Source organism: Sitophilus oryzae, unplaced genomic scaffold (genome assembly GCF_002938485.1).
Source record: "Sitophilus oryzae breed Bouriz unplaced genomic scaffold, Soryzae_2.0 scaffold_1181_pilon_pilon, whole genome shotgun sequence".
NCBI lineage: Eukaryota > Metazoa > Arthropoda > Insecta > Coleoptera > Curculionidae > Sitophilus > Sitophilus oryzae.
The window spans coordinates 762,855-893,169 of record NW_022145817.1 but is presented as its reverse complement, the minus strand read 5'-3'; the positions used below and the strand labels follow the sequence as shown (position 1 = coordinate 893,169).

The window sequence follows — 130,315 nt, the reverse complement described above, 5'->3', positions numbered from 1 at the left end:
GTCCAAAATCTGGCGGTGGTGGGCCTCCATGATGTGGCGGATACATTCCTCTTGTTACGTTAAAAATTAGTAAGTACACCTTCACACAATACCAAAAATTCACGTATAGAAGTGATAAAATTCTGGTTAATTGTAGGAATGCTTTTTAATCTTATCTAAATCTGTCGGTTTAGTACAGTAAATGCAATCGATAAACGTAATAATTTTAGAAATATGATTTTTCAAAGAAATTGTGTTAAAAATGGATGACAGTCGATATTCAGACATATTTCAAGGCATAAAGATTGAAAGATTTTAAAATTTAATTTTTAATAAGTATTTTCCAGAATTTGTCTTAGTCAAGGTTTTATTTTATCTCTTAAATATATCATACTTCAGATACATTCATACTTCACTGTACTTATTTATAGTCTAGGAGGCAGTAAAGATTTTCGGTACTTATTTTTCTAGTCACACTGGAAACACTAATTATTCGGTATGTTATTAATCGATTCTACAAAGCAAATATAAATTGGGAATAATTATTCTCCCAAAATTTTGTACTTTTTGAACGGAAATTTTAATAGATATTCCTGGTATATACTTGGAAATGGTTATACCTGGTATATACTTGCTTTGTAGAACCGGCTCTAAGCAAATTTTACGTACCGCCGGGTGCGTCTCAAAAGTGGCTCACTCCTATAAGTTTTTTATATTATATAACATATAATACGTTAAATTTCAAGCATCGAAAAATACTAACGGTTACGGATTTCAAAAATCAGTCAAATTTTGCATCCGCAAATATTCAGCCAGACTGACTTTCCTCCACTTGAGATGTACAAAACTGTTTTTTCCATTAATAAAATTATGTACTTTCATAAAAAAGATAAATACATGTTTATGACTAGAAAAATAAGTGAACTTTTTTAGTTTTTTATCTGGCAAACCTATCCGAAAATTTTAGCCAGATCCACAAATTGTCATTTTTAATGTCGTCATCCGAACATACTTTTATACAGAAAAGTCCACAGACTTCGAGACATAGGACAATCAAGTCCATTTAGCGTGTGTCCAAATTTTGACAAATTTTCAAAAATGACAGTTTTGTTTAGACTGACGTTTAATCTCTCGGTGAATGATTTCTTTTTATGGGGGTACATAAAATCTAAAATTTACGGCCATGAAGAAATTCAAAACTTGGAGTAGTTAAGGCAGAAAATATTTAATGCCTTGACACTGTCACCCCTGATATGTTATCCAATGTGAGGAGAGAGGGAATTTTATGATCGTTTGGGTTATTGTTTAATGCAAGAGGGAGGCATTTTTGAACAATTTTTGTATTTTTTTAAATTTCATTATACTGTTTTTTTTACCGTTTACCCATTACCTACCTTGACGAACATGGGTCCTTTTCATACAAAGGTCCTTTTCAGGACCACAAATATTTTGATTGAGAAATTTGTTACTTATATTTTTTTGGATTAAAAAAACAAAAGCTGTTAATATAATAACAATTTAAAAGTGTTTTAGTAGTTTTAATACCACTCTATGATATAACATTTATTATTATTATAATGTACATTATTAATACCGTATGATCGAAAAAAAAACGGCGTCCAGTTGGATTGGAAATGACGATCGATGACATTTCCCATATAATTTTACATATAAAATGACAGCGATCTTCATTTCATAGCCATCGCTGACGCCGTTTTTATTCGATCATACGGTACTATTATTCATTCGAAATTGCATTAAGGCCCAATTGCACCAATGATTTCAATTTTTCTTAAAGATAAGTAGAGCTTAGAATGAGCCGTATTAATATTTACTTTAATATTCACCTTAAATGAAGGAATATGACTGATACATTTTTTGGATTTGAATTGTTTTTAATGACACTAACAATTTTAGTTCAATTTTTAATAAAATTTATTTAATATTAATAGAAATCCAAGAGATTTGAAACCTCTTTTAGCAATTTATAACAATCTCAAATGAATTACAGGTGCCCTTATTTTCTATGAAAACCACACAGCTTTTTTCATAGTCGCTGCAGTTGCTATAGCTATAAAAAAACTAATTTTTTAAGGTGTGAAAATTGCGATACACGCTAAATGGACTTGATTTTTCCTATGTCTCGAAGTCTGTGGACCTTTCTGTATATTATATATATTATATATATGGGAAAATAAGTACAAAATTATTATTTTTTCTATCTTTGTTTACACAACGTTTCGGTCAGTTAATACTAGAAAAATCGAAACCACTTTTATTTTATTATGTTGATATGTATGTAATATTAGTGCTACTGAAAAAAAAAAACTAAGACCTCATTTAGTTTGTGCTAAGACTAATATATAAAGAAAATATTTCTGTGACGCGACTAGAGCCAAAGATAGGCTTTAAATTTGGCCATCAAATCATCAATGTAAAGCTACCAATTAAAGCATCTTATTTTATTAAAAAAAATCTACTAAATTTTAATAACTTATTTTAATACCTCCTGTCAATTTTAAAATACCCGTAATAGAAGTAACATATTTTTAGTCTTCTAAAATCCATAATATATATGCCCGTAAATTGTTTTATAAAATCTTGTTCAAAAATTGAACCATACTGACCTTGCTCTGACCATTTCCGTACAAGGCTGATCCTCATTCTACTGACAAAAATATGTATGTGAACTTAATGTTGTCAAAATCAGAATAAATAGAGCAAAAATAGAAAACAAACATATAGTCAATATATTAAAAAATATGAAAGAAGGATGAAATTATTGGGCAACCTACAGTAAGATCAGCCATGAAACATGGCTAAAATACGCACGGTCTTTTGTTTATTAAAAGATATGTTTATAATTTACATAAATTATTACCTACATTCTATTACATTTTAACACAATATAATATATACATTTATTTAACATGCTCTGTATACGTAATTTACTATTAATAGGGATGTTTGATAAAAATGAATTAAATGCATTATTGGTACATTATTTTCTGTGCGATATTCAATGGAGGTGGTTTTTTCACAGGTTGAAAAACTGAATACCTTTCAAATGGCTTATTTCTTCTATATAATGGTGCAAGTACAACACGATCCACTTGGGGGTGGTGGTGGTGGTGGTGGACCTCCATGGGGTGGTGGTGGACCTTCATGATGTGGTGGTGGAGGCATTTCTTACTTTTATATTAAAAATCAATGAGCACACCTTAATACAATACCAATAATTTAACGTATAGCAATGATAAAATTTAAGTTTGACTTAAAATATCTATGGTCTTATGAACAGTTGGTTTATAGGAATGGCATTTTATCTTATCTAAATCTTTCAGTTTAGTAGATTCGCTGAAAGCCAAAAACGTAACTAATGGTTACATCCATGACTAATTTTTTATGAATAAAAATTTACGACAAAGGCAGGCTTTATTTTGAGCCCGTAATAATTTAATATTAGATATTTTATAGTTAGGTATAAGTATCGGCCATATTCAATAGTGTGTGGCCGACCTCATACTTTTGAAGTACCTATGTAACTTAAAAATTATAATGTTATCTAATAAATATATCATATATAAATGCAAAAACTAAAGTAATGTACAACGAACTAGTAGACAGAAAAGACGTGCTAATAAATAATTTCTTCCTCTTCTTTTTCTTCTTCCTCAGCCCCTATTCATCCACTCCTGGACAGAGGTCTCTCCTATCCTTTTCCATGTATCCCTGCTTTGTGCTGTATTTAACCAACGCACCGTTTACCTGCCGCTTCCCTAATGTCGTCCACCCAACGTTTCTGTGGACGTCCCACACTTCTTTTAGTTTGTCTAGGCCTCCACACTGTTATTCTATGCCCCCATCTGTCTTTATACAGTCTAGCAATATGGCCATTTCATTTTAGCCACTTCCTGAATTATATCGGTAACTCTTGTTTGCCTCCTGATCATTACGAATTTTGTCTCGCAGACATCGTTCCATAGTTCTTTGAGTTGTTAAGAGTTTATTTGCAAATGCTTTTGTTAGACTGGTCGTTTCCAGTCCATATGCAAAATACAGGCGTTACATACTTTTCGCTTCAGATTGATAGGGATCGTACTGTTTTTCAGAATATGTCCCAGTTTACCAAAGGCTATCCATGCTAATCGTATACGCCTTGTAATTTCTGCGTGTTGGTTTTCTTTTCCAAGTCTAATATTGTGGCCTAAATAGATATATTCTCTTACACATTCGATCTTATTATTTTGTATATTAATTATGCTTAAATCAACATTCGTAACCCTGCCAAAGAAACTCAATGCCTCACAATGTGATGACTATCGGATGATAAGCCTTATGTCCCATGTCCCATGTCCTCAAAACCTTTCTTAGTTAGAATCATCCACACGCGAATCTACAAGAAGTGCGAAAATCAGACAACACCCAGTGATGAATGACACAGAGGTGTAGAGACATGAATGGGAATGTATTTGCAATTTGCATGTTTCATAGACTATCGTAAGGCGTTCGACTGTGTTAATCATCAGAAAATGATTGAAATTCTAAGAACAACCGGAGTTGACGAACAAGACCTATGACGTTTCATCTCAGAATTTTATTAGCATCAAACGGCGGTAGTTGAGATGGAGCAGCCAACATCCGAAGATATACAAATTAGACGGGGTGTTCGGCAGGGTTGCGTCTTGCCTCCGCTCCTGTTTAACCTGTACTCGGAGACTATATTTAGAGAAGCACTGGATCGAATCCAGGGCGAAATCAAGTTCAATGGGATCCCAATAAACAATATGAGATATGCCGATGATACGGTTATAATAGCCAACGATATACAAGAACTGCAAAGCATTATAGATTCCGTAGTCCACTATAGTGAGATGTTTGGACTGCATCTCAATATCTCCAAGACCAAACTATTGGTATTTTCTAAGAGTCTAATAAATGCACACCTGCGTGTCAAGGGACAAACAATCGAACAAGTGACCTCAATAAAGTATTTAGGAGCTAACATCAATAGTAAGTGCGACCCGAAAAGATAAATATTTTCAAGAATTGAGCAAGCGAGAAAAATCTTCGTGAGAATGAAATCATTTTTTACACGACGAGACCTCAGTGCGGAACTCAGAACTGGAATGGCCAGATGCTACGTCTTCTCTGCGTTACTCTATGGATGTGAGAGCTGGACACTGGATTCACAGACCGAAAAGAGAATAGATGTCTTCGAAATGTATGTATAAACGGATGCTGCGAATCTCATGGGTACAAAGGATCACCAACGATAAAGTACTCCAGCGCATGCAGAAACAAAAGGAGATACTGAACACCATCAAGGAAAGAAAAATGCAATACCTGGGTCATGTGATGAGAGGTGGTAGATACGAAATACTGCGCCTCAAATGGAGGGCAAAGTGCAAGGGAAAAGATCAGTAGGAAGATGCCAGAATTCATGGCTAAAAGATTTGAGGAGAAGGTTTATTCAGTCCGCTCGTCTGCAGAAATCTTCCGGGCTGCAGTTTCCAGAGCCACAATTGCCATTTGGATCGCCAACCTTTGGCAGGAGAGGGCGTGATAAGAAGAAGATATATATGTTGGCTAGGTTAATAAATAACACAACGCTGGATATAGTAGAAGAATATATTTAGGACAACTAATACACAGCTCGAGATCTCTACTCTCTACTACCAGAAATCAACAGAAGAATTAAGTTAGCATGGAGTACTTATGGAAGAAATTCAATCATATTCAAATCTAAAATGTCACTTTACTAAAGAAGAAAACATTCGACTAAAGTGTACTAACAGTCCTGAACTACGCATAACCTATAGTATACATTACGTCTGCTGGATCTGTGTCTAATATATTTTATACGTCGACTTGACGAGTACGTCACCGCAAATCGCTCCGCCCACTCATTTTATTGGCTGCTTGCAAATTTGTCGAATTTTTATTGATGGGACGCGTCGATGTTTTCGTAAAAAATTACGAAAACATCGAGAGAATATCGTTTCCCCCCTCTCACGTAGCTACAGAACGGACAGATGTACTGTACAGTTTTCCATCACCAGTAAAAGAGCATACATCATGTAACCTTTCTTTCTTTCTAGCATATAAATTTTACAATATAAAAGGTCCCCACGATCACAGTTTCCACGATGCTCGAGTAAATTTCCATTTAGCATCTTCAGCTCCCGTACTAGAATTCTGTACATCCAATAATATCTAAGAAAACTGATTTTAAAAGTATTGTCTGAAGATATTGAAAGTAAATAGTAGATATAAAATATAAGATAAATTACATCTCAATTTAATTTTTATAGTTTTATACAACTTCAAATAATTCAGCATATAATTTATTTAATATTAAAATGGAGATTAAAATATTAAAAAAAGTACACTATTATAAAAAGATAATTACAGCCAGAACTATACCATTTCATAAAAAGAAAGTAATATGTCATTCTATAATATAATATACAGCGTTGTTCACCACATACGACACGGAGTATTGTAGCTAAACGATTAGATTTTTACAAATTGTAAGTTTTGTGTTCGTTAAAGGGCTATTAGAGCTACAATTTAAAAATATTTCTACAAGATACAGAGTGTCCCAAATAAGTAAAAAATATAATAGTTGTATTTTTTTTAAATGGAACACCCTGTATATTATTCTATTTTTGGATTCTACGATTGAAATAAAGGTAAATTTGATTAAGGTTTATCACACTTAAACCTTACCGTTTTTGAAATATTTTCAATTTTGTGAAATTGCAGTAAAAATTTTAAGGCTTCATTTCTCCAAGGGTATCAAAGTTTTTAATACTAAATATTTACTGAAGATTATTTATTGATCACATATTGTGCTGCAATAATAAAAATTTTACTACCTTATACAGAGTGTCCAAAAATTTATATTAAATAATTACTAGCTTTAAACGGCAATAACTTGTTTAATTTAAATGGAACACACTATATATTTTACATGAATCAGATGCACAATGTAATTGTCTATCAAACTGTATTATACCATTTTTTACCCATCTCTTCAAGTTTTCGTAGAAAATGCATTTTCTCATAATTTAGACCTCATTTATCACTATACCCATGAAATATTGAATATTTCAGACTTTTTATAGCACCATATATGTATAAAATATACAGGTGGTAAATATTACAAGCCCATTGGTATACAAAAAAGAACAATTTAAATCTTTGTAAAAGAGTATACTAATTATACCACCATTATTTCTGACCAAAAACCCCAAAAATTAGTTAATTACATACTTTTAAATTGTTTTAATTGATAAAGTATTCTAAATAAATGTGGATTTGGCTCAGAAATCAATATAATAGTAAGTTATGAAAATGAAGGTCTCTCATTTTATAAATAAAGCATTCGTCAAAAAATTAAATAAAATTTAGAAGGTTACTTTTTACCACACCGTCTAATACACACACAAAATTCAATTTTTTAGTATTTGGAGCAATTGTTATTAATCAACGTAACCAGTCAATTAATGTAGTTTAAATACTGGGATCATATTAATTGGTCCTCTAACAAAAAATAATTAAACAGTTTATTTTTTATTTTTTAATTAAATAAGCAAACTATACAATCGACAATATTAGTATCTGTACCCTTTGAAAATTTGTTACACCTTTAAAAATAAGCTAAAATATCAATATTCCATGGGTATAGTGATAAATGAGGTCTAAATTATAAAAAAATGCATTTTCTATGAAAACTTGAAGAGATGGGTAAAAAATGGTATAATACAATTTGATAGACAATTACATTGTGCATCTGACTCACGTAAAATATATAGGGTGTTCTATTTAAATTAAACAAGTTATTGCCGTTTAAAACTAGTAATTATTTAATATAAATTTTTGGACACTCTGTATAAGGTAGTAAAATTTTTATTATTGCAGCACAATATCTGATAATAAATAATCTTCAGTAAATATTTAGTATCAAAAACTTTGATACCCTTAGAGAAATGGAGCCTTAAAATTTTTACTGCAATTTCACAAAATTGAAAATACTCGTATAAAATAAATTGTAAATAAAAATAAATACTAAAATATTTTGATTAAAAGAAAATATGTAAAATTGGGCAACTCTGTGCCGGTCAAGCTTAATCACGGGACTAAAAGTTTATTTGATATGAACTCTAAAACATTTTTGGATTTGGGTAAGTTTGGCTAAAGTCAATTTTTTGTATATTTTATACAATTCTAATAGCAATTTATAAAACAACAATAAACATAAACTTAAGTAGGTTTTAAATAATAGTGAAATTAATTTAAAAAAACATACTTTATTATTATCAAAAAATACATCACTTAAATGCCTTACATCTAAAAATTTATGCTAACAGTCTCTTTAATACTAGATAATATAATGACACCAGAAAGTGTTTCAGTAAAATATCTACCAAAGGTTAGGTTAGGAACACTGGATAAAATATTAGACACATTCAGAAAAAATACTCACTTCGAGTTTATACACATAGAAGCTAATAAAAAATATTACTTTACCAAAACATACACGTTTCTAGCACTTTATAACCTCATAAAAACAAAACAAAAAATAATGTCTTATCACAAAATAGTGCAAATACAACAGACTGGCTCAGATCTTCTCCTGTGAGGATACATTGGTGGTGGAGGAGGTACGAATATTCCAGGTCCATGATGATGCCGATGATGAGGAGGTCCAAAACCCGGTCCATGATGCGGTGGTCCAAACCCAGGCCCGTGGTGCGGTGGTCCAAAATGATGTCCACCTCCCGGAGGTCCAAAATGGTGGCCACCTGGTGGACCAAATCCGCCTCCATGATGATGATGAGACATTTCGACTACATTGCTACTTTTTTCGAAACTATGTAATTATTCAAATATACTTGATGGGGAGATGTATGAATACTGTTTTGAGGAGGTTTTGTTTATATAAATATTAATAACGTTTTATCTCAGAGTGATAGAAGCGAAAACAAAAGATAAGATAATGTAACTTGTTATTGTGAATCGAAACTTAGTCATCGTAATATTAGGCCTGATTCAGAAGCTTCCTGTAATTTAGTCGAGTGTTCCAGTTAATGCTCTACTAATTCATACATAATTACGCATTTGAATGGAGCAAACTGGAAGAAACAAGTAAAAAGGCGAATCAAATCAATAGAATCCAACCCTGATTCTTGGTTGTAAGTAGTAAAATAAGGCGTACCCAGCACCCCTATTCGCTCACTGGTCCCGTAAGTTTGTTTGGTTGAAAAAATACTTAAAGAAATACAATTTCTCTTCATCAATCCTCACAAGCTGCCTTCTGTTGCCAAGATATGACTTAAGCCATTCGAGCGGCACTCCTCTGAATCCATAGTATTGCAATTTGTTAATTAAGATATTATGATTGACACAGTCGAAAGCCTTAGAGGAATCACAGAAAATTGTAGCTGTAGAGTTAAATGCAATTTCATTTTTTTTTCAAAAATATGCAAATTGCAAAATTTTTCTTATCTCGCCCAGTCGACAAATTATATCAAGATTTGGGTCTTTTCTGTCCTTATTTACTAGACTAATATCTAAGAAGCTATAAAAAACACACACAAGTTGTTACTTAGTGTGTTTGATTGAGTTTATAAATTGTTACTTAGTGATCTAAGTAACAATTTTTGAAAATCCATTTTCTAAGGAGTAAATATACATACATGTAAAATATGTCCTAAGCTTATGAAATCTTGCACAAAGGTACCTTAAGTTGACGTAATATGACTATTAATATTGATCATAAAATTATTTGGTTAAAAATGATCAAAATGGATAATCTAATTTAGTGCAACTAATGTAATAACAAAATGTCAAACTAAGATAAAAAGAAACGAGTGTTTTATAGTTCAAAATATATATATTTTCTGAGTTCAACAAAACACAAAATAGTTCATTAATATTTCGGTTTGCTGAATAATAAAATCTATTAGGTACAACATATTTGGTATTAAAGTAAAAAATGCTATCCGAAAATTTTCTTACACTAAGGTATCTAACAATTCTTTGGTATGGTAAAAACTATTATGGGCGATTTTCTGCCTGGCTCCTTGTTGCATGTTACTATAAAGTAAAGCTTGCAACATCTCGTATTCGTAATCTTCATTTGACAGCTCGCGGTGAAGCGTTTCTAAATGCCTCCTGCTTTTTTCGATCACTTCAAGCGTTTCTTCCAGCACAACTTCGTTGTGTTGCATTTCGCATGCGCTCTTCGCCATGTCTGTTCGAAGTTTCGATAATTCCTTGGACACTTCTTCGTTACCTTTAGCTTTTTGAAGTTCTTTCAATTTATTTCTGTCGTACTTCTTTAAATTACTGTCTAACTTGGTAAGTTGTTCCTCTTCTTTAAGTATGTGCTTATTTAGTTTTATTATTTTGTCTAATAAATCTAATTGTTCCTTGACAGCTGATTCGCTTACGGTTGAACTGGTATCGTCGTCTTTTATATTTGAGTTAAATTCTTCTGAGGACGGTGAAAATCGTTCACTGGTCGTCTGAAATAAAGCATTTAAATATAAAACTCAAAAAAAATGTGAGTGCACTATGTTCGCATATTTGAAGTGAAACTTCTTACTAACAGCTATTATTAAATGTTATTTTCAATTTATTTCTGTAATCTGTACAGGGTGGGTCAAATTGGATGCTTTTAAAGGGAAACACCCTTTTCTATAGGAGATAGACGAAAACTAAAGCCGTGTCTGGAGCTCAATTTTTATCAAAAACATGGTGGTGAAAACCGCACAGCGATATCTATTACCGTTTCGAAGTTAAGGGGTGTTTTTCAAAAATGTGCATTTTTATAAAATAGGTATAACATTTTTGCTATGGAATTTTTTTTTGTGAAAACATTTCTAAAGCACCTTTTTACGTAGAATTTAATGGTTTATGTATATTTTTTTTTGAATTAATAATTTAATAATTATCAACAGAAAATTTGATTTTTTATATGAGATACCCTGTATATTTTTAATTAATTGAAAATGAATTAAAATTACCTTTCCAAAAATATAGCATACTTAATATGTTGCTCGATTCCTCTTCGAGATATAGAGTTTTTAAAAATTCGCCCACTTGAATAAGTAGGCTTTGAACGATGCCGACTGTAATGCAAAAAAATTCTAGCTTTAAACAGCAATTAAAACGAAAATTATATTGTCAGTGAGAGATGCAGAATTGTATAACAATTTAAACAATATTTAGCGACATTAACACATTCAAATTATATCTAATAACAATAAAAATGAATAGCAAACCAAGACATGAGATTTTGCTACAGAGGTGTGATTCGCATGTCGACCGTCTTCTGTTATGGACAGACGGGACCGTTTTTGAACATTTCTGGCGAAATTCATTAACTCAGTAGGGTGAAAGATACCCTCGCATAACCGCTAAGTTCTTCTAATTCTTGTCTAGATTATACGGGGCAATTTTAAAACAAAAACCTTTATTCTTTCGCAAAAATAAAAATTCACTCAGGATAACAGGCAATAAGTCCGGCGGCCTCAACGGCCAACGGCTGGGATCTTGGTTAGCTAGCGAATTATTATTCTCGAAGTTGGCTGCAGAAACTTGCTGGTAACTTCAGCGTTCTGAGGTGGTGCCTCGTTTTGCTGAAAAAATATGTTTTCGAGTTCCATTAGAGACAGATCATCAATAAGGGGTCCAAAGCCTACTAGTTAAAAGTGGCGAACTTATAATAATTCTGTATTTCGCAGGGGACTGTAACAAAATATTAAGTGGTGCTATATTTTTGGAAAGATAATTTTAAGTTTTTTTCTGACTAGCAAATGAGCTAAATGCACATAACATAACTGAATAATGTAGCTTCTTACATTATTCAGAAGCTACCAACCTATAGATGCAAATATGAAAATTTACTTCGTAGCACACAACCAGAGGATCTTGGTACTCGGGTGCAGTATCAAGTTTATTAAAATGCTTTTCTTAGCTTTTTTTTGCGCAATCCTCATCACTTTTTTCTCGCTAGCTCGTGCCTCAAGGTATCACTGTTCGGTTTTTATATGATTCAAAATTAAAAATATATAAATGGTAAAATTACTATTTTTTTAATGATCACAATGAGTCCAAAACTATTGAACAACTAAATCATTTCCATAGGTTCAGTGACGTATACCGTGGTTTTAAATTTTGAGACCAAAAATTGACAATAATTTGCCAAAAAAGTTATATTACAGCTATAGTTTCATCATTGCGCTTCATATTATCATCTCGTCGAGATAATTCCACTATCTATCATGGTTGGCCGCAAAATTTAATATTGTGCACACGAGTTTTATCAGTTTGACAAGTGTCAATGATATACTTAATTAGAGTATTTTACTTTTGTTGGTAGCATTATTTAGTAGTTTCTTTAGTGTTTTCTTCGGTTTAAATTCTACGCAAAATAATGCCGACTTATAAAAAAAATCACGAACAAGCCCGCGCAACAGTGTGTTATACATGTTTTAATAAGACCGTGAAAAGCGTCAAAATAGTTGGTAAGGTATATTCTTCTATTCTGAAAATATTTCCGGACTACAGCGTTCATGATACTAGTGTACAAAAGGTCTTGTGTAGGACATGTTACATTAAACTAAGTAATAAAAAATTACATGAGATAGTAGACTACAGCAAGTTCCATTCGAGGCAGAAACAAGGTGAAGAATGTAACTGTTATATTTGTATAGTGGCCCGTTTTCGAAGTGTTCCGAAAGCCATACCCAACTTTCCTCATTGTCCTATAATTAAGAAAAAACCTGTTGGCGGACCTTTGCTTGGAAATACTCAACATGGACGTAAACCAAATGTTGCTAAATTGTGCAGTTTTTGTCAGACATCCATTCAAAAGGGTATAAATCATCGTTGTACCTTAAGCACGAAAATAAAAAAATCATTACTTTTGGCGGATGGTTGCAAGGAACAATTAGCAAGCAATATATTGAGTGAACAAGAAAACCTACAAGGAGACTCTTCTATTTCTTTAAACAAAGGAAGAGGCGCGTACATGAACGTTGAAATTAAACGTAAATCTGATGATCCCGACAGAAAAAAAGTTTTAATTGCAGACACTTTATGTAAAATTCAGCAGGATTGCAATTTGTCATTTAATAATCTAGAAAAAATTCGTCAGCATATTAGAACCATAGACAAAACTTTCACTGAATCCAGAGCTATACCAAAATTAAAGGAGAAAAGCCACATGCTAGATAATTTTTTCTCTTGTTCTGATTTTCCAATCAAATTTTCAGAAAATATTAATTTTGCCACCACCATTGTATACTGCTCAGATTTATCTGGTCTTCTATCATATATTTTGGAAATTAGAGAATTATCTGAAGATTTTCATGTAAAAATTGGCATTAATAGTGGTGGTGGATCACTTAAAGTTTGTCTGAATGTGCTCCCTGAAAATGATCCCGAATATTTCAAGAAATATAAAAGTGGTGGAATTAATAAACTATTCATAATTGGCTTAGGACCAAAGTTGTCTGAATCTTATGCTAACATTAAAAGCCTCTTTGAGACGTTAGATCTGCAGTCCATATGTGGAATTTGTTCCTATACTTTTGCCGCTGACTTTAAGCTTATTATGATTCTCCTTGGTCTTCAGTCAAATTCATCCACTCACACTTGCCCATGGTGTGATGTAAATGTAAAGGAAATGAAACTTAAAGGATCATTCAGAACTATAAAAAGTATTGCAGAAAATACAAATTTATGGCAACAATCTGGAGGAAATATAACAAATTACAAAGAAGCGTTTTCGTTTGAAATATTTCTTTGCTTTTTTTTTAAACTGTTGTTCAATGAACCATATAAGAAAAGGGAAATTATTTTTTAGAAAACTGTATAAACATACATTTAATCATTGGCGACGCAGAAACACCTGTCTTAAACTATATTCCACCTCCTGAGCTTCACCTTTTGTTAGGTGTGGTTCAAAACCTATTTGATTGTCTTGAATTGGAGAATACCAATGTTGCAACAGAATCGATAAAAAAAGCGGGATTGAAACTAGATCATTATGGAAAATTTAACGGAAATAACGCCAGAAAACTTTTAAAGAAAGTGAATATTTTGAAGACGATATCGCCCGGTAAAGAATCCTATTCAAAGTTTTGACAAGCAAAGACCTAAACATTTTTTTAGGAAATAAATATATTGCAGTGTTTTCTGCATTCAATCAAGTAGTTTCGAGTTGTTTTGGTCAAGCACTAAACAAACTTTTTTGAACGTGACATCGAACAATTTAGATTGGAAATACTCAACTTAGGTATTAAGATAACTCCAAAGATTCATGCAATTCTGCATCATGTGCCAGGGTTTATAAAAGAAAATCATAGAGCTCTAGGATTTTACTCGGAACAAGCATCTGAGCAGGTTCATTTTTCCTTTAAATTATTTTCTAAAAAGTTTAACTTGAATCCTCGTTCAGAATGCTACCAAAATAGTCTTTTACGATGTATTTGTTGTTATAATAGCCAACGTATTTAAGATTTGTGTTGTACTTAGCTTTAGTTAAATTTAGCGATAAAACCACTTAGTTTGAGAAGAAATATAATTATTCTAACTTATTAGTTAACATTTTTATGCAAAATAAAACATATAGCTGTAATATGATTTTTTTGACAAACTATTGTGTCAGTTTTTGGTCTCAAAATTCAAACTCACGGTACGTCACTGGATCTATGGAAATGATTTAGTTGTTCGATGATTTTGAAAGAACGCATTATGGCCATTAAAAAATTACTAATTTTACAATTTATATACTTTTTATTTTGAATCATATAATAACCGAACAGTGGCATGGTGAAGATCATGCCGTGACACACCACGGCCTTGAATCTTTACTCCTTTCTCGCGTCGAGAAGTTTCACTTCAATAATAAATAAATAATTTTTACCTCTATGTTTCTGCATTCCTTAGGATTAGTGTTATGTGACTGTTCACTATCTCCTTCGGTCATTACACCACTATCACTGTTTTTGTCTACGCCAATATGGTCTGTTTCAGGATCTACGGCTTCAGCAAGACCCTTCAGGTAGGTTTCCAATAGATAATTACTTCCATGTTTCCTGACTCTTGCTCTATGGGCCTTATCTTCCAAGTAACCTATCTGATGTTCGCTGTGCCTGTAAAATAACACATTCTCAATAACATAACAAATTTAGTTAGAAATATTCCGATTCTGGTCTTGTATGGTTTTTATTAATTTTTGTAGAGACTATGTCCCTATAACTAGTGTATTTTTAATAGCTATCAATCTATAACAGTCTGGAGGAACTCAACAATGAAATAGTAAGTACTCCGACTTAACGGATACTCAAACGATTTGATTAAAAAGAATATATCTAAGTGGTGATGAGTTAAACCAAGACCAAAATCTTAATGTTCTAGGTCTTGCAGCCTAAAAGTAGTCTTTGTCTTGGATATGCTGCAAGATTCTTATCTTGCACCATCTTGATACATTTTTATCAGCAATTTCTACAAAGAAAATGTTAAAAATAGTTCTCAAAGTAATTTAAATCAAATGGAATTGTGAAGAAAGAAACAATACTTGTCTGATGAAAATTTTTCATTTTCAAAAATTACCCTTTTCAAAATGTTTTTATAACATTTAATAAAGATATTGGAAGTCTAAAATCAGATTCTGACTCAAGATTATAGTGTGTCTTAAGATTTAAAATATAAACGTGCCTTAATTTTTTTAGTTGCCGTCGTATGACTTCGCCCTGGGCCAAAACTAATTTTAATAGTTCTTCCGTACTGGATGGTTCTTTGTCATGCATCGATTGGAATCTTTTAGGATGTATCGTCCTCCAGGCACTTCTATCTGAGTGAATGCTGGCATCTGATCGGCATTTTGTTCTTCTATTTGAAGATCGGTCTGATCTGAGCCTTCGTAAAGAAATTTTGACCTAAAAGAAAATTATTCTTTATAAAACAAGTAGAATACTCTCTAGCTATTTCATAGAAATATGGCCAAAATTTGAAATTCTCCTTCGGTCTCCAAAGATATTCACAAAAAATTAATAAACAACAGAATACACACGCTAGACGCTGCACAACCACGAGAAGCCGATTGATCACACAACGGCTTCAGCACGATTGATCACATACATACACTAAGAGAAACAAAGTAATGCGAACTTCCACTAGCTATAGCCTCATATGTACTTTAAGAAGTTATATACTTTAGAAGAATTTATATACTTTAGAAGGATTTCGCCTCGATAAAGGCAATAATAAAAGCCCTAGCGAAACAAAGTATTTACAGGCTTCATATAGCGCCACTCTCGCCAATATATAGAAGCCAAGAAGAAGCTAAAGCAAGAGTAATGATATAAAACAACCCCAGAGATCCCATGCAACTTGCAAAGGTGTACAACAGGAAGACGCGATATCCCCAAGCAACACTAGAAGAAATTTTCCGTCAACTACACTGGACCAACAAAGGATTAAAAATAGATGGAGAATATCTTAGCCATCTTAGATTCGCTGATACGTAGTCCTAATTGCCAATAGTTCTGAAGAACTATAAATACAAATTAACGAACTAAATACAGCCAGCAATAAAGTAGGTCTCAAACTAAATTCAGCAAAAACTAAAGTAATGTACAACGAACTAGTAGACAGAAAATTTATTCTAATAAATTACACAAAACTGACAACAGTAGAATAATACATATATTTGGGACAACTAATACACAGCTCGGGATATCTACTACCAGAAATCAACCACCTAATTAAAATAGCATGGAGTACTTATGGAAGAAACTCCAATTCAAATCTAGAAAGCCACTTTATCTAAAGAAGAAAACATTCGACCAATGTGTACTACTACTGCAACCAATGCATGCGAAAGCTGGACACTTAAAACAAGCATTATAGGGAAACTGCAAGTCGCACAACGCTCCATGGAACAAAATAGGCTGTGAATAATCAAGAAAGACGGTAAAAGAATAGAGTGGATAGGACAAAAGACTATAGAGATAGATGTCATCCACAGACTAAAACCCTCAAGTGGTAATTGGCGGGACACCTGACGAGAAGGACGGACGACAGATGGACTACAAAAATTACAGCATGGCATGCACGAGGAATTATGAGGCCTAGAAGAAGACCTAACTTGAGATGGGACCATGATATTAGGAAATTAGCAGGGATAACTTGGGTCCGCATAGCCAAAAATAGACAACAATGGGCTCAACTACAAAGAGAGTATCTAAATATGTGAGGGAGGCTACACCATAATTGGAAATGCTTGAATAAGCTGAGAATGATGATAATGATAGCCAAAATCATGGTAAATTCATTAGAGGCTATTATTGATTTTTTTTTTCTATAATGAATTTGGAATATATTTTAATCAATTCTATTTTAATCAGAAGCATCAAATAAATTCTAAAAAAGTTAATCAAATTGTCACGAGGTATTTTATATAAAGAACTCTATCTGGAAAACAGGTTAGTATTAGGCTGGATTACTTACTTCAGTTTGTGCTGATCCCCATGTGTTCCATATATCCAATATTTTCGAATATGGTTCTAAAGATTGCTCTACTCCTCTCCATCTTTCAGTTATTTGGTAATGATCTGGTGAACCCATATGTCTCCCCTACAGAACAAAACACATATCATTATATTAACTCAACGAAATGTGATCATATTTTAGGTAATTCAAAAAGATATTATTATACTATAGGGTAATACTTGAAATTCTAGGTTGAAATCATATTACCACAAAATATGCCTCCCAAGAAATATAATCCTCCTAAATAATTCTCTACTCCTTACTAGTTGTAAAATTAAACATCAATAAGTAACGTATTTGACAAATTGATTAAATTATTTTTTATTTAAATTTTGCATCCAAATATCCTAATATTTCTTAAATGCAGTAGCAACTCCAATAGTAATTATTAGTATAGTGCGTCAATATGACAGGAAGGCAGGACTTTTTTAACTTACTCTTTTTTCTTCGTCCTTTAACAGGACTTGTATAACGTCGTAACAAGTAGTTTCATCGGTGATACCAGATACCCATCTTTGTTCTCCTCTGATCCATACCGGTATCTCTTCACCACTGCTGCCACTGCTTTCAAGATCAGAGTCGTCCCTTAATCGTGATGACCGACTAGTGTCATTTAACCACATTGTTGTAAATTTCTGAAACAATGAAAAAAGAAATTATGTAAAGATATGTAGAATAATTGAAGTTTCTTAAAATGGAAAACAAATCAATATTAGGCATTTTTATTTCTGTAATAATTATAATGACTTGACAATTGCACTATATGATATTCTACTAGTAAAAAACTTTATTTCTGATTATATTTACTTAGTAATCCAAATGGTAGATTATTCTTTTATAAATAGGGCGCCGTGCAATTGCCAAGATGATGAGATTTCATCTTTTTGTAGGTTATCCTTCTATTTTTTCTCGGGTAATAAATCTTTCAAAATAATATTAAAGAAATTTTACTACAAATAATTCATAAACTTTCAATTAATATTGTTACATTGATATGCAAATGAAATCAGACAATTTCAAATCTACTAATTCTATTTTTCTAACATTCTGTAGACCGGAGAGTCAGTTACAGGTAGCAGCTAGACTCCTAGCTTTAAATCCATAAGGATATTTGTAACCCTGTATATTTTCTCAAAAATATAGAGGGTTGTTCACCACATACGACACGGAGTATTGTAGCTAAACGATTAGATTTTTACAAATTGTAAGTTTTGGGTTCATTGAAGGACTATTAGAGCTACAATTTAAAAATAATTTTACAAGTTACAGAGTGTCTCAAATAAGTAAAAAATATTATAGTTGTATTTTTTTAAATGGAACACCCTGTATATTATTTTATTTTTAGATTCTACGGCGAAATAAAGATAAATTTGATTAAGATTTATCGCCCTCGAACCTTACCGTTTTTGAAAGATTTTCAATTTTGTGAAATTGCAGTAAAAAATTTAAGGCTTTATTTCTCCAAGGGTATTAAAGGTTTTAATACTAAATATTTACTGAAGATTATTTATTGATCAAATATTGTGTTACCATAATAAAAATTATACTACCTTATACAGAGTGTTCAAAAAATTATATTAAATAATTACTAGCCTTCAACGGTAATAACTTGTTTAATTTAAACGGAACACCCTGTATATTCTACGTGAATCAGATGCACAATTTAATTGTCTATCAAATTGTATTATACCATTTTTTATCTATTTCTTCAAGTTTTCGTAGAAAATGCATTTTATATAATGTGTTACTTGTTACCACACTGTTTAATATACTGTTGCGGACCCGTGTGGACTCGACCTAACGTAACAATACATACAAAATTAATTTTTTTAGTATTTGGAGGAATTATTATTAATCAACGTAAACAGTCAATTAATGTAGTTTAAATACTGAGATCATATTAATTGGTGCTATTTAACAAATGTTTAAACATTTTTTCTTACTTTTTAATGAAATAAGCGAATTATATCGACAATATTAGTATCTGGTACTCTTTGAAAATTTGTTACATTTTTGAAAATAATCTAAAATGTCAATATTCCATAGGTATAGTGATAAATGAAGTCAAAATTATAAGAAAATGCTACTTCTAAGAAAACTTGAAGAGATAGGCAAAAAATGGTATAAGACAATTTGATAGACAATTAAATTGTGCATCTGATTCTCGTAAAATATACAGGGTGTTCCATTCAAATTAAACAAGTTATTGCCGTTTAAAGCTAGTAATTATTTAATATAAAATTTTAGACACCCTCTATAAGGTAGTATTTTGTTTATTATTGCAATAATAAAATTATTGCAAATTATTGCAGTAATTATTTAGTATTAAAAACTTCGATACCCTTGGAGAATGTAGCCTTAAAATTTTTACTGCAATTTCATAAAATTGAAAATATTTCAAAAACGGTAAGGTTTAAGTAGTGTAATAAACCTTAATCAAATTTACCTTTATTTTAATCGTAGAATCTAAAAATGTCATAATATACAGGATGTTCCATTTAAAAAAATACAACTATAATATTTTTTACTTATTTGGAACACTCTGTATCTTGTAAAAATATTTTCAAATTGTAGCTCTAATAGTCCTTCAACGAACCCAAAACTTGCAATTTGTAAAAATCTAATCGTTTAGCTACAATACTCCTTGTCGTATGTTGTGAACAATCCTGTATAAATAAAATCAGACAATATCGTATTGATTAATTCTAGTAGTCTAACTTTTTGTTACCAGTTACCTGTACCATCTAGACATCTGACTTTTAATCCATATAAGAATATTTCGAGATTTTTAATTTTTTTCCTTTCGTTATATAAACTAAAATCTAAACAAAATTCAAAATTTGAAGTCTGTGGAAATTCTAGAAGAACCTTAGAATTTTGATGATCTGTCAGTGAGTCAATATCGAAATTAAAGAAATTTGACAAGCGATAATTCATAAACTATCGCATAAAATTAGATAAAATTACTAGACTGGTAACATAGCCATATAGTATGTCCTCTTGATTAGTAAAAATGTATATTTTTGCTTTATCCATGCACAACGAAGTCACACCGGGGTTGACCCCCCCCAAAAATAAGTGCTGTACCTCCAGATAAAGACAATAGAAATCCCCGAAATTCTTTTAGTTTCAATACTGAATTATTGCCTACCATACTGAAAGAAACGTATAAAATGCTTAAATTATTAACATTGCTTGACCATAAAATTATATAATCAATGCACAAATGTGTGAGACTGTAATTCAGAAACGATCTTAAACCATATATTATCTTAACTAAATTCAAACAATAAAACGAACAAAATAGTGGAAATTTTTGTCGAGACCTCGCGAGAGTTAAACCAAGAACGCGCATTTCTAATAGACCCGATTCGAGATTTTTACCATATAAACGCCAATAATAATTAGAGATGAACTGGTACTGATTAGTTAAAAAGCTGCAAGTCGTCCTTGCATGACATTTTTTACACGAGCTCGCCGGTACCGAGTCGTACGTCGTGTTTTTTCGCCTTACGCGCGCGATTCAAGGAATGGAGCCGCTTTTATGGAACAAGGAAACTGTGCGAAGGCATGATTCTATGAGCATTTTTTAATTGCCGTTTTTGTCCCGCATCGAGATTAGAAATTGTTCTTTGTCAAGCTGTTTATTTTCTTGGACCGCACAAGTGTATTCGTAATCACAGGCATGAAGGGGTGGACAGGGTCAATAGTTAATAATAAAATGGGATAATCAAAGATATTCAACAATAAATTCCCTTACTAAAATTATTCATAATTTAAAACTGTTAACAGCCGCCACAGACGGTCAGTGGTTTTAGCCTGATTTGTGCAGACATATCGACACGTGTGTGGAAACTTCCTGCCGACTGTGCAGGACTGCAGGATGTCGAAAAGTTGTATAGTTCACGAACTAGTTCAACAGATTGAATCTTGTATGCGAAATAAACTATAAATAAGACTGAAAATGAGAACGAGAACAAAATAGGTGGGAAATGGTTGAACTGCAAAACTATACTATATAGTTCTGCTTTCAGTCGACAGTGGTTGTCGGATAAAACTAAAATCATGTGCACTCCCCCGGAAGACCACAACAATGCTATAAAAATCGGAGAAGAACTATTAGAATATGTAGCGGAATTCAATTACCTCGGCAGTTTGATTTCGGAAAAGGCCAATATCGACTCTGAAATTCAGCACAGGATTAGCAGCGCCTCAAGAGCATTCCGGAAATTAAAAGACAGGGTTTTCTGTTTCATCAATCATGATTTGAACACAAAAACGAAACTTGCAGTGTACCGAGCAATAATAATTCCCACCATATTATACGGAAGCGAAACCTGGGTGCCGTACCGCCGACGCATGAACGCATTAAGCAAGTTGCAACAGAGACATCTTAAACAAATCTTAAGAATCAAATGATTCCATCATGTCTCATGAGAGTATTGAAGTCATGATTACAAAATCCCACTTAAGATGGGCTGGTCACGTATGCAGAATGCTCGGCAGAATGCAAGAAAACCGCATATCAAAATCTCTGCTTTACAGTGAGCTTGTAGACAGTAAGAGGAGGCCGGGTGGACAACTCAAAAGGTACAAGGATATTTTCCACGAAAACGTAAAGGGGATTAACAAGCAGAATGATAGGAAGAAGCAGCTCACAATAGAACGGAATGGAGAAGAATTGTAAACTCAGTTAACAGCGAAAACCAAAAAGTAAAGAGGCAACAAAACAATGAGATTTTTGAATGTACGGAGTGCGGTAGACAGAAAAGCTCATGAAAGAAAACGCCTTACGTGACCATCTTCTGATGCGTGTCAAATACTCGTCAGCCAGGTAAGGTAGTATGTATGTATGTATGGTTGTCGAAGGCAGTGGTGCCAGCACTACTGATTAATCCGTAAATTTATGGATTTTGGGTACAGTACGTTAATAATAGGGATTTTCTATCATTAAACAATTTAATAAAATACTATACGATTAAATAAAAAACGGCGTCAGATTTGGCTTGGAAATGAAGATCGCTGTTATTTAATATGTCAAATATTACGATAAATGTCAATAATCGTCATTTCCAAGACAACTAAACGATTATTTCGATCATTCGACATATTCAGTATCTATAAAAGAATTAATATTTTTGTTGTTTTACACCAATAAATTTTTATTACACAAACACGGATTTTTCATACAAAGATGTTTTGGTCAAACGTATTACAGATATTACACATTTTAATATGACAACACGGTCGCTTTCAGATCCACACCGTCTTCGATATGCCTTCGCTGGCCGAATTAGAGAAAACGAGTATTTTATGCGTTGACCGCTGAACGATTGGTGTCTCCACCGTACAGCACTTGAGAACTAAGGGGAAATCAAATCAAACTTGTCACGAATTCACCCATTAGGTTATAGTACGAGAGCTAGCAACGTCAAGAAAACAAGTATTTTAGGAAAGCTGGCTCTTTAATATATCGTTTACTATGCTCTCTGGAACAGCATGCGGCCCGTCCGGCTGCCGGTAAACGTTGCGTTCCCTACTGCGCATTGAAAGAAGATCTATTTTTTTATTAGTACTTTAAATTCTAGTCTTGAAATATAAACCGAGCGAGTCTCCATAGCGCAGCGCGTAGAGGTTCCGACTACGAACCGAGGATTCAGAGTTCGAGACCGGGTCAGGGTAAAAACTTTTTTATTTTATTTTTGTTTATATTCTGATAGTAAAGTATTATTTTTTTTTTGAATCACCAGAATTATTTAATACTTTACTATCAGAATATAAACGAAAATAAAATAAAAAAGTTTTTACCCCGTCTCGAACTCTGAATCCTTGGTTCGTAGTCGGAAACTCTACACGCTTCGCTATGGAGACTTATTCGATTTATATTCAATACTAGAATTTAAAGGACTATATAAAAAAAGATATGATTTTCATCCGATGCGCAGTAGTGAACGCAACGGGTATCGGCAGCCAGATGGGCCGCATGCTTTTCCAGAGAGCTTAGTAAAAGATATATCAAAGAGCCAGGCGTCTTAAAATACTTTCTCGAAAACGTTGCTAGCTTATAGACTATTACGTATCTTCTGAATTCTTTCAAAAATCAACGAAACTACGAAAAAACATTGCGATACAGGTCCGAAGGCACATTTTGGTCGCCGAAGGTCGTTTTGGTATCTGCAAGCCGTTGACTCTTTCAACAAAATATGAAATGAGCGAACCCAAGAAGCATTTTTTGTTTTATAAGTGTGTTAGGAAACTTCCCAACACACCATATTATACAACCTAAACGCATCTAGAATGGTTGTCGTGAGTTATTGGTAACCATTATATAACACTTATATGCCCTAAACGGTCCATTTTATAACTGTTCCTATGGTAACCCTTAACACTCAAGGTGTGCAACCAAAGTCCTGAAAACTTTCTCAACACTTTTATATATCCTATCGAGTTACCGCTATAAAACTGAAAAAGGGTATATAATAGTTACATAGTGGTGTTGAGAAGGTTCCCAGAGACTACCTCCATAGAAATATCGCACATGCGCGTTTTTTGAAAATATACTTGTTTCTTTCTGACTAACTACTTTAATATTTGCCTCTTTTTTAACATAAAAAGCAGATATGATCTTATTGCTCCAAATTGTCCTACGCAGATAATCCAGACCAGAAACAAAAGAGACAAAATGACGCCATCCCTGTCATAGCCTACAAATGCGTTTGCGTTATGCAAATGGCTTTATAGAAATTACTGGCTTAATAACATCTATTGTGCCTATCCAGAGTACTAAACACATTTGCGATATTAAATTTACTGTGCGAAAATCAATTTTACCTCCAAAAAACACATGCGCCCCCAAAAGCAGAATTATTTAATAGATTTTTTTATAAACAAAAAAAAATGGTAAATTTTTTTAGAAATAACTGGCAACTGGCCAAAATATAGTTTTGTACCAGTTTTCAACGTTATCTTAGAAATACTCATTGTAGCCAAAAATGAAGACATCAATAATAATGGCGTCCATTATATTTAAAGTGCTATATATTATTTTAGGGTCTAAAACATACTCATCAACCATTATATAAATTTGTTTACTTAAGGTTGCGTAAATGAGTTTGGGTTATTTAAAACACCAATTTTAGTGTTTTATACAACTAAAGGTGATACAAATCACCATTATAAAAGCCGGGGTGTTTATGGCTACTTTTAGTCACCCAGAAAACATTTATGCAACCCGAGGTGTCGACTGTAGCGACTCCCTGCGAACGAAGTTTGACATTACAGCAATTTGACAGAAAATGTGCAGAAAACAAAACATAACCTCATAAAATTGAAATAATACTGTTTTGGTACAATTTGATCTATATTTAAAGTGGTAGGAGTTTTCAAAAGAGTTCTAGGGTCCTTTGGTAGAACAGTTTTGAATGAATTGACTATAGAAAAAAGCTCTTTAAGTGCAGAATGTGTAATGTTAAAGCGCAAAGCTCATTCTTTTATGTTATGCATTCTTTAATGCCTTAACCAGGCATCTTCCTGTTCCTGATCGTTTTGGCAACTTTCTGTTGGAAATATCTCAGGTTGATCCTGATCTCTGCATGTGGATGGTAAATTTGCATGTTGGCTTTCAATATTGGTAGATGTAGTTTGAATGAGGTTTGGATTATTCCTATTCTTTTTAAACTCTGAAGAATCTTTCTTTTGAACGTAGATGTATTTTTGTGTTTTGTCCAGTTTATTTTTTTATTATTCATTATAGTACCGAATTGCTTTGCTTGCTAATATATTATTTGTTTAGATTATATTAAAAATTTGAGGTTATGTCATTAGGTTTGATATTCGGCAACTACAGGTTATATAAAGCATGCAACCATTTGAAAGGTGCAAAAAAACGATTTGAGGGAACAATTATATAACTTGTAGTGTTATTGGTTACATAATGGTTCTTAATAACACCTTTAATTATATAGTGTATATGTTGCGTACCTTTATAACACCTAATACCAGAAGTTATATAAAATAGATGTGAACACCTTTATAAAACCTTACTATGAAACCTTTAGTAACAAGAACCTCTAGTTTTATAAGGAAAGTGATAAACAACATTTTAAGGTTACTATTAGTGATAAGTAACCAACGCTACACTTATATAAATCAAAACACTGTAAGATACCAATGAGACATTTATTAAACCTTTATATAACTAACCTTGAGAATATATAACCTAAAGGAACTTAAAATGTTACTTGGGAAATCAGAATCGGCTTTGAATTTAACCTGCGCAAACTTCGAAGTCAAAAGGTGCGTGTGCCTGTTCAGTTCTTTTGTGTTCAGCTGTTCAGTCCATAGTCCATAGACCATTGAAACCGTGGTTGAAACAAAATATTGGACTTATATAAACAGTGTTTATCTCAGTTTATCGAGCTGTGTTTAAAAAGGCTTGACATGTTTATGAAAAATATAAAGTTAAAGAGTTAAAGAGAACTATATATTGAGAAGCCATTTTCACTGTAGAAACTGTGCTGAAATGTGACAAATGTTCAAAGTTGAACATTTATCTGCAAGTCATTACAATATTATTATCAAGAAATATTATATCAATATTTTTTGTGTTATCAATACAATAGATATTTGAGTGTTTTATTCATAAGAATTGTTTATTTGTCATTCTACGAAGTCTGCTGCACGCACTCTGTCTCAAGATCTGTCAAGTGTTTTTGTCAAGATTTCTCAAGTGTTTTTTATTTTTGTTATCAATCTGCGTGTGTGTAAGACAGACAGCAGAACAGGTTAAACTGCGCAAACTGGCCTGCACAGTCTGTACCAAAAAACTGAGCATCTGAGGAGGCCCTTATAAAACATGTGCTTTCGCATTTTAAAGTTGTTACACTTGACAAATCTTGAGACAGCGTCAAAAAATTACTCATTGCACTCAATAAGAGATAAATAAAAATAAATAATATTAATTATAAGTAATTCAATTTGCCAAACGTAAGAAAATGCAGAACCAGAAAGAAAATATCTACATTAACATAATTTATGTATTAAAGACACACACATCTGATTCCACGATGTAGATCTGGAAAGATAATTCAACAGACAAGTTGACTTATATGTAGATGTGTAACGTGTAACTGTTTCGACAAGAATTAAACAAATTATTATGTTTCCAACACCTTACTGTAGTGTCATGTTTATTCAGATAAAGACTAATTACTTTACACCGCGTTTGTTCTATATTTTCAGGTTTTTCATCAATAACTGTAGCTTTAACTTGTTTAGGAAACAACTAGTCTCACAGTAAGTCAGGTAATTTACATTAAATACAGGTTAAATGGTTAAATGAATAGATTTTTTTCTCAAAATATATAAAATTTAATGAAGCATGTATTATGAAAGACAAATTATGTTTACAATAAACATTATTATATCACCATCTTCATTTGCAGTTTTATTCTACAGTTAAATACCCTTGATTTGTGTGCGTTTGTTTCGTTGTTATGCTTGTTTTTAATGCCTCTTTTTATGCCTATTAGGCACCACTGTGTTCATTTTAGTACATACATACATACAGTTGTATTTTGTAAATTTATTTTTAATGTTCTTATTACCAGTCAGAATATCAAATATGAACAGCCTAAAGTAGCCGACAGAAATGAGTTTTTAATTAAATATTATTAAAACTTCAGTGTTAATGCTTGTTTTATTATCTTAAAATCATTATTCGCCATATTTCTTAGGCCGTTCTATTGGAAACTCTATTATAATTATTATATTATTATAGTACATCAAAATAAAACACTGATTGGCCACACATTACACCAAAACACAAAAAAATGTGAGTGGATCGGGATGATTTTTTTTAAATGGAACACCCTGTATATTATTACATTTTTTGGGTTCCTTTCAGATCACTTTACATAATCCTAAGATATTATTAAATATGTTTCGATAGTTTCAAAAATATTAATAAATATATAAAAAAAGAAGTGTTTTCACCCTGTTTTAAAAGAATTATTAAAAATACAAAAATTTTCTGAAATCACAACTATACTAAATATTTATTATTGTTGGTCTGGTACTTGCTTTGCTATAAATTCGAAATTTTAAACCATACAGGGTGTTCAAAATTCTATGCCAAACTTTCTAAAATATAATATCATTATTCTTCGTTTTTTGAGTCACCCTGTAGAAGAAAGATATTTTCTTGAAATACATGCTAATATATACTGTAGGATGGCACTTATACAAAATTTTAAAAAGTTTTTTATTATAGGAGCTACAGATGCCCGACGTACTATTGTTGTCGGGCCCGTAGGAAGAACTTGGCAACCCTTATTTGCAGCAAATGTGTGATAGACACCCTTATAAAATCATGGATAGAATAACAATAGCTTTAATTTGACATAATGACGTCTCCAAAAAAATATCAGTTATTATTATTATTAATTAAACATAGTTTTGTGTGGCAACTTTTTGATTGGCACTCTGTCAAAAGTTTAATCTCCTATTCATAAATATCCCTAAAAATTAGGTTTTGATTAAAAATACGATGAGCGCAATAATCCTGCATCCGGATCTTAGACTATTATCATTATAAGTAAATAGCCTTAAAATATGTTTTTTAACTATTTCACATAAATTATATATAATAGCTCTAAAAGCCTAATGGCTTGATTGGTTATCTTTCTCCATTTGTTTCTGTCTTTCGCCTTTCTTCTCCACCCGCATCCACTCTTATCCTTCTCAAGTCCTCTTCAACATCCTTTTTATCTTGTTCTCGGTCTACCCCTCCTTCTCTTTCCACCTATGTCACGTTTCATTATTACTAGGAACTCTTACTTCAGACATTCTTTCAAATGTGTCCCAGCCATCTCAGTCTTTGTGCTCTTGTACCCGATATAGTTGTTTTAATTCTTTATTTATTCTTCTGCTTCATATGTGGTCTATCTTCTTTCTTCCAAAAATCCTCCTCAGTATTTTTCTTTCCCAAATATCTAGCCTTGAACTTTCCGTTGTATTGAACGTCCACGTTTTACACGTGTCACTATTCGTATGTCACTATGTTTATATCACGTGTGTCACTATATCGTATTATTGTTTGGTAGATTCCGATTTTTAAACTTCTAGAGATGTCCTTACTCTAAATAATTTTCTGTAGGCCGCTAACACATCTATTTCCATTATTTTTGCCACAATTTTCTGACTTTCATAAGGTTTCTTTAGAAATACGGTTCCTAGATATGTGAATGTATCTACTTCCTCAAACTTGTATCGTTTCCCTCTCTCAGAATCTGTTTGTAGACATCTTTCCTTCTCAAAATCCCTATTTGACCACTCCATAAACTTAGTTTTCCTCTCATTAAACACTAAGCCTACTTTTTGCGCTTGATCTTCTGGTCGCTTGATCTTTTGGTCACCGATATCAGCTCTTTCCGATCTCTTGTTAAGATAACTAAATCATCTGCAAAGGCTAAGCATTGGTACCTTTTTGTATACACAAGGCCCTCTCTGTTGATTCCCGCACCTTTTAAAAGGTTTTCTAATACTACACTAAACAGTACTGGAGATAGTGTACCCCCTGTCTTAATCCGGTCCCTGATTATATTTTTTTTCGATGTTTTCTTGTTTTGACTTTATTTACTTTAATTTCATTTACTGTCTCTTGAAGTGTCAATTTTATCATCTTGGTCAATTTCTTGCTAACCCCTAATTCTGTTAATGCTCTAAACACCTCAGTCCTTTTAATTTTGTTTCACATAAATTACGATTTCAAATTCTTTGTTGTAGTAACAGATTTATATCTGTTCATCTTTTCTTACGCTATATAGCTTTGTTTTGAAACGATTTTTATTCTCGTTGTCCACCACATCTTTTATTTACTGTACGCTATGACAAAGCTCGTAATGTAGGTCGCCAAAAATGGTCAGAGTATTACTCACTCCGCATTAAAAAATCAACTTTATCGGTCTCCCACGCTTGAGAGACTTCTGTGTAACGTCAAAGAAATATTTTCAGCAAGTCGCACTCAATACTTCCTGTTGCAGCGAAAACTAAATTAACTGAAAATGAGTGACGCGATCGATAATCGCTATAGCTCGTTAGAATACAGAGTAACTAATAAATAAAGGGACACAAGCCGTTTTTATGCTATAATTACTTATAGTAAGCTCTAGTTACGTAATTAACACCTTTATAGGATATTACAAATTATGTGAACCAAAATTATTCAGTTAAATTCATGAAGGTTTCAACGTTTATTCGTGAAGACAATTCATCTTTCAATTATGTTTCAATATTATTGTTTCTCTTACAGTTAATTCACAGTAATGGAAATACTGAAGGGGACTACACCAAAAGAACTATATTAGGTTGGAAAGACTGGAAAATGGAATACAGATGACTCTAAAAAGCTAAAGAGGGTAGAAGCAGGGTTGTAGGGCTGGAAATTGGAAAATAGTAATCATATCCAAGAATGTCACAATTTTCTGGAAATACAATCCATTATTTTGTTAAAGTGATAATAAGGAGCAAGAGAACACTCCGTTCTGTTACCTTTTTTATAGGGTGGGATTATGTGTGTGCTCTATAAATATGTTGGGTGAACGTAGCAATGATGTATTGGCCTGGGTACCAGGGCACGAGGGTTACAAGAGTAAAAAAAAGGCAGATGAAATGGCCAATGCCATTCATAGATCCAGAACTCTTGTGCGGCGTTGCAAAAGCAATCACGAGAATGGACACAGAACGATGGGTGGCCAACAGATCCCTAGGATGGTGGAGAGAATTCATTAGAGCCGAGACAGGCGTAAAAGTTCATAGTACAACCAAAATTCAGGCAAACCTGATAAGCAAAGATAGTCAGAGCTCTAGTAGATCTACTAATATGGCTGAATATGCAATAAATGCTTACGGAATTGTCAGACAAAGCCGTGTGCAGGTTCTGTCAATCTTAAGAAGAAAAGACAGAATACATTTTATGTGGGTGCAACAGCCTGGAAAATGTGCGATTTTCTGTAATAAGTCCATATAGCTCTAGAGGTTGAATCTCCAAGTTGGTAGAATTTTGAAACAGGATAAGGTAAACTGGAAACTGAAAAGGGCTGGACTGGATAATGTAAACTAATGATCAGGACAGGACTAAAATAGATCTGAAAATGTCGCCGTGGATCAGGCCGATAGCCACCTCGAAGATCTACCTTTTCAACAGATTGGTAAGCATCAACGCTAAAGGCATTCTACCTTAGATGTCAATTCTATACTAGTATAAGATAAAATACATGCTCTAAATACACTGGGAAAGAAACAAAGCATTGTTGCGTTACCGATATCCGTCTAAATAAGACTCACCAATGCTTATTCATAGGTCCAGAATGCTTTTGAGGTGTTACAAAATTAATTACAACAATAGCAATGGGCTCAAAATACTGGGGTAATAAGTATTTATACCGGTGGACAAAATTACCATGATAGAGACGGGCAGATTGTAGAATACTTTCTTTGAGTTATAGCTCTTACTGACTTTCTTGAGTTATAGCTCATCATACAATCTCAGGGCTTTGGCAAAATCTGAAAGGGTTTTACAGAGGTTAGTTTTCAATTCCGGATATCAGTCGTACCGAAGTTTATGTCACGAATGGTTGTCGTCTCGGCGCTCATTGATGAAGTGTTCTGGTGTTTCCCCATTTTCCCAACAGACTGTCCATTTCGTTGTTTCTTAGCTTCAATATACTGAGTTGTTCATTGAGGAGACATTGTGTCCTGAAACACCCTGTGACAACCCAAAGATTGTTCATACTTAAATCAAACTTTGTGGTATACTTTCCACTTGGGAGATAGACAGGTAAAAGAGTTCCTAGTAGAACACTAATAGACAGAGTAGTGTCTGAATTAACAAGACATTGCAAGCTTAATAAGAATTCAAAGTTGATATAATTGGCAGACTCAGCCTCCATGATAAGATTGTATCAATTAGAAGAAGAAACGGTAAACATATTTTACGTCAATACGACAGTCTGTTAAATGTTTCTTTATAAAGGTAAATAACTCTAGTCCGTAGTAGAATAGATTCCCCGACGCCTAGTTCCTGGACACGTATAACTGGTAGGAAAAACTTTGAACCATGGCAACCTGTTAAAAGTATATTCCCCTATTCATAAATAGACGTAAAAATTAGCTTTTCATTAAAAATATGAGCGTATTAATCCTGCAGCCAGATCTTGTACTAGTGCGTACAATTAGGTGCCAACGTCTCCTTTAATTTTATTTTTAATCAATTTTATTTAATCTAAAGTCTAAAGCAGTTTTGTTGTTCAAACTTCTCTAAACAAAAATGAACATGTACGCCACTGTTCTAAAGCAAAGTTAAACACGAAATAATGACGTATCCTAATGATGTACGTGTATTATACAAGTTTTCATAGAGTAAATTAAGTGTTTTATTCGCTGTATCCGAACTGCACCATTATAGCGTTTCTTGATTTCTTGGCATTATTCGTCGAAAAAAACTGGTAAGATTTGATACCAGCAATTAGAGCAATCAAATAGTAATTTGCCACATGTACGATTGCAATATGCAACAAAGTTATTAATGCGTTGAGGGGAAAAACTAAACTTAAATTGTTGTAGAATGTAATAAATAAATTGGTAAGTGCTAACAGACACTCAAATTAAAACAATCACACATAATTAGGTATATAACACGTGTGTATGATTTATTTTAAATTCAAAATTCTGTAAAGACTTTTAAATAAAAAAAAGAACAAGTGCGAATCGGTACATACAGACTTTGTAGGTACATATTATAAATAGTTGTGCCAATGAAGTCCTTTTATTAGATACCCCACCATGATACGTTTAAAGCTTGATTTTCATGCATCCGTTGTCCGACGATACGTTGATACGATATTAATTTTATTGGTTGAATTTAAAGACTTTGATTGGTTAGAAACGGTTAACAAATCGAAGCCTTTAAATAAAACCAATGAAATTATATCGTATCAACGTATCGTCGAACAACGGATGCATGAAAATCAAGCTTAACTCAATTATACAGCTGTCAAATTTTTCTCTTCTGTACAAATTAGTAAAAGTTTATAAAATATACAAGAGGATTTGGTTAGTTGATTAACATCGATGATTGATTATGTACTTTAAATAAAGACAATCTAGGAACTAGTGGGGTTGCAGTCGGAAGGGTTTGAAATAGAATTAATACACTTTGTTCATTGCCAAGCTTTCGGAATTTATTCATTCCTTTCTCAGGACATCAACGTGGTACAAGAGACCTTCATAAAAAACTACATTAACAAAAAATTGGCTTGTGGGATGCATTGAAAACTCCACCGTGAAGCATCGCTGACCAGTCAACCACAAAAAAGAGGGCTCTCTTGGGGCGGTTAAGCCGCCTGAGAGACGCAATTGAATTTTTAATCGAACATCTCTCAATTGTTCCAATGTTTTAAATAAAAATCGCCCCAAGAGAGCTCTCTTTTTTGTGGTTGACTGGTCAGCGATGCTTCACGGTGGAGTTTTCAATGCATCCCACAAGCCAATTTTTTGTTAATGCAGTTTTTTATGAAGGTCTCTTTTACCACGTTGATGTACTGAGGAAGGAATGAATAAATTCCGAAAGCTTGTCAATTAACAAAGTGTATTTATTCTATTTCAAACCCTTCCGACTGCAACCCCACTAGTTCCTAAATTTTCTTTCTAACTAGTCAGTGGATACTACTATCTGCTTAAATAAAGATTATATTTTTTTTATTTAGTTATAAAGAGGAGTTTTAAGATTTTTCCCTATACTTTGGTAAAAATTTGGCAAGTAGTACACGTCTTATACTGCATGTCAAATTTCAACGGAATAATAAACCTTAATTCTCTTGAGCTTGAGAATGTCGAAATATACAACTTAACAAGTATAGCCAGAGACGTGAGAAATGCTATGAATGCTATGAATGAAATGCGACCGGTGTTATCTCCAAGTCTCTTCCTATATTTGTACTTCCTATACTGTACTGTTAATGATAGAAATTGTGAAAAATAATTTTAAGGGCAAATCGGCTAAGGGATATGGATGTAAATCATTTTGAATTTCTAAGGTTGGCCGTTAGGAGGCGTAATAGTAATTTTAAATTGAAAATAACGCTTTTCTTTTAAATTTTCCGATATGAAATCCCGATATGAAAAAAAGAGTCCATTTCACTACTTCGAAAAAGTAGCAAAATAAGCGTTCGGCATTTAACGTTTTATGTAAAACTGGCTAGGTATTTTTACACAAATGAAGAAGGAAATTAAAGATAAAGGATCATACTATATCCGTATTGTAGAACAATTTTAAACAACTTCATTATTTTTAAGATTTTGATGGTCAAACATCAACAAAATATTCCATATGTTTGGACTAAATTTTCTCGAAAATGAAGACATAATTTAAATTTCCGCTACAATAGGGAAATAGATTGAAGTTTTGTGATTACAGTCATATATAATTTATATGGTTTTGTAACAAATTGCTCTCTATTTTATGGCAAATGCTGAAGCTCTGCAAACCTTAATCAAGCCTTAATCAAAGCACGTGTGTTTGGAATTTTGGATGTGGCTTAACACGACAGGATCGGGCTAAGGCTGAAAGGCAGATTTCTGAAATATAATATATATGTGGGCCACACCCCCACTTTATCCGACCCCTGAAAGCGACCGAAAGTACAGCGTAATAGACTCTTAAGGTATCAGAGCTGAACAGATCTATCAGATCAGGCAAAACTAGGATAAAATAACATATTATATTCTGCCACGGGTGGAAGTTTCAAAAAGATAAAGAAACAATATAATTATATATAGGTATTATAACATTCTATAATAAAATTTAAACTAAATTGACAAGAAAATTATGAAACGACAAATAATTTAAAAATTCATACGTCTTTATAGCGGTTGTATTATAATTTGCGTGTGCGAAGAGCAAAAGATAAACAAATAATACGCACACTTTCCGTTATAGTAACTTGTTTAAATTGCCAAGCCGGTTGGCAGTAGGCAGGCACTTACCAACCAAATTACGAAACCCGTATTTTCTACGCCTTCTCCAGCTTCTTTCGCTTAATTTAATAGATTATTATCGTCTTTAATTAATTATATTACATATTTTTCGACGTTTTCTATTAGCCACCGCCATTAATATGTAAAATTACGGCAAGTAATTATGACAAAGTAGACTTTGTTCATTAAGTGTAACACCGTTTTTGCCGTAAATGGTTTTGTTAGCTTATTATTGTTGGCTGCAAGTATATCAGGGTTTTTTGCAATATTCGAGGATGGTAATTATTATTTTTTGTGACAGACTGATGATCTATTGATTGATACGGTTGATGTTTAAATTATTCGTTGTCTTTCTTCAGACATGATTTTATAGCATCATTGGTCCTTTCAAAAGAATGTGTTAAGCCATGCATCAGGTCATTACTACAGTGTATTTAGAAACGAAACGGCAGATAAAGAGGCAAAGAAAGGTTCACCAATACCAATCATATATTCAGAACCCTACTGAAGAGTTGCAAAAGTAGTTACAAGAATGGTCATTAAACATGGTCAGCAAATCTCTAAAATGGTGGAAAAATTAAACAGGGTAGACGGGCGAAAAACGCCAAAATTGACCTGATAAGCAAAAATAGGAAAACTGTCGAAATTGTGGTGGGTCTACTGACAAGACATTGCAAGCTCAATAGATATCAATAGTAGAATGTAGGATGTTTAGGAGGGGAGTTAATCATATAGATTATATATATAGATCTATTGTGTGTTCCCCTTTCTTGAGTTATAACGAGTTATAACTCATCATACAGTCTCAGGACTTAAACAAAAGCCAGTATCTGAGACGGCTCCACAGAGGCCAGCTCTCCATCCTCGACATCAGCCGCACCAAAGTTCATGGCACGAATGGTCGTCGTCTCGGCGCACTCAGTGATAAGATGTTCTGGTGTTTCCCCATTTTCCCCACAGAATCTGCATTCGCCGTTATTTCTCAGCTTCAGTCTACTGAGGTGTTCGTTGAGGAGACAGTGTCCTGTTAGAAACCCCGTGACAATCCGAAGATTGTTTTTACTTAAATCAAGAAAAACCTTTGATTTTTCTCGGTCGTAAGTTCTGAGGAACTTTTTCGAGTGTCTTAGACCGTTGGAGGATACCCATTCCAAGTTACGGATGGAGTCTTCCAGATTCTTCAGTTCCGCTTTCAGTTGGTTCCCGTTTGTAAAACAGAACGGTTCTGGTCCAGTTAGTGGGGAGTGTTTGCTCCTTTTCTAGCTAGATCATTTGCTTTTTCATTGCCTTTTATCCCTTGGTGAGCAGGCACCCAGAGTAGGAGGACTTTATTTTCTTTGCCTAATTTGTTAAGCTTCTCTAGGCATTGACCAACTTCGCAAAAGTAGTTACAAGAATGGTCATTAAACATGGTCAGTAAATCTCTAAAATGGTGTAAAAATTAAGCAGGGTAGACGGGCGAAAAACGCCAAAATTGACCTGATAAGCAAAAATAGGAAAACTGTCGAAATTGTGGTGGGTCTACTAACAAGACATTGAAAGCTCAGTAGGTATCTACAGCTCAATAGGTATCAATAGTAACTACAGCTCAAAACTATTTGTTTAACCATCCTGCAGAACTGTAGAAAGGCACTGATGTTTTTATTGTATTGTCTTCATGTTTGTCATTGGCTAGGTTCAATGAAATGCCTCTATAATTGGCTTCGTGTGACTATGTGTGTGACTATTTAGAACATATAGATTATTTATATTTTCATTATATTTAGAACACAACTCATACATGAAAATCTTTAATTTTTCATTGAATTTGCTTAATAGAATGTCTTTAAAATTGACTAGTTCTAATTACACTGGTCAATTTTGTAAACATGACATTCTATGAAGCCATTTCAACTTTGATATCATGTGTGAGTTGTGAGGGGCCTGAAAATAGAAATTGTTCTAAATAGTAAATTGTTATGACAATAATTAAAGACATTCTATTCTTCTGGATTGTCACTATTCATATTACATAAATCTTCCTCTGGGAGATGCGAGACCTTGCCATTGGTGGGGAAGCTCCTGGTCAGGTGTTAGGGGAAATCCCCTCTTGAACTTTGTCCATGGTCCCCCCTTGGCTAGCATAACCGCCTGGACCAAGAGGAGATCACCAAAAATCTAAATCCTATGATGGCCAGACCAGGCCAAAGGGATGCGTCGCTCGATAGAAGACTAGTCTTTACTGGTATTCAACCTTGGGTTATAAGGGGACAATCCACTGTAATCTCGTCTCCCTTACATCTGGGGCTCTGTAGAGGCGAACCGACAAACCCTTGCGGTGTAATTGATCTCAAACCCAAGAAGGCGATCTTTGTATTCCTTGTTGTATTAGGATATGTCCTCTATTATAGATTCGGGTAACAACACCGGTATCAGGTTTCAGGAGAGACCAAATTAAAAATCGTAACAGTCAAATTTCCTCGCTACGACCTCTTTGTGCTAGCTCATAAATTATCGCAAATAACTATTATTTTAGTATCATGTTTACTATAATTTTATTGTTAAATATTATTTTATTTAAATTTTACGATTATGCAACCCGATATACACCGCGATTATACAGCCACAGAACATTGTCACTGGATGCCGCCCAGCATTAGAATTTTTGTCGACCTCTCTTTATCTTTGATATCACCTGTCCGTCACTTGTCACTCTCAGATCAAATTAGATGTTTTTGGATTTATTTATCCTTTGTTTTGGTATTGAAATTTTATAATTATCAGATAAAATTTCGTAGTTAAATTGTTTATTTTTGATGTGGATCGCAGTGTGCAATTTGTTCATTTAATTGTGGGAAATTGTGAGTTAAGTTCGTTCATTGACTGGATATGGAATATGGCTGTGGAAAATATTCTAGAACATCTTTTTTATTTATGCCTTTTTGTGAGTTGGACTCTATCTATATCCTGGAGGGAGATTTCCGGTTGAAATCTGATTTTGTGAAAGAAATCGAATCCTTGCATCACTTCTTGTGTATCCACCGACCGGGTATCGTCGTGAAGAACTGGCTGCCGTTTCGTGAAGCATTCCCTGTTGGTAGTTAACAGGTCTTCCTAGAGAAGGATCAAGGCTTCCGAAGCAGATTTGGTCAGAGACGTGGTTGGATTTTGTTGATTTATATGGACCACCGACCAATTTCCGTAATGGGATTAAAATAGCCTTTTTCCGACCGATATTCCGATTCCACGTGCCCAAGAAGTTCCCGAGAGTTCCAAGGTATGCTATAATTCTACTGCCTATTCTAAGTCAATGCTCAACTGATTTTTGTTCGTATTGTTGACTGGTTTACGACTTTTCCACGCCCCCGTGGTGTAGAAAAATTAGTTGAGTGTTATCTTTCTTAAGTCTTATTTGGTTGTTCGTAATGGTAGAGCAATAAGACCGTTCCAGAACGTACAGCACAGAACAGTCCAGAATTCCATCCGTTCCTGTTGTCCGTGTAGAGGTACATGTTGGACATCATAAACCCTCGTTAAATTAAAGTTCAGATTTAATTAGTCCTTCTTTATTACCTTTATTAACTCCTACACGTTGTGCTAGTCCTTGTTCTATAATTGAGGCTCTTTTCTAAGACAACCAATATTATTTAGGGTTTTTTATGTCACCTTTTGAAGTCCTACACCTGCCTGGTATTTGTACATTTAATGACGGGCTCCAGTGACAGTACACCGAGCTGCTGTACCCTGCTATAGCCATCCCATAGCTATACGCCGGAGGAACTTCCGAATAGTTTTAAGTTTCAAGACATTAGAGTATGGCTGTTTAGATAAGGTTAGATTTAATTTGATATTTGTAATCTACCCAGGATATTGTACTGAGTTTAAGTAAGGGGGATTATGACGTCATAGTTTTAGTTAGTTTTTCTTATTGATTTAAATTTTGATATAATTTACATTTTTGATCATTTACATTTCATTCATTTCTTTTCTTTATATATTAACTTTTTCATAATTTAATATATTGCTTAAATATTTTTAGTAGTATTATTTGCAGACTAGTCTCATAGTTAAGTTAGAGTCACTTAAGTTCAAATAATTATAGTAAAATTTGTTCATGGTAGTTGCACTCGACAGTTCGAGGTTAGTGTTGAAGTCTACTTAATAGTAACATCTTTTATGCCGAGTTCATAGAGTATCATCTCGTGGCGCCCTTTTATTAAGATCTGTGAACCCCGACCACCCGGCTGTCAAAATTAAAAAGCTAGTGGCCTCTATGCAACTCATCTCAATTAAGTAAACTTGTGTTTTAGTGAACTTCAAATTAGAAAAGGACGCGGCAAAATGTGGAGAAAATAAAGACAGATTCTCCAGCCTCCACCTCACGGGTATCTTAGCCGGAGACAAGCTCTTTGACTGTGGAGGGCGCGGAGGGGTAAACCCCAACGGTAGGATGGTGTAAAGTCTCGTAGGAGGTACATGCCCACTCCTCGGGGGTTGAATATCTGTCAGAGGAGGATGGGAAGTACCCTGTCCGCCTACAACAGGAAGATATCCATGTATGATGATATGGGCAAAGTTAAAGGGGGATACAATAGATCTTTAAGATCGCGGTGATTAAGCACCCCTCTTATTCATTCTACATTCTACATTCTACAAATCTACGATGTCAATATTGGATTGTCTTAAAGTGATGTATTCACAAACGACCTTGTTTATTCGGTATTAATGCCGAATCTGCCATTCCCAGAGATCCAACTTGCCAAACAGAACATTGCCTGCTTTTTTCTGAAAGAGTTAATTCAATAAATTACAGAGCGTTTACGAAAACACAACCACTGTTATTAAAAGTTGTGAAAATATTAATTAATTCATAATTGAACAAGTTAAAAAAGATAGCTATGTCGATTTAAATTAATAAACGAATACAAACATATTTGCAGAGACACGTAATAGCTAATAAATAAAATGTTAATTGGGTATTAAATAGTTTCAATTAAGAGATAACTATCAATAAAGTTAATTAATAAAGTATGTCGTTACATGAACACCAATTCGGTTCAATTCTTGATTTGATTATTACCTCGACTTAGCTGTCTAAATATTTGTTTAAAGCCATAATGTAAGTCAATTAGTATTTTAATTCTGTATACTGGCTGACATTAAAGAAAGTAAAAGTAAAAATCTAATTTAAAATAAGTTAAGAGTTTAATTATAAAATTGAATGGAATTTTTAAATAATAGCAGGTGCCCTAAAAAACAGATACTAATGAAATTAAATTCTAAACCAAATGGACTGGTAATTATATCAAAAGCTTTTATTATTATGTTCGACAGTATATACTTGAAAAATTTCGTTATGTTGTAATGCATTTTTAAACTGTGATTGGCCTAGTATTTGATATGCACGCGTATGGAGCGTATCGGGGAAAATTTTTCAGCAATAATGGCTAATATATCGCGTATAAGTTATCAATAAACATATTAATCATCGCCTGTTAATTGCAATTGACAATTATTGGCCAATGTAAACAATTTATCACCTATTTTATTAACTCTGAAAATCCATTTACAAGTATTTAATTAAGACAACATGGAATTTTTGTTCCGCTGTCTAGATTTGCACTAAATCTGTATTAGGCATTTAGCACGCTTGATTTATAATAGACGGTAGATATCGACTGGTAATAGTGATAATTTATAGAAAACAGGAAGCAATATTCGTATATTTTAAATATAACAAAATTAGATATCCGAACTTTAAAACACCCTGTTCAATAATTTCGTCTGTATATTTTCCTAAAATATAATTTTACGATCATAACCATGACTCCTGGCCAATTTGATTTTTGATTCACGTCAATGCGTGCTTTGGTTAATTTTTAAGAGCGAAATGAACTGAGAACGATCAATTTGAATTTTTTTAATTATCATTTACTTTTTGATGTAATTTTTTAATATGACGAAATGATTTTGGTGACTATTGTCGTAGTCATATTACACTGTATTGGATACTCTATATTAAATTTAAAAAAAACGTATAAAACTAACGGTATTAAAGAAAACATCTGTAATACTCAAGTATACAAACAGAAAAAAAAATTGTAAAAAATACCCTAATACTTTGTATTTCCATCCTTGGCTGTTTTAACTGCCCGTATACGTCCGTTCATACTTACGTTATTGAGGCTGCATTATATCATATTGCGTTAAGTTCATTAAATGAAGCTGGTATTGCTTCGCGACCTCTAACTCTCCTGCCAAGCATTTTCCAAACGTCCAACATGATGAGCAGTTCATAGTATGAATACAGTGATAGTTCACAATAATCACCTAAATGATAATTGAAAAAATTGTAAATTGTTGGTGGCAAGTTCATTTCGCTCTTAAAAATTAATCAAGGCATGTATTGACATGATCAAAAAAAATGCGCAGGAGACATGGTTCTGACCGCAAAATTATATTTTAGGAAAATTTACACACGAAATTATTGCACAGGGCGTTTTAAAGTTAGGGTAAACGAACAACTTCTCGATTTACCCTCTATAATATACCAAATACTTGTTTATAAAAAACTGAGTTTACGAATAAAAGTTGATACAATTATATACAGCTTGGTAAAAAATTCATGAAAATAGTGCTAAAAATAACAAAAATATAACACTTTAAATTTGATCAAAAATTTCTCTGTTGTTTTTGTATGCATCTGAGAGTAGTTTAGTGGTATATGCTGAAAATGCATAAATCGTCAGCATCGAGAATGCATATTTGCAGCGCATCAAATGTTCAAATTTTCCGTAATACACAACTAATTTTATTTGTTCAAAAAAAATTGATGTGTATTATTAGTGAACTGGTATTTTCTTTTGCCTTATTTTCTTTTAATCTTAAAAAATATGTCGGATTATTATGAATCTCTAAAAATTGTGTGGTTAACCTTTTAATTAATACCATTACTTGAACGCAATACCTTCTTCGAACAATAAAGCTTATGAATAAAATTACGGTACTTTGTCCGGATATACATTTAACAAGTAAGAGAAGAAGAGGAAATAAGTAGGAAAGAGATATAATTAAAAAGAAATACATAACTAAATATCATTTATTTCAATAAACTATACCGGGTGCGTCTCAAAACTGGTTCACCCCTATAACTTTTTTTTAAATGACATAAACTAGCACCAATTTTTAATCAAAAAGCCTTGGAAAAATAGATTTAATCGTCTAACGTTTTTCGTGTCCTGTCCTGGCCGCTGTCCTGGTTATATGTTCAAAACGTATTTTTAATGATATATCAATTTTTTCAAGTGGGACGAAAGTGGCTCATTTTACGAATAATTTGGTACCACACACTTGGTACTTCGAGTCAAATTGTTGTTATGAATCGCATGTTGCAATTTCAAATAAGCCATATTCGAAAAAATGCCAAAAATTTACATATGATATGTCATTATATTGTCAAGGATGGAATTATTCGATATATCTTCTTCTTACAGTGCCATACTCTATATAGAGCGTCGGCTACCTCTCGCATGTACTTGTGATGTGTGTCATCAGTGTTTCACAACTACACGGGACCTACAGTTTATTGCCGAATCCGAACGGCATATTTGAGAGGCTGTACAAGGCAAATATACTCAAGGTGGTTTGCCATTGCCTTCCTTGAGGTGGCGGCTCGTTGGTCGCTCAATTTATTTTATATTTCCTTTCAATGGAATTATTAATTTACGAAATATATTAATATTAAATATGTTATTTTATATATCGAATAATTCCATCCTTGACAATATTCAGAGTGTCATTTTCTATCGAATAAACTAACAAAATACCGAGGGTGTCATTTAAAAATCAACATGAATAGTCATTTCCGGTGAAACAGGAAGTGACCGAAAACAATTAAAAATGTAAATGAATCCTAAAAAAATTTAAGATTCTTTTTCACCGCTTTTCAAATAATGTTCTTGTCTTGTTATCTTTCTAGATAGGTTTGTAAATATATTTGTGATGTTCCAAAGCAAAAAACTTCAAAAATAAGTGAGAATTTTAGACATTGAAGTTTGCCCACATTCTTAGAACACATGACAACAAATGAAGACTTGAAGTAAATGATGTGCTGAGTGCCAAAATCATTATTTCGACATAAACATTTTTTGTTATATGCTTAACAAGTGTATAAGAACGGGCGGTTTATCTGTTGAGATTTTTTTTCAATACAATTTAATAGCCGTGGCATTTAGCGCTATGGGAACTTAAGACATTTTACAAATAAAACACAACAAAACATGAACACTTAAGCTGGGTTGTCACTGCGCGAAACTGTTTCGCGAGAAATGTTTCGCGCGTGTGTTTCGGTCAACGAAAATACGTTTCGTGCTCCAAGCGGAAACAAGTGGTGAGCCGCCAGTTTGCGCGAGACAATGATTCTTGGTCCATTTCTGGCGCGAAACACACGATGCACGTTCACACTCTGAGCAACACGGAAGACGAAGCTCTTTTGATGCGCGAACGAAAACCGACTGACGCTGGCTCACTTCGAAACATATTCGCGAAACGAGTTTCGGGGTGAGTACGAAGTATACACGAAGCGAGGCTAGTTTCGCGCAGTCACAACCCGGCTTTAGAACATTACTTACTTCAAGTCTTCAAATTATTTTATTGATTGATTTTTTTTTAATTTACATCTGCTTTTATGACATACATATTTCAGAAGCAGAGAAATCAAGATAAACCAAATAATACCACCTCTCAATGTTTTTTTTCCTGTCAAAGCATACTATTTAATTTTTTTAACATAAAAGATCGAAAGTCTTAATCTTATTTTCTGCAAAATATATAAACAAACGCACATTACGATCTTAAAAAAAAACAAACAAAAGCTTTGGCAAACCAATGGTAAGAGAAGATAAATTACTCAGGATAATAGAAAACAGCTTTAAAGATTTAGAAAAACACATTCTCAACATAAATTACTACTACTGGCACCAACTTCCACTTCCTTTTATCTCGCGTTCTAACAATATAGAATGTGGCCATATTCAAGCTCTATTTATTTTCACAATACTTATAGTAGCTGCTTCACTCCTGCAGGAAACGCATCCGTAATGATCCGGCGACCACCTAGATACATAATAACGAATGATCCTTGTCTGCAACACTTTCGTTATCTATTCCATCTAAGCGAATAGTAGGTACTTAGATCCATTCATTTCCTGAGAATCCGGTAAGAAACACGAGCTTCTACACAATAAAACGTTTCACCAAGCAGTAGCGGTTCTTCAGTATATTAGCCAAGTGTTATTAAGAAAAGTTTTACTTTTTCATTTATTTTTTTTTAATTTGATAGTTTAAGAATGACTACTCATAATGGTACTCTATACTTTTCTAAGTGATAATGGATTCTTTCATCTGCAACTATACTTACGTGTAGTTATATTTACACATAATTTAAAAATATAAATTTATTTTATTTACAACCACATCTGTAATACTGACATTACTGACTTTTAAAAAAATTGAAAGTGTCAAATTATCTACATTTCTCCCCTCTTCAATTTCCCTCACTCGGTTTTTCTTATTACTTGCCTCTTTGAATTAAGCAAAATATTCTTGTAATATCTTTATTAAATACTTATCTAACATCAAGAAAAATAAACAAGAAGATTAACAATAATAATTGAAGATTTTAATTTGTTGAAATTAATGGTTAAATTTGACTTATTGTACGCGTTAATCGGTATTGTTATAAGGGCCCTGATGATGTGTTTCACTCATTGAGGTTTCACTGCTACAAAAACTTAACTCCTTCTTTGGCTTAAAACCTACATTCTGGCGCTTTAAAGCGACGAGTTTGCGATATTTTGATATGTCAGTCTTTTCCCTTAATTCTAGCATTGTCCGTATCATGCTGTACGTAGCCCAAAGAGTAGATGGCTTTTTCTGCCTTGCCATGTCGCTAAGATATGCTATCAAGACTGTCTCCGAAGCAATATTCTTAGCATTTCTTTCGGCATACCATTTTTCGTATACTCTCAATGCTATTTCATATCGCCCCCTACTTTTCTCTGGAATTAAACTGGCTTCTGCTCTTTTTGTGGCTTGTGTAAGTTCTGGTGGAGTACCAATATTAAAAGAGTCTTCATTATCAGAACTTTCCGAGAACATTCTGGCTTTCTATGTTATATAAAATAGAAAAAGCGAACGAGAAATTCAAAACTGTCACTTAGTTGTTTGTTTTGCTGTTGAAGGTTTGCGCCCCATAACAACCACTGGTACCGGTAACTATGGATATGGAAATGCCAAAACAGAAAACGACAAATTTTCGTATATTTATTTTTATTTTCAAAATAAAATACTGTCTCTATTTTTTAATTAATGATGTGGTTGTAAATAAAATAGTATACAAACCTCGGAGGAAAGTTTTCATTATTGTCTCGAGATTTAGTTAATCTCTCGACAGTAATGAAACACTTCCCTCCTCGGTATGTAATATACTATTTTTATTATCAGTGGTGGTATACTTATTGTAATCATTGTCTATATGACATTTAACATATAACTAAAAAACACAAGCTAGACTTTAATAATAAATTAAGAATTTTTGAATAAAAAATACTATAATATTTGCGGAGACAACCAAAAACGCTAATTTTCAATTGGCTGTTGAACCCGAAGGATGGCTCAGGTAGGTACCCATTGATTCGGATTATTTAGTTTTCGGCCCAAATATTCATATCCCTGTCCCTGCTTTGGTTTTGGAAGTATCAGCATAGTACTTGGTTTTGGAACCATACGAAGCAGTATACCACATTATGGTATGGTCTTTTACATGCTGAGCAAGCGCTTCTCCCTTCCAATCCTTTTTAATACTCAATACTACAGTGAGGTGTTTTTCAAACTTGTAGATTCTTGGTATGTCATCCACTGGGAGTTGGAGAAGTGTAATTTTCTTTTTGAGGGTGTTCCAAGCCCCTGACCTGAAAATTCTCCCAGTACTGTTTCCGTTAATGACCATTCCAATCATTGGCAACTACCGACGACAATGTGCAGTGGTGTTAGGTCTAGGATGATCTCCATTGCTGCTGTTGGGCATGTTCTCATAGCACCTGTGATGCAGATGCATACTCATCTCTGTACTTTGCATAGTTTCTGCCTTGTATGTTGCTCTAGTTTTGTGTACCAAGCAATTGCTCCATAGGTAATTATGGGTCTTACTATCATAGTATACATCCATTAAGGTCTATATGTAACTTTATGGCGGTTTCTTTTGCCTGGGTATTTAATCTAATCAACATGTACTCAAAAATGCCTTTTGGAGGAAACGCTATCGAAAGATGCGTACAATTTATCTTAGATAGGAACTATCGAAAATAGGAAATAGCCATTTTATCCGATAGTCAATCAGTACTAAACGCGATCAAATCAGTAACCATCAATTCAAATTAAGTTAAGTTGGTTAAAGAATGCATAGAAAAGCTTAACAAATTAGGCAAAGAAAATAAACACTATAAAATAGAAGAAAATAAACACTATAGATAGAAGGCAGTGAAACAGCAAATGATCTAGCTAGAAAAGGAGGGAACACTCGACTAACTGGACCAGAACCGTTCGGTTTTCCAAGCGGAAACCAACTAAAGGCGGAACTAAGGAACCTGGAAGACCCCATCCGTAACCTGGAATGGAAGTCCTCCAACGGTCTAAGACACTCGATAAAGTTCCTTAGAACTTGCGACCGAGAAAAATCAAAGATTTTTCTTGATTTAAGTAAAAACAATCTTCGGATTGTCACGGGGTTTCTAACAGGACACTCTCTCCTCAACGAACATCTCAATAGACTGAGGAACAACGGCGAATGCAGATTCTGTAGAAAAATGGGGAAACACCAGAACACCTTATCACGAATGCGTCGAGATGACAACCGTTCGTGCCATGAACTTTGGTACGGCTGATGTCGAGGATGGAGAGCTGGCCTCTATGGAGTTGTCTTAGATACTGGCTTTTGTTAAAGCCCTAGAACTGTGTGATGAGTTATAACTCGTTATAACTCAAGAAAGGGGAACACACAATAGATCTGTAAGGTCGCGGTGATTAACTCCCCTACTAAACGTTCTACATATAGACCTTTGTTTAATATAAATTTCATGTTTCGCAAATTAATATAAATATTGCAGTTTCATATTTTTAACACCTTTTTTCAATAGTTATGATGAACTGTGCTATTATCGCTGGTTGTTATACAGAGTTACTTATTATAACTTGAAGATATTTAAATCCAGCTATTAGCATAACACCGTTGAAATATTACAGTTATTACATCCTTCCTTTCACTATTACTTCACAAAAAAACGAAAGTGCTCTGCAAAGGAATCTATTATGAGCTCTTTAAATTTCAAGGATATGAACATTAATATACAATCAGATAAAATAAATACAGATAAGGTCAAGAACAAATATCTAAAACTTAGTAATAATAAAATAATTTTATATTAAAAACTAAAAAACGGTAATTAGTAATATTCTCGTGATGGCAGTAAAAAAGTATAAATAAGTAATAAATGAAGAAATTGAAGTATCTACCAAAGAACAGAATTTTATAATTTCGAATCAAATGACTTATAGGCTTGGTGCATTCTCCGCCGGTGCTGCCATCATCAGAGAATATCGTAAACAATAAACAACTAGTACATACATATACACGGGTTTAAATAGCGAGTATACAAAAAATGTATTATTTAATTATTCTAAAAGTGTTAGAAAGTATAATTTGTGAAAATTCTTTTTTAATCACCGGTTTTGCTAGTGGTGTCATAATTGGGGCTATTTCGGCTATAACGCGTTTTTTTTTTAAATGTACATAATTATAATTTTAGAAGATGCTCATAAAACATTTAACCATTAGTTCATAAAAAAGGTGATTAATTAATATTATTGCAAATTATATTTTATCCTCTAATTTCATTATGTACCGAGCACTTTGTTTACTCACTTGTTTCGTCGAACTGCTTGAATCCATTTTTGCTTTTGATCAAATCGGTGTGAGAAACTATAAACCTATAAAATGTTTGTTTTGGGAGAGTTGAATATCCGGGAAAGTTGAGTTATTGAAAGTTATTGCACCCAATAACGCCTTAATTATGCTCTCCTTTAAGCGTTAACATTTTTTCGGCAATTTTATTAACATTTGAAATTTTCACAACACGACGCCTAGCGAATTCCTTTTCACTTATTTTTTACTACCCGAAATAGCGTTACATCATAAAAACCTCGTACCTGAGTGTTTTGTAGTCTCAACAACTGCACTAGCAAAACTAAAATACGTAAATACCTATTATGACAAAGCCACGATTTCAATACTATTTTAGTGCGATCAACATGAACTGTAACTGGGACGGCGTAAAATACATAACGAAAATTTCTGATTTCTGCCGTATACAGCGCCGCGGTCGGAATTTTTTGAAATCAACTTAAATGCCCCAAGCATATAGTACTTTAACTACAATGAACACTTTGATTCAAGGGTGTACGGATAGAACAGAAGATAGAAGATACCTAGAGTATGAAATATCACAGATGATATTCGTATAAAATATGTAGTGAACAGAGACGTAACTTTTTTTTCAAGCTTTATTTTGCATGTTGTGTTCGTAAGTTAGGATTGCCAACTTACAAAATTAAAAATAGAGGATTCGAGTGTAAAAAATACAAGACAGGCGAAAAATGCCTCAAATTTTTCATTCACCTCTCCATATCCCAATCTAAGATATGAATTTACTTTCTGTTTAGTGCCTCCGTCAGATTGATGCCGTCAAGTTGGCCGTCTAAAATTCACATGTATCTAGCCTTAAATTCCTTTTAAATAACCTGAAGGTATATGAAGAATAATGATTCAGCTGATGTTTATTTCATTGTTTGAACTGATTCTTTGTCGGAGCTGCAACAAAGCGATGTAAAATCGCATTTTTAAATTTCAAATAAGTTGCCGCGCTGCTGATATATTCAGCGAAGCCGTAAGATAAATTGCTCACTACCTTAAATTAACTTAATTTGCCAATTTTTACGAAAACTGCTTTAGCGGAAAGCCGAAGCTCCCGTTTTATTTTTATTTCTGCATTTAAATTATCCGGTTACTCTGTTTATTTTAGCATTTGCGGTAAATTTATTTCATGGTGACGTAAATAATAACTATAAAATGTACTTTTAGAACTACAGGTGATATGATTCTCTCAATAGCCATCTTGGATTCTCTATTTTTCCTTAAGTTAAAAAAAAAAAAATTATGTGAAAGTTATTGATGACAGCACACAGAGCTAGAAAAGAAGAAAAGTCTTAAATTTTTTAAAAGATTTAAGACATTTTAGAAAAGATTCAAGTGTTTTTAGAAAAAACTAAATCAGAGTTCATGAGTTTCCATATATTTTTATTATAAATTTTTAACTGCGGCATTTTCTTTTGAACTGTCAAGCGGCAGTCGGACAGCAAATCAAAAACAACAAAACTCGCTTCAGTCATAGTAAAATGTCATGTCTAGTTTAAATGCATTTTTTTACTTTGTTTATGAATATAAGTATGGATCATAATTAAAAAAATAACAGCCTTCTAGTTACGCCACTGAATCCTACCTGGAAAACTCTATGGAACTCGGTTTTCATATATTTTCCATAAGTTATAAGGTATCCGAGATACCAAGGGAGTCAAGAAATGCAACAATTTCAAATTCGCCCAGTATTTCGGGAACTAAGAGGGCTAAGACAAATCTGTATGTTCCAGCTATAGTTTCATAAAAAAAATAGCACAGTAATCTGGAAACCGCATATTTTTAAACCTACTCATAAAAGAAAGTAAAAAGTAAAGATTTCAGTTAACGTCTCCTTTTTGCTGCCAGGGCTAATCTGGACGGGGTCTACTTTGTTTACGCGGAATCCGAACCGCGGTCCTCGGCCATATCATGGTCAATGGCCTACCGACTTGGCAAGTGTCTCGTCTAAATCTTACTCACGAGATATCCGATATCTCATCGGGCCGCGAAAAGGCGTGAATGAGCAGTGTGTGCCAATAGATTTTGCATTTTTGCCTTTTTTTTTGGACAACAGCACGATACAGAGTTTCGAACCGGTCACCCGTCCATCCACTAGTATCGCCTTACGTCGCTTAACTTCGGTGTTCTAATGGGAACCGGTGTTTCGACGTAGCTGCTACTCATAAAAGTGAAATCTTGTAAAATACACAAAAATGGGACACCCTGTACAAAGTATTACAAAATTTAATTTTACATAAATGATGTTTTTATGTTCTTGATGCGTTATTTTTTATTGTTTATAGTTATTCTGAAAATAAATCGTTTTATTTTAAGTGGTTTTATTCTTATACAGGGTGAGTCTTAAAAAAGTGCAAATATTTTTAGGCTAGTATATTTCGACCCCAGAAACACGATTATGAGTTTTTTTTCGCAATTTTTTTTTTAAATTTGGAATTTTTTGAAAATCTTTTTGGAATTTTTTAGTTATAAACCATAATTTCTTGATAATATGGTAACATAGGTAGTCAATTAAATTTATGAGAAAGAAACCCCAGAAAAGGTCCAGTGGTTCTCAAAATTTAAGCTTAAATTCATTTTTTTTAGAAATTTTTAAAGTAAAATGTTATTTTTTTTAAAGTAAAAATTATTTTAAAAGTAAAGTCGGTTATTTTGGACTTATTTGAAAAACGGTAAAGAGGAAATATGTTTCTTTTATCGAGATCTTCCAGCCCTGAAAATATTTGCACTTATTAAAGACCCTGTATAATTAATAAAAAATCGGTATTACAATAAAATAATTAATAAAATGAATATTAAAACTTAAAAAAATTGATACTTAAATTGAATTCTGGTTATCTTGACAAGGGGAGTAATTACATTGATTTAAGTCATTTTACTGACTTAACTTGCAGATAATCATGATTTAAGTCAAAAATATAGACTTAACTTATAAAAACAACATAAATAACGCTAAATTGATTTAAGTCTTTACAAAAATGACTTGACTTCATATAAAATGATAATATAAAGTCAAAGACATAAGACTTAAATCATTTCAACTTTATGTCGAAATTGACTTAAGATTTACATCATTTTGATTTTAGAAATGACTTCAGATTTGAGTCTTTTTAAAACTGACTTGCTGCAGCTCTGGCAGTCTTATGGCTTTCGTCTGAAATGTCGGTTTCAAAATCTGATAATAGCATCTTGTAGAACAAAAAAAGCAACAATGACAATGTAAAATTTATTTTGCTGTCTATTTAAATGGAGCCCGAAAAAAATAAAAATAAAATCATGACTATTCCTTTTTTTTTCAAAAATCTTGGGAAATATTGGGAATTTTTACATTTTATGGTGGCATTTTGATAAGCACGAAACTTTGAGACTGAACCTAACCATCCACTTAACTAAGTGACTAGGCTCGAATTTGGGACACCCGGTACACATACAGTTCTTGTATTAAACCATAATTAAAATTTGCCCATGATTTGCATAATCTCTGCATCTCCTTGACTTGATTTCAATGAGGTACCAGCAGCAAAATGTTTGCACGCCATCGTAATTTGCCGCAACATATGTCGGTAAAAACCGCTGAAAATTAGCCGGTAATGAACAATATCCGTTTCGTTTTTATGTTCTCTCGTTCGATTGTCGATGGGAATGCGAAGTAGACGGTCTACGCCGGAAACACGTACTCTTTCGAGAACTACGTCCAGTCCAGGCGTGAAAGATGCATCAAATGCTCGCACGTCCGTCATCAATATTGGTATTAAATAAACATTAGTTGTAATATATAAAAAAAAGTTAAATGTCTAATGCTACGTAAATTTAAATGTTTATATGCCAGATTTATATATTTATGTTATGTTTTATGTTTTATATATACCTTGCAATTTGCAGACGACCAGGCCATAATTGCAAACGACAAAGATGACATGGAATATATGGTGCGGAAAATAATTGAACAATATGCTAAATGGGGTCTCACAGTAAATACAGAAAAAACAAAATACCTTCCAATTGGAGCTAATACAGAAAATCTCATTTTAGACAATAATATGGAAATTAGGGCATGTGAAGATTACAGGTACCTGGGATCGATATTTATAGGAGATGGAACGGACGATAGAGAAATAAACAACAGAGTAATACAGGCACGAAGAGTTATCAGATGCATAAATGGCATTCTATGGAGCACTGAAATTACAAAAAACAAGAAATATAATATATACGAGACACTAGTTAAAAGCATATTACTCTATTGATGTGAAACATGGCGACTCACTGAAAGGAATAAAAGAAAAATTAGAGACAACAGAAATGGACGCGATTAGAAGAGCAATGAGAATTTCACGGAGGGATAAGATCAGAAATGAAGACATTAGACAACAGATGGGAATAGAGGGAACAATAGTAAATGATATAGAATAAAAACAATTAATATGGTACGGCCACGTTCAGAGAATGCACAATGAAAGCATTCCAAAACAAGTCATTCATTGGATACCACCTGGTAAACGAAAGAGAGGACGTCCCAAGAAAACATGGATGGAAGGAATAAGAAGGTCGATGAGCGACAAAAATCTGACCGAAGATCGATGGGAAAATCGCACAGGGTGGAAGTTAGGCATCGGACAAGGTCGTAGGACGTTCTGACCCGAATTTATATATATATATTATATATTTATGAAGTTTTAGTTGTTATGAAGTTTAGTTAAGAGAGTCCCAAGACAAGAAATATGGAACACGTTAAAGAAACGAAATAATGGCGACAAAATGATTAATGTTATAAAATTTTTATATGGCGAAACCAAATCAAACCTAACCTAACCTAACAATTACGTAATAAAAAATAATATGAAATCTGTAATCTTTAAGACAAAAGAAGGAGTACGCTAGGGAGGAAGTCTGAGTTCACTGTTTATGGACGAAATTATTCGTGAAACCAGCAAGAGAATAAGACCAATGTACATGGTGTCCCATTTTGATTGAAATCATACGGTATCTCCGTTATTAGTGAAGATAGAAGGATGCGGTTTGCACAAACCTGTCCCACTTTTTTGTCAAACGAAAGATGCTCTAAACAAAATTTTCATAATCGTCTTTGTTTCAGAGCTACAGGGTCTTTTTGAAAATTTTGCAATTTGGGACACCCCCGTATCTCTGTTATTGTGAAAGGTAGCGAGAAGGTGAAAACTGTTTATTGTAGAACTTTTTACGGAGAATACAGTGGCGTATTCTGTTAATCTATTAAAATAATATTTTCGAAGATATGAACTAAAGTTATGTTTTTTTAAATGGAACACCCTGTATATTTATAAATTATATGATTTGGCTGGCCATAAGATTCTCAAAATATATATCACTCTATATTTGTTTTCACTATTTACTTCAATATTTAAAAGTTTTAATTAAAAGATCATATTGAATAAAAGAAAATAAAGAATTATTAAAAGTATACTGCTATCTGTCTCTTGTTTTATTAAAGGAGCCACTAATATTTTTTTATATATTAGGAAAACTTAACTCTGTACTACTATTTGTAAATCTTCTTGGAAGTTATCTTACCGGAACTTCTAAATATTCCTTTAGCTATTTTACGTGAAATATACCTTCAGCAAGATGGGGCTTTCCCTTACAACTTGAAAAATATTAGAATTTTGTTAAATTATTATTTCTCAAATCAATGAACTGGAACCAATGGACCTATTTGATGGTCTCCCTGATTCCCGGATTTGTCCGTTCTCGATTTATGATTTTGGGGATTTTTAAAATATGAAATATATCGTGGCAACTACATTAGTGTCGAGCACCTGGTAAATGCTTTAATAATGCAAGCTTTTAGATATTTGTTAATCCATCCCGTTATAGTAAATTCCGTTATAAAGAAAGTAAAATATATTCAGAGATTCAGTGGTAACAGTTCAAAAGTAAAATATATCAATCCCAAATAAAATTTTAATGTGTGTATGACTATTTTAGTAAATACCATTTTGATTTTTTTGTTATTTATCACGGCCTACTAATAAAAAAATTATATATTTTAAATATTGAAGTAAATAGTAAAAATAAAAATTAAAAATTTTGTTTTCGCCTTCTCGATATCATCCATTATAACGGAGATACGGGGGCTGTTCCAAATTGCAAAATTTTCGAAAAGACCCTGTAGCTCAGAAACGAAGAGGGCTATGAAAATTTTGTTTACAGCATCTTCCGTTTGACAAAAATGTGGGACAGGTTTATGCAAACCGCATCCTCCTATACTACTACTAATAACCGAGATACCGTATGATTTCAACTAAAATGGGACACCCTGTACATAGGATATAGAGACTTGCAACCAATCGAAGTAACAGCTTGTGCTTTCGCGGACGATGTAGTATTAGTCGCGGATACCGTAAAAAACCTACAAGAGAATATCAACATATGGAATAATGTCCTGATTAAAAAGAGTATGAAACTCAATAAATCCAAAACCAAAATAATGCAGGTAGCGAAAAAACAAAGAAAATACATATACACCTCGATTGTACAGAGTTAGAACAGATGGAGACATATCAATATCTGAAGACAACTATGTGGAAATAAATAACAGAATACAAAAAGCTAATAATCTATACTATGCAATGAATAAGGGATTTCCAAACGTTTTCCATTAGAAACGATTTCCATTAGAAACGTTTTCAAAAACGAAATATGGAGTAAAACCAAGTTGACTGTTTGTAAAAGAGTTTGATGAGTTGCTTTTAAAACAATAAATAGGCCAATACTGACTTATGGATGCGAATCTTGGGTACTAAATCAGCGTCAAAAAAGCAAAATACAAGCAATTGAAATGAAATACCTTAGAAGGGTAAGAGGTGTGACACAAAAAGACAGAATAAGGAACAAAATCCTATAAAAATACAAATCCTATCAATGCAAGACTTTAGAGAACGACATTTGAGTTGGTGGGAACTTTTACAAAGGATGAATAACGAAATTCCAGTGAAGAAAATATGAGAAGCAAAGACTCAAGGCAAAAGAAATAGAGGCAGGGCAAAAGAAACGTGGAATAAAATAGTTGAACATATTTTACAAAGAAAGGGAAGTACGTAAGCAATAGCAAAACAATTGGCACAAGATAGGAATAAATGGTCTGCATTTGTGTATGACAATAAACCACGAATATGCAAAAAAAACTATGCTATTAATAAATCAAACGAGAAGTGACACTGTTTTTAAAGGATTGCAAAACTTTGCTCTAAGAATTTTCAATAAATTGCCAGAACATTGGACATAAAAACACTCAGAAAATAATTAAAATATTATCTTGTGAATAGGTACGATTATTCTGTCGATAATTTATTTCTTTAAGGTGTATTATTTATTTATTAGTTATTTAATGTCTATTTTTGGGTAATTATTTAGTATAATAATTGTTATAGGTATATGTTTTTAAATCACCATTTAATTATTTAATCCTCAATTTATAAAAATATCATTTTAATAAATATTGCCTCATATTTTTTAATAACTATTTTTTCACATCATATAGAAAATGAAACAAAACGGTACAGTTAGTTATCTGTCAAAATAGTAATAAAAAGGCACTAACTCTGTTACACACTCGTTATTATTTAAAGGTAAGGTACAGTACTAGAAGAAATGTCACGCTATTAAAACAACATTATTACTCAAAAAAAGTTATGTATAACTATGTCATTCATTCGAGTTGTTAGACATTAAACGAGTTTTTAAAAAATGGTTCTCACACTATTCCGTTCTTGTTCGTTTTTGTATTGTTAATGATTGCGTTGACTCATTGTAATAAAAAGATCGTTAAAAAGGTCACATTAATTCAACATTTTGTTTAATATGCGCTCCAAATTATTAACAATAATAATAAATCTTCCTTAACAACCAATACTATAATATAATTGAGAATTTTAATCAATAATTTAAAGATTAAAAGAGCCAAATCTGAAACTACGTGATAATTATACATTCTAAAACTGATAAATTATTAAAATCATCTTCTTTGGACCAGTTACAATCTGATGAAATATTCCGTATAGTTGTTATTGATTCAAAACCACTCCTATCAAAAACAATCTTAACTATGCAGTTGAAAATTAGTAATGTTTGGCTACAGTAAAATATATTTTTAGATATTTTTCTTTAACTTTAGATCTTTCCCAATCTCTAATAGTTCACCAGATTTCCTCAAAAATCTGGTGAACTCTTAGCCTTGTTTAAACTTTTAAGATGATGAAAAATGTATAGATCTCTATGGCAGAATCATCTAGTCAAAATAGATCTATGTATAGATTTAGGAAGAACAGAGATATAGAGAGATAGAGAAGGCGACATTGCCACATATCAAATTTGCGCCTTTCTACTTAGTTTGATTTGCAGAAAAGGTGACTTTAAAACCTTCACCGGATATCAATAAATCTCAATTTCTTAATTAAATTAATAGTTTATTTTTAAAGAAGCATGCGTAATAATATGTTATTAACCAGAGGATATATGCGTTACTATTAAAAAGGACATGTTTACTGTTTAATGTGCTGAAACGTCTAGAACTATTGGCAACGTCGCTGCTAGTCTTCCAGAATGAAATGAGCCTCCGTCCCACCACCCCTCGCGACGGCCATTGGTCCGTTATAGCGTACTACGTTTAGCTTACGGTTGTTAACTTCTTATGTTTGAAGTCGGAATCAAGTCCGAAGTGAACCTTTCAGTGTTTTTCAGTAGTTTTTGTTTTTGTTTAATGTACTTTTGAATCTGCGAATTTTCAATATGGTACAACAGTGTCAAATGTGTGGACAAATAAGCTCAAATTACCCGAATTTGTCTTTTCACAGGTAGGTATTGTTTCCGCCGCGCACAAGGGAGCCTCTCACAATTAAAATAATTTCTAATTATATTTGTTGAATTTTGATCTATTAAAACAAGAACGTAGTAGCCAGTATTTGAATTATAATTCGTCTCAATTACTACCTAATTGTTGTAGATCATAACAAATTTGAATATAAACGTTACATTTGAAACTTTATTATAAGCCAGAAAGTGACATTTTTTTCTTAAAATTGCGTCCTATTTTGGTCATTATATACGATATTCTAAAGGAATTTTGCTCAACAAATAAACAAAGGTGTTTACCCGACCTTTTTTATTTTATTGCTTTATTATATCTGCCCCTTCGGCCTTGTTTAGACAATTTTCTACCACCGTACAAATACATCTTCCTAGAGTTATTTGTACGTGTGTGTTCTTTTTAGAATGTGACGAACTGTAAATAATTCTTAGGCTACTAGTTTTATACATACCTATATAGAGAGTGACCCAGGTCTCCAAAAAACTTTTTACCTATTACGTTTTTGGTTTGTGATTTTTATTTCAATTTTTTACATAAGATGGGGGCCATTGTAACGCACATTTTCAAAATATTTTGTCAACATACAGGGTGATTCAAACCGCAATACATATGCTTAATACAGTTCATGAAGATTAGGACATTTAACTAAAATTTGATTATCTGATGAAGCTACCTTTAAAAGTAATGGATTTGTAAATAAACGTAATAGGTATTCATTATTATGCGACAGAAATCCCATACTGTAGCACACAGATTTTATACTTTTAATGATAAATGCCTTCTATTGCGAGACTAAAAGGCAATTGCCTCGTATCAGAACCATCATAATACAAGAAGAAGACCGAAAGAGTCAAATCTTGTCTTATATTTTCAAAAACACACAATTTTCTCATTAAATATTGATTTTAGGTATAGGAAGTTTGGTTTGGTTAATAATACAATATTAAACAATTATTACACAGTACTTCACAGGAAGCTATCGATTGCGAACTAATTAAATCGTTACTAATTAGGTACTAATTTTGAAAAGTTCTTTTTAAGATAAAAATAGGTAAAACTAAAACCTAAACTATCATTTGAGATTAAACGGGAAGTTCTAAACAATGTTGCCTATTTTAAACAAGACAAATTTATTTATAAGTTTTATAACATTCCTAATTAAATTTGGGCGAAGAGAATATTTCTGTTTGCTGTAGGTAATTTTCTCAGGGAAAATACGTAAATAAAAATGACTTTTAAGTAAGTCAAAAAAGTCAAAAGGACAAGTTATTCTAAAAAGGACTGTCCTTATCAAAAAGGACAAGTGGCAACCCTAGGTATTTCTGGAATGGAAATTTAATGGCAAATCTACAACTTTGGTTTGAAAATATGTTCCGGCCACCTATGTTTACAAAAATGTCTAAAATGTGCCTAAATGAATCCATATTCTGAAAAAAAAATTGAAAGAAAAGTCACCAACCACAAACCTAATATAGAACTTTTTTGGAAGCCTGAGTCACCCTGTAAATATTCAAAAGTAACTGAAAGTTTATATAGAAGTAACTGAAAGTTTAAATTGAAAATCGACGTTGGAGTGATTTTCGAAAACTACTAACGTTTCAACATAAGTATATGTGGGATATTAATTGTATTATTATATCAGACCTTATAACAAAACTCATCTGACGAAAAAGTGCTAATGTAGTATATTAATATGGAGTAAAAATTTTACTAATTACTTTACCTTTACTTTACTAATTAAATTCGTTCCAAAAAACGATACGCCACTGGCCATTAGAACAATCCAAATGCGCCTAGTTGCCGGGGTCGAAAATTTTAGACTTCTCTGTCTCTTCTGTCCTTGTTTGACACATTGGAATGTTTGATACACTACCAACGAGTATTTATAAATGAGATGTTCGGTCTATCTTTATAATGTCTTTGGATCTATGGGTATTTCGCCACTTGTACTGCAATGTATTTGTACCATATGAATGTGATAAGTGATAAATTTTATATTGGGGAAACATCTAGATTCTTAAATGTTCGAATTAAAGAATATAAAGATTATTTCAGAAAGGGCGATTTTCACAAATCTAAGATTTGCCAGCATTCGTGGGCCACAGAGCACAGAGTAGATTGAAAATAATAAATAAATAAACAACGCTTTATTGTACAAAAAGCCAAAATAGCTTCATCGACAAAGCATTTACACAACAAACAAAAGCACTAAAAAAATATACAAATAATAAAAAATATCAAACAATCTGTGATACAATACAAATCAATTCAAAAAAATTTACGAATAAAACATACATGTACATTGCAGAACACAGGCGTATCAATAAAATTTTACAAAAGGACAATTGTAAATGGATACAATCATGTAAGAGTTGTAAAATATTAAATACCAGACCTTTAACCAGTGTGTGAGATGATTAAAATTTAAAATTCAAAAATTGTTCATGATTAAACATCAACAAAAAAGTCGTTTACCGCATATAGGGCTCTCTCCAGTAAGTGTGATTTCAGAGCTTTGCGAATTGCGGGAAAGAATGAAAGTGACTTGATATTCAAAGGCAGATGATTGTACATTTTTTTGGCATTGTACAGTATTGAACCTTTAACTAGTTCTGAGCTCGGGGTTGGCAGATAAAGATCGTGCTCAGCATTCCTAAGCGGATAGTTGTGAGATGCCCTTTTCGGAATAGCAGATATGTGCTTGCGGATTAAGCAAACGGATTCAAAAATGAATAAGGAAGGAAGAGTCAGTATTTTGAAATTTTTAAAGAAATTCTGGCAGTGAGCTCTACTGTTGAGTCCCAATAAATATCGGACTGCTCTCTTTTGAAGTTTGAAAATACGATCAAATTTTGTCGCGCAGCAAGTACCCCAGAATGGAAGGGTATAACGAAGATGCGGCTCAAAAAGGGCATAATAGACCATTCTAGAGGTTGATAAGTTAAGTTCCTTAAAAACTGATCTTAGCGCAAAACAGGCAGCGCTTAGTTTCTTTGATAAAGCTTCGATGTGCAAGTCCCATTTTAACGAGTTCTCTACAACAAGTCCTAAGAATTTCACAGAGTTCACGATGTCAATAGTGGTGTTATTAAGTACAAAAGGTTGCATGTGAGTAACAACGCAAAAAGGAAGAAATCACTGCTGACAAATTGGTCTCCGTAGGATTAACTCAGCAGTGTTTACAAAAAAATGCCTATATGTACTTTCCGAGATTATTTTGGGACACTCTGTACAGGACGAGAATATATTTACATCAATTATTTGTTTGCAGATAATCAAACTCAAAATACAAGTACCTATATGGTAAAACAGAAATTATCAAATTTTGAATTATATCCATCAAAACAGACGCTCGACATTCAAGTCATTTGAATCTATAATATCTACAAAAGTCGTATAAATAAAAAGTTCAGTGAACTGAATTTCAAGAAAATGTTTTCTATTGTACATGTGTCCAGCGTGCAAATTAATGTTTGGTTTGGTTCTGACTCGCATTCTAACAAACTGTTTTATTTTTATAATTAGGTACTAAATTCCTCGGATAACAACTGTAGACGTACATAAATAAATTATAGATCATAAATATTTAATAATACAACCAGAAGGTATTGAAAGCTTATTGCTTCAATGTATCATTTTCTTAATACAGACATCCATACATAATATGTTGGTTAAATCAACATGATAGTGAAGATACTGCAATATCAGGTTATTTTGATCAAATTAAAAGTATGCGGATGACACATTATTTGCGTTACACTATTTAGTACTCGTATGTTAATATGACTAAAATTAATGTCCATTTTACGTCTATTCAATACATTATTTCCGTATACCGCGCTGTTTTGCAAGTTTTGCTATTGGGTCGGTATTTACATGTGTGGAAGTGAATCGCGTAGTAGGACCCTTATTAAGTCGGAGTGAGAAAAATGCGACGGTGTGCTGTACAGCGTTGCCACATGTATCGGAGATAGAGGTGTGCGTTTCCCTTGCCGAGGAGACGCTTATTTCTAAAAGACATTTTTCGGAAAGATAACTAGATGAAATCATTAGACAGGATTCTGGGCATCTGAAATCGAGTTAACTATAAGAATATTGTTGTGGTGTCCATTTCTTTTATAAAGACAAAACGTCAATAATCACGGTAATTTGAAAACTCAACTTTTTAACACATAACACGCGGCAATTCAAGAACTGCTTTAGATATTAAAACTTTCTTTTTTTTATTTTGAATTTCCGATCTTTGACAAAATTTTAAGAATCTATTACGCTGTACAGTTCGGGTCGTTAATAGACCCAGGTCAGAGGGATCAGTTCTAATAGAGCGATCACTGTCTAGCACCAACTCAATTCCAGTTATTTTTACCAAAAGTGGTAACTCGTAATAACTTCGGGTTATTTTAAAGTCGTTGTTAAATTTCTAACTTGCATTTAATAATTTACAAGCTATAAAGAAAATTACAACAATTAATTAATAAATATACTCGTAAATAAACAAATAAAGTATAATGAGACGCAATTAAATCGTGAACCTGAACGCATGATGACACCTTTCCATAGACCGCGACGAATCTGACATGTCCCCTTCCACGTCCCTTAGCAATGTGCACAGTTTCTCGGTTTATTTCATACGTTTGGCAACGTTTTTACTTTTCTCTCTTTGTTCAGTACATTATAAATGCATTATACTCTTCTTACATATAGAAATCTCGACCCGAGGGGTGACTTACCTAGGTAAAAAATGTGGATGTACTGCCAAAATATACTGCCAAGCGACCGCCAATGACTGCTAAGAAGACTGCCTATGATTGCCATGTAATCATCATAGACGCCTACCGTAAGACTGCCAAGGACTTCCAAGGAAATGTACATTCAAGTCCAATAGTGAGACACCCCTCGTCTCTCTTCAAGCTTTTAGCATGTATAAACTCCTGAATAATACTCCTGGGCAAACTATAATAAGCATCACTGACATTTATGATTTTTTTTCAGATGCAGTAAATATTTTATTATTAACTAGATGACCTGGCGGGTGAAATTTCTATTTAGTTGAAATCACTTATAAAAAAACAACAAAACATCCAGTATATAGAATCCTCCCAAAACACAAAATCATGAAAATTTCTCCACGGTTGTAGAATGTAGAATGTTTAGGAAGGGGATTAACCACCGGGACCTTACAGATCTATTTTGTTTTCTCCTTTCTTGAGCTGTAACTCATCATACAGCCTCAGGGCTTTCACAAAAGCCAGTATCTGAGACTGCTCCGCAGAGGCCAGCTATCCATCTTCGACATCGGTTGTCGTCCCGGCGCCAACGTACTCAGTGATAAGGTGTTCTGGTGTTTCCCCATTTTCCCTACAGAATCTGCATTCGCCGTTGTTTCTCAGCATCAGCCTACTGAGGTGTTTGTTGAGGAGACAGTGTCCTGATAGAAATCCCGTGAGAATCCGAAGATTGTTTTTACTTAAATCAAGGAAAACCTTTGATTTTTCACGGTCGTAAGTTCTGAAGAACTTTTTTTGAGTGTCTTAGACCGTTGGAGGACACCCATGGAGTCTTCAAGATTATTCAGTTCCGCTTTCAGTTGGTTCCCGCTTGGAAAACATAACGGTTCTGGTTCAGTTAGTAGAGTGTTCGCTCCTTTTCTAGCTAGATAATTTGCTTTTTCATTGCCTTCTATCCCTTGGTGAGCAGGCACCCAGAGTAGAGGGATTTTTTACATCACTTGACGTTAAAGTCATAGCCTACTGGTTAAAATCAAGATAAATATACGCTTTAAAACTAAATCTTAAATAACTTAAACACTATTTATTTTAGGTACATCTATAGTCAAAAAGTGACGATTTGAAAAGCCTTTTCACTAGAGAAAGAAAAAAAAAGTGGGTTTCTATTTGAAAAAAAGTGATTTATAATAATTTTTTAATCGCTCAATTCCATGACAGCTGCTGCCATTATTATTTGACATTCAAACAATTTAATTTTGGAAATAGATAGCCATATGTCTTCCCTTTATGACACAGTGACTGTGGTAATCACTAAATTTGAAGTTTAGGCTATACACATATTTTTGACAGGCAGTTTTTTTCGTCCAAAAATTTTAAATATTCTTTTTTTCTCAAAAACGTTTAATGTTAGGTAGGTATAGAGTGTTTAATATCAAAATTCATAAAATTTTACAGAGAATTTAAGTATGTAATAAAAATGGGGGCATCCGTTTAAAATAAGAAAGTTGCTGTCAACTTCTAGTATTCCGGATCGATAGATCTCGTTGAGAAACAATGATGTGCAAAAAAGCTCCGATCTAGATATTGTAGTTCTCCTTTTAATGTACGCTCAGCCTGGGATACCTTGTATATGTTTGCCACCTGTTTTATCCGAAATAATATTTTCTTCTTCAAAAAAAATCGTTCTTTTCGCAATTCGTCCAACGACCACCCATGGTTTAACAGCACGCAACCGATAGCTCCGTTTAACGGTTTCCGAAGCTGCCGCTAATTTTGAGCGATTTCAATAAAATAAGCGGGCTGCGAGCGGCAGCACCTCGGGCCCGTCGAAGACGCCCGATACATTTATCATAAGGCGCGGGCTATTCGAATTCGAGAAAATGAGGAAAGAGATGAAAAACGAGAACGGCAGAGGCAACAAGAAGAAAAGGAGGAGGAAAGAAAATAAAGATATAAAAAAACGGAACGGACTGCTGTTCGTGATGGCCCTAGGCAGGGTTGGGTTGGTAGTGGATTAAGATTAAGTTGCTTGGTTTTTTTACTTTAAAACGTAGGAATTTATTTCACTTTAAAATGTATTATGACATACATACTAAATCAATACCATCAATTCGAATTGTGAAGCTGAACAAATTAGGCAAAGATGTAGAAGGATGTAGAATGTTTAGGAGGGGAGTTAATCACCGCGACCTTACAGATCTATTGTGTAAGTAATCCTTTTCTTGAGTTATAACGAGTTATAAGTCATCATACAGTGTCAGGGCTTTAACAAAAGATAGTATCTGAGACGGGTCCACAGAGGCCAGCTCTCCATCCTCGATATCAGCCGTAGCAAAGTTCATGGCACCAATGGTCGTCGTTTCGGCGCACTCAGTGATACGGTGTTCTGGTGTTTCCCCATTTTCCCCACAGAATCTGTATTCACCGTTGTTTCTCAGCTTCAAACTACTGAGGTGTTCGTTGGGAAGACAGTGTCCTGTTAGAAACCCCGTGACAATCGGAACATTGTTTTTACTTAAATCAAGGAAAACCTTTGATTTTTCTCGGTCGTAAGTTCTGAGGAACTTTTAGGCAAAGATAATAAAGTTCTAAATCAAAGATATCTAAATGAAGGGAGACAAAACAATTTAGATTTTATCGCGATCAGAAACCGTGTTCCACAAAAATCGATGATGACAGATTTACGCGGTATGAGTTTCAAATGTTATTATTGAGTTCTAAATTAAAGACATCTCTAAATAAAGGGAGACAGAACAATTTACATTTTATCGCGATCACAAACCGTGTTCCGCAAAAATCGATGATGACAGATTTACGCGGTATTTGATAGAATACTCCGATCCAGATATATCTCAAAATCCATTAAAAAAAATTGGTTGTAGTTTTTATCAAAAGCTTTCTTAATATTTCTGCTATGTTTTCTTCGCAGACAATATGTGAAAATATTTACAAATAAAAAATTACACGATTGCTGAAAATTGTTATGCACTAAAAGTACATGGACGGTTTATTTCTTAAGGAGGTCGACATTGTTGATGGTTGTTTTCATTTTGAAATCCACACACATACATAGACCATTTTAGTTTGTTATTTTGTTTCTTCGCATTTAGAAACAGTGGTTGCTGAAAACGAGAACATCTTGGAAACAAGTTGCAGAAAATGTTTCAAAAAGAAAGATGCTGAGGTAGGTGCGAGTATTTAGTTTTCGACCCAAATACTCCTATCCCTCTTCCTGCTTTTGTTAGGCAAAAGCATACCACGTTTTTGTATGGTCTTTACCGTCAACTGGCGATGGCGAGGTGAATTTTTGTAACGCTTATGGCGTGCTGAGGTCCGACGGACCCCAATTTTTTTCAGTTAAAAATACATTATGAAGAGATTTTATAAAAAACTTGTTATTTTGCACTTATTTACACTGTTTACAATATATTCAAACTTGTGAACAAACAGTTTCATTAATTTTCAACAAATTAATAACAACGGGCACAAAAATAAAGTAAAACGCATTTTTTAGGAATTTTTGACAACAGAAATATAACTTGGCTAAGAAACCCATAGAAATTAAATACATATATATTTTATGAGTTCACCGTATTATTAAAAGTACAAACAACTGAAATGTGGAGCTAAAGTAATAAACATAAATTATTTTCAACCAAACTGCAATCCTTGAATGTACATAATTTTTTCAAATACAGTTCATGTTAATATAGGATCTGTATTTACGGCACTTGGATCGTGCACATTTGATTCATCAGATTTTTGTTTTTTGTCATTTCTTCATTAACATATGGTTGCCATATACCACATCTCTTTCTTTTCTGGTATTGATTATTCAATTTTCTCTCTTCTATAAGTAAGTGCTTCAGAATCCAAGTTATGGTTACTCTTCGGAGAAAAATCAATGTTTCGATGATCTTCATCTCACTTAAGCCTTTTTAAGTTCATCAAACCACTCAATTAATGCTTCCTCAAAATTAGTGTCCCAGTGAGGCACACTTTTTGGACTACCCACCGTCCTAATAATGAAACATTCTTGGCGTGGTGGTGCCACACAGACCCCAACGAAACTTTAGCCCCCGCTGGTAGGAACATTACTTGATAAAATCAAGTGCGCCTTTAACAGTTGCATATTGGTACCCTAACTTAAAGGTAAATGGTGTAGCGAGACGTAATTCTTAAACGTAACAATTTTACAGAGGTTTAAATAGTGCTTGGGGTCCCCTACTAGACCCCACCACGTCAGTTGAGGGTTAAAGAGCTGAGCAATCGTTTCTCTCTTCCAAATCTTTTTGTTGCTCAGTTCTAAAGTGAGGTGATTCTCAAAGTTTTCTTCTTAAAAAAATCGATAGATACAATAATATCAGAACTCGTTACCTTTAGCCATCCCTGGCGGTAGGTAACGGCGGGTCAAGTTGAAGGCGGAAAGTCGGCGATGGAGCACGTGGCCGCGGCACTGCTGAAACGAGCCGATCAAAGAGGAAGAAAAGGAGAAAAAACGGGCGAAGATTAAAAGTTCTTCGGCGAGAAACGATAAATCTTCGACCGGCTCGCTCCGTAATGATTTTTGCCTCGAACGATCGTGTATATTTGCAGTGATATGTATTTTTAACTGTATCGTGATAGGATAAAAGCTTTAAACCTTTCATAAGTACTGTATATGTTTAGTCCGAAGAAAAGCGTCTTAAGGCAAAATCCGACAAATAACACAATTTTTCAAATTGGGTTGGTTCTATACACCATTTTATTGGGTATCTAAAGATGCTATCAAGTTTCAAAAGAATGTTTTGGAAATATCGACAATATTCATTCATAAGCCATTAGAAAAGGGCTATAAGTGAGGTTCAGTCTCGAAGTTGAAGAATGTACCACCCTGTATTATAATAATTCTACAGGATGGTCCGAACTGTATTCCGGAAACTTCGGTAGCATATTCAATCTGCAAATAAAAATAAGTAAAAAACTTCTTATAAATGTATGTCCTAAAATGCTTAGTTTCGGAAATACAGAGTGTAGAAGTATGAACGTAAAAAACGTCGTGCTGTATATGTTTTTAGTCAGTAGTTTTAAACCAGGTACGGACAAAAAGTTATTACTCTTCAAACCAGTTAAAAAATATCTAGGTGGCGCCCTCTACAAGTAGGAGTCATATTGACATCAAAATCAAATTTCTCATATCAAAAAACTCCCAGACACCAATTTTCATCTAAATATTGACATTACGTCAGAAATGATTTGGAAAAAATCGAAATAAATATGAATCTTCTACACCCTGTATCTCCGAAACTAAGCATTTTAGGACATACATTTATACGAACTTTTTTACTTACTTTTATATGCTGCCAAAGTTTCCGGAATACAGTTCGGACCACCCTATACATAAAATATCTTCTTGGACTAACGTTAGCTTTAATGTTAAACTTCTATACGACACGCGACATTTCATCTTATACAGGGTGTCCCAGAAATAAGTGCAAGTATTTTAACTGGTAGTATATAGTTCAACACCAGAAACACGCTTATGAGGTTTTTTTCGCGAAAAAAAAATTGAAATTTCGAAATTTTTTGAAAAATGTTTTGGAAATTTTTTTAGTTTTTAGTTAAAAAACATAATTTCTTGATAATATGGCAACATAGGTATTAGATTAACTTTACAAGAAGGAAAACCCAGAAAAGATAAAGTGGTTCTCAAAATTTTTGCAAAAAATCATTTTTTTTGGAAATTTTCAAAGTAAAATAACTCCGATATTTTGACCTTATTTGAAAAACGATAAAAAGAAAATATGTTTCTTTTATCGAGATCTACCACCCCTTAAAATACTTGCACTAATTTCTGGGACACCCTGTACTTACTAAAAGTGGTTATCAAGTAGAATCAAAAAATGTTTCTCCTTAAAATGTTATTGTTCTTTTTCTTGCACAATAATCCAAAGATTTCCTCTCATCTGTCTCATTTGATATAGTCACCTTGATCTGTAAACAGGCCTTGAAATTTAAAATAAATATTGTGTTTCACAAGAAAAAAATATCATAATAGTTTTAACAATCAAATAAATAGTTATTTGCAAAACTATCTATAATAGCTCAGTAATATTTTAAGTATGTTACTGCTTAACCATTAAAAGTACATGCAATTCCTTAAAAGGTACCACCAAATGACTACCTTTATTTTTAATATTACACAGTGGTAGCAAAGTGAATAACATAAATTTACTTTATCTAGATGCAATGCGAAAACAATAAGGTTAGAATAACACCAATTATTACAGTTGAGGGTTGGAACCTTTGGTGTTACACAGCAAAATAAAAACACTAAATCACCACAATACACCAAAACACTTTTACTTTTACACTGGACGCGCGTTTCGCTAACCATGTTAGCATCATCAGCAGATGATTATAAACTCAAACTATTAGTTTATAATCATCTGCTGATGATGCTAACATGGTTAGCGAAACGCGCGTCCAGTGTAAAAGTAAAAGTGTTTTGGTGAATTGTGGTGATTTAGTGTTTTTATTTAACACTAATTATAAAAAAAAAGATATGAGATTGAGATTCGCGAAATTCATTTTAGGGACTTTTAGAAACACTAATTCTTTGCTAATATCAATTTCGCCTAATAATAATACAATTATATTTGTTGAAATAACTATAGTATGTTAAATTTCTATCAATAAAAATTAATAAAATACTATTCTATTCTAAAAACTCACTGAAAAAGTACCATGCACTTCTGGCTGAATTTTGGACACATTAAACTGAATTCGAGTTATCCTCATTATTCTTAAATAATAACTGCCATTATATTTAATTTAGGTCACTTTTACGCAGCTTTTTGCACAGTATCTTCTGCAATTTATAATTGAACAAGAACCGTGTTATTTTTAAACAATTACCGGACATTACAAAAAAGAAAAACAATCAAGTAGTTATGTTTCTTTAAACAAATTGAAAAGTTTTGTATACTTAACTGTAATTTAAATGAACTGAAAACATTTTTATTTTTTTATAATTTTACCAGTAGTAAAATATCTAGACCAACGACTGAAGCTAATGACATTAATAAGAATGAAACGTGTTTTAAAAATGCTCTCTTGTATTTCTTAAGATACAGTCTAATCCAACTTAACAATTGCTTACATTACAACAATACCAACATAAATATTAGGAAAATATTTTATAATGAATGCAGAACATTAAACTATTAAAAAAAGTCTTATTACCATACAAAAACAATACACCCATAGAAAAAGGCAAAGTAAACTGAATTATCATGATTTATTGTTTAGTACAATAAGATTTGCATTTAAAATTAATAGATTGCAAAAAAGTTATATCATTTCTAAACAATGTACTGTAAATGTGAACCAAGTATAATGACATTAAATATTAGTATTATATTAAAATTCATATAATATTTACTACTACTAGTTTGTTAAATTATTGTAACCCTCTAGTAATCCTACAAATCAGCAAATCAAGTAATTAATTTTAGGGAGTTGGTAGTTTCCTCTGAAAAAAAAATAATCCGCTTAACTTCTTAAGTAAGCTTCTTTAAGCCATATTGATGATATAATTTAATTAAAACGTTTTCATGTCAATATAATTTGTCTAATATAGATAATTATAATATGTATCAACAGATCGTTTGTTACATTGACATAATATGCAAATAATGAACCTGATATTAATAATATTAATATTGTAAGCAAACAACTGGGTCATCAATTCTTAATGTCGTTGAATAAATTGAAAGAAGTATTGTCTATCTCTTAGGTATTTCTTCTTCTTTCTTCATTCACTCCTGGATATAGGGCTCTCCTATCCTCATTGTCTTCCTGTTTTGTGCTGTATTTAACCACCGTTTACCTGCCACTTCCCTAATTTCGTCCACCCAACGTTGCTGTGAACGTTGTGTCAGTCGTTAATATACACCGACCGGAACAGAGAAGCAATGGAAAAAGTTATATCGCAAACATCCATTAATGGATCTGCACTAGAAGAAGAATAAGCAGTCTCATAAAAGTATGGAACATAATGTAGGTACAGGGTACAGTAGCAGATCGCAGTGCAGAGAGTATTAATCGAAAAATCATCATTCTAAATATGAGTGGATTTATATTTATTATAGAGTCATGTTTTATACCAAGGTATGTTTGAGTTTAAATAAAGTAATTACACATCAAAAGTATCTACATTTTTTAATAGAGATTAAAAATCAGTTAATAAAACGAGTTGTATATCAGTAATGCGTAAAAAAATCCTATAGTACCTCAAGTACCTGACGAGTTTACTAAATCAGGTCTTCTTACCACAGAAGATAAAGAAGCCGCTACCTACTACGTTGCACCACCTACCAATCATCTTAATTATTTAATGGTTCGCGTTTTTTTCGTCAGCAATGCCTCAATTACAGCTTTTGGTTCAAAATCCTACAGTAGTTTATCTTTTTTTTTCTCAATCTCCCTTTGCGTTTCATCCTCTTCTTTTTTTCTTAGGCACTCATCATGAATCCACCAAGGTCGTCAGATAAGCAGATCGGTCACGCGACTGTAAAAGCGGTTCATAGAGTCATTTCGAGAAACAAATGCCAATAAACAAGACTATTAAGGGATTTCCACTAACGGAACTTTTTTTGTTTGCAACAAAAACACATTTTGTGGTTCAAAAAGTCTCGTTAAAACCAGAGCATATCATTTAAATAACGTAAATACATTTAAAACTGTATTTGTTCTTTTTACAATAAATATCAAAGAGGAAATCAAATTATGTCAAAAATATATTCGAAATATACAGGGTAGTCCGAACTGTATTCCGGAAACTTCGGCAGCATATTCTGCAGATAAAAAAAAGTAAAGAAGTTCGTATAAATGCATGTCCTAAATGCCTAGTTTTGGAGATACAGAGTGTAGAAGTTTTATTTTTATTTCGATTTTTTCCAAATAATTTATAAGTAACGTCAATACTTAGATGAAAATTGGTGTCTGGAAGTTTGGTTTGGTTTGAAACATAAAAAATTTGATTTTTACGTCGATATGACTTCTATTTGTGGAGGACGCCACCTACATGTGTTTTAGTTGTTTTGAAGAGTAATAACTTTTCTTCCGTACCTATACGAAACTGAGTAAAAAAATATACATTTCCGTGACTTTTTACGTAAAAAATGTCTCTTGGTAAAAATCGTTACGAGCAACCATTCTCAATATATTTAGAATGGAAACAGTCAATACATGTCATTATTGACAAAAAATAAACACGTTGAGTAGATAGTTATTTGACTGAAATAATAAATTTGGGAAATTTTAATTTGTTTAAATTTAAAAATGATGATAAAACAGTTTTTGTTGAAATTTTGTTACAAAAACATTTCGAATTTATTATTCCAGTCAATAACTATTTAGTCAACATGTTTAATTTATGTCAATGATGATAATTGTATTGTATTGATAATTTCGATTACAAATATCTCGAGAACGATTACTCGTAGCGATTTTTACGCTTCGTCCTACGTGGGCGACAAAAGCGGGCGATTCGGGCGATGCGAGCGACGCGACCTTATCAAAAATCGTTTTCTTATGAACAATTAATAATTTTTTATGAAACTTATGATATAGCTCTTTTATCTATGCTTATGAAGGTGTTTGAAAAAACAATTGTCGCTCGCATTGCCCGAATCGCCCGCTTTTGTCGCCCACGTAGAACGAAGCCTTACCAAGAGATCTTTTTTACGTAAAAAACGTCGTAAATGTAATTTTTTTTTACTCGGTAGTTTTTACAGGTATGGACGAAAAGTTATTACTATTCAAACCAGTTAAAAATATGCCCTCTACAAGTAGGAGACATATTGATATCAAAATCAAATTTTTCATGTCCTCAGACACCAATTTTTTATCCATATATTGACGTTACTTCACAAATTATTTGGAAAAAGTCTAAATAAAAATGAAACTTCTACACCCTGTATCTCCGAAACTAATCATTTTAGGACAATTTATAGGAACATTTTTGCTTATTTTTATCTGCCGAATATGCTGCCGAAGTTTCCGGAATACAGTTCGGACAACCCTGTATTTATAAAAATGTCACGCCGTTACTTTTTAACTAATCAAAATGGTTTATCTTGACGGATCAAAATAGTGTAGTTTAAACTACTTTTTACCAGTGGCGGCTCGTGGGTATAAAAATAGGTGAAGAGTTAATTTTGTTTTAAATTGCGCCGAAAATAAACGGCGAAATTTTTTTGGCGCATTCACCATTTTGTCAACATTTTTTTAAATTATTATTTAAAAACTTTTGGTGTATTCACCATTTTGTCAACATTTTTTTTTGTGATTATTTATACACTAATAAGTACCTATAATATTTTCCTTTTAGTTTGGTTTGCTTAGGTTAAAACGCTAAAACGCATTAAGTAGAAAGAGATACAACCAGTTTTCGATAAACAGATTATTTTGCATTCCAGTGAAAATATAATTAAATATAATAAACATTATATACAGTGTCCACCATAAAGTTGGATCTATATGGACGTTTTTTTGGAGTTTTAAAAAAAATCGTTCTGAATGGTTTTCGAATTTGCACTAAAAATATTTCTAATTTTTTCATAATGTTGTTTAATTTCCAAAGGACTTATTTCCATTAATATCTTTAATAACTCCTTAAAATTTCCTCTGTTCACTGAGTCAATCCTTTCATCATGCCCACGAAAAGGCAACTCTTGCTTGCTTACCTATAAGACTGCTTGAATAACTACCCGCACACAAAGTCTATTTAAACGAACATTTTCATAAAAATTAAGCTTATAGTGTCTAGTGTTTTTTGTGTGTCTAGCTGAACAAAATAATTTTTGTAAAACAATGCTACTGCATAGCCAATTAAAATCAGGAAACCAGGAAGACTTAAATATAATATTATAAGATTTACCACTTTTTCTTATTTCTTTTTTGCAATTTATGGTTAAAGATTCAGTTGGTCGTACTTGATATAAAACATCCCACCGTCTGAAGGGACTTTCCAATAAATTGGTCACCAAGTCATTAATTGGGTTCATTTTTTAACACATACACACACACAAAACAGTTTTAAAACAAAACAAACAGTTAAGTTTAACAAGTTAAATCAACAAAAACCATTAACAAACAACAATAAATAATCAACAACAACTTTACAGTCTTTACACGGTTAATTACTCGCCGAAGTAGCCGAATATTAGCATAAAGGAAGACGAAGCGAACTGCCCAAAAACTCATTCCATCGGTCGCCGATAAAACATTTCGGAGCGGGGGATTTACATGCTGCCGCCTCTGCTGCCGCTAGGCTGACGTCACGTTACCATGGAAATCGTGCAGCCGCATGGCTCACAAATATTTTCACTTCACTTGTGGCTTCGTGGGTACTTTCAACTTTTCAACACCATAATAAAAAAATTAAAAAAAGTTATTTTGAAACACCCTAATGTACACAACACAAGCATGACTGTTATGGTTACAACTAGAGTCATTAATTATTTTAATTAACGTTCTCGTTATGCCAGGGATACTGAGTATACATGTCGTAAATTACCTATAAACTACACAAAAAATACACAAGTAGTAAACACATTTATGTTATTATTACCCGATAGAACAGAGCGCCTTTTACAGTAAATATAATTACGGAAAAAATTACACGCCAGTCATAAGCAATAATCGTAAAATAATATCGTAACAACGATATTGACCTAAGAATTTCCAATATTTCAGATCTATCGTCGAGATAAACAATGAGTGAGGTTGATTTCTAATTACGAACAATAACAGTTTACTGGATACGGGCTATTGAAACTGTATCACGCAAAAGGTAGATTATTTTGTACCGTTTTTTTTTGGTTTAGATTTATTTACGACGTATATGAAACCTATATATACCTGAAGGTATTAGTATTAGGAAACAGGTGTTTTATGATTTACAATTAGAAAGTTCTCAGTTTTAAAGTTTATAATATGTTATTATATTTAATAATTAATTGTAACTTATGTGGAATAGGAAAGTTAGATAGTCTTGTATTCCAAAGTCTACAATGAATTCACTGAGGTATTTTTTCTTGTTGCACAAGCCAGTAGAATGCAAGACAGAACTGTATCTCGAGAAGCCATTTTCATTGTAAATAAAATGTTCTGAAAGCACTAGTAAAAAAAAGCACTAAATTACTGTAGCGTTTTTATTTCTTATCTAATAAAATAAAATTTAAATATTTAACTTTTTAGATTTTTTTCTAACGCCATTTATTCGCTACATGTTGAACTTGCCAAACTTCATACATATATTACAGTTTTCTCGATCGTTTGTTATGCTGATGTCCCCTGTCATTCTATCTTCCATTTCCGATTTACAAATACGAGAAGGGAGGTGAAAAAGAAGTAGTAGGCCACTGCCGTTCTTTAAAAGATCAGCCTGGGGGCGGACTTTTGTTTACTTCATCAGCTGTACATACTTAGATATTGGGTTAGATTCCGTTTCATATTTTGTCGGTTGATTTTTGTTTTTAACTCTATGATTTTTGGTATTATTTATTATTGTAGTGCAAAAACTAATTATTTTGGTGTTTAAGTGACATAAACTACTACCAGATATATGGTCATTCTCGGTTTCGCATAAAAAAATTGAAAAATTGAAAAATTACACGTTGTGTAAGTGATTTAACCTAAAAGTGCCCATACATTTTTTACTCATCGTGATTTTTGTGTGTGTTTTTTAAGACTCTAACAATTCATCAATAAAGCTTAAGTGGAGTGTGTTTTTGGTGCTATGCCTCATCTTTGTTGTGTTCCTGGTGGAAAGGATAGTTATACTAGGCAGCCTAAAGTGTCCGGAAGAGCAGGAAAAGTGGGTACGAGTTATAAATCAAGAGAATTCTATGGAAAATATCTTTAATAAATTTAAAAATAATATTCTCCCATGATGGTATTAATGAAAACTGGACAATTATGTCCAAGTGTTGTTGGTTCAGCTTCGATAGATTCAAACACGTAAGTAGGTATTATGATCTAGGGAAAAATAAAGAATATGTGTATTAAAGATCATGAAAAAGATTATTATTTTGAGTTCAAATTTTAAAAAAAAATTTTGTAAAGACAAGTCTGATACAGTTTAAAAGAAGAATGTGTTTTTGTTTGATAATATATAATGTATGTCAAGTTGTCAAGCATAACATATATTTTTGTTCAGTAATTTTTAATGAATAGTGTTGATTATTTATAATACCAAATTAATATCAAATATTTAAGTGATAGCTGAATACAATATGAATAAAATGACAATAAAATTGGTATATTTGCATAATACAAAATTAAGTTTTAAGAATAAAGGTGTTACTAAAAATACTAAGAAATTCATATTTCTTTGTTTTAATTGGTCTAATGTTATTTACATTTTACGTAAGAATTATACCGTATCATCGAAAAATCGGCGTCTAGTTGGCTTGAAATGAACATCGATGACATTCCCTAAATAACTGTACACATAAAATAATTAACTAGAATTTTACAACCTTGGAAAATTTGATATTCTTGAACCTTGTTTCTAATATTCTAAATTTTTGATTTTCTTGGGATTTAGGTTCGGGAAAAACGCTGATTAAGTTTTCATTTGGTTTTCATTATTTTTATTTGGTTTAAAAAAAAAACGTTTCGGCTAACATTATAGCCTTCATCAGTGTTGTGTCATATGAAAAAAATAGTGTCGAATATAATCCAAAAAAATACATATAAAATATTCACACCACACACATAATGTTTACTGCGTACTCCATAGTCAATGTAGATAATTTTAGTGTTAAAAATAATAATTTTAAAAAATATGTGGTCATCTTTTGATAAGTTTATATTAGTTTATTAATTGCAGTAAACATTATGAAGTGTGAATTATATTGTATATGTAATTTTTGGATTATATTCGACACTATTTTTCATATGACACAACACTGATGAAGGCTATGGTTAGCCGAAACGTTTTTTTAAACCAAATAAAAAATAATGAAAACCCAAATGAAAACTTAAATCAGCGTTTTTCCCGAACCTAAAATCCCAAGAAAATCAAAATTTTAGAATAATTTTACTTATAAAATGCCAGCGATCTTCATTTCATACCCATCGCTGACGCCTTTTTTTAGATAATATTGTATTATTTGTAAATATAATTTTTCGAACATTGATACTTGCAAAATATACATATAAATTTTGTGAATGCAAATAATAACACATCACTATTAGTAGATATTGAATGTTTTTTGTTAAATTAGATCGATTTTCCTAAAATTTAAAATATATTTACATTTTACCCATTATCTTATGTACAGCCTGGTTCCAATAAAATTGAATACGATTTAAAACATATTTTTATTATTTCGCGCAGTATATTTTATTATACCTGTCCCTCATTTCTCTACTCATGTCATGCTGACGTTCTGAAAAATGTATTTGCCACTTTGTCAAAAGCAAAGTTGTTTTATACAATGTCACAATAACCTTAACATGTTAAAATACTTGACACATAGGTATACACTGCTCAAATATTCGAAAAGAATGTGTAAAAAGTCGTATTCATTTTTTTTGGAACCAGCTGTACCTATACATTATTTGTAAAACATTTGCTGCATTTGTATGGTTATAGTTTATTTGCCAAAGTATTTATTACTATAAATAGGTATATATGTTGTAGTTATTAACTGTGTATTATGTATATTTCATGTAAATTATATCATTTTTAAAATACAAACCAAAAATCTGAGGAATAATTATATTTTCCATGTATTCTACAACATATTTATTAATCCGTTATATCTAACTAGCGTGACGTCATAAATCTTGCCCGCAGGCTGATCTTTTAATAGAAGGCACTGAGTAGGCCTTTTGCCTTTTTTTCTGAGAGATTGGATCTGTTAGAGACGGGTTAATCGCCTCCGTACAAATATTTCGGTAAAAAGCACTGTGAATCCGCTTTTTAACTGTAATTGCATGGGTATCCGATCTGGAGATTTGAAGACCTTTTTAAAGTATGCAGTTCAGAGTATTTCGTATTTGTTTGGTTTTTCTAGGAATATATCACCTTAAGTGTGTCCGCCATTTTGCATCGCCATAACTAACTAATTTTATTTCAGTTATTCCCGTTTTTTGATTTGTTTTGATAAGGTTTTGATTAATATTTAATTACTGGTTTGGATCAGCATATGGTTTGAATATATTTTGGTTTGTGTAAAGCTGTTATTGAGACCGAAGTTGTTTTTTTGGTTCAGTATTTGTTCTGAGAACTATCTCTTTTATTTATAGAGTAATTGTATGGATATAAGTAATTACATGGCCACAGTAATCCTATGGTACATAATAGTAATCATATGGACCTAAGTAATTATATGGGACACAGTAATTGTATGCTTCTTAAATTTCACCCACTTTCATTTTGTATGGACCTAAGTAGACCTTAAGACAGCATTCATGACCTTACATTTGTTCTTCTACTGATATCGAAGATTCTGCTGCCATAGTCATCTACTTCCACTTCTGTTAGTCTGGAGACTACCTATCTACCTGTTTTACAATATCATAAGAAACTATACAGATAAGTCCTAAGTTCGATACACAAGGTACTCCTTTATTTTACAATAATTTTTGAGACAACAGTTTAATATCTCTGTAAATTATTACTATTTATCCCATATATTATAGTCAAAATTACCTTTCAGTTAACGTTATAAGTTATAATTTGATTCAAATAGTATACTCTCTTTTACTTTGTTATGATATGTTATGAAGGTTTTTTGTACACGACATGTTTCGAAACATCATCGTATTCATACATACATAAATTTCACCTGTTTTTATATTAAGTACATAGTTCGAAAAATACTGTTACTAAATTTGAATTTATTTAAAATAACTTACAGTTTTATTGCGACCATTGAAACTAGCTGATACTTGTGTTAGTTTTTAAATAAAGTTTAATGTAGGATAGTTATCTCTGACATTTATTCTTGATGAACATAATAGACCCTTATTGCTGTTGATTACTCTATTCTAGCTATTTTGTGATAAAATATTCTTTTTGGTTTCTTAGCTTACCTTTGTCATAAACAAAGTAAGTGGCGCCCTTTTTACTGTCTTTGATCATATCTATACAAATACTTAACATCAATATTAAAATCTTTGCAGCCTAAATATTATCATTTTTTATTGTAATATTTAACATTAGAAAGTCACAGCAAGCCAGAAGCCTTACCTACGAATCCAGCTCTCCTCTAACCCTGAGCAAAGGATACTTTTTTTTCTGTTTGGGTAATGACAGAAAAAGTCGTCACAACAAATCCATAATAAGTTCATAATAAGTAGGTGCGTCACTCAGTGAATTGTAGCCAAAACTGTGCTATAAATCTGCGTGTGGGTGCGAGAGGCAGTAAATGCAGGTGAAATTGTTGGTCAAATTGTCCTGCACAGTTAGCCTGTGCTAAAGAACTGAGCGTCTGTGTGGACTATTAAGATACCTTGCACGTATCACAAGCCCTTCCGGACTGGGACTGTGATTTTCCATGGATGAGAAAACAAAAGTTGCAATTTTTCTTAAAGAGTTATTATAAGGTAGTAATGAGGCAATTACACTTTAAGTCAATAGTAATTACTTTTTAAACACAAGGCGAAATTAACTTATAGGGAGTAAAACTAAATTAAGCCAATTATTTCTTATATCTATTTGAACTTACTTGAAATTCCCAAGGTAGGAGTTTGTAAAATCTGAAAAAGAAAAAAAAACATAAAATTATAACCCACAAATATCAGACAAACCATATATATTAATTTATTGACCATAAATGAAAATTAAATAAAAAACATGTAATAGTCGTGTGTAAAATATTAATATATACAGGGTGTCCCAGAAATAAGTACAAGTATTTTAAGGGGTGGTAGATCTCGATAAAAGACATATATTTTCTCTTTAGGATCGTTTTTCAAAAAGCCCAAAGTAACGGAGTTATTTTACTTTGAAAATTTAAAAAAAAATTTTGTTAAAATTTTGAGAACCACTGGATATTTTCTGGATTTTCTTTCTTGTATATTTAATCTACCACCTATGTTGACATATTATCAAGAAATTATATTTTTTAACAAAAAAACTAAAAAAAAATCAAAAAAAAAATTCAAAAAAATCCGAATTTTCAAAAATCGCGAAAAAAAACCCTCATAGGCGTGTTTCTGGGGTTGAACTATACTACCAGTTAAAAATACTTGCAATTATTTCTGGTACACCCTCTATAATAGATATATAAGAAATATTAAAATATTTGACCGGATTGTCTTTACAAGAGGAAAAACATTTTTATTATTGACATTTTGAGAAAAATGCATTGTTCATAACAATTTTTTGATGTTCTAAAATAGTTAATCCCGTTTATACTTTTCCAAATTTCCATACCGTCTTAGAGAGAATAAAAAATGTAAAAATATGTTGATTGTTTTTTTTTTATTTCTAAGAGAATATGTTATCGATAAATTAGTAGTTTCATTACACTTTATACTTTTTAGATTACGATCATTGCTTTTGATAAACCCCATCTATCAAAGAATGCAATCGAAATTATATTACCATAGACACGCTTTTTGATTTTTACGACTTGGAAAAAAATTAACCATATTTTCATGTTTTTTTATTTTCTCTGAGGCGGTATGGAAATTTGGGAAATATAAACGGGATTAACCATTTTAGAACAACAAAAAATTATTATAAAGAATGAATTTTTCTCAAAGTACTCGTATCAATAATAAAACAATCTTTCCTCTTTGTTCTTAATAAGATTAAGATTGTTATAAAATTCAATATTTCAACATTGTTACAAAATCTATAACAACCAATTTTTCTCACGATTAATCCTTTATACGTGCAGGTAAAACAGGGATACTGAACAAAAACCCCATTAATTAATCACAATCGATTATAATACAGAACAAATAAATAAGCGGTGTTGAAACACCAACAACAAATACAACTCTGAATCGTTAAAAGGATTTTTATCGACCTCTAGAGAATTCGTTCGCTGTAGCTAGATCTATTGTGTTCGATCTCTTGCATCTCTATATATTTAATTAACAATCCGTTTAGCTCCGCCTCTCTGTTTTCAATTTACTTTCTATTATAAACACAGACCGACTTATCAGAAAAATGAAAGAAAAATCGAAATGTCAATGTGGTTTAGAAATCACGAAAAAGCCGTTGAATTGGCACTTGCTTGTAGTGTATGTGAGAACTTATCTCCATTCAAAACAAAGGATATTTGAGAGAAGTAAAATTTTAAATCCATATAATACGTTTTTAAATAAATATAAAATTTGTAAAATCTTCAAGAGAAGTTAAGCAGCCACACATATAAAATTAACCAAAAAATACGTATCTAGGAAATATGTGGATAAAGAAAAAAAGTTTGTTGAAAGTTGAGCAAATACAGGGTTGTTCACCACATACGACACGGAGTATTGTAGCTAAACGATTAGATTTTTAAAAATTGTAAGTTTTGGGTTCGTTGAAGGACTATTAGAGCTACAATTTAAAAATATTTTTACATGATACAGAGCGTCCCAAATAAATAAAAAATATCAAAGTTATATATTTTTAAATGGAACACCCTGTATATTATTACATTTTTAGTTTCTACGATTAAAACAAAGGTAAATTTGATTAAGGTTTATCACACTTAAACCTTACCGTTTTTGAAATATTTTCAATTTTGTGAAATTGCAGTAAAAATTTTAAGGCTTCATTTCTCCAAGGGTACCAAAGTTTTTAATACTGTCAAGGTCAAGGGCTAAAATGTATTACTGGTTGCCTGCACAACCGCAACGTGTCAAGAAAAATGGCGTATCCGCCAGAAATTAAAAATGTATTACTGGTTGCGTGCACAACCGCAACGTGTCAAGAAAAATGGCGTATCCGCCAGAAATTAAAAGACTTTTTCAGGCGCCATCTTTTAGTCAAGTCGAGAAGTAAGGGAATCAGACAATGGAATTGTCTGGTATGAAGAAGTACGCTTTCCGAGAATTGGGGAAATTTCGAGAAGCAGTCAATAGAGTATATAAGCCGGAGCCATCGACAACTGAGACAGTTTTTGAAATTTGAATATACCGCGTGGAAATTGAAAATCGGACAATTTGGTGAAGGAATAGTTAGTTTGTTGTGTGTTATAAGTTAGTAATTGTGTATAAAGTGAGAAAATAAATTCGTTAAGTATTTTATCGTGAGTTTAAATAGTGGACACACGGAATCCGTAACAATTGGTGTCGGAAGTGCGATTCAAGAGGATTTTAAGCAGAAATTAAGTGGATTGGAAGATTTTTAGACCGAATTAGAGTATTTTTATGGTTGGTACAAGGAATTTCGACTACAGAAGAATTTTGAAGACCTGGAAAAACGGCAGGAAAATCACCTTCAAGAAGCCGTAGAAGATCTTGAGGAACGCCTTCAGCAGAAAATGGAAAAATTAGAGATGGACCTACAGAAGACCAATGCACAAGTAAGAACACCTGGCGTTCATGGAACTGCGAACCTCAAGGCCCCGACCTACGATGGACAAACCACCTGGACGATGTACCACCGCCAGTTTGAAGCAGCGGCTGCTGCCAATGGATGGACTGACCAGGAGAAAGCAGCGGCACTTGTCATCGCGCTGCGTGGCTCTGCCCTGGAACTCCTGCAAACTATTCCTGCAGCCCAACAGCAGGAATATCAAACTTTGGTCGCTGCACTGGACAGAAGATATGGCGACCAACATCGACGCCAACTTTACCAGGCCCAGATCAAGACACGCCTGCAGAGGTCCGGAGAGAGTCTGCAGGAATTCGAAGCAGACTTACGTCGGCTGGTACACCTAGCGTATCCTGAAGCACCGGAAGGATTTATGGAGGAACTCGCTGCTCAGTGCTTTATCAGCGGACTGAGGGACAACGAATTACAGAGGGCGCTGCAAATATCCCGATTTTCTACCAGCAGCGAAGCACTCGTCAGGGCGCTGGAAATCGAAGCTGCTTTTAGCGCCATCCCTAGACCGAAGATAAGATCGGTAACGTAGAGGAACAGCCCGAGAGTACCCACAGAAGTTTGGAGGAGATGTGTAGAAAATTCGACAAACTATGTGTGCTACTAATAAACAAGGGAGTCAACAACACCCAGACAGAGAACCAGAGAAGATCCCAGGACATAAGGTGCTTTAGATGCGGCAGGAATGGCCACATTAAACGGGATTGCCGCGTTCAAATGCGATCCCGTTCACCATCCAGAGAACGTAGGCACCAGGAAAACTAAAATCAGTCAATACTAAGGGGCGAGTATTGACTGGGGAGAACAAGCCCCCAGGATTTTTTTCCATTAGAAGTCTAGGAAGAACCGCTGACAGTTTGGTGATCGACGGGAAAGTCAATGGAAAGGGAATCCGAATGACAGTGGACACTGGCGCTATGGTATCGTTGGTGCGGGCTAACTCAGTGCAAGGATTGAAGCTGATGCCTCTGAGAAGAAGAGTGTGTTTACGTACAGTTACGGGGGAAATGGCCGTTGTACGGGGGAGAGGCTATCGTCGAACTGAAGTTAGGAAATTTGAAGTTCCAGCATAGCGCGTTTTAGTGGCAGATATTGAAGATGACTTCATCTTGGGCATGGATGTGATTCGTCAACATGGATTTTCGTTCGATCACCAGAGAAATATCCTGAATATCGGAAATGAAGAGTTTATGTTATCTCCAGACGAGGGACCAGGAAGAATGGATGTAAGATCAGCGGAAACTGTGGTGATACCTGGTAATACCGAGAAGATCGTATTCGGTAAAGTGGAGAAAATCGCTGGGTGCTGTGTTGGACTGGTACAAAGTAGCGACAACAAACAGGATAGGTACTTAGTAGGAAAATCATTGGTTAACACCGACAAGAATATACCGATCAGAATTGCGAATGTTTTCCCGAATTGTGTCAAGATCCAAAAAGGTGACAAGATAGCGATCTGCGAACCTGTAAGAAGTGTTACCCGATGTGATGAAGTGTCGTCAGCTGTTACACAAAAGGCATCCCAAGAAACACTAAAACATCTAGAACAGCCATGGGATCACCTAACACCTGAGGAGAAACAGAAGGCTAAGCAGTTCCTGCTAAAGCATGGCAGTATTTTTGAGAAGAACAACAGTGGAAGAACGGATTTTGTGAAGCACCGGATTAATACTGGTCATGCTCAGCCGATTCGACAACGTCCTAGAAGAGTTCCCCTTTCCAAACAACAAGAAATGGAGACAATGGTAGATAAGATGTTAGAAGAGGGAGTAATCGAAGAATCATCAAGTCCATGGTCATCTCCCGTTGTTTTGGTGACGAAGAAAGATGGTAGTACACGATTCTGTGTGGACTATAGGAAGCTCAATGACGTCACTAAGAAAGATAGCTACCCACTGCCACGTATAGATGACACATTAACAACTCTGGCAGGTTCGTGCTGGTTCTCCACTCTCGACTTAAAGAGTGGATACTGGCAAGTTGGTCTGGACGAGGACGATAAAGAAAAGACGGCTTTTTCTACAGGAAGCGGCCTATACCAATTCAAGGTTATGCCATTTGATTATGCAATGCTCCAGCCACTTTCGAACGTCTCATGGAGGTGGTGTTAAGAGGATTAACTTGGAAAACGTGCTTGGTTTACCTCGACGATGTATTGGTTATGGGAAGAACTTTTGAGGAGCATTTGCGAAATTTAGAAGAAGTCTTTGGCCGCATACGGAATGCTCACCTGTACTTGAACCCGAAGAAGTGTAGCTTATTCCAGCGACAAGTGGAATTCTTGGGTCATGTAGTCTCGGCAGACGGAATTTACACCGACCAGAAGAAAATCGCTGCGATCAAGGATTGGCCTAAACCTCGCGACAAACATGAACTTAGAAGTTTTCTGGGTTTATGCACCTATTACAGAAGATTTGTCAAGGGATTTGCCAATATAGCTGCACCCTTACATAGACTTACAGGTGATGAAGTCGGCTACGAATGGAACACCGATTGTGATGTAGCCTTTGGAAGACTTAAGGCGGCTTTATGTTCAAGTCCTATTTAGCCTACCCGCAACAACAAGGGAGGTATATCCTGGATACCGACGCCAGCAATATCGGCATAGGTGCAGTGCTATCACAAGTGCAAGATGGCGAAGAACGAGTGATAGAATATTACAGTCGAGTTCTATCCAAACCAGAAAGGAATTACTGCGTTACCCGGAAGGAGCTGCTAGCAATTGTGAAGGCAGTTGATCATTTTCATAAATATCTGTACGGCCAAGAATTTTTAATTAGGACAGATCATGCGGCTCTCAAGTGGCTTATGGAGATGAAACAACCTGAAGGTCAAATAGCACGATGGCTCGAGAAGCTCCAACAGTATCACTTTACCATCCAACATCGTGCTGGAAAAATGCATGGTAACGCAGACGGTTTATCCAGAAGACCCTGTCAAACCGATTGTAAGCACTGCTGTAAAACGGAACAACGTGAAGGCACTGTCATGATAAGGAGTTTTAAACTTGGAACCGATGAACAGTGGACGACGACACAATTGAGGAAAGATCAAATGGAAGATCCAGACATCGGAGCAATACTACGGCTCAAGGAAGGTAACGGCGAGAGACCACCGTGGCAGGATATTCAAACAGAGGGCTCGTTTTCAAAGCTCTCTGGGCTCAGTGGAATTCACTGGTTATTGAGAATGGATTGTTAAAGCGCACGTGGGAAAGTGCGGATGGCAGGACAGTAACAACTCAGTTACTGGTACCAAGGAAGAAAGTTACCCAGGTATTGGAAGAAATTCACGGTGGTAAAACTGGTGCTCACCTTGGGGTAAACAAGACCTTGAGCAAGCTGAGAGATCGTTTTTACTGGGTGGATTATTGCGAAGATGTCAAGAAATGGTGTCGACAATGTAAAACTTGTGCAGCCAGCCAAGGACCAAGCACTCGCTCTAGGGGAAAAATGAAACAATATAACGTTGGACTGCCATTCGAAAGAATCGCTGTTGACATTGCAGGCCCATTCCCTGAAACGCACAAGGGCAACAAGTACGTTTTAGTAGCGATGGATTATTTCAGTAAATGGCCAGAAGTTTTTGCCATTCCAAACCAAGAAGCATCGACTGTAGCTGAAGTATTGGTCAATAATGTCTTCAGTAGATTTGGAATTCCCTTAGAGCTTCACACTGACCAAGGAAGGAACTTCGAGTCAAGACTGTTCCAGAAGATGTGTGATCTGCTTGGTATTCACAAGACTAGGACAACAGCTTTACATCCGCAGTCTGATGGGATGGTCGAAAGATTCAATAAGACCATTGAAGAACACCTCTCGAAAATGGTGGCCGAACATCAAAGAGATTGGGATCAACACATACCGCTGTTCCTAATGGCGTATAGAAGTGCAGTTCACAACACCACCGGACTTTCACCATCGAAGATTTTATTTGGTCGAGAATTACGGTTGCCTTGTGACTTGGTGTTCGGATCACCAGACGACGGCACCACAAATGTAGAGGACTACGCGGATGAACTGAAGGAAAGGTTAATGGAAATTCATAAGGCCGTAAGAAGTAAGATTACGCTAGCCAGTGACCGGATGAAAGCTCGTTACGACCTCAGAGCCAATTCTACGGGATTTCAACAGGACGATATGGTATGGTTATATAACCCCCAGCGCAAGAAAGGGAGGTCCCCAAAGTTAACTCCAGCATGGGAAGGTCCTTATACAGTCATCAAGAGGATAAATGATGTTGTGTACCGGATTCAACGCAGCCCTAGAAGTAAGATGAAAGTAGTTCATCTGGATCGATTGAAGAGATACCAAACAGGAAACCTTGATCGGGACGATCAAATTTGAGAAGGGGGCAATGTCAAGGTCAAGGGCTAAAATGTATTACTGGTTGCCTGCACAACCGCAACGTGTCAAGAAAAATGGCGTATCCGCCAGAAATTAAAAATGTATTACTGGTTGCGTGCACAACCGCAACTTGTCAAGAAAAATGGCGTATCCGCCAGAAATTAAAAGACTTTTTCAGGCGCCAACTTTTAGTCAAGTCGAGAAGTAAGGGAATCAGACAATGGAATTGTCTGGTATGAAGAAGTACGCTTTCCGAGAATTGGGGAAATTTCGAGAAGCAGTCAATAGAGTATATAAGCCGGAGCCATCGACAACTGAGACAGTTTTTGAAATTTGAATATACCGCGTGGAAATTGAAAATCGGACAATTTGGTGAAGGAATAGTTAGTTTGTTGTGTGTTATAAGTTAGTAATTGTGTATAAAGTGAGAAAATAAATTCGTTAAGTATTTTATCGTGAGTTTAAATAGTGGACCCACGGAATCCGTAACAATACTAAATATTTACTGAAGTCTATTTATTGATAATTTATTGTGTTGCAATAATAAAAATAATACTATCTCATACAGAGTGTCAAAAAATTTACTTTAAATAATTACTAGCTTTAAACGGCAATAACTTGTTTAATTTAAATGGAACGCCCTCTATATGTTAGGAGAATCAGATGCACAATTTAATTGTCTATCAAATTGAATTACCATTTCTTACCTATCCCTTCAAGTTTTCATAGAAAATGCATTTTCTTATAATTTACACCTCATTTATCAATATACCATTGAATACTGACATTTTAGATTGTTTTTAAAGCAAACATGTATTAAATGTACATGTGCTAAAAACGATAATGTTACTAGCCCATTTGTATACATAAAGAAAATTATTTAAATGTTTATAAAAGAGTATACCATTAATTAAATATACCACAAGTATTTCCGCCCCAATACTAATTAATTACATACTTAATTGAATCATTTATTAACATAGTTAATAAATAAAAATAATTAAATTGAAATAAACCAACTTTATCGACAATATTAATATCTGCACTCTTTAAAAATTTGTTACATCTTTAAAAATAAACTAAAATGTCAATATTCCATGGGTATATTGACAAATGCGGTAAAAAATGGTATAATACAATTTGTTAGACAATTAAATTGTGCATCTGAGTCTCCTAAAATATACAGGGTGTTCCATTTAAATTAAACAAGTTATTGCCGTTTAGAGCTACTAATTATTTAAAATAAATTTTTAGACACTCTGTATGAGGTAGTATTATATTTATTATTGTAACACAATAACTGATCAATAAATAAACTTCAGTAAATATTTATTATTAAAAACTTTGATACCCTTGGAGCAATGAAACCTTAAAAATTTTTATTGCAATTTCACAAAATTGAAAATATTTTCAAAACGGTAAGGTTTAAGTGCGATAAGCCTTAATCAAATTTATCTTTATTTTAATCGTAGAAACTAAAAATGTAATAATATACAGGGTGTTCCATTTAAAAAAACAACTTTGATATTTTTTTAAGAATTTGGGACACTCTGTATCTTGTAAAATATTTTTAAATTGTAGCTCTAATAGTCCTTCAACGAACCCAAAACTTACAATTTGCAAACATCTAATCGTCTACAGTGTCGTATGCGGCGAACAACCCTGTATATATTTCAAAGTAATTTTACCAAAAAAATATTGATACTTTAGAATATTTTTAATAAAAAAAACTTTTAAAAATAAGGTATTTTTGCATAGTTTCACAATAAATGTAATTTTGAAAAACAGTTTATTAATATTAAATGATGATTACTAAACGATATATTTTCACAATGACTTTTGTGACTTGAAAAATTAAAATTAAAGCAGAAATACAATCCTGTAGTAAAATTGCATGTCTCTAGACATATTCACAAAACCTTGTGTGAATTTACCATAATATATTTAGTAAAAAATGACGCCACGCACGTGACTTCATGTGAATCTGATGCATATTAAGTAATCGATTGAATTGAGTCTCAGTGCATGGGTGATTAGTGTTTCTATAATTTAATTAAATTAATAATTATTTTTATGAAACTAAATATGCTACACATATGTTTCTATAGCCTCCTTAGTCCCTGAAATACAGGGCGAATTTTTGATGTGCAGTAGTGCAGATGTTGAATACAGATATCGACGGCGTCACGACAAAACGGCGTAAGCGCCATTCGTCATTTTTTTCAGGAGACGAAAAAAACGTCTAAAATCTATATTTTTTATTTTTTGTGACTTATTTTTTGCTACAGTATTATAGATTATATGGCACATTTTTCAAGAATTTTTTGCTTATAAAATATTAAACTGTGAATTAGTTATTTTAATATTTGGCGCTTACGCCTTTCTTTCTAGGCTCGATTGACGTTTACGTCTTTTTGAAAGGCGTTTAAGACTTTTGTGTCTTATTATTCTAGTCATTTTTTGTCGTTTAGGTGCACTTACGCCTTTTGAGTTTTACAAATAAAATTAAAAATGTCGCTTGGATTTTTAATTTTTTTTTAAGAAAACACAGTACAAAATACTCAAACTGATACTTTCAATATTTTCAAACTCATTAGGCTTGAAATAATAACTGGAAAATTAAATTTAACTAATATTCTGAGCAAAACACGGGTAAACTTGATCCGTATTCTTCGTTGGTGGCAAAAGGTGGTGCTTCTAACATGAATAATTCTGACTCCAACAGCGCATCATGCTGCAATGCTTCTGCCAGAAGATCATTATCTATGATATTGCTCTCAACCTCAACCCCTTGATTTCCACATTTTAATGCCAAATCTCTGATTTTCTTCCCGCGGGAAGTCATTATCACACTGTGGAGGAAAAATATAGAAAAGGCTTAAGCGACATCAAAAAAACCAAATTTCAAACAATTATTACAATCAAGAAAAAGTCCTTTGACTTGTAGCAAAGGTTTTTTTGAAAATTAATATTGTATACAATTTAGATATTTGACAATTTTTTGAAATCTGTTGAACGGTAGTTTTGTTAAAAGCAAAAAAATAACGCCGTCGATAATATGATGCGCAGTACTGAACGCAACGTCTACCGACAACCAGACTGTCCGCACCCTGTTCAACTGTTCACGAGAGCATAGCAAAAGATATTGTTACGGATTTCGTGGGTCCACTATTTAAACTCACGATAAAATACTTAACGAATTTATTTGTCTCACTTTGTACACACAACTTATACTATTTACAACACAATTTATGCAACTACTATTACTCTAACGGTATTTCGCGGTATTATCAAACTTCAGACTTCAGACTATCTTCAGACTTCTCCAACTGTCAAAGCGCGGGCCTTATATACCCCCCTGGCGATGGTTTCTGGAATTTTCTAAAGAATTCTGTAATTCTCTTTTACTTTCTGGCGAATTCGCCAGGTTCCTCAATGCACGTTACGGTTATGTAGCAGTTAATGCAGTTATGCAACCAGTAATACACCTTGACCTTAACTATATATTAAAGAACCAGCTTCTTAAAATTCTCTCCCGAAAAAACGTTGCTAGATCTTAGACTATAGCTAAAACAGCGAAATCGTTATGGAATTGAAAATATAAAATGACACCAATCACAAACAAATATATAAACTGCGTAATTTTCTAAACAACCGTCAAAACGTTTTCTAAACAACAAGTCTTTAAATTCAACCAATAAAATTAATATCGTATAATCGTATCGTCGGATAACAGATACATGAAACCCAAGCTTAAAGCGATGTGAAAATCGCATCTTTGTATCTCCACTCATAAACGAGATACCCTGTAAAAATACACGAAAATGGTACACCCGAGTAAGTGTATTACCTATATTAATTATGTTTATATGTAGTTTCTGTAAATATAAAGCCAGCTCTTTTAGAAAAAATCAACATCAGCAATCTCCATTTATTATAAAGCTTGATTCAGAACCTCGAAATCAGTGGAATAAATTAGAAGTTTCAATTAGCCGTAGAAGTTTGTTCACCTAATTTTAATATAAGCATTCAGAACTTCATAATTAGTGGTAGTAATTTTCAATTAGTGGAAAAAGTTAACAAACTTTTGACTTTTCCACTAATTATACTTCAAAATTTGCGAGGAATGTAATTTTGGCCTTTGATTATCACCCGTGAAAAAAAATTTTGGTAGAAATCAGAAGTTTATTGTTTTATAAGGTAAATATTGTGCTTTCTCTATGGATACAATAGATTATCGCAAGCTGTTGCTAGGATATTTTATTAATTTTAATTGTGTTTTTTTAGACATTGTGAATGATCGTAAACTAAAAAGTATCTATACAGTGTAATTGAAACCACTATTTACTTTATTCCACTAATTGGGAGGTTCCGAATGAAGCTTAATTATTTGAATTTAAAATTTAGCGTTTTTTTTGTAATTTTCTATACACAGTAGTACACAGCACACTTGACCATAAAGCTTTTTTGTTCACATTGTCCTTACCAATTTAAGAATGTAACTAGTAGAATAAAACAAAAGAATCTTATTAATTTAGAGGACACGGATTTTACCTGAAACGTGCTTTTTGTCGCATTATTTCCAAGAAGTAGTTTATCTTGACGAAACAATTCACTTTTGTTGAAGTAAGCATATCTAGATTAGCTGTGAAATATGCCACCTTGATAAAATCATGGTTTCTCTCTTCGTGGAATGCCTCGAATGTTACTCTAATCTTGGCATTTTGTTCTAAGTTATATTTAATTTTTTTTTTTCAAATAATTATACATTGTTGCATTTTATGTTGTTATACATTTAATATTTAAGAAAAACCTCAAAATTTAAGTGAGGATGCAGTCAATAATCACCACATAGGCTAATAAAACTACTTTTTTTTCAAATTGTCAAGCTTTCGAGAATTTTATTCCCATCATCAGGACAGTTTGACTGAGTCAATTAGCAAAAAAACATCCTCTGCACAAAAAGGCCTTAAAAACTAGCATCGTATGACATTGGAATACAAGGACATTTCCTTTATAAAATATTAAAATACAAATACAGTACAGTTTTTCGTAAAAAAATAGACGACGCGTCCCATCAATAAAAATTCAACAAATTTGCAAGTAGCCAATAAAATGAGTGGGTGGAGCGAATTGCGGTGACGCACTCGTCAAATCGACGTATAAAATATATTGCTGTTTATTTAAATGTTTTTTGTCCGCATTCCTTTCATAGACACAGATCCAGCAGATGTACTGTACATCTGCTGGCTGGAGTTTGAGAAGAAAGAAGAAGAAGAAAGAAATTTGACAAGCTATAATTCATAAAATGTTCATAAACTATTACATTTACTAGATTGGCATTTACAAGAGAGGCTTGTAGAAATCAGTTATCAAAAAATATCCTTTCAAGTAAATCATTAAAATCTAACAAGGAGCACAATATTGTCAAGAGTTTGCGTAACAAAGATTGTTTCTACCTAAAAGTTGATAAGGGAAATAAGGTTGTTATATTAGATAAAAAAGACTATTACGATAAGGTTAACAACTTAATCGATAATGGTCCCTACATAAATTTAAAAAAGAATCCTTTGTCTAAGATGGTAGCAGACGTTAAAAAACTCTAAAAGAATGTTACAACCTTATTGATCTTTCTTTAAAGAGAAAATTGCTAGTATCCAATCCCTCATTACCAAAATTGTATGCGTTGCCAAAAATCCATAAACCGGATAAGTCTATGCGTCAAATTGTTTCGGCTGTAGGTTCTCCCCCATACAGCACGTCCAAATGAAATTACGTTTCTACAAGGGAGACACATGAAAAACAAAATATGTTAAAGTGAACCTAAGTGTTCATCTAGTTCTAACATATACATATGAGATACACGCAGGTTTATATTGATAGAATTGTGTGATACAGTGTTTACTAGTTGTATACCGTATCCACTGAAGATTCTAAAGAGTTTTTTGTAACGTAACAAATAATTATTAAAATGATGAAATCTTACATCGGTATATTGAGACATACAATGTATAAGTCATATGTATATGTGATACTTCGTATCATAGTTATGCCTATAGTACACACCTTGTACACAAAAATGTGACGTATACACATAATATAAATATCTATATAGACACTTTGTAATAGTGTACTGTTGTGTCTACATTCTAGCATGAAATGAAGGTGTGCGCACGCGCGGATAGCCTCAGCGTAGATACACCGACCAAGTGTATCTTATGCATCCTCATGGTGTCCTCTCTCCTTTCTCCTTTCTAGGAGAGCGGAAGCTCTATGTAAATGTTCTGTTTGTGTGTAGTTTAAAAGAGATTTTAAGGTAAGCACAAGTTTTTAATTACCTTGTTACACCTTCCTAAGTGTATTATTAATATTATAGCAGCGACTCTTCCCTTACTCCATACCCAATTTACCAAATTTTGACTCCAATGAATGAAAACTCCAAATATTCTCGTATAATGATAAAGAGGTTAGCTCTGCAATTTATTTTTTTTTAATATAAATAATAAAAATCTAAATGGACCAGAGATAGAAAGATTTAAACACTTCACAGAACTTCTTACACTGATATTCGGTAAGTTATTGATGGATGATCAATATACAGATATGTTTTATATTCAATAATCAGTTTCATATAAAATTTAAGGGTGATATTGTTAATCTGTAAATAAAATACAACAAAGTCCATCAGAGTGCTCGATGAATGAGTATCCAGAAATCGATTCGCATGGCAAGAAGTATACCAAAATATACTGTTTAGCGTTCTGCTCAACGGCTACTTTTGATTGCCACTTTAAAAGCGTAATGTTTTCCCAGGGCTCGAATTCTGGAACTTCGACATAAAAACGTTACACTACTAAGCGAAAATTAACGTCAAATAGCCTAAATTAGTATAATTGCCTTGACATTATTTACTTAAATGGAAGTAGTTAAAACTTGTTGAAAAATAAATACCTATGTCTTGATATTTTCCTTGGTATTTTTATAATTAAACCCTGGAGGAGCCTAAATACACACACTTTATTTTATATCGCCACTTTTTGAGCTTCGAATAATGCAAAAAAGAGCGTGACCCGAAACAACTTTCAGTTAAGCTATCCAAAGCTCTCGTAATACTAATTTGGTAACAATACATTACACCTACGTTCATATTTGTTAAAATTAGGTCGCCTAGGTTGAAATTGCGATAACGACCACAATCAAGATTGCATTTGTAATTTTACGATTTTTCCGAACCCATATTCCTAAACACAACAACTAGGTTTGCGCATATAAGTATTAGGACTGGAACTTTTTTATGCAAATGTTAAGTTCCGTTATCAGAAAACAATAGAGGTGAACATTACGAGTTTAGTATTTCGTTGGGTCGTAAAATTTGCGGAGCAGTACCGACTCGAAGTAATCGATGCAAAACAATGGGAATTCTGTGTCTAGGGGGCGATACAGGATGGATACGGGCCTCGACCAATTCAATATGTGAGTCGGGAATATACAAGATGCTACAAAATCGAGCTACGAGCATTGGTATCTCGGTAACCGTAATAGATACGGACATGGTTAAATTGGGGCGAAGTTGCGCTTTTGGAATGTTCACTAAGATGTCATCAAAAAAGTTTTAAAAATTTCAGGGATTGAGTTTTTGAAAAAAAAAACGATTTTTTTGAAAATCAATTTTATTTTTTCCTATTGTTACCTTTTAGAAAATCAAAAAAATAATTGCACATTCTTATAGTCACTTTATTAGAGCTATCTAGCAGTATTTTTAGATTTTCAAATTAGTTTATAATTTGTGAGATACAGAGGCAAATTTAATTTTTTTTAATACTGATCCGCATTTTTTATATCAGGTTTTGAAAGAACTTGGCCTCCTGAGTACAAAAAAAAATAAAATAATTTCAAGTCCGCCTCTGTTTCTTTTTAAAATATTTAATCCATTCATCGGTTAAATTGTATTACTGAAAAGTCACTGAAGTTCCACTCAATACCAAACACAGCATAACCTTGCGGTCTGAAATGACTGGTTCTGGAAAGGAGAAACCATAGAAACTCTCGCCAATATATACAAAGTAACCAAAACAGGATTAATAATATGTAAAACAACTCCAGAGTTCCCAACTGGCAAAGGAGAACGACAGGGAGACGCGATATCTCCAAAGCTATTTACAGCAACATTAGAAGAAATCTTCCGTTAACTGGACTGGACCAATAAAGGATTAAATAGATGGAGGGTATATTACCCATCTAAGATTCGCTGATGACACAGTCCTAATTTCGAATAGTCCTGAAGAACTGCAAGCACAAATTGATGAACTAAAAAGCCAGCAATAAAGAGGGTCTCAAAATGAATTTAGCAAAAACTAAAGTAATATACAACAATCTAGTGGAAAGAAAAGACATACTATTAAATAACACAATACTCGAAATAGTAGAAGAATATCACAGGTCTAGATCTCTACTACCAGAAATCAACAGAATAATTCAGTTAGCATGGAGTACTTATAGAAGAAACTCAATCATATTCAAATCTAGAATGGCGCTATTTAAAGAAGAAAACATTGAACCAATGTTTACTACCAGTAATGACCTATGCATGCGAAACCTGGACACTTAAAACGGACATCATAAGGAAATTGCAGGTGGCATAACGCTCAACGGAACGAAATATGCGAGGAATAACCAAGAGAGACCGTAAAAGAATAGAGTGAATACGACAAAAGACCCAGGTAATAGATGTCATCCACAGAGTCAAATCTCTCAAATGGCAATGGTCAGGACACCTGGCAAGAAGAACGGACAATAAATGGACCAAAAAAATTACAGAATGTTACCCAGGTAGAACTAAGGAAACCTGAGATGGGACCATGATATTAGGAAATTAGCAGGGATAACTTGGACCGCATAGCCAAGAATAGACAACAAAGAGAGTATGTAAGGGAGGCTACACCATAATTGGAAATGGTTGAATAAGCTGAAAATGATGATGATGATGATGATGATGACAGGGTGGTTCACGGCGATGGTGGGTTAAACGTCTACAGAGAATTGGTGACAGGATTTTTGTGAAAAATTGGTTTGTCCATTTCGAGATTGCCTATTCTCCAATTTGGAGAGTCCGTCTCCATAAAAATCCGCATATTTCGATATGTCTAAAGTAACCTATTGGATATCACATAAGGAGATAAAAAATATATTTATTTTCCTTTGTTACAAAATTGCTCAAATTTTTGTTATTTAAATTCAAGTTTATTTTTTTTTCATCAAAACCCTAAATTGAAAATGTCTTATCTCCTATCTTTAAAACATTGTCATTATTGTCATTGTCATTAAACATTGTCATTGTTGTTCTAGTTCTTAAATTGTTTTTTTTTCAGTTTATGGTTAATGTGTAACATAAGGTACTGCAATATTATTTATTCTAATTACAAGAAAGTACAGTTTCAGCTCACAGCTGACAGCAAAGACAGAGGCGGTAATTCTAACCACCAAACGAAAACTGGCGCCAATCCTTTTTGATATTTAGGGAACATTTATCGTACCTAAGAATGCTGTAAAATACCTCGGAGTCTGGTTAGATAGTAAAACAACATTCTGTGAACATGTTACCCAGACAATCACTAAAGCGGAAAAAACTCTAGCTGCATTATCAAAACTAATGCCGAACATAGGGGACCCTAGGTCATCAAAGCGTAGAATTCTTGTTAGCGTAATACATTCCCAATTGTTATATGCAGCTCCGGTATGGTGTAAGGCAATGGACAAAATTAAACAAAATAAAAGCAAAGCGCAAGATAACAGCTCTGCAGCGCAAATTATGTATTAGAATTTGTAGCGCTTACAGAACTGGATCTACTGAGGCAGTTGGTGTCATTGCGGGCATCCCTCCTATCCACATATTAGCTCATGAACGAGCGGATAGATACAAAGGAGAGCTAAAACAAATAGCCAGGAAAACTGTGATGGAGAAGTGGCAGGATCGGTGGGATAAAGGAAAGTATGGAAGATGGACCTGGAGACTTATACCCAACAATGGATTGACAGACCATATGGTGAAGACACAAATGCTGTCTGGACACGGGTGATTCCGAAAATACGTCTATAAGATGCGGCGGGCAAGCTCTGAGTCATGTCTATTTTGTGGTGAAATAGACGATGTTGAACATGTATTCTATTGGAACGATGAGAGAGATAATTTTAAGAAGGAGAGTGGACAAGTTTTCACTCTAACGAACTTGATGAGAAGCCTTGAGGGAGGTGAATTATTATGGGAAACAGTAAACAAATGCATAAATAATGTACTAAGTAAAAAAGAAGAGGAACAACGCCACATGGCGTAGGCAGCCCGCCACGTCGAAGCGGCCTAATGCGTAAGCGGTTCCGGCGTGGTGTGCTTACTTGAACGAGGAGTTTTTTTTAGCCGGTAGGAATCCGGCACTACCTAACTATGGGTGTCTTATGGAAGATTTTTTCCCTCCTCATCGAAAAAAAAATTACAAGAAAGTAATGAACTCTTTAGACCTTCGTGTATAACGATAATAAGTAATTTAAATTACTACATCGAAACACAAACTGGGGCACGTTAAAATTTCCTTTCAACATTTATTTACTAAGTATACACTTTTTAATTGCACAAATTAGTATCTAATTATCTGACTAATTGGTTGTCTAGCCTGAAATTATGGTACGCTTAAAAAACCAACAACAAATTACCAACATTATCTTCCACGTCAAATTCTAAGTAATGCCACTACAAATCTACATGTCCACAAATTAAGGTTAACATTTTATATTAAAAGTATTATGATATTATATTGTAAGTGTGTCAGTTGTTGAGCGTAGGAGTGCGGTAGACGTGATCACTCTTACCTAACGAGATATTTTGCAGCTCTTTATTGTTTTCATGAGAGAAAAATAATAATACATTTTCTTCGATGATTTATGTTCGCTTCTAGTTTGCAATGGACAGATAGTTTCAAGTAGGTCTTATTGTTCTGTGGAGATATACGGCTGTCCATGTGGGATGCCTGAGCTTGGTTTATTTTATTAATATAAAACATTTCATGGAGTAAACATATATCTTAACTATAACAATTTTAAAACTTTAACTATTACATTTTTATTACCCTTCATTCTTAATAGAGTTAATTCCAACTTTAACATTCAATCAAAACGTATCAAGTAACATATTGTGTGTAGCCGAAAAAACTAGATCGTTTTACCTGAACTGAATTGAGATATCCAAATTATTTACAAAAAATAATTTGGAATATCAAAAACGAAATAAAACAGCAAATAAACAACGTATGATTGAAGCTAAACTACAATCTGTGCCATATACCAGGTCCGTCTCAAAAGTGGCTCACCCCCTATAACTTTTTTATTTTTTCAGGTAAAAAAAGAGATTTGGTATATGACATAAATTAGGATCGATTGACGTATTCGTATTCAATTGTTTTTGGTCACTTCCTGTTTCGCCGGAAATGACTACAACTTTTGATTTTTAAAAGGCACCCTCGGTATTTTTTACTTTATTCGATAGAAAATGACATTCTGACTAGAATGACATACCATATGTCAACTTCTGACATTCTCGATGAATAAAAAATTGTATTTTAAAATTCAGTCTAGAGTGCCATGCAGGCGAACATCTTTATCTTTAAAATATTTTCCTGAAATACATCCTATTACATACTTTATGTTTGCACTTAAACAAAGTTCTCAAGTTTTTTCTAGGAGCTAGAGATGCCAGATGCACTATTGCCGGACCCTGTATGCTTTTGAACTACATTTTAAATGATCAATACCACTCCCGGCAATTAGTAAAATATTGGAAACTAAGAATTGTCCAAAGAATGTGCTTTAAAAACCGTAACCCATTATGCCAACACCTCGTTACGAAAGCCGGTCGGTAGCCCTAATGACATTTACCATATTAATTAAACAAATATCCCGCGGTTTTACTAATCCACAGCGGCAACCGAACGACGAAAGAGATAAAGATACAAAACGACGGTTCAGTAGTCGATGATTAATAGGAATTTATCATTATTACGTAAGTCTCAGAACGTGCATTGAATCTCTATCATTATTTTAACGCTGCCGGTGTGATTTCCTTCGCTTGGAGTAGTTCTTTTGCACCCAAGCGTGGACGACTGCAAACTTGCTGTAAGCGATCAACTTAAGTTTGAAGATTATTTTTCGAGACGGTCTATTCTCTGCATTAAACGTATGCTAATACTTAACGCTTGTTGAAGAATTGAAGAATATGAACTGCAATGCAATAATTTTGGATTTGTATTGTCTTTATTAGATTTTGTAGCGATGTTTGCAGTAGGTTAAGTTTCACACGCTCAGATGCAAAAAAAACGAAACGGAAAAAATTTTCGACAAATTTAAAGTGTTATATTTTTTTATTTTTAGACATATTTTTGTAATTTTTTAGCAAACTATATATCAGTATCATCATCATCATCATCATCAATCTCAGCTTCTCTTAGGGTTACCAACTTTCAAAATAAAAAATGTCATTTTTTGAAACCTCACCCAAATGTCTAGAATTTACCAAAAAGTCATGTCAATAGTATGCGATTGATGGTCTTTCTTACTTTCTTAACAATATTTATACTCAAAACTTGTTAAAATACAACCATTTTCAACAAAATGTTTTTTTCAAAACACGAGGCAACAATAAGTAGAGATAAAATAGTTAAACATGTTTATCGTTTCCACAAATGTTTCTTTTACATAAATATTTCTTCGACTTCTTTTCTGTACTAACGATTGGGAGTAGTGAAAGACACAGATTAACGATTTTTTAAAGCATTGCATTGTGGCGATACACAAACATTTTAAAGATTTTGAGTTTGGTATATAAAAAAGAGGACATTTTCAATACGCGAGAGAAAAAAGGACAGTGGGATCAAAAAGAGGACTGTCCTCTGGAATAGAAGATGGTTGGCAACCCTAGCTTCCCTCATCTTCAACTCTCAGCTATACATATTCTCTTTTTAGTTGGACCCATTGTTGTTTATTTTTGGCTACGCGGATCCTAGTTATCCCTGCTAGATTCTTAATATTATTGTCCCATCTCAGGTTCGGTCTTCTTCTGATGGGTCCTTAATTCCTCGTGGATACCATGCTGTAATTTTTGTGATGCATCTGTTATCCGTTCTTCTTGCCAGGTGTCCTGTCCATTGCCATTTGAGGGATTTGACTCTGTGGACGATATATATTATCTGAGTCTTTTGTCGTATCCACTCTATTCTTTTACGGTCTCTCTTGGTTATTCCCAGCATATTTCGTCCCATTGAACGTTATGCGACCTGTAGTTTTCTTATGATGTCCGTATATCAATTAGTGATGGGAAAAACCGATTAATTTCAATAATCGGGTACTCGAGTATCAAGCGATTGCAATAACCGAGTGATCACTCGAGCGAAATATCGCTCGTATTTAAAAATACGGTTTTTTGTCCGTCACATGTTGTAAGTACTCGTTAACGCCAAGCAGTAAGCTGCGTGCACAGGGCACATATTCTTTCGGTAATGAACGGCAAGTAGTAAGCGGCGAGCGATTCGCTTGATCCCTTGGTCTCTTGGTTTAGTTTATTTCGAAGCATTATCGATGTAGGTCATAAAATTTTGTCCCTCAGATACGCAACGGATAAATATACCGGGTGCGTCTCAAAAGTGGCTCACTCCTATAACTTTTTTATTTTTTCAGATAAAACAACGAGATTTGGTATGTTAGTATATGACATAAATTAGGATTGATTGACATATTCAATTGTTTTCGGTCACTTCCGGTTTCACCGGAAATGACTACAACTTTTGATTTTTAAATGGCACCCTCGGTATTTTTTTACTGTATTCGGTAGAAAATGACACTCTGAATAGAATGACATATCACATGTCCACTTTTGACATTTTCGCATATGATATATTTGAAATTGAATTTGAATTTGTAACATGCGGTTCATAATGACAATTTGACTCGAAGTACCAAGTGTGTGGTATCAAATTATTCATAAAGAAATTCTTTTTCGAAATATGCTAATGAGCCACCCTCGTTCCATTTGAAAAAAATTGAGATATGATCAAAAATACGATTTGGGCATCTTTTAACCGGCCAGGGCAAGACACTAAAAACATTAGACGATCAAATATATTTTTCCAAGGCTCCTGATTAAAAATTAGTGTTTTTAACACAGCACGGCACTCTAGATTGAAATTTAAAATACAATTTGTTTTTAAGCGAATATGTCAAAAGTTGACATATGATACGTCGTTCTATTTAGAATGTCATTTTCAATCAAATAAAGTAAAATAAAATACCGAGGGTGCATTTAAAAATCAAAAATTGTAGTCATTTCCGGTGAAACAGGAAGTAACAGAAAACAATTGAATACGTCAATCAATCGTAATTTATGTCATATACTAACATAACAAATCTCATTTTTTTATCGAAAAAAATCAAAAAAAGTAATAGGGGTGAGCCACTTTTGAGACGGACTCGGTACATACGGCGTCGTATAAATTTGCTACCTTCAATGTATGTGGAAAATGCGTTCGGCTTTTTATCGAGTATGTCACATTAAAATCGGATTTCAATTTATTTCATTCTAGGATCGCTTGCGTTCGTCGCTTGGTACTCGTCACTTGCATCGCTCGTTCATAATCGAGCGATGTCGGTTATTTCAATAATCGAGTACTCGAGCGAATTTTCGCTCGAGTTATCCCATCACTAATATCAATATACCAACTTTATTTTTAAATTCAGTTTTTTTTATAAACATTAGTATATGGCATATTATCACAGATAACATATGTTATCTGTGATATTATACAGGGATAATCGAGGGGTTGTACTTTTACACTAAATTTAAAGCACCTTCTGCAATAATTTCGTGTGTATATTTTTCTGAAATATCATTTTACGGTCAGAACCATGATTTCTGAGCATTCGTTTTTTTTTATTCATGTCAACACCTGGTTTGGTTAATTTTTAAGAGCCAAATGAACTTGCCACCACCAATTTGGAATTTTCTCAATTATCGATTATGGTAGGTGTATTGTGGCAATTTCGTATTGACAATAAAATTTTGTGTACCTACAATTCAACGAGCTGTTAATAGATTCACATTCTTGCCCATGACGGCCATATACATAAACACATTAATATAAAAACACGCGGACGGTCCGCTCCATCTGAAAGGGCTGTAAAGTTTATTCGAATGTAAAGTCCATTTCTTTAGTATATACTTTTTCATGTTGTACTACAGACTTTTTAGACTGATGAACAACATATCTTTTGCGTATAAGCCTGTTTTTACGCATTTTAAAAGCAAGTTTTCGCAAAAGTTTAAAATACTTAGTGCATTTGCATGTTTCTAAATCAAAATATTTAATATAGACATATTTTTATTAGTTGGTTGGACAACACCCATCATAAGAAAAACTAATAAATATTGCAAGTCACACGCTACTGTTCCTGTAAATGCAAATAATACTACGTCGATATGCATCAGTATGTGTGTATTAAATGTTTTTAAAATATTTATCGTTTTTGATCATCTTGAAATGAATAAATATCTCGCAACCATTTTTGAATTTTAATCTAAATCTACTGTATATATAAATAAAGGTACCTATAACGTACCTACAATGTAATATTAAAACAATATTTTCAGCAAAGTAAAAATTCCTCTGCTAAAGATGGTATTTTATAAAATAAACCTGTAACGCAGGTAGTGTTAAAAATATTGAAGGTAAATTAATGTTCCTTAGTGTTTTTCTTACTGGGTGTTTTTTAATAAGCTATAAAGTTGTTGAATTTAACAGATACAATTGAAACTAAAATTCGTTTTTTCAAAAAAGGTACAAATCTATTTTCTAATATGCAAAAGTGTTATTAAATTACATACTGTAAAAGCTCGGAAATAATGAAAAATATACCGTATAATTGAAAATAAAACGGCGACATTCCCCATATAATACATAGTATAAAATGACAGCGATCTTCATTTCATAGCCATCGCTGATGCCGTTTTTTGTCGATCATATTGCACTTTACAAATCAAAGGATAGTATATCCATTGCAGTTAATAAGTAGTCTTGGCCTTGGCCTTGCAGTGTCCAGTATTGGTCTTGATTTTTGTCTTGGTGCGAGACTTTTATAAGTCTTTGCATATATTTGGTCTTGGTTTTGGTTGCGGAAATCTTGCACTGTTGGTGGATCTTGGTCTTGCTTGTGAATAAGACTAAGACCGCAAGACAAAGACCAGTCTGGCTCATCATCATTTAGCTTATCCGGTCTACTGCTTAACAAAAGCCTCCCTTAACAAAAGCCTCCCTTAACAAAAGTCTCCCTTAAGCCATTTCTGGTTTGTGCCACTTGAATCCAGTTTCCAGCCACTCTCTTAATATCATCTGTCCATCGACTAGGAGGTCTCTTTGTCCACCGTCCATCTGTTATCCTAGCCATATGTACTACCCAATTCCATTTAAGATGTAAGATACATATCACCGCATCTCTTACTCCTGTTCGATTTCGTATGGTATGATTGGATATTTTATCTCTAAATGTAAATCCCAACATGGAACACTCCATTTTCCGTTTCTCATTTCTGTCTAGCTCATCACTACTTATAAATGAAATAAACCCAGTGTATTACATTCTGATTAAGGTATTAACTATACTATTAGCAATTTTTTTATCAAAATTCCAATTAACCTAAATAATAATTCAATTAACCAAAAAGTATAGAGGCAACAAAGCATGGAGATTTTTGAATATCCGGTGTGCGGAAGAGAGATAACATCACGTATTGGGCTTTTCAGTCACAGAAAAGTTCATGAAAGAAAACGCATTGCGTAGCCATCTTCTGATGCGTGTTTTGGTTTGGTATTGTCGTAAATTTGAACCTTGAGGTAACTCCACCAAGTAAATAGAACAGCTAAGAACAGGTGATAAGGAGTTGACAAAACGCAAACATCAAATTTCCCTAACGGACTACAAAACTTTTGAACGCGGATTGCTCCATGCAAAACAAAATTTAGTTAAGTTAAAATTCATTATTAGAATTATATAGATCCGGCTAAACTGGAACCTGGATGTAGGTACATGAGGGATGATGTAACTCCGGACCCGACTGTTTTAAAATACCGGGTGTACTCATCTCTATTAGCTTTAATAATAATTATTTTATTTTATACCAAAGATAATGTCCCACAGGCATTATCAAAATTTTAATTAACTAATTTAATACTTCAATTAACCTTATCCAAAACTGCATATGCAAATTCTTACATTAATTAGCACATATTAATTAAAAAAAACATTAATGAATATATTAAAATGAAATACATGTTCGGTGACATTTACAAATGTAAATAAAATATTTCTGTTCAGCATATATAAAAAATAAAATTTAATTAGCTACCTGGTAAGATATTATGAAAACGAAATTTTTAATTTATGGTCAAATAATACAAATGCCATACCATAAATATTTCGATAAATTTTCTCTTCACACTAGCATTTAAACAGCTTCATTTCGATGTTCCTATTTACAAGCTCCTGACTATCCTGATATTGTTCGAACTAGGTGTATAATATGGTAATAAAGCGGAAAGTATTCGACCAATGTTGATAATTTATAGCAATATAATATTAAAATCGTGTAAGAAAGCTTCTACAAGACCAGGCCATAAAAATCGTAAATTTTCATTTTTATTTTAGGTGAGCTGTTATTTACGATAATAAAACTTTCTGTTTGATTTAGGTCTAAATTAAAATGTTCCTGTATTTAAGTGCTACAGGCAGAATCGTCGATAAATTTAAATTTATCGCTTATACTTGGACCGTAAAAAGGATGGACAATATATGTTTTAAAACTGTATAGACATAGACATACCTTTAATGCATTAATAAATTTTGCTGCTTAGTATTTCATTATTATAACTTTGTTTTCATTGTAATTAGGCTACACAGCTTCTTTAAAAGGTGTACAAAGTTTTTTTTCTTAATTTGACTATTTGGCTCAACCGGAAAAATAGTACGACAGGAAGACGCATTATCCCCAAAGACATTTACAGAAACACGAGAAGAAATCTTCCGTGAACTAGACTGGACCAACAAAGGATTAAAAATAGATGGAGAATATCTTAACCATCTAAGTTTCACTGATGGCATAGTCCTAATAGCCAATAATAGTCCTGAAGAAGAGGGGCGTGTGACACACTTATAAAATAGTGATTTTAATTTATGTAATATCACTGTCGTTGAAAAATTATATTATTATTGTCTGTTGAGCAGTTACTCTAGCCAACTCTAGCAGATATGGTTTTAAGTCCAAAAATTGCTCTTTACCATGATCAATAATTAAAGTAAAAATAGCCGATACATAACCAAACTTAAAACTATCTCTACTAGAGTAAACGCCAATAAAAAATAATAATATGACTTTTTAATGGAAAGTGACATTACAAAAACAATAAACACAATTTTATAAACGTGTTGATGAGGACCTAAAATCAAAGCTAAAATTACTGTAAATTGTTACTTGTCAACCCTTTTAAAAGCGAATATCTTCAATAAAAATAAAGCTATTGAGATGAATCAAAAAACAAACTATCGAGAAAAAAACGTACCTAGATGCTTCGCTTTGTGAACATACACACAACCAAACTTATATGAAATCATCTATTATTTTTCATAATTTTTGAAACGTATGAAAATTTTGTGTTTATTAATAAAACTCAGTCCTAACCAAAACCAAAAAAGAAAATTGATAATTTTAATTACCTCTAGCCCTTATGCAAGCTTCTATCTGGGCTGACATGCTTCTTATTAAATTATCAATGCTGTCCTGGGGTATGTTTTCACATTAATGCTGCATCAATAATCTGTGCAAGATTTCCCTGGATTGTTTCGACGAGCTCTAACCCTTCTTTTGAGCTAGTCCCACAAGTGTTCGATAGGGTTTAGATCAGGTAAACATGAAAGCCAGTCCAAAACTATGACACCTTCCATTTCAAGACATTCTCTAGTCACTCTGCTGGTATGGGGAGGTGCACTATCGTACAAGAAGTTAAAATTATGCCCAATTGTAGTTCTTCAAAGACTAACAATTGGTTCTAGCACCAAATCAACATATCTCAGATCCGTTAAAGTTTATTGAAGTGGTAACAATGGAAATTTGGCTCCCAGAACATTACAGTTCCTCCTTTATATCTTCATACAGATTTGGCAGCCTGAAGTCTCCCTCGTCTTCCTGGAGCTCTGAGAACCCGAATTCGATGGTTATCTGATCTTAGGCCAATTCTGGTCTCATCCGAAAAAAGAACATTTTGTCAATTCTCAGTTGTCCAGTTTTGATGTTGAACGCATCAATTTAGCCGGTCAATTTTATTTTTCCGAGATAACTGTAAGATCCGTAACTCTCTCCTACAGTAAAACCTTTGAGAACGAAGCCTTTTTTTATGGTTTCAACTGAAACGTTCACACCTGTAGCTGCCAGAAGTTGTCTTTGTAGCTCTGGATGAGAAACATTGGGATTTATTCTAGCAATTTTGCACACAAGGCGGTGTTGTTCAGTTGTGACTCTTTGACGACTTTGTCTGGGCCTATCCTTATGTGTTCCTAATTCCAAGTACCTTGCATATGTTTTCGATACAACACCCTGGGTAACGCCTACTGTCTCTGCTACGTCTCTTTGGAGCATTCCTTGTTCGGTGAGGGCAATAATTTTTCCCCTCTATACATCTGTTAATCCAACATAAAGCATTTTTTTAATTTTTTTGGATCGATTACCGATATTTTATTATATTTATTTGGAAAATTACCGGACAATCGTAATTTTACTACTGAACACAAAATTCAAAGGAAAAAAAAATCGCGACAGTCGTTTATTCTTTATTATCATGTTTACTTATAGCCTAAGAGCTGACGACCTATTTAGAGAACATATTTTAGGCAAGCTAGAATAACTAAAAATGTATAGTTTATTAACTGATGAACCCAGAATCCTAAGTCTGGCTGGGGGGTTGGGGGTATTTCGCTACTGCGCAACCCATAACATTTGCAAAAAAATAAATCCAAAAAACATTCTTTAGGCAACTTGAAATTTGTTTATTCTTAAATTTTAGCATCTATTTAACCTAGAAATAAGTATGCCAGACTTTTTTTCGGGTTTAAAGTGTAACCAGACCATTCCAAATATGTTTAATTATTATACCTGGAAAACATACTTTAGGCATTCTAAAATTTTTACAGCTTGTTTATTAGATGATATTAAAAAATATGTGTTAATTGCCAGACGAATTCAATGGGATTTAATACTTGCCAGACGCGAATAAAGATTTTAAATAAGCGCGATAAGAAAGTCTTATGAGTATCTATAAGCGCGAGAAGGATAGTTTATTGAGACCCGGTCGGCAGCCGATGCGGCTGACATAACAGCATTTTGGAGTCGTAAAAACTTAAAAAAAACTAACTAATATTGAATAAATAAAAAGAAACATTTTTTAATAAAAATGTATGATTGAAATCTTTTCAATAAGAAGACTTTTTAATTTAAGTATTTTGTATCTGAAAGAATAAAAAGACGAATAATTATTTAAAAAAAATATAAAAAATTAAAATTAATAGAACGAGAATCTGTGCATTATTTTTTTCTTTGTGAGTGTTAAGAAATCTCATCAAATTAATCTTAATTATTTACTTCTCATAACAAATATATTTGAAGCCACAAAGTGTGACATAACAGTAGCCTGCAATGCGACACACATTTTTTCAACTTAATAGTTTTTAAAACCCGCGGGCAAGGTGAAAAAATAATTAATTAATTTTTAAAGGTGGTCAATTAAAGTTTTGTCGTACTTGCTAGACTCTGAAATCTCGATAATGCCATTTAGTGAAAGGTTCCTTTATTTACACCTCGTCTACTGGAACTATTTTAAAAGTCGCACACGCACTCGATCTTGGAGCAAAAAATTACGTCATATGTTAAACTAGTGAAAGGTACAGATGGTTTATAGTAGCATCAATAGGCTTCGACGTATATGACGGTTAATGAGCCTTTTAGCGATGTTTTTTACGAGATTTTTATTTGCCCAAGTGCGGTACACACTGTAGTGGATAATATACAAGGTGATCTGGGGAACATAACGTTGTAATATACCAACAACTTAAAAGAGTCAGACAAAGTTATACAGAGCGATCACGAAGAATCGCAATAGTTGGCAATTATTTTTTGTTAATGTCGATAGAAACATTTTGGCAAATTATTTCAATTCATTGGCGTCAATTATTATGTTTTTCATTTCCTTCTTGAAAATTTACAAGTTTTAACCATATTTTTTAATATAGAAAGTTAATATCTTTCCTTTGATCTTTCCATACAACTATACTATTCAACATGGTTGGTTAGTTGGTTGAAATTAGTAGAATTGCAGTTTTCATAACACTTACTCTCAGATCCTATCCCTAGGGATGGTATAGTTGGAATGTTAAGTGTTCAGCATTCGCTGGTAAGATCTTCCCTGCAACATCTTCAAGATTTACGAGGCTATATATATAGCCTCCGAAGAAACGATTCCGGGTCCTATACAAAGCCGGAGAGCGGCATAGGTAATGCTGGACCGTTTCCTTTTTTTCAGGTCCTTGCAGCTTCAGCAAACTTCGTTAAAAAGGATGCTCATTCTCGGCCCATGTTTGTGCCACTTTTCGTCCGCAAATGTTTTACTCTAACCTGTCAACGGAGAAACATCTTACGATAATGGACGTTTTGACACTTCCTTAACAAATTTGATCTAACCTTAATCAAAATATAATAGTACAAGAGCTAGGCAATGTCGGGAAAACAAGGATTTTAAAAAAGCTGGTTGTTTAATATATCTTTTTCTATGCTCTCCTGACCAAAATGCCAAAAGACTATTGCGATTCGCTACTGCGTATCACATCCCATTTCGTGTGTATCCCATTTTCGTATGTTTTATGGGATTTCTCGTCTAGAAGTAGAGATACAATGATGCAATTTTCACATTACTTTGCTTGGCATGAAAGTTTTACGAAACTAAATATGCCGCACATATGTTTCTCCTAGTGTCCTTAGGTCCTGAAATACATTGTGAATTTGTGATGCGCAATAGTGAACAGATGTTGAATACAGATATGAAGCGCAGTAGTGAACGCAACGTCTACCGGCAGCCTAGACTATAAGTATTACAGCGAAATCGTTATGAATATGGAAATATAAAATGACACCAATCACAAGCAAATCATACATCCGATGAATGGAGGCATGAAAATGTACCTAATAAATTAATTAAAAACTGTGTAATTGTCTAACCAACCGAAGTCTTTAATACGACTGATCTGATATTTACTTAAAATATCCATTGCATGCTAATCCAAATTATAACCATAAACTTGATAGCTTTTAGAAGCAATAAGTTACTTATTTGGAAATAAAAAGCTAAAATTATTAATTAAGTATATGCTGCAATATTCAGCAACATACCTATTGCGGAATATTCTAGATTTTTACGAAAAAGGCATCGTATGAATTTAATATATTTAATAAAACGTTTTTTATACCCATCGACACGAGATGCGCGTCCAAACGGAAGCATTTTGCAAGAAACTAATGCCGTTTATGACGTGTTTGTTTTTCTTTTTTTGTCTTCAAATAGGGTCCGTTTTAATTCGAGCAATTTTATAATTAAATGTCGCTCAGCTTTCAAAGATGCTTATCTCACGACCGGTCGCATATTTAAGGAATTATGATAGTAAAGTATTACGGCTCTTTATTGCTTGGTCATTTAATTTAATTTAGTTATTAATGTAATGGTGCATTTTTGCAATATATTATTTGTGTTTGTTTTTCGGTTACATCATAAATGGAATAGCGCTCGAGTTATTTTATAATTTTATTAAATTTTATAGTAATAGATAGTCTAACGTCTATATTTTTATATATAGAGAGAGGTTCGTTAGATGAAAATCTGGTTATACGGCCATAAAAATGTAGAACTTGTGTGTGCACTATGTGCGCATATTTGAAGCAAAACTTCTTATTAACAGCTTAAAACAGCTTGAATCAATTAAATAGCTTTAATTGAAGGATTTGAAAGACATGTTTGAAAAAGTGTAGTTTGAAACGTTGAAAAAGTAATAAATTAAAAATTAATAAATAATATTTCTTTTTGGATTATACTATTCTTTGAACAATAGATTATTATTTTTTTAAGGCTGTATTGTTGGACTTATGGTCCGTAATAGAAATGTTTTTTAAGTCAAACACATCATGAAAAATATTGAAATTACTTAATTTAAAAACATTTTATTACGGACCATAATCCCAAGAATACATTCTTCAAAAAATTAATAAATAATTTAATTCACTTTCGCGACATTTGTATTAAAATGACCATTTGTCCATCTGTCCGTTTGAAGACTCCATTCGGGTACTAGGCCAGTAAACGTAGCCGAGTATTATATGTAAAGGTGCAAAAAATTAGTAACCAACCAATCTCAACGGGAAAGATATGTTTTTTGTAGAGAATTAAATTTAGAATATTTTACCTTTAATCAATTTTTTTTTCTAAAATAAATAGTAATAGAGCTAGAGTAATTTTCAGTGTCACAGTGAGACGTGTGGTAAAGAAGTTTCACTTTGAAATAAAGATAATTTTTTGTAAGATGTCACCGGGTTTTGAACCTACGGGTACAAACTTTATCTTCCAATTGTTCTATACTTGTAATTTTGATCTGTTATTTGATTCCAAATTAAGAATTTATGCATTTTTTAAGATTACGTTTGTTATTTAAATAGTATTTATTTTTCGACAAAGTACCTACATCAAATTATAAAACGGATATGTTAAGAAACAGATTATGTTGTTATAAAGTTTATAGTATAAATATATGACCCTAACATTCTTCGAGAGGAAGTTATAAACCATGAAAGATTTTACAGCCCTAACTTCGAACATATCTTGTAAATTTTTATTGCATTTCTTGTATGTTACTACACTACTCATAACTATCTTAATACGCCACATTGACATTCCTACTAGTTCTTCTTCTTCTTCCGGTCCCACATTATGCAATCTTGCACGTTGGGATCATCTGTATACTCCCTTCAATTGATTGTAAGGGTATTTTCTTCTGCTCGACGGAATATGGTTACCGCGTATCCCGCGCTCATCCCTGATGTTTTTTGAGCCATGAGTGCTGTTGAGTGCTGAGTTGCTGTTCCTGGCACTCTTCGACCTTCGATTTTGCCCTGCAGGACTAGTTTCGGACTGGCGTAGCGAGTTCCTCTCAAAATGTGCCTCAAATATGACATTTTCTGTGTCTTTACTATATTAAGCAGCTGTATTTCGATACCAGCTTTCCGCAGGACTTCTTTGTTTGAAATGTGATCGATATACGAGATCTTAAATGGTCTGCGGAGAGTCCACATCTCAAACGCTTCAACGCGATTTAGGGATCTTATACTTTAATTCAAAGTCAATGATGACAGGTAATGATAATTTCGATTCCAAATATCTCGAAGACATTACTCGTAGGGATTTTTAACAAGGGGCCTTTTTTACGTAGAAAACTTCTTAAATATATTTAAGTATATTTTTTACTCAGTAGTTTTATACAGGTACGGACGAAAAGTTATTACTCTTCAAACCAGTTAAAAAGTATGTAGTTGACGCCTTCTACAAATAGGAGTCATATTGACATCAAAAACAAATTTCTCATGCCAAAAAACTCGCAGACATCAATTTTCATCCAAATATTGACGTTAGTTCACAAATTATTTCGAAAAAATCGAAATAAAAATGAAACTTCTACACCCTGTATCTCCAAAACTGAGCATTTTAGGACATACATTTATACAAACTTTCTTACTTATTATTATCTGCAGAATATGCTGCTGAATTTTCCGGAAAACAGTTCGGACCACCCTGTATATTCCTTTGTTAAGTATATTGCTGCAAACAGTTATTTGTACAAAATTTCGAATAGTATAACAGTATTCGTATATTTAGTAATTTACATCATACCAATTTACATAGATATGCTTGACAAGTAAATTTATAATGATGGATAAATTGTCAATATTGGACAATTAAACTGTTTTATCTGTGTGGAATAAATAACTTGAATTATTTTTAGTTATTAGGTTAGGCCCGTATAACATAACGGCAGTTGCATACCTAATATAATCAGAAAATATAAATAAAAATAAAAAATATGTTTTTTCCATAGCAACTGTTAAAATTGCCTTATATCCATAGATAAAAGCCTTATGCTTATATCTATCAAAAATAGTAGATAAAATAGTACTTTAACCGAAAGGGTAGATTAAATGTTACTTTAACAGCGATGATAGGTTAAAAACTTTATTTCTTCTCGTGCGTTTTTTAACTGCTTCCATTTTTGAAAATATTTGTATTCCTTTTCATAAGTTATTTGGGATATAATGTAGCATTTTTATTTTCCAAATGCTCCTTTGTTTTATTATAGACGGTATTTTATTATTGTATCGATATTCTTTTTACATTTCTACAACACTTAAATTTCGGAACGCTCTCTATCGAAAATATTGGATCGTACCCTGGTGTATCGACAGGACGGAAAATGTCAAAATCGTCACCTCGGATTTGGCCGTTGTCGAGGTCACCGTGCCATTTTTGAGAATACATTTGTTTGGCTGGTATTTTTCACAATATGGGAAAAATATTGTGATTTTGTTGTCCCATAGATGGATGGAGATCCCATATAGCTTTTGATTATTGAGATTTTAGTGGATCTATAGTTTTGGTAAGATTTTCCTTGACATTCCATTCGGTAGAAAAAACCTTCACATGCCTTTCTTTTAGATTCCAGTTTTTTTGATGAGAAGTGTCCAGCCCTTATTTGAGAAGAAATGTTAAATAATTATTGATTGTGTGCCTTCACAATGAGGTAAATTAATACCTTCGTAAATTTTTCGAGTTTTTTAAAATGTAAGGTTAAATAATACCGTGCATTTCTTTTTAGGTTTTTCTGCAGATTTTTCTACAGATTTTTCTACAGATTTTTCTACAGATTTTTCTACGTATTTTTCTCAGCATTTTTCCACGTATTTTTCTTCAAGTATTTTTAGACATTTTTCTAGACGTTTTTCTGCAAGTTGTTCTGCATATTTTTCTAGAAGTTTATGCCAAGTTTTTCTTACGTGTTCAGTCACCGAAGTAATCAGCAGCAGCCTGTTCGGTTAGATTTCAGCCCTGCACCCCTCTGAGGAGAAGTTGGATGCTGTGATGTTTTTTTTATCATTCAGAAGATCCTTTTTTAGTATAATTTGGTATACAAGGCCAGTATATTTTTTTTATAGTAAACTAAAATTTTATTAATTTGATTTTAAATAATCATTAGTGTGTTAAGAAATTAACTATTCTTAGCATTTTACATTTAACTGGTTAAGTACTTGCCTTCAGCATTACTTTAACCCTTAATTTATAAAATTTAACATTCTGTTACATTTTATATATATTTTTTTAACACTTAAGTATTTGCCTTCAGCATTGCTTAAATTTTACTCGTATTTGATTATTAAAATAATCATGTTATATTGATTGATTATTCAGATTTAACATCTATTTATGTTTTACCTTTTATATCATTACGATCTTTGACCTGTAAGGGCAATCTTGGGTACAGATTTTAATCTTTTTCCCATTAACTATATATAAACAAAAAGGTTCATGAGTCTTCGTAATAAGTCAAGTCAAATTTAAATATTTATTATTCGAATATAACCAAGACCGTCTCTAAAAAGTATTCCTTTTATATTATAATTGTTTGAATAATATTTGAAAAGATATAATTTGATTTTAAACAAGTTTTAAGATAGAGTTTCTTAAATATAATTCTTGTATATTAATGTACATAACTGCTGTGCCGAATAGGTACCGAATATTTCTAACAAGTAATAAATCTTTTTTTTTTGGGTATTTGAATTATTTCATTGGTTGATCCCATAGATTTAGTAAGAACAGATATCACATTGTGCATTTTAACCCGATCAAACAATCGGAGGTTGACTACGTACTGTAAAAACCAACTGAGATAGAGAAGGCGACATTGCCACATCTGAAATTTGCGCCTATCTACTTAGTTTGATTTGCAGAAAAGGTGACTTTAAAACCTTCACCGGATATCAATAAATCTCAATTTCTTAATTAAATTAATAGTTTATTTTTAAAGAAGCGTGCGTAATAATATGTTATTAACCAGAGGATCTTACCAGGTGTTTACCTTTTTTTAGAATGGGACGAACTGTAAATAATTCTTAGGCTACTAGTTTTATACATACCTATATACAGAGTAACCCAGGCCTCCAAAAAAGCTTTTTACCTAAACGTTTTTGGTTTGTGATTTTTATTTCAATCTTTACATAAGATCGGGGCCATTGTAACGCACATTTTCAAAATATTTTTGTCAACATACAGGGCGATTTAAACCGCAATACATATGCTTAATACAGTTCATGAAGATTGGGACGTTTAACTAAAATTTGATTGTCTGATTAAGCTACCTAAGTAATGGATTTGTAAATAAACGTAATAATCATTATTATGCCACAGAAATCCCATACTGTAGCACACAGATTTGATACTTTTAATGATAAATGCCCTCTATTGAGAGACTAAAAGGTAATTGCCTCGTATCAGAGCCATCATAATACGAGAAGACCGAAAGTCAAATCTTGTCTTATATTTTCAAAATAACACAATTTTCTCATTAAAATAAATATTGATTTTAGGTATAGGAAGTTATTAATAATACAAGATTAAACAAGTATTACACAGTACTTCACGGGAAGCTATCGATTGCGAACTAACTAAATCGTTACTAATTACTAATTTTGAAAAGTTCTTTTTAAGATCAAAAAAGGTAAAACTAAAACCTAAACTATCATTTGAGATTAAACGGGAAGTTCTAAATAATGTTGCCTATTCTAAACAAGAAAAATTTATTTATAAGTCTTATAACACCTCTAATTAAATTTGGATGAAAAGAATTTTTCTGTTTGCTGTTGGTAATTTTCTCAGAGATTAAACGGAAAGTTCTAAGTTCTCTTCTTCTCTCAGGGAAAATACGTAAATAAAAATGACTTTTAAAGTCAAAAAAAGTCAAAAGGACAAGTTATTCCAAAAAGGGACAGGTGGCAACCCTAGGTATTTCTGGAATGGAAATTTAATGGCAAATCTACAACTTCAGTTTGAAAATATGTTCCGGCCACCTATGATTACAAAAACGTCTAAAATGTGCTTTACCATTGCCTTCATATTCTAAAAAAAAAAATTGAAAGAAAAGTCACCAACCACAAACCTAATATAGAACTGTTTCGGAAGCCTGAGTCACCCTGTAAATATTCAAAAGTAACTGAAAGATTATATAGAAGTAACTGAAAGTTTAAATTGAATATCGACGTTGGAGCGATTTCGAAAACTACCTATAACGTTTCTAACGTATTTTCCCTGAGAGAAGAAGAGAACTTAGAACTTCCCGTTTAATCTCTGAGAAAATTACCTACAGCAAACAGAAAAATTCTTTTCATCCAAATTTAATTAGAGGTGTTATAAAACTTATAAATAAATTTTTCTTGTTTAGAATAGGCAACATTATTTAGAATTTCCCGTTTAATCTCAAATGATAGTTTAGGTTTTAGTTTTACCTTTTTTGATCTTAAAAACAACTTTTCAAAATTAGTAATTAACGAAAAGTGTTAATGTAGTATATTAATATGGAGTAAGAATTTTACTAATTACTTTACTTTTACTTTACTAATTAAATTCGTTCCAAAAAAACGATACGCCACTGGCCATTAGAACAATCCAAATGCGCCTAGTTGCCGGGGTCGGAAATTTTAGACTTCTCTGTCTCTTCTGTCTTTGTTTGACACATTGGAATGTTTGATACACTACCAACGAGTATTTATGAATGAGATGTTCGGTCTATCTTTATAATGTCTTTGGTTGATCCAGTTTCTCAAAATATTTAATAGCTATACTAATTTTAGTTTCTATTCAATTAATACACTTGTACAAATTTTCTTATTTCAGTTTGTACTATCCTTTGTAAGTATTAGCATCTCTTTGAAATAAGTGGCGCCCTTTGGTATGCAGTGTAGTGTAAGGTATAGGTGGGTATCATTTTTTTAGTCAAGTGCAGAAGCAAAAGCTTGTTCCCAACGCCTCCGATATAAGAGTAGCCAGTCGCAATATTTTGACTTAAATTTTCAATAAAAGGAAAGTTTGTGTCACAATAAATGGAAGTAGTTTGGATATGGCGTTTATCGCCTCAGCCTAAATATCTCTTGGTAATTTACTTATTTCGTTTTGAGCCATTTCTGGCTCCAATTCAATCAGCAATCGACACGAAAGAGAATTAAAAAATATTGACTCAAAACTGACAACTAAAGAGAAAGCTTTATTTACTTGTCAAATTACATAGAAACCAACGCCAACCCAGCACAATATTTTTTCTACTTCTATAAATTCCTTGAAATAATAATTTCTGAATATTTTTTAAAAAGTAATCCGCTATGGAAAAAAATTGTATTTTTACATGACGATAAAATTGCATTATCCTCTCCCGAAATTCATAGTCTCGCGATTTCATTGCTCGTGAATTAATCTATTCGGTCAACGTTAAAATACCATTTTATCGTCTTGTATAAAAAATAACTGCAATCATACAATAATGGAAATTTTGTACACTCATATGAAGCATTTAAATTGATATTTTACCCTCTAGTGGAATAAAATAACTTTATTCCACTAGTGGAATAAATACACTTTTTTTCAGAATGTTCTCTAGAATTCGCAGACAGTTAACAGAGTGCTTAAATTCTTCTGATTGATTTAATGTGGACTTTTTATGTGGATATGTTAAAGACAGTGTTTACAAAACACCAGCTATTGTAGACAACATGAGAGAAATGATTGTGGCTGCTTTTCATAGTAAAATTCTACAAATCTCCCTTAACATGAAAATATCTTTTGAAAAGAGAATCACTTCAAGCTGGAATCGTAGATAGCTGGTACCGTATGATTTTCGATCATACGGTATATCTTTACTATAAAAATTGTTTGTAAAGTTATTATCAAAGCCAAATTTCTTCGCTGATGTGTTTATAGGCCTACTAACTGTTTTGAGATAACTAAAAAATTGTACTGTTAATTAAACACACGCGTTGACATCATAAAAATATTTAAGTATATTTAGAAAGTGACTTCAGTAAGTATAAATCATAAAACGCGTATTTTACACATACCACGGAGAATCAACATATTCTTGTAACAAAATAGTTTTATATCAGTTCAAGATAATTTTATATCAGTGGTGATTTCTTAATAAGTACACATAATACATGTATAGAATGTCCCAATATTCCGTGGACATTGGTAGATAATGTAGTACATACTAGAAAGACTATTTTACGAAGAAAAATCAGTCGTCGATGGAGTTGGAAAATATCTATCCTAAAATTTGTGTAAAAAAGTAAATTGTATCCAGTGAACTTATTTTGATTCCAGAAATACGTAGTAGTTCTATATCTACAGAGTATTGGAACACCCTGTATGTGTACATGAAGACTGGCGGGAAATAGGTGGGGCTGCGCCCCTGACATTTTGCGCTGGATGTATACCATAACACCCATGATTACTTATGGAGCAGTTGCTTGGTATACAAAACTAGAGCATGGTACAGCAAGGCAAAACCTATGCAAAGTACAGAGACTGGCATGTATCTGGATCACAGGTGCCATGATAATATGTCCAACACTAGCAATGGAGGTCATTCTAGATATTCATATTCACTGCATATTGTTGTCGGTAGTTATGCCAATGCGACAATGATTAGAATGGTCATTGACGGAAGCAGTACTGGGAGAATTTTCAGGTCAGGGGCTTGGAACACCCTCAAAGAGAAAATTCCACTTCTCCAACTCCTAGTGGATGACATACCAAGAATTTACAACTTTGAGAAACACCTCACTGTAGTATTGAGTAATAAAAAGGATTGGAAGAAAGAAACACTCAGCATAAATTATTTGGGCCGAAAACTAAATATTCCGAGCCAATGGGCACCTACCCAGTATCCTTCAGGCAGAAATTTACGCTATCGAAAGATGCGTACAATTTATCTTAGATAGGAACTATCGAAAACAGGGAACGAAAAAACAAGGAAATTGCCATCCTATCCGATAGTCAAGCAGCACTTAACGCGATCAACTCAGTAACCATCAATTCGAAGTTGGTCAAAAAATGCCTAGAGAAACTCAACAAATTAGGCAAAGAAAATAAAGTCCTCCTACTGGGATACTGCCTGCTCACCACGGGATAGAAGGCAATGAAAAAGCAAATGATCTAGCTAGGAAAGCAGCGAACACTCCACTAACTGGACCAGAACCGTTCTGTTTTCCAAACGGGAACCAACTGAAAGCGGAACTGAAGAATCTGGAAGACTCCATCCGTAACTTGGAATGGGTGTCCTCCAACGGTCTAAGACACTGGAAAAAGTTCCTCAGAACTTACGACCGAGAAAAATCAAAGGTTTTCCTTGTCTCCTCACTGTCTCCTTAACGAACACCTCAGGGCTGAAGCTGAGAAACACCGGCGAATGCAGATTCTGTGGGGAAAATGGGGAAACACCAGAACACCTTATCACTGGGTGCGCCCAGACGACGAACATTTGTCACGGTGATTAACTCCCCTCCTAAACATTCTACATATGCACATGAACCCTCAAATTTAATACCTCCTTTTTAAAAAAGAAATTGTCATTGTTTCATTAATTCAATGTTTTATATCAATGGGAGTATTAAATCCAGTTCGAATTCAAAATAATGTCACAAAACGGCGTATTAAAAACACCTTAAAATTGTCTTAAGAATAAATTACTAAATATTATGAAATTTTTAACGTTAATTAAAAAACCTACTTATAAATATTGTTTCAATTCTCATAAAATAAAATCAGTTATTTTTAATGATCGTTCTTCTAGCGTTAAAAATTTCACAAAAACCGTAAGGCACACACAAGTGGCGCAGATTTTCAGGTGCCCCAAGAATTGTTTCTGTCGCTCTTGGTCGGCCAACTATGAAAAATTAATGCTGCAGAGATGATGATTATTTTTCCTCGTAATTCATGATGTGTGTGGCAAGGAATGGACAAAGGAAGGAAATACGAAATGGTAAACCACGGCAGGTGCTGCGTAACGAACTTTTACAGGTGTTTTAATCGAAAAAAATGGGTTAATGTTAGTAACTTGAGATTCTTACATAATCAGTTTTTTACAGGGTTAGTTTACTACGATACAGGGTGTCAAAAAATAATGTATATAACTTCGGTGGATGACTCTGCAGATAAAAATAAAATAAAAAGTCCCTATGAACATAATGTATGCCTTAGATAAAATATCAAGAATTCTAAATGCATATTGACCCCCTTTTTAGGTTGTTGTAAGGAAAAAGCCCTCTAAAAAAACTCACGGGATTTAATATCTCGACCGGACTATAATAGCTAACAAATAAACTCCCTTTGAACTAAATACAATTTCGTATACCTACCTAAACGGTATATGTTATCTATGTGTATAGTTTTACATATGTGCAAAATTAGGAATGTCAAAATCAGCCAACTTCCATTTAAAGCCCCATCAAAGTTAACTTTTTATGCCATCGTAAATTAGACATTTCTATGGCTTTCCGAAACAGATGTTATAGCGACAGACACGAACAACAGGTGAATATTATTTAGTAGCTAATGCACCTGTGATACTGCACTGGCTAGTGGAAAGTCGATTTAGGGTACGGTTGAATATCCTTGTGTTTTTTTATATTTCATTTTAACGGTCCCCCTTAGATATTTATGGTTGGGTAGGTCATATCTGTAACGGACGCGTCATGGGAGACGTACGTTTATTTTGTATCACGACTTGGAACTTTTAGGGTAAGGGATTTTGTGTGGGTAGTTCGGGCAACATGTGTGCTATATGGGTACAAGTAATATTCCCACGTAACAGTCAAGAATAAAAACAATATTGTAATCGCAAAACATTTTCCGATGCACGTCATCAATCATATCGACATTGACACTAAAGTCTATAACCTGACTAAATGAAATTTTGGCAAAAATGTTTAAATTTGTTGTATAATTTAAGATACCGAGCAGCTCTTCATTTTACTTTATAGAGCAAATCATTGTAACAAATGTTTTATTTAGATTAAAGCTGCAAAAATTAGTTTAAACCGAATTTTATTATCGCTATGTTGGTCACATTGTGCCGCTTTCAGCAAGGTTGTCGTTTATTATTATTTGACAATTATCCTAATTCAGTCATTATTTTCTAATATCGTGTTGTTGTTGAATCTTTGTGAGTAATTCTCGTTTTTTGCCTACTTTCATATTATTTTTTTTTAAAATTTTACTTTTAAGCACAAACTGTTTTTTTAAGAACTAAATTTTCGAGTTGTTGTATTTCTTGAAATTGTGTGTTGAAAATATGCCGAAGCATTTAAAAAGTCGAAGCAAAGAGCTTTTAATTCAGAATAGAACATGCTATTTTTTTCAAACGTCACACATAATTTTTGAAACAATTTTAAACATTCAAAATAATATAAAATACTCTTATGAAAGAACTATAAATATAACTCAATAACAATCAATGTTACAACTAATTTGGAAATTAACCGTTTTCGTCTGTGCAAGGTATAGAAGAGATATGGAGGGCAGTTAAATAAGAGATAAAGTTGCGCAATTCGATGCTAGTCAAAATTTTACCTTCAAGTATCACTGAGGACTTCGAAATTAGGGGACCTTGGATAATCAGCCGGAAATACCAAGCAATTATCTGAATCTCGGCTTATTTGACGTCCAGTGTTGACACATCGAGTAGAAAGGATTTAAAAACGACTTGGAAATTTTAGATTAAAAGTAAAAAACATAGCCAACATTAAAAAACGGGACTCCGATAATAATAGCAGATCGATGTAATTAGGTTGGAGCATCGTTTGATGAGTTTACATAAAACCGCGCAACTCTACACTTAACAAAACTTCATTTCACTTCGAATAAACATCAAAATAATTGATATTTGTATTTGAATAATAAAATTATTTTACAGGCTTACCTTCCATTTGCCTATTTTTTCAGTTTGGTTTGGTTTGATTTGGATTGGATTGTTTGATTGACATATCTAATAGAGGGCGCTGTTTCAAACAATTCGGAAAGAAATGAAAAACATATTTTATTTATTCAGTGTCTTCGGACTCTTCTCGGTGGAATGTCGGATGTCGATCTCGGATTATTTAAATCATGAGGTCGTGGATTCAAAGTTGTTTAAACAAAGTTATTTTCTACATTTTCAGCAGATCTTCGGGGAAATAAACAATAATTTATTTAACTTTAATTTAATCTAGATGTTTTGATTTCACCAATCGAGAAATTGTTTTTCTAACCGCATCATGGGTAACTTAATGATCTCTAATCAGGTGTGACAAAATTAGTATGATCATATTAGCGTCGGTAAAGTGATTGATCGATTGTGACTGAGGTTAGTTTAACATGTTCGTACTATAACAGCCGGAGATAGATCGTATGTTACACTATATTACCCAGAACGTATATTTAGTTATTAAGTAGGTAAATATATTTTTTTAAGTAATACTATATTGTGTTCTAAGTTTCTTAAAAATATAATACAGTTAAAGTACGGCCAAAGACGTAGACGTAAACGTATCGTTTGACATGTACGCTTGCGCAGTGAGAAATTCACTTGCGTTTACGGATACGTGATACGTATTGGTGCGTATCCACCGGCGTTCGCGAACTGTTCACGAACAGTTCTTCCCCTGTTCGCAATATGTTCACGTTAAGATCGCGAACTGATCGCGTAACAAAAGGACCGTTGATCCAGCTCGCAAGCAGCTCGCCAAATTTCCCGTCGGTTGTCGGTAACTTCTAAAGAACTATTCGCAAAGTTTATTTAGGTGGAGACGCTAGACGCCATTGCCGATCAGTCAGTAGTTTTGTTTCAACAGTATCGCGTCGTCAGTCTACTTGCATTTTGATTATGGAGTGGACAGATAAAAAAGTTTTATGCTTAATAGAAAAATAACGAGAAGAAGAAGTTTTGTGGAATGTGAAATTAACTGAGTATAGAAATAAGACAAAAAAGTTTGATGCATGGGCAGAGTTAGCCGCAGAAATGAATGTCTCCCGAGAAGGGGGACAATTCTAGATATCACTTGGTTTGATATTTTAAATAGATACATACATCAGACTAGTGTATGAGCCCCTGTAGCCAAAAATCGTAGTGTGACTACCAGTCATTCAAGTAAGGGAATCGCATCTCTGTAGTTGGTATTACGCTTTGCAATTTTAGGTAAATACTCAAAATCAGTAACTGACATACGACAAAAAATTTTAAATCCAGCTGCATCATCGACTTTTAAGTCTGTCAGTAAATGACTGCCACTGTAATTTTTCCTTGCTTGCAAAAAACTTCTCGGGCAGTATCGTGGATGACGTCGCGGTCTTTTCTTATTATTTTCTTCGGATATAACAATAAAGGCAGCGCAAGCTAACAATAGGTTTTCGGTATCAAACGGAGCCATGACATGCAAGACAGAAAACGTGGAACACTCGGTGAACACCATAACCGGACTAAAGCAAACAATTTATGGTATCCGGTAAACAGTTCGCTAACAGGACTGCGAACTCTCCACAAACTGTTGGCAAATTGATCGCGAACAGCGTATGTAGCTGTTCACGAACTGTTCGCGACAAGTTCGTTGGTGGATCGCACCTTATCTTTACGTGCCGAAGGAGTTTCGATTTTCAACCAAATGATGCCGAAGTACAAATTCACAAACAACTCGTTTCCACAACTGATGAACTGGCTAGTAATTAAGTTATTTCATAAATTTTGGGGCCAGTGTAACAGAACTGGGCCTATTTTAGTACAATAAATTAGTATGAAAATATTAAGCATCATAATAAACTCATTTTGGAATCTATTTAATTAAATGCTAGTTCTTAGCCAAAATCCGTATGAGGATTCTAAAATCTAATAAATATCTAATAAATAATAAAACTGTGTCTGTTTTCCAATATTTTTATTACTAATAGCATTTTAAGTTGTAAGGACTACTTTCTGTAATAACATAATTTCCATTTATAATTTTCTTCATTTTTCGATATTACTTTTATAAATTTAATGTAGAATCAGTGGGATAATAGATATCCATTTTCAGTTTTAAAATTAAATAAATTGTTTCACAAAATAATTTAGAATTACAAATGATGCTACATACGTCAAAATACTTGCTTTAACGACAACGGAACGGCAGACGTAACGTAGGTTTCTGTGTTACGTGTCGAGAGATACGTATACGTATTGTGCCTTGCTTTAACTGTCTATTTATAGGACTATTCGAACTTCTCGACTTGGGTCCAAAGCAGGAAAATCGAAAGCAAAAATGTAATAATTGCAAATGTTGTTTGTTACTGTTTATTAAATGATTTGTTACTTAGATATAAATAAAAGTGTTTTAACTACATTTAGCGAAAATATCAAATGAAAGTTAACAGCGATGATATGTTTTATTCATAGCAATAATAATTCTGCATTAGTTATGAGTATACATACTTCGAAGGTGCTTCAAAGGCAATGCAAATTGAGTGTTTTAAATTAAGGATGTCGATTTGAAAACTTCATACTATAAAACGGTCTTTTTTTGATTATTACTGATAATATTTTAACAGAGTTAGCAACTTCCTTAGTGTCTTAATGTTTAAATTATAGGATCATAACTTATTAAATGAAGCGTTATTAATGAGAATATCCTTTAAATTAACTTGTTTAATACAACATCTAGATTAGACATATGTCTCAATCTTATAATGTTTACGAATGTATATCAAAATATAGGTCTTTATAACCTAAGAACATTACTATTTTTCTAAAGCACTCAATTTTCGGTCAAAATGTTTGTCTAGACAAAAATGAATGTTACACATTTTTGTTTTAATAATGAATTAGGGATATCGTTTAAGAAGAAAATTACAATAATAAATATGTTTATTTCAAATCATTCACATTAGTTACTAATTCTTGTTTATGTTATAAAGAATAACAGTTTTGTTATTGTTGTTTTGATAAAAACATTAGCAATAAGTAAGTATATGTTGAATTCTTACCTTTTAAATTAGTTGTTCTTCCTTAAACGGATTCCACTCCAATCTACAAAGAAAGAAAAAATCGTGAATTACTGTCCTTGTATAAACACAATGAAACTTATCCAAAACAGAACATATAATTCCTTTGAATGTAAAGTATAAATTAAAATCGTGCCTAATATTGCCTTGAAACTAAAAGAAACAACTTTAGTTTGCCAAATAAGAACTTGGATGTGTATGTTAGTCAAAAATGATGAAACAAATACTTCATTACAAAAACATATATGTATAATTAAAAATTGTTTTATACCAATTAATTGTTGAACCTAATAGAAATAGAGATTCTTCATGTATTTTTTTTTATGTGTAATGGATGACCCAATTCAATAATTTTCTAAAACATACAGTCACAGTTTAAATAAAATTCTTTAAAATTGTGATACAGGAAATATTACCTAATAATAATAATAGCTCCCCTATATAGCGTTTAACGCCTTGGGAGTAGCAAGGTACAGCTTGCTATACTAGAGCCGTTCGGTATACAAGGAAGGTAATGTGGCTAGCACTACGCTTCAACCGCCTATTATTACCTCAGGATTGTGAATCCCAAGTACTCATTTAAGGCTGAGTCGACCTAGGTACCCAAACTATTTTTATTTTGATAAAAATAGTCGGCTGATGAAATGCCGGGTGTGGGAATCGAACCCACACCTTGAGATTGGTAGACGAGAGCCTGTACCTCTACGCTACCGGGCACCTTAAATAGAAATATTACCTCATATTTTCAAAACTTTTCATATACAGGGTGGCCCTTCGAAAACGTTCCGCAAGGCATAACGGTCAGGGTAATTTTTTTTCAGAAAATTCAAAAACACGTCAATTTTGTTTGTGAGGGGGACAACTTTTGCCCCAAAAATGATTGCAAAATCTTCAACCCTCTGAGCGTGGGTGTCATCCCCCAATTTTTTTCAAATGGGAAGGGGGGTCAAGTGGTACCGCAATGAAAAGGGCTTTCTTTATCTATACTTTCCCGCTTCGTTTTTGAAAATCGGTCAAGTCATTGAGAAAATATGAAGGATTGAAATTTGAAAAGTTTATTTAAACATTTATCAGAGTAAATGATGAGGATAAATTCCTTCGACCAATTTGCTGTTTTTTGTTATTATTTCTAGATGTTTTCGCATTTTTTCACTTGCCACAAAGTTGAACGATCAGGTGTGGTAGTTGCTAGATAGCTGTTTTGTGACTTGTGCGTAGAAGTTCTTCTCAATACCGTTAAACTTTTTAACAATTATGGTGTACCCACTTGCAGAAAAAGTAGAAATAATCGAACTTTATTTTAAAAATAATGAATGTGGCAATCGGGTTGCGCAGATATTCAATGAACGCCATCCTAACAAACACCTTTATGGCAAAATTGTTCGCGAGTTAGTAGCAAAATTTCGCGAAACTGGTTCCGTTATGAATAAAAAGAGGCAGAGGGAAAATCCTGTAGTAAATGAAGCTATGGAGGTATTCGTATTAGGCCAAGTTGCCAAGTACGCTGAGTACAAGAAAATTAGCGAATGAGACCGGCGTGAATCGTACAAGCGTCCAAAGGATATTAAAAAAAGTTCCACCCGTACAAAATTCAGTTGGTACAAGAACTCATCTAAGACGTTTTAAAATAAAGTAAAATAAAGTTTATTTTTAAAATAAAGTTCGATTATTTCCACTTTTTCTGCAAGTGAGTACACCATAATTGTTAAAAATTTAACGATATTGGGAAGAACTTCAACGCACAAGTCACAGTACAGCTATCTCGCAACTACAGCACCTGTTCGTTCAACCTTGTGGCAAGTGAAAAAATGCGAAAACATCTAGAAATAATAAGAAAAAACAGCAAATTGGTCGAAGGAATTTATCTTTATCATTTACTCTGATAAATTTTTAAATAAACTTTTCAAATTTCAATCCTTCATATTTTCTCAATGACTCGACCGATTTTCAAAAACGAAGTGGGAAGGTATAGATAATAGAAAGTCCTCTTTATTGCGGTAACACTTGACCCCCCTTCCCCTTTGAAAAAAATTGGGGGATGACACCCCCGCTCAAAGGGTTGAAGATTTTGCAATCATTTTTGGGGCAAAAGTTGTCCCCCTCACAAACAAAATTGACGTGTTTTTGGATTTTTTGAAAAAAAAATACTCTGGCCGTTACGCCTTGCGAAACGTTTTCGATGGGCCACCCCGTATGTATAATTTAATTCAAACAAATTATATTTTGTTAAATGGAATGCTGTGTATTTTCTTTGTAGGATTGGACTTTCCTTCATTTCAGTGAATTTCAAAGTTCAAAAATCAATTATTGATTCTCTAAAACTGCAAGTATTCTCATAATAATGTCTTATTCGAAACTTGGAAATACTGAGGGAAATATTTTGTTTTTTATATCAACTCAATACAAGCACGAAAGGCAATTAATTGTTTGAATGGAATCCTCTGGAGTAAAAGTATTACAAAACGTAGGAAATACAATATAAATTAAAAGTTATATGGTTCTGAGACTTGGAGAATGACAAAAAATCAAAAAACATAGACTTAGAAGATCCGTCAGAGTATCCAGTACCGAGAGAGTGAGAAATGGAAATATCCGGGAACAAATGGGAATTCGGGACACGATTATGACTAATATCGAAAGAAGGCAACTTGTCTGGTACGGCCATGTAAAACGTATGAATGAGCATTTATTCAATTCATAGTTTTTTAGTGATTTTTTCAGAATTATTTTCTATTTTTTAGAACGAAAAATATGACTTATTAAAAGTGACAATTGTATCTAAAACGACAATTGAGAATTACTTTAAAACCTTAAAAGCTTTTGTAATATTTTTTTACTAGGAAAAGTATCAAACACGACTTTCTGGATGGAAGAAATTGAATGTAATCACTATAAATGAGAAAATTAGCGAATAAAAATCGATTTTGGACATAAAAATATTTATCAATAGTAAAGTTGGACAAAAACAACGTTCTATCGTTGTTTGAAGAAATAAGAAGATGCGCAACCTCATGGGCGATTTCTGGCACAAAACCTGTTCGAGATGCAGCTGGCGGTATTGGTTTAGCTCTGCGCCGTTGCGTGCTCGTAGTCGTTTACAGCGCAGCGGATGAAAAATACTGTACCGTAGTTCTGATTTCAGTCGACAGAGTGAACGGTTGCCGGAGACAGTGTTGCCAAAACTACTGCGTTAATAATACGGATTCTTTATTACAACCTGATAACTTTAGGTATATTACAACTTTATCAAAGAACGGCGTCAGAGTTGAATTGGAAATGAAGATCGCTGTCATTTCATATGTAAAGTATTATAGTAAATGTCAATAGCCGTCATTTCCAAACCAACTAAACGACTTTTTTCGATCATATCGTCGGCTTTATGACGAAAAGGCGTATCTCGATTTTTGGCGATTTTGAGATATCAACGTGACATGACATGCCCAATGGGTCATATTTTAACAAAGCGAATTTGCGCATCTCGATATTGTACCTTTTTCATTTTATATTCGTTTAAAAATTTGCCCCAACTCAAATACTACAATTCTTCGTTATGACGAAGAGACGTATGTTGAGATAGGGCTCTTTGTTATATCAATTGTTATACCAACTGTTATACTACAAGAAAGATGGAATTTGAGATAGGTCCTTTTGTTTTAAGTTATGAAAATGCATGCGAGAGAAAATCACACCATTTTACCTAATTATTTTCTGATGGTTGCTTGGGACAAAATAAAACTTCTATCATGGCAGCAGCTCTCTTTTACAGTGTCATTTTGAGTCTCTTTTTTTTGCCAAAAACCATTGTTAGAATGAGCTAGACTCTGCACATAGCTGTATCGGGTATGCAAAAGATTGTCCGAGAATAAATGGCCGAAGAAAAATTGATCGAAAGCAAAACAACGAAACGAAAATTGCCCTAATTATAATTTCCCTAAGAACATTTTAGAAAAATACAATAATTTTTATCTCATTATCATTGTCAGACCATTGGCATTGTCATCCCTGTCAATTTTTGGAAAATTTTATTTATTGTGCCTATCATCATCCTGCATAAACATGTAGAATGGAAGTCGAATTTGTTATTATTGAAAAGGGAAAACAGAAACTGTTAGTCCACAGTAAAAGGCACGAATGAAGAAACATGTTTTGTTTTTGTTTAGTTTGGTTTTTATTAAATGGACCGTGAGTTTAAATGCCTTGTATTAATGCCCTCAATTAACTGAATAACTACTAAAAATATATTAGTTAAAAAAATGTATTTTTGTATAAAAAACAATATTATTAAAATAAGCTAGATAAGTGTATTTTAAATGATTATTGTCTTTGCTTCTGGAATTAAAATTGTCTTTGTTTTCAGTTGATCTAATCCAACGCGAATAAAAGTATTTAAAAATATTTGTTTCTGATTTTTTGGTGATTTTCAGATTTTTTCTGTATGTATGTATTGTATTTTCTTGTATCATAATGTAAATATTGTATTTTTTTTTCCTTATTAGGAACACATTACCATCATTTTTAAATTTATTTTACATGGGCGTATGTATACTATTCGTTCGGAAATAAATTTATTATTATTATAACAAAAAGGCCTATCTCTATTAAACAACTAAATAGAAATTAATTATTAGAATTAGCGCACAATTTATCTTCAGAACGTTTCCTCAATGTCTCCGTTTAAGTGTTAATACAAAAACACTATTAAAAAATTAAAGACTTTACATTTATTGGTCAAATAAAGTAAGTGATTTTCTTTAAATTGCTCTCCTGAAAAGTAGCAAAAATCGAGATAAGCCTTTTCGTCATAAAGCTGACGATATGAAATATTCACTGCCTATAAAAGAATTTTTATTTTTGTTGTTTATTCTATGTTTAACACTAATAAATTTTCAATACATAAACGCGGATTTTTCATCCAAAGATATTTTCGTCAAACGTATTACAAATATTACACATTTTAATATGGCCACATTGTCGCTTTATGTTCCACACCGTCTTCGATATGCCTTTGCTGGTCGTATAAGATAAAATAAGTGTTTTATGCGTTGGCCGCAGGACGATTGGTGTGTCCACCGTACAGCACTTGAGGTTGCGTATCTTCCCAATTCTTTTAATCAACGGTTCTATGGCAGTCTAATAAAAATTAGTACGTAAGATACAGGGTGTTAATATAGTAAGGTGTTTGTATAAATTATTATAGAAAAAAACTCAAACTGAAAACTATTAAAAAATTTCGGAACACTGTGTCATACTGTTATATAGTAGTAAATATTAAAGCAACAGTGTACGCCGTCTGTCTTGCGGTTTATTACTGCGTTCGTTACTTTGTAAATTATTAACCTGAGGTTTTAGTATGAAATTGCCAACTTAGAAATCAATAAAAACTAGCGAAATCTTGTTAATTACGGTGATAAACGTCAGAGAGGTATTGCAAAATACGTTTTATATCGATTGGCGGTATAACACATTTTCGCTGAGTGATTATTCATTGACATTTAGCGAAAATAACATCTATTAAAATCGGAGATTACGGTATTACGCGCTCGATTTTGCATAATTCTCTTGAAATTGATATTTTTGCCGAGAAATATGTTTGAGCAGCGAAAAGCAATGAAGCGAAACGATAAGTACTTACCCTTTGTAAATACGATTAACTATATCAGCAACATACGATTATAATTTGTAGATACACTCTATTAGCTACGAAAATAGTGGTATACTAATAATATACACACAAATACTTACGACATGGAAGGGTAAATCAAGAAAGTGTCATTGTTTGTTGAAAAAAAAATTGAACATGTTGAAAGAGTGAATCACGACAGAATAGCAAAATGGGCGCGTACACAAATAACAAACAAACCTGGACCATTTGGTAGACAACCAAAAGATGGACATCCGGATCACAAGAACCTTGAATATCTGTTTTACACAGCAAAAAGAAGACAAAAATACATGTCTTAAGGACAGAAGAACGCTTACAATAAAACATAAATCGTAGATATTGACATTTTAAAGATCATGTAACCACAGCTTTAATTTATTGTAATTTGTTCTATGGTATCAAGAATTAGTTAGATAACTCAGGTAGTACAAAGGTGCCCATGTATGTTTAGAATAACAAAGATTGGCCAAACAGGAATTTCAAGTCATAAACGTGATCAAAAAGCAATGGACAGAGACACAAAAGTGGTACCTAAAAATAAATAAAATGATCAAAGAAATTACATAATATAAGATGGGATTCCAGTAGGAATTTCAGGAAGTAGGAATTAGTAGGATTCTAGTAGGAATTCCAGGAAGACCAGTAGCAAGAACAAAATAACAGCTAGTAGCTTAATATCATATTTAAGCCAGATAGACGATCGAAAGAACTGCAGAAGATGGTATACTAGCCCTGGTCACTTCATCTGTCTGGTCTCTATTTTAATGCATGCGACAGAGATAAATATTAATAACCAGTTGACAGACAGACATAGAGACAAAATAAAAAGCGGGATACAATGTTGCCAGTGTGTAAGAGAATGTCTTTAGAAAAAAAAACTATTTTAAAAACTTTCATGCATTACTAAAATGAAGATAATATATCTAAGCTAAATATAATCTATCACAGTAGTTAAATTCATTGTGAAAAATAAAGTTCCAACCCTAGATGCAACATTTTTCGTAAACTTGTACGGTTTGAAATTTTTATGCAGAATTGGGCAAATACCGCATAGAAGTAATATATCACCCAACTTTAATCTCCTTTTAATACATGATAATCCTTGCGTTGTTAGATTGTTGTTTTTTTCGATGCCATGTAAGTATACAATATACAACCTACAGATATCTAAAGGTTTTTTTTTATATTTCATTCATTGACAAATGATAGATAAATAATAAATCGAATTGATACCCAAGTAGCACCTATCTGACTTCGAACTAAATCTGACCTGAAGCGACGTCAGACTTTGTGCAAATATAGGTCGGGTGCTGGTGATAAGACCGGTGACGTCGCTTTCCTATTAAAAGCGACGTCGTTGGATCGAGTCGGTAAATCCAACGATCTGTCGACGTACAAAATAACAACGTACCATTTTTATTAATTTCCCAACGTCGTTCCCACGTTGGCTTGCACGACGTACATATACTTGAACTAGCCCAACGTCTACCCGTTGTCCAAATAGGATACGTCTCACTGATAATCCCTAGTAAGTAACGTCCAATTTTATTTTGTTGTATTTTATGTTCATATTTATAACCTAATTTACGTATCTCTATTTACGTCCGTAAATACAACCCATTAAGTAGCATTTGCGGCCTAATGAACATCATGAACATAACCTAATAAAAAGTTTTTGTAAACAAACTTAATTTTTTTATTATGCCTAAAAAACACTAAAAAGGCATTTAGACATTCATCTACATTTTACAGAAAGAGGTCGAGGCTTTTGCAAAATAATAATAGTAGTAGTGATGTCTTCCCTCCGCCCACGAATGCTTTTTATCCGGAAGAGATGCTGCATTACACTGGTGCATCTTAATTTCATTTTTTAGCTTAGGAAATCAGCAGACCCCATCCTCCTCCCACATGTGAGGTACTGGTTCCAATTCTTTTAAATTTTGTATATACTATCTTAAAAAAGTGGCTGCCCATTGTTTTAAAGAGAAAACAAAAACTAAAATATAGTTGCACAAATCCACAAATCACTGATATGCAAAGTGAGGTTACGTGGCGTACGTTGGAATTATATACGTCATAATACGATTGCCGGTCGTCCGGTTTGATGACTTCGGTCGTGTGAGACGACTAATGTTGGAGACCCGGTTGGAATTGGTATATTGGTAGTTCATATTAAGTCGGACACAGAAATCCGCCATTCTTAACAGGTATCCGATTGTCAGCCATTTTAAAATTGTTTTTTGTTTTCAAAATTTATATTCACATTCCGATTTCTAGTAGAATAATATTGATAAGGTCGAGTTTGGGGGGAACCACAGT

General features: G+C 33.2%; 2 protein-coding genes across 3 annotated transcripts in view; both read right to left on the bottom strand.

The window, feature by feature from the left end:
• LOC115891448 (extensin-like) overlaps positions 1 to 3,266 on the bottom strand; it is a 3,958-nt gene extending 692 nt beyond the window's left edge. Inside the window, exons 1-2 of the mRNA XM_030911901.1 lie at positions 3,040 to 3,266; positions 1 to 59 (exon numbers count right to left, since the gene is read on the bottom strand). The exon at positions 1 to 59 is cut by the window's left edge and continues 692 nt beyond it. Coding sequence (XP_030767761.1) covers positions 1 to 59; positions 3,040 to 3,146 — 166 coding nt within the window. The 5' untranslated portion in view covers positions 3,147 to 3,266. The remainder of the gene's footprint in view (positions 60 to 3,039) is intronic.
• Positions 3,267 to 9,886: 6,620 nt separating this feature from the next.
• LOC115891447 (ras association domain-containing protein 10-like) lies at positions 9,887 to 122,353 on the bottom strand. 2 transcript variants are annotated; one of them, XM_030911900.1, is made up of 8 exons: positions 122,317 to 122,336; positions 106,529 to 106,808; positions 77,896 to 77,926; positions 17,991 to 18,188; positions 17,512 to 17,637; positions 15,718 to 15,938; positions 14,924 to 15,152; positions 9,887 to 10,514 (listed from the first exon to the last, which is right to left on the bottom strand). In XM_030911900.1, exons 4-8 carry the CDS (start codon positions 18,174 to 18,176, stop codon positions 10,002 to 10,004), a joined length of 1,275 nt encoding a protein of 424 aa, XP_030767760.1. In that variant the 5' UTR covers positions 18,177 to 18,188; positions 77,896 to 77,926; positions 106,529 to 106,808; positions 122,317 to 122,336; the 3' UTR covers positions 9,887 to 10,001. The 2 variants fall into 2 exon arrangements, with proteins under 2 accessions (XP_030767760.1, XP_030767759.1); XM_030911899.1 differs by lacking the exon at positions 106,529 to 106,808 and having other exon boundaries at positions 122,317 to 122,353.
• Between the last annotated feature and the right edge of the window lie 7,962 nt (positions 122,354 to 130,315).

What these genes read in the sequence shown, in the direction of transcription:
- LOC115891447 (XM_030911899.1), bottom strand. Translation starts at nt 18,176, where the DNA reads ATGTGGTTAAATGACACTAGTCGGTCATCACGATTAAGGGACGACTCT. An exon ending in GGGGATCAGCACAAACTGAA is followed by an intron (nt 15,939 to 17,511) that starts GTAAGTAATCCA and finishes ATTTTCTTTTAG; the next exon opens with GTCAAAATTTCTTTACGAAG. An exon ending in AGGAATGCAGAAACATAGAG is followed by an intron (nt 10,515 to 14,923) that starts GTAAAAATTATT and finishes GCTTTATTTCAG; the next exon opens with ACGACCAGTGAACGATTTTC.